Here is a 143,264-nt window from a genome sequence, read left to right on the forward strand (position 1 = left end):
GTGTATTCTTACAAAAACATAACATTAATAAAAAGAGATAAATCTAGATTGATCCTGAATTTCCATGCCCCAAACTTCAAAACAACAAAAAAATTATATATTATCATCATTCAGTGAAAAGATTGTCTTCTTCATAAATTAACAAATTCATATTTTCTCAGGCCTGTTTCTCCTTAATAGTCTCATATATACTTTCCTTTTTGCCTTGATTCTTCTCTCTCTGCTCATTATCATTAGGAATCCTATTCTTACCAAGCATGTAAATGGGAATCTTGAAGACTTTTCTGATGCCCACATCTATTATCCCAGTTTTTCCTTTATGTCCTTCCTCTTGAGTCCAATCTAAGCAACGCACAGTCAAATCAGAGACTTAACGTCTTTATTGACAGTGAGTCCTACTTATAAACGCAAAAGAATTAAATCTCCTCTCCTGATTTCACAGGTGTATCCAAAAGGGTATTCCTCAGTTTAGGTTATATCCTAATAATAGAATTAAAAGTTGTTTCAGGTCTCTGAATTCCTCTTGCCAATTTGTACAGCTTTTCAGGCAGACATTGTCCAAAATAATGTTCAACAAGCAAACCCCAGAAATCGATAAATGAGCAAATATGAAAAAAAGGTCTGTATGACAGACCACAAAAATATGTTGCCAGACTATCCATACTGGCAGGGAAAAAGTCGTGAAACAATAAACCAAAGCCAGGCTGAGTTACCATACATGGTTGTTAGCAAAATCATACTGTCACTCATAAGGTGAACAAAAGAAAGGCCACCTTCATGGACCTCACTGATGTACTGCAAAAGGCAACAGTGAAGCAAAGGGCAGAGCCTGGCCACCTACATGAGGAGGATGGGATCCCACTTGACCTGGAAGAGTAAGGTATTTCCTACTGGGGTGCTGCATATGATCCACTGGGAAGGACAGAGACGGAGGGGATTTCTCGTGAGTGATCCCTGCGTTTACTAGAAGATTTGAAAAAGAAGCATCTTTCAGTGTGCTCCTAATGTTGCCAGTGGTGGGAGGGAGAGCCTATCCACGATGAGTCTGTCAGGGGCAGAGGGGGAGAAAAAGAAATGAAACTAAGAAGTTTATAAATTTACAGTTTATCCCTGGGTTAAAAGCCCACCTTGCATATTGTTCCAGATCACAAGCCCAAACCTGTTTCCAGGGAAGCTTCAGGGTCCATTCCAGTTAAATATTTTGTATCCTTGCAAGCAATATTTGGAACATCAGCAAACATAAAAATTTCCAGTTCCTTTTATCACACAGGTACTTGTGTTCTTTTAGAGTATAAATATTTTAAAACTGTTGATTTTTGCATCTTGCTCTTACCTTTATCGTCTTCAGAAGCTAAAATATAACGATCATTACTCACACTCCATTTATTTAAAGTCTCGTCAGCTTGTCTACACAACACAGATTCTCACATGGATGAAGCCACAGACACTCTTTAGACATTCTTGGGGTGCTCCTCAGAGCTCTGAGAGCAAGGCACAAGATGAGCAAGCAGCCTAGGTCTGACAGCCTGTTCTGATCTTCCTGCTACACTGAGGTGCAGCAAGACAGTACAATCTGCATGACAGATCCTCATAATGAGAAAACCAGCAAACAGAGAGAAAAATCAGGAAGGAAGACAAAGTCATAGGATCACAGAGTAGTTTGGGCTGGAAGGGACCTTCAAAGTTCATCTAGTCCAACCCCCCTGCCATGAGCAGGGATATTTTCAATGAGACCAGGTTGCTCAGAGCCCCATCCAACCTGGCCTGGAATGTCTCGAGGGATGGGGCATCTGCCACCTCTCTGGGCAACCTGGGCCAGTGTTTCATCACCCTCATTGTAAAAAATTTCTTTTTCATATCTAACCTGAATCTCCGCTCTTTTAGTTTAAAACCATCACCCCCTGTCCAGTCGCAACAGGCCCTGCTAAAAAGTCTGTCCCCATCTTTCTTATAGGCCCCTTTTAAGGGCTGAAAGGCCCCAATAAAGTCTCCTCAGAGTCTTCTCTTCTTTAGGCTGAGTCCTTTGGCTCTTCTTCCAGCAGAGTCCGCTTGAGAAACACAGACAGAAGCCCAGTCTGAGCTTTATATAGGAAAGTCACAGGCAAATATTTGCCAGGTTGTGAAAATCTGTTCACATGCAGGTCACACTCCGAAAACTACAAAGCTGTTCTTCACAATGAAAAGAACACAAAAACTGCCAAGACCTACATTCCTGAAGCTTTCCAGTCCCTTCTCTATTTGGGATTTAGAAAGCATGTGTCCTCAGGTTTTTTTCACAGTGAGATTCTATTCAGTGGTACCTTCCTAGCAAAAAGGAACCCCACCACATCCCTTTCTCTTGTAGCACAATGCAGAGGTCATCACTGCATTACGCCAGTAGTGGGCCCTGAGACCACGAACCTCCGAAAATTTTTTTTGGCAGTCTATGACATCTGGTCCTGTTCCTCACCAGGAGTGCAACCCACTAGGAAAAGCAATCCAAACAATTGCCAGCGAAGCTTTAAGCTGCCCCCCAATTTATATGCACTTTCCAGATATATTAACTGGAAGAACTAAATAAAGCAAGTTTTTTACAGTATCACCTTGGTTTTGCTGGGATGATTTGTGCAACATGCTGCTTGTCTTACCAACTCTACAGATCTTATAAGTAGCAAGAGTGAGATAATAAAAGAAACATCACAAAAAAATTAGCTACATCAGGTTTTCATTTTAGAATCTTCTAGTGTGAAGCAAAAGCTGTACAGCATGTTGTAGTGCTGATAATCTCTGCTTTTCAGCAGCATTACACTTCTGTTTCTAGCTCTTGTTCTGGGTAGTCAGGGATTCCTGAGAAACCTAGCAGGTTTCAGACTGAGCAGAAATTAGATATTTAATGGTGCAGGATAAAAGCACATAATTACACAGCTCTGCATTTTAGTGTATCAGTATTCTTAACATCTACTGAATACAAACATTCCTGTGTCACCATGTAGAATGACTAATTTAATCTGGAATTAAAATTTATTCAATTTGAGGGCAAAACAACACTGCTGTTTGACTACTTGTAATCGTAGGTCAAGAAGTGAAGAAGAATATCACAATCAATTAATGCTTCTTACAGCCTGAAAGCTGCTGAGTGGATTTTAGTCACTTCACTGGAGGGAACACTATCATTCTTATGAAGAAGAGACTGGAAATTTCCTCATTATAAATATAGCTAACTAAAAGACAAATTTTCCATCATGCAATAAATTGCAAGATACCAATATCTAGATTTCATTCAAGACAAAAAAAAAAAAAAACAACAAACAAACCCAGACCAAACAAAATACCCCACATCTTTGAAAGCAACTTTTCGAAGTCAAAACTTTCAAATATTTCATGAAACAAAATCCTCTATAAATATTTGATCTGAGTGCTTTTTTGAAAGCTTGAAACGACTGTTTGGATAAAATCGTTATCTTTTTGACTGTTACATAAATTAATGGAATATAATATATCTGAAAATAAATTGTCAATAAAGCCAATACATTTTTCCATTAAACATTTCAATTTGTCTGCTGAACACTGCAACACGAAGTTTTCCACCAGCTGGATGTACAAGCAGGCAGCAGGGAGAAGGATTTTCTGTAACATAATTCTGACCATTATATCATGGCAAAAAGGATAACGGACTTAAAAAAAGCAGTCACACAAGCACTTTTCACTAAAAAGCAGTGAAAACCATGTCAAGTGTTCGTGGCCTTCAAAAATTCCTTACTCTCTTTCACTACTTGTGTCTCCTTGTGAGTGTTCTTTGAGGGGATGAGGATGTGCAGGAAGGTTACACTGTACCTGACAAGCCGGAGCCAAGTCAGAGTCCACACAGTTCACGAGAGCTGAGACTGCAGGCTCAAAAAGGCTGCACAGCAAATAAAGGCTGGACACCTTGTCTTGCCCTCTCCTGGAGCTCTCGTTCAGAGTCACAACATCAATACTAAGCCAAAAGTGGTGAGACGCATTCACATCAGTTTCAAAGACCTGTAGACAGAAAGGTTGTGGAGGAAATTGCCAATCCTGGAAAAAGAAGCAGCCCATATGAAATTACATTAAAAAAAAAAAAAAGCACAACGTATTGATCTGAGCTTTGCTAGAATAAAATACTAAACATAGGACCCTTTCCTCACACCATCCACAAGCATTACACTGATAAAAAATTCGCAAAGATAACAAAGTAATTTCACAAAACAAGAAAGAAAATAATCCAGGGAGATTTAGAACAGCATTTTCCCTAAACGTGTTTTCTTAAAACTTTTTGCCACAGATAAAAGGGCTTCACTTAAAGAGCTTTACTTCCTCTTCTTGGGTACATGTTTGTAAATCAGGGAGGAAAATGGTCAGCAGCAGGCCTTCACAGATTTACAAGAACTTTTGGTTGTATATTACATGACCTTTGCTACCATGTGAATGTAATGTCCATCAGGTTAGATGTGATCACAACATAATAAATCACAGAGATTTTTAATACGTGAATCACTCCTGCAGCTTCCCCATCCTCCGTCTAGTCATCCATCTCTCTGCTATTTATAAGATAACAAATCCCAATCCTACAGGTAACTCCAAAGAGCAGTGGTCTGTAAATCAACCTCCCTGGTAAAGATTCTCTCTCCTTTTTGCTCTAAATGAGCTGTGCTACCCCTCCAGCCCTAAATTCAGGACTTTTTCATAGTTTTCTCTTCTCCCATCCTTTCCAGACAAAATAAGAGGTTTTAGGGAGCAGAAAGGACTTAGTTGATGCCCTGGAAAGTTCTGAGGCTTTCATTTAGTGTCATGACGTTATTTACATTTTTTTCTGGGATTTTATTTTCACCTTTTAACTCTAAAAATTAGAACTTCTAAATAAAGCATTTGTCTTTATGAACAGACAAAAACGGTTCCAACATATTTTCCAAATCTGTCTAAAATAGTTCTTGATTACTCCTACTGAGTTATGGTCTAGGAAAATCCACATGATTTATATGTCATAGAAGTGACAAAGCCACAGCTCAAATAATACGTATAATCCTGCACCAACCACAGCACCACACAGTCCCTGAGTGACTGAGCATGTCTGCATGCACATACACCCACAGAACATAAGTACTCCAGTATCAAAACTCTTTCCATACAGACCACATCTGAATGCACAGCTTGTGACCAATCCACGGTGACCCCTTCTTGGCTTCTTTTCTTCAATAGGACTATAGTGCAGAAGAGACCTGCAAATATAACACCCAGTAAGAGAATGGAAGTGTTGCCCAACGCAGGGCATTTAGTGAGATGCACCATCAGTAATATCAGGAGCAGCGTGGTAGTAAAGGATCTTGAATGGAAGAAGTTTCAACTTGATACTCAGCTTACAAAGGAATTAAAGGAAGAATGGCAGAGTTTAAAGAGTAGACACACACACACAAACCCTCATGACTAGCAATTTGGGGAAAACAGTAATAGCACAGGGATAGGACTACTGAGAAATGCAGCTAACCAAGCCAACTCTTTTGGCTTACATTTCTAATGAGCTCTCACTTACACAAGTTCACAAAGATATTTCTGTGGGAGTTTTTTCCCAAATGAAAGCTGAGTAAGAATTTGGCCCAGCTGAATTTGTAATTAAAAGAGCCATGAAGCCACAACAGGATAAACTGCTTTTTGAAGGGTTGACAAGGAGCATCGATACTGTTGCCAAGGTAAGAAAGATCATTCAAATATACTTGATAAAAATCAAGTATAATTCCAGCTGTTGCCATTTCAATATGATGTGGTCCAGTACTCCCAGAGGAGAAAAGTCCACGTGAGTTCAATCCAGATGTGATTTACATATTCCAAGATTGGGCCTTGGAACACATATCTCTCAAGCAACACACCTCGACTATCTCCACACTAGAAACATAAATTGCATTATAATGCACAAATTGAATTCTATTTAAAAGAAGTTTAATAAAATAAATATGAATATGCCTTTAACTCTTCAACTAGAAGCATTTCTCAGATAGATGAAGCTTGTTCTACAGTGCTAAGGAAAGCCTCATGATAAGAGGACAGTTTCTTTACTGCCAAATTACTTAGGACTTCTCTCTACATTTTTTCCTGGGTCTTTTGAGACATCACGACAACCTTAGTATATCAAGGGTCATGCAGAGCTCAGATTTGTTCGTCTGGAAGGAGCTGAATCATTTTGTTCAGAGCAAATGCTTGTTTCACCAACATGGGACCAGTAGCAATAGTATTGAAAGAGTAACCTCATTTGGATTGTCCATTATTAAGGGCTTATTTTTGGCCTCTGAGCCACATGATTGCTTCTGGAGGAAAATTTTGGCAGGTGTTGTCTCTTACTAACATAAAGAAATCCATGACTACCTGATCACACAAAGTACAGCTTGTGATCAAATACAACGAAAGGAATCAGGAACTGGCTGTTTCTAAGATCAGGCTCTCCTTTATTGGGAATGTCTCTCATATGAAATTTTCTATGTGGAAATTCCATTAGAATCCTTGTGCTTTCTGTTTGTTCCTACAGCAAGGTTTATTGCTCAAGGGATCAACAAATCCAGTCAGCAGACCCACTCCAAACCTGGTTTGTCACAGTGGTAACCATTATGAAACCAGCTGAAATTTTCAGTGGAAACGTCTCTCACATTTCCAAAATCTGTGGAAGAAGCTACAGTCATGCATATGCTATGTTCAGATTTGCATTCAGATGATCCAGTTTCACCATTGTGAGTTTGCTGCTTACATCTTCAGATCTGGAGTTTCACTGAAGCCAGGTAGCCAGCCTTCAAAAACCAGAAACGAGAACAGGCTTCAACAATGACACCACTGAATCTTGACCTCAGGGCAACAAATTTTTCTGGTACAGCCAGAGATTTGTGAAATGAGCGATTACACAAGAGTTCTCAGAAGTCAGAGGAGGTCAAAGGAAAAACACAGAGGTATTTTCCAGAAATACGTGAACCCTGTACCATTTATGGGATGCCAAATAAGAATTTTGGCATTAGCTAATATCCTCTTGTGCAGCTGGGCTAAGATGTCTTAATTTCTTCATCACTCATTGAGGACTTTGCCTTTTAGGATTTGTGGGAAGGAAATTGCAGGTAGGTCTCAATGTGCTTGTGTGATGAAAGATGGAGAGGATGATCTCCAAGAAAGTGAGACTTTTTTTTTTCTTTTTTTTTCTTTTTTTTTTTTTTTTTTTTAATTCATGTAACATTTCCCCTTTAATGATTACAGTTCTCTCTGCTTGGTTTTGTCATACCAGTGGAGTAGTGAAATATCACCACTTTGGCATAGAAACATCTTGAGAATGGAGAGGTGATGGTGAATGTGTTGCCCATGATTTCAGTTCGCCCTTTTGAATACTTGCTATTCCAAGCTCCATTGTCCATTTAATTTTTAATATTTCTACTTCCTCCATCTGCTCCTAACACAATTTTATAAATGTCTGTAAAGTAAGTATCCTCAGCTGTGTTTGAGATACATCAAGAAAGCTGTGTGTAAGGCACAGGAGGCTTGCTCAAGTTTTGAGTTGTCTAAATGTTGCCTAAGAATAATAACCAAATTTGAAGTCACCTTCAAGTCTTCAAGCGGCTTAGACTCATTATTTTATCTAGTCTCTGTCATGGCACTCCATCACTGATAGGATGAAGAGTGCAACTCTATTCAGCTGCTGCATGTGCAGAAGTTGCTTCATATCTTTGAACAGCTCGGTTTCCCTCTCCGTTCTTTTCCTATCTCTCTCCAAAGACCCCTCTCTGTGAGCTCTACAAGCTGCTATGCAACTATTTCTCTCGCCAGTTCCATGGTTTTTCTGGAGTAGTTTCCCGAGTCCTACATCAATGGTGTCTAGCAAGCCCTAAGAGCTGCTGTTCAGGCAAGGATCTGTTTGAAGACTGTATCCCTTCAATTATCCTATTTCAGAGCAGGCAGAGACAGTGTTGTATCATAGATCCCCCACATGCAACATGGTAGATTGACTGACCTGAGCTACTCTTTTTCTTGGCTTCTAGTCAAACTCTGGCTCTGCTCATTTCAACAATCTTTTGAGCTGCAACTACCTCAAAGGATGTCTTGCTGGCAGCAAAGTCCTCTCCAGTTTACACATGAAGTCTGGTTCTCTGTTTCCCATCACAGCCTGAGAGGGGCCTTTGAATCGCTCCGTCTCCTCTGGAGGGTTGCAGATACGCCTGTGATTTTCCAACTGCAGGATGTTCTGAACAGAGAAATTTAAAAAGACATATAGAAATAAGGAAGTGCTGATTTGCAGGTACTCTACAGCGGGAAAAGTGGGAGGATTTCTTTAGCACACTACTGCAATGTCTCTCTTTTACTTTAGCATGAATATGTCATTTAAAATACCATATTATGATACCACATGTATGTCAAATTCCTTTCTGGTCTCCAGGGCTGTGGTTCTCTGCTTGTCATTCTACTACAAGCCACACAGTTTTCCTAGATGTCATTAGCCTGTGGAAGACCCTTTTTCTGTTTCTGATGCCTGTGGGATCAAGTCCCAAACCAGCCCATGTTGTTTCTGTAGAGTTTCGTCTCGAAAAAAGGTGCACTGGGGAGTTGGGTACACAGTTTTGATCTTAAAGAGCCTAATTTAAGATAGTTCATTACCACACATCAAATATTATCGCTATCCCACTATAATTTAAAAGTAAATGCATACAGCATTACTAAAAACACTGTTTAAAAAGTTGAAGCATTTGGTACTGTCATGTCTAAATACTTTCATACTCTTCACTTGAAAGCCAAGCAAATTTTTGTTTTTCCAAGAAATACACAATATTTGGCTTTTCTTTTGAAGTTCAAAGAGATGCATTAGAAATGATGGAATTTCCTGTGGAATTGAAATTTCAATTCCTAAAAAACCTAGGGTTTAAGTTTTAGATCCTTGTTTGCTTTGTTTTTAGTAAGATCAGATACTATTTAGATAAGATACTGGATAACAACTAACATCTGCCAAAGTGAATAGTTACTATAACAATAGTTGGGCAATTGATAATGTTTGCGAGGTCTTCTGAAGGTAACTGAATTTTATATATGAATCCCTAAGCAAGTAACTGTGAAAACCCAAAGATAACATAACTCTACTTTATCCCTTCAGCTGTTCAGTTTTGAAGAAATATTGCCAAATTAGTCCTACATAGTTCTAAGAATTTGTAAAAACAAGCTTTTGCAAAAATCTCTGGACTATAAAAATATTTCCTTTCATGTTCTCATGAGCAGGACTTGAATTAATAAAGTAAAATATTTCTTTTTACCAGTTCCTACCTTAATAGAGATCTTTTCAAACAGGCATCGTTCCTTCAAATTGAAAAAATAAGGTTCAGGCTTATTTTTCCAATTGTCATTTATATATATATATATATGCATACGTATGTAAAAAGAGGAGTGAGCAGGGAAAAAGTAAGAGAAAATGGGATTTTAAATAGTTTTTCAAATTCAATATGATTTTTTTAAGGGAGACAGGTAATTTTTTTGACTGATTCTCAGTACAAGTAACTGAAGATACAGAAAGGAAAACTTTCTAAAATAACTTCTTCTCTTTTAAAAAAAAATCTATCATCCACCACATTGCACAAAAGAATGAAGTATTTTAACTTCACCATGTAATATTCTTTTTCAAATTATTCATAAGACTCTCTATGTATGCCATCACTGGAAATGGCTCCTTAATGTAAGGTGGGCTATGCCAAATAAAAGCTCTGTCCTGTAAGAGCAAGAATATTAAAGCCTATGACACACACCCTGCTCAGCTTCTACTGGAACAAACACAGAGAGGTAGGAGGTCTTGGACATGTGGCATGTTGGAGCTGAGAGTTTGGACTGACATGAAGGAAAGCAGTGACATGCTATATTAAGAAGGGCATTTTAGGAAAAGGACCTGGAATCTGCCAAAAATGGGAGTATGAGCCAGGGAAACAGAGTCGCCAAGAAAACTAGCTGGTCAGAAGCCAGGTAGCACCTGGTGTGAGAGGTCAAGAGAAGGAATGGGAGAAAATATGGAGGCTTATTGCCTACGCTATCACCAGCAACACCTAGTCTGACACGTAACCTGGCTGAGCTCAGCCTTTTAGATAAGGGTTGTGTCTGTTCCTGCAATTACTGTGGTTTCTGAAAAAGAGCAATGCCTTTTGAATTGCATCGTGTCAGTAAGAGCTGTGGGAAGCCTGTTGTGGCTGCAGCTGTGGTGGATGTCGCATGGTCACAGCTCAAAACAAACATGTGAAGGGTGCAAAGATGCCTTTGCTCTGGAGAGGCATAATAGCACCAGTAATGTATTTATTGAGTCAATAATGGGGTGCTGCACAAGGACACTTGGAAAATGGTGCTTAAAAATTAATGTTTAAGACATAAGTGTTTCCACACAATTCCAGAAAAATTAAGCCACCTTGTTTTACCACCCGCTTATTTTATTTCAGCTTTTAGAGCCAAGCATCTTTTCTGCCTATCTGAGATATTATAAAAACAACTATGAATCAGGAGAGGTGGTAGAGGTCTGAGTTTTTTTTATTTCAACAAACCATCAGAATAATTTTTCTTCAGCTGTGGAACACTGTAATATTAAGCAATGCAGTCTTGGACATTGTGCATTTTTTCCTAATCTTTGAAGTCCAATATTTTCTTCACTAAAAGGCCAAGAGATCCAATTTCTTTAAAGACAGCTGTGTCCATTAACATAATGTCATTTGGAGAACCAGAAACCTAGCCCTACAAAACTGGCCTTAACAAGCACCATTTGCACAAATAATCAAGAGGCTCTTACCAACAGAGCATGATAATAAATTTATGCAGTGACTACTGCTCTGATGTGTATTTACAAGAGATGTAAGAAACAAAACTCCAGTTTGACCTATTACATGAAGTATTCTCCTCATATGGACTTCCAAGTGTGATTGTTATTATCATTACAGCCAGCACTGTTCAAAAGAGATGTTTGAAGAAGCTCTTCAGCGGTCAGCATTGAGACTTCAGGCTACTATGTTATTATCAGACCAGGAATTGACCTAGCCATGCTTTCTAAACTTGCTACAGCACTCTGGAAAGGCAAGAAATGCTCTTGATTATACTTCATACAAGAGGAGGAAATTGAACGGGATACGCTTAGACATTTCAGATACATTTATTGCTGTTTATCAATTTTATGTTTCTAAATTTGTCTCCTCAGAGAAAATTTCTCTACTTTGAATCTGCTCCTCTCAAAATGATTTATAACCTTCATCTTCAATGATGCCAAGATCTTTAAAAGATCTGAGACTTGAATTAGAAAGCAGCCACCACTGAATCACAGCTACTCCATGGGGCAATACTGTATGATATTGTTTGAAGATAAACTCAGACCTTCTGTGCTTCGCATCACTTAGAAAGTTTGAGAAGGACAGCAATTGTTATTTTTCTTCAGAGGTGAGCACATACTGGGATTGCAAAGGTCTGCTTTGAAATGAGTACAGGGCATTTGCCTCTAACTTCTTCTAAAAGCCCTGCTATCCATTCTCACTTCTCTCATCCCCTGGAACTATAAGTTGCCTTTCAGGTACAGTCGGGACTCTTTACACAAGAAATTCCCCCAAAAGAAGGCATTTCCTGATCCTTCATCCACTTTTTTTTTAAGATATTATCAAGGGATAGTATATATTCAGCCCTAAAAATATTGACTCAGTTAACTAGGAATCATTATATTATTACAGTACTAGTAGTGCCCTCCATTATGACAGGTATAAGACAATTTATCTCTACTGTATTTCAGTATTTTGCCATTTTTGGTAAGTAGGTTGGTTAACTTGAACAGGACTTGAGGCTTGCCATAATAGGGAGAATTAGAAGACAGCCTGTGTTTCAAAAAGGGAAATATCTCTCTTCATACTTCTATCATATCAACATACACTTCAGCAAAGGCTACAGATTCACATTAAGACCCAAACTCCCATGTTTGTTTAGAAAGAGAGACAGAATATCCTCATACAGAAATAGGGTAAAGCGCTTCTGAGAGACTGCAATAGCCTCACTGCCGAAAAGCAGGGCACAGCAGACAAAAAGGAAAGCTGTGCAGAGGCAGCAGCATTGAACCACCCAGGGAGATCTTAAGTATGCATCAGATGAGCCCGACCTTCAGTGTGTGGGTGTGCTGAGATTTTAAAGATGCGCCAGTCAAGGAGAAAGAGGAGTCTCCATTTTAAGCTACATACCGCGTTCCACGTGCGTTAAGCAAGGTAAATTCCCAGATTTTAGGGACCGTGCCCAGGAAGCAGTTAAGGTATTTAGGAAGATAAAAACCTCTCTCCATGCTGCATTTAAAACACAACTGACTGAGAGACTGATCTGCACTCTGCTCATGGCCCTTGATACCAGCAGCATGTAGCACAGCAGAGAGACTACAAGGTGAAAAATAAAGCGATATGGGAAACCATCCACTGCCCCTCACAGCATAGCTGGAAGTCATTTATTTGTCAGCATCATTAATTTATTAGCCACAGGTCTAAATCCTGGTGCTTTGAGAAGCTTGGCTTTTTTTGGCACAGACTCAGAGCCATGCCTGGATTCCTGCTCACCCTCCTCTATGGCCTCCCAGAGAGCCCCTGCATCCACCTGCAGTGCAGCACTTGGCCACGGTTCCTCTGCGTGCATGAATGAACATGCAGGCTGAGAAGAAAGGCGTACGTGGAAATCCTCAGGCCTGGCTCGCTGCCCTGTGACAACACGTTGCTCTGTCAGCTGAGACACCACACTGCAACAAGGCTGGGAAAAATCCCCCTGCGTGCATCCTCCAAACTACAGGGAAACCCAGCCCTGTCCTACCAGGGGAACAAGTGACAGAGCACAGGTCTCAGGCCTCTCTTTTTTACACTCTAAGCTGGGATGGCTTTATAGCATTATGTCCCAATAAATAAAAATAAGAACTGTTGACCTCAGATCTGAGCACCACAAAGATGCTTGATAGAAATCTTTCCCTTGTCTCAGGATCTTGTAAAAGGTAAGAAAGGTAAGTACTCACAAGCCCTCACTGGCATGCAAGTAGGGACGTAACAAGTGAATCCATCTATCAAAACTACCAATTTTGTTCTTTGTAAAGCCAAACCAAGTACCTTCTGAGGGAAAAATAAAGGCTACCTAAATTCAGTAACGCTAGCCAAAGGAGACTGAGGATTCAGGGTGGCACAGAGCTGTGTTTGTATAACTTCAAAATAAAGCTGTTGATCTAAGGCAGCAGACACTCTGCCTCTTTTCCTCCAAGCACACATATGATCTTCTAAATTATGTTTTCTGTTTCTCAATTCATTATTAACCAATGTACCTGCATCCTGTGTATCAACTAGAATATATTTGCGGCCAAAGCAATTATACTTGTCACATGAACATTCTACTTGAGAGGCATCACAGGTCTGATCAAAGTCAGACTTTTTACAATAACTTTGAAGTCATTTAATCACACAGACTGTGATTACCATCAGCCCTTCTCTTACCCATGCAAGTGCCCACACAATTCTGGGTTTCTCCTCACCTTAAATTCAAAGGTTTCAGGAAGCAGCTGATTTATTGTCAGAAAGATTTAGTTTTCACAGGCACCATTCAGGTGGAAATCAAACTAGTAACAATGCTGAACAACTTAATCATTCAGACCTCCCTGTCCCCATGGGGATGGTGTGTTGCGGAGGTCTTGGAAATACAAAAGAAGTAGTGGAGAAGGTCCCACCCCTGTAGCTATTCCTCAAGAAAATACAGAGTGTTCCACCAACTCACCCATTTCTTTGAGAGGTCTTTTTTTCCCCAAACAAGCACTCTGTTGCTTCTATTTCCATGCGCATTAAGGTCCCTCCCCACCTACCTCAGAGATGAAGACTGTGGTAGCAAAAGACTAGGTACTGTTTTCTGGGACCACACACCAGGCAGCACCAGAGAACATCATCTTCTTCACTCACTGCTCTAGCCTGTGCTATGATAACCAGGTGACTGACATCGGATAACACTACTCTGTCACAGTTTCTGCAAGAATGTGCAGAAAATCTGTCCATAGAGGAAAAACTTCAACTTAAAAAAGCACATGAAAAAATTGTACTTTTACCTGCCAATAACAATACACCAAACTCCACTAAACAATACTCTAAACCTGAGGCACCTCAATGAACCGTAAATTGTTCTATTTTAAAAAAGAAAAGCTATGAAAACCTTGGTCTAATTACTTGTTAAGACAAGTAAAATACAGGAAAAAAATTCAAATCAACAAATAAAAATTAAATTTGTTGCCTTGCAGCTTCATTTAAAACTTATTTGGAAACTTCCAAAAGTTTAAACTGTGATATGAATTTAGGCACCGCTTAATGACTTGGCTCAAGCTGAATATATCCTCATTATGCAAATGTGTTTTAATTAGTCCTGATTAAGTAACTGTCATTCACTACTATTAGGTGAAACAACTCCTAGAAGGGTTCCGACTAAAACAGAGATCCCAGTTGAACATATCATTTTCCCCTTAGTTTGAACTCAGGATGTTCAGACAAGGCCCTTATTTAATGTCCACAAAGTGTTGGATCTGATACTATGATTATTTAGAAAAAATCATGTACTGCCAATGATAAGATCTCACTCCCAAAACAACAGCCCCAGGTAAAGCAAAATAAACTTCTCGAAACCTTTGACGTGTTCATGAGTAAAGGCAATAGAGTAGACCTTTCCAAGGCTGAGAAAGGGTTAATCCCTATAACTCTTGTTAAAAACAGTAGGTAAATCCCTAGGAAGACACTGAAAACTTCAGCCCAGACCTTACGTCTCATTGCTCTCAGAGCAAATAAACCACAGACCACAAGGGACAGTTCACCTGCATGGACAGGTGCTCCTGCCAGCCGTCTGGCCAGGAGGAGATGAGCTACAGCTTCCACAACACTGTCATTTGGTGCAAAATCCAAGTTAAATATGGGTGGCGCACTGGGGTATGAGGACCATGCATTAAACTGTCCAAGGAAGGAAACACCTCCTGCTGTGCTTCCAGAGTACCGTGTAATTTACAGTCACTGCTGTGGATTCTCTAGGAGAATATTAATGTCTCTACTTCCCAGACAGAAATATTAAAAAGTCATTATTATAATCTGAAACTGTAGGTAACAGAGCTAAAAAGAAAGGGGGTTTTCTGCATAGACATTCTTTCCCGGCTAGGAGCTGAGTGTAATACACTTTTTCTTAAGCTTTTATTGAAATGGGCTTCCACACCATATTCAAACTCAGCCAAGTGCCCTATTCACATCTCTTCATCAAAAATACACGCTTTCCCTTATTTCTATTTCAAAGGGAACAAAGCTCATTTAAGAAAAAATATGTTGTGTTTGTTTGTTTGTTAAATTTGTTCTTATTAAAAAAATTGAATTTCAAAATATAATTTTCCAAACAATTTTTTTTTTCTGGTAAAAATGTGAGATCTTTATCCAGAATCTGCTTTTCTAGCACACGCTAAAGTAGAAACAGAAACATTTGCTTAGGTAAAACACAGCTGAGCATGAGTCAAGCCCTACGCTTTTTCTTCTCTTTAGTAAGGTAACACTTTCAGATTCCCATTTACTTCTGGGCACCTTGGGCAACTTCATCAGTTAATACAATGGCTTTTGTGTTTCTGTTCAGTTTGACATTTCTCTCAGTATGCAGGATATTACCTACGCAATTCAGACCATCTTTGCACGACTAGCTAGTGTGATAATGGCAACAAATGTGGGAATGTTTTCAGCAATAATGTTCTGTGTCTCTAGAGAGTCCCTGGCCCAAAAGGTGACAACGAGCAGATGTGCCTTCTGTGTGCCACACAACACCTCCCTGCAACTGATTAACTCTGCCACATGCTCCGCTAAGTGAAGAAGGAAATTTTTCCTTAAGCTTTTAAATTTCAGTTATGACCATGCAGTCATAAAATGGGAGAGCTAATCAGCCAAGCACAGACTTCTGCTCTGGAGAAGCTTTGCTATCTTGGTAACTCAGCCACCAACTATACCACCAGAATTAGACCATCCCAACTGTTTTATAATGAAAGTGTGTAAATGATGTCTTTGTATCTTATGATGGATGCTGACATACCCACACATTAAGCTGGGAACCCAGTGGGGAAAGGGAATTTTTAAGGTGATCCAAACCAAAACACTAGAAATAAACAAAGCAAATTACAACTAAAACAAGTTAGGGTTGTGAAATTTTTCAACTGATACTTCTACAGAAATAGAAACTGACAATATTAACTTGAAATGTGGGGACCATCCCAGTTTCTGCACGGAGCTGTTTCATGTTAGTGTGTTAAGTTTGATATTCCATCAGCAATGGACCAAACTGAGCCAAAGAAAATGCTGATCTCTCACATGGCAAGATACTAAAGACGAATTAGAGAACTCTCATCACAGAATAATCTGACATAAAAATGGGTATTTTTAGAAATAGCTGGAAAAACAGAAGCAAGCCTGAAGTCTTGCTTGACCAAAGTGACAACCTAATGAGGGGTTCTGAAGAAGAAAGTGGTGGGAGTAGATGTCTGAGAAAAGTTCAGTGAACAGCCAAAGGCTTACATGACCAAAACCAGTTTGTACAGTATGGTTCAACATCTTACACAAACCTTGATGGTCAATAGTCTTGCATGAAGATACTGGAATTTTCCAGAATTGCAAAAAACAATAGTTAACAACAAAAGACATATTCTGGGCATCTAAAATCTTTATGGGAAGAGTGGGCCACTTTGAGTGGCTGACAGCAGCTTTGCAAGAGAGCAACAGAGGCCACAATGTGAACTAGGAGATGCAGAAAGTCACATGTACACAGACTGTTGCGGACTCAAAATTTTCACTGCCCATGCTCCACGTGGAATTCACACAGCACCCAGTGAGGGCAGAGAAGGAGAGGCTGTCAGTCCTAATTTATGTAGATGTACCTTCAGATACCATGCTTCATTCAACATTTTACTCTTTGAATGCAAAAAAAATATTCATTGGAGAAACAGCCAATGCTGTGGTCATTTCTCTTTTAACTAAAAGTATATTCATAAATCATTCAGCACTCTGAGATGCTTGTGCTCCCAATTCTTACGTATGTCAAAACCCATTGTAGCATTCTTGCTAGGGCAAAGGACCTTATCTGTTGGTGCTGATACATCAAGTGGCTAGAAAAGGGTCTGTATACAAAAATAAGAATTGAGTCTACAGGTCTTTACAGTCAGTCTTGGTTCAGGACCAGCAGTGAATTAATAATTTTTACTGTAGCAGTTGTATTATGATAAAACAGATTTATACTAGGTGATTGTGACTGTTCACAGCCATGTACTCAGAAGCCTGGGCATAGGGTAAAGCTCCACCAGGCAGAAATATATGTATGCACACAACATGTGACATCTTTTTTGCGTCCAGTACTTCCAGAATGTACAGAGACGCACTCAGGCAGAACTGCGAGCTGGTGTTATGCAATGGAGTTGCACATCTGCAGAGGACACACTGGGTTTCCACATGGCCTGTGGTATTGTTGAACTATTATAGCTCTTTTTTCTGCTGCAAGTACTTTTGCTCCAGCAAGGTTACAAAAACACTAAGAATCCTTGAAAAAGTCCAAAGTCCACAAATTCTGGGCAGAAAAAAAAGACACAGCTGAAGAACCTGAACATAGAGTTACATTAGCAAAGGGGTACATCCAAGCATTAGTCTAAGTAGCTCACCGGTCAGGCTTGTGGGGGGAATGAGTTGGGAGGGTTTTTCTCTCTGAACTAGATTATAAAATAGAAACCCCCAGTGACCTGCAGAAAGCCTATCTACTTGAATAGTTAAATCAAGATGCCAGCCACTTGCAGTAGCTGAGGACAGAAGCAGCACATACCAAACCAGAAACGGGAAAGTGTTAGAGATTTTTTTACCTCAGGTTGGTCATATTTGGTGCTGCTGCTTTGAGGAGTCCTCTCTTGTTCCCACATAGCATAAAGGTCTGATAATAAAATATGTTTAAAAGAACTAAAATTCAGAAGAGCTCTACAACTAAGGTTTTTCACCCTTAATGTTCCTCTTTAAAGTGTCCCTGAAGTATACAAGGTCACTCTGTAAACACACAATTTTTGTGAGACATGCTTTTCCTCTGCATTTTTATGTCAGCTTTCCTGCATTTTAAAGCGCTACAATTTTAGGTAACCCCCAACATGGTCATACCAGCATGACTTACAAAACCCAACCTAGAAATATATATTTTTTTCCTTCTCAGAAGTATTCTTACCCTCTTTAGAAACCATTCTGACAGCAGAAGAGGATTCCTAATTCAATATCTAACAATTCAACTTATTTATTCACAGAAGAGCAAGGATGAGCCATGAACAGCCAACCAAGCAGAGCAAAAGGGCCAAAGAAACATATATTGAATAAACGCTTCAGGAAAAAGAAGCCTCCCCTGGTAATCACGTTAACCTGAACAGCCAAAGGGCCATTAGGCCTAAGTCTCATGCTGTGGAATTTTGTTGAGTTTATACTTACCACTTTCACCACCTCTTTTCATGGTTATTTGTTTGAAATCAGTTACTTAACTCCACATTTGGGCTCACAAATAACTGGGATGAATGACAGAAGCACCCAGCCCTGCCACATTTTCAAAAGAGCAGAGTTAAGTACAATAAATGCTGTAATGGTAGTGTCTCAGATGAAACATTCAAAAGTGAATTGAGGTACTTAAGTATCATCTTAATTTTCTGTAAATGCAGAGCCCTCGCCTTAAGTAAAGCAGGCTCTTCTGAGAGCATAAGTTGAGCAATTGATATCACAGATGGTTTTGAACATGTTGGTCCATAGCCTGAAAAATGCAGCTTATATTTTTAAAACATCGACATATCTAATGAACTTGTTTGAATATTAGGCATCGCAGCTAACATGAGGTGGAAGTCGCAAAAGAGAACGTGATAGGATACAGGCACAGAAGACCACAGTGGGAATGTACTGCAAGCCAACTCACATATTTTGGGCCAAAATTAAGTATTGCCTAAAACCAGAGTTTTCTTCTAAGACACTAGAAAGATCTACAAAACTACAAACTTCACAACTAGATATGAACCTGTGAGCAGGGCTGAACTCACATCAAATTTAGGGAGTGGCAGAATCAAGTTCTGAGTCCAGATCTCTCACAGATACGTGTACAGTAAATAGAAATGCACCATTACATATTCACTTTTCACAACTTTCGCTGTACCTTAAAGTAGGAGGGTGCTTTAAAAACGCATTAAGCTTGACAGCTGGAAAAAAAAAAATGAGGCTGATCTAACATTTCAGAGTACAGAAGATTTTATCTCAACTTTAGAGAGATATCGAACTTCTGCCATGGGAGATCAAGACTGTCATTGCCAAGGGATGGAAAAAGCCGGTAGACAAAAACAAAGTGGTTATGAAATGTTACTAGATTATTAAAACATTAACTATAGTTCATCCACATGCAAGGCTTGAAACTATACATACAAATGGTGTTGGAAGAACTGTGTATTTTATTTAAAACAGGGCTGAACATTACCTCTTTCTGTGGGCTAGTAAGTTAGCTGCACTGTTCCAGTATGAAACCATTTTTGACCAAAAAAAAAAAAAAACCTTCCTGCAAAACTGAGGGTTTTTTGTCTGTTGTCACTCTTGAAATCAGAATCTTACTCTCCGACGGACTGTGAGCCATGCCAGCCATGTTACTCTTCATGCTTCCATGGAGTTTTACCCTCGAGGTCACAGTATTTTGTCACTCTACCATGGTACAATGCAGCAAGGCTTTGCTGCAGCAAGGTTAAGACATGCCTCCAGAACACAGAAATGTACTGTAGCAACACATCACAAAAAAATTACTCATTCCCTGGAGCAAGTACCAAAAGGTCTTAATCTCAGGAGTTAGGTCTACTAGGATCAAACACTGTCAAGCAGGTTATTGCTTTATTTCTCTGCACAGCAGAGAATGCGTTTAGTGGATTTGTCCTATCCCTTAAGTGCTTATCACAAGGGCTGAGCACAAGCTGGTACTGCTCAAATCTTCCGATGTTCAGACTGTAGATAAGAGGATTGGAAGTATGGCAGACCAAATTCATATAGCCTGACAGAGCCTGAAAATGCACAAACACAGCCTTTACCTTAGATGCACTCATTCCAGAGCAAAATTTTCAATTGCACAGACACTAAACTCAAAACATGTTTTGAAAAAATTCTAAATAGCAACATTACATCACTGCAGCTATTCCTGGGCTGAGAGATGCAAGAAAAAAAAAGAGACAGAAATATCACTATCAAACCTATTCATTAAAATGCCCTTTTCTTACCTCACCACGCTGTCCCACTTGGGATTAGCAAAAACAGTGTGAGGTTGACAGGATTAGGACACTCCCTTGGAACATGATTATCCTGTTTGAGCAAACACCAAGTGGTTTTCACTCCCTTCACCTAACACACAATTTCTTGGCACGTGCCTTGGATACCTGTCTGCTATTCTTTACTTTGGTGTAGAACAGGAGTAAACTCACTGAAATGCAGGTATCCCATTTTCAGATCTCTAACCAGTATAAGACTCCCAAGACACAGACTTCATGTCTCTACTGTGGCCTGCTGATTTCATAGAATAATAGAATCATTTTTTTGAAAAAGACCCTCAAGATCAAGCCCAATGTTAGCCTAACGTTTTCACTAAACCGTGTCCCTGAGAACCTCATCTACGCATCTTTTAAACACCTCCAGGGATGGTGACTCAACCACTTCCCTGTTCCAATGCCTGACAGCCCTTTCAATGAAGAAATTTTTCCTAATATCCAATCTAAACCTGCCCAGGCACAATTTTCATATGCTACTGTGTGTGAATGTAGCCCACAGATGCTCTGATGCCTTCAGCTCACGTAAAAGGAGGCAAGTGAGTTGCTTCTCAGCACAGTAACTGGCTGTTCACATTTGGACTGTTTCAATACCAGAGCAAATCATGGAGATACACCAAAGCTATCCCACTTTACTCCTCTGCAGGGTATCCAAAACAAAACAAGTGACGAAGGCTGCTAATGGGCTTTCAGGATTTTTCATCAGACTTGGGGTAGGTGGCATGGCTAGTTCCTGCAGCTCCATGGAGGACAGTAACTTGCCCCTGTGTGAAAACTCAATTATTTTTGATCATGTCACGAGACCTTACAGAGCCAGAAGAAGGGGTGCTGACTGCTGGGAACAGCCAAAGCCCAAAGAGACTTTCCCTGTGTTCCCACAGGTGATGGCTCTGAGTGTGATTTGGAAGTAGCATAGAGGGATGGAGTCAGTATTCCCTAAGCTACTGATCCACCCCTCACTGCCAGACTGGATATAATTTGAATGGGTGAGGGAGCCACACAATTCACCACAGAACTGGGCTCAATTGGAAAATTAAGTTTTATCTGTTTGTAACTAGAAAGGCAGACTTTTTTGCCAGAAACCACCTTCTGGTGGTGAGCAGACACCTTAATGCAGTCATCTGCATGAGCTGATTTAAAACTGTACATGAGTCCCTTCCAGCATCGCTATGATTTTAGATCCCAGAGTTTGCTATTTAACAGGTCTTCAGAACACGACTTTTCTACATATCTGTAACACATACACTCTAGCTCCACATTTCTGTTTTATTTCAGTTGCCATCAAACAGCCCTTTCTCCACACCTCCAAAAAATAAAAATAACAAAACCAACCCTGCTTATTTTAAATGGCAACTTCATGCAAGGTTTCAACCCAAGGTTATTTTTTTCTACCAGTTGTTTCTTTCAGAACAGATGGTATTTGCAATGGTTCAGGATATATCCTATTTTTAAGTGTCATATGTTTTCACTCTTCTGCAGTGGACTTAGCAATCAGAGGAAAATACCATGAGAGCTGGGCTTTTTACATGATGAACAAACCACATTATCTCATGCTACTAGGGAAATTATGTCCCACTGCAAGTAGCCAGCAGCCACCCTGCTCTGTGTCCACCCTTCTGGTGCAACATTTCCTGTCAAAACTCGATAAGGAACAACCTGCATCCGGTTGTGCCAACTCAGCAGAGCATTCAAATATTGACACAACAAAACCAGCAGTGAGAAAGTTCAAATTTAAGTTATAAACCGCAGCGTGACCTCTAGTACGTGGCACTGCACGGAACAGTCCCATCTTCCACCACAAAAGTCAATATGATGAGAACATCCCATATGTTGCTTGATTTTCTTTTTGGTATTTTCTCCTGTACATATCGTATTTTGACAAGGTAGCAGCTCTACCAGAACAGGAGAAGCAATGAAACATGGAGTCAGGAACTGGCATGCTGTTTAGGCTTGCTGTTCCTTATATGGCAAAATTCATAGAATAAAGTCAGCCCTACTTTGCATGTAACCACAGGCTCAGTCTGCCTCTATTTTCATCCATCTGGACAAGAACCCACTCTTATAATGGAAAGCCAGCTACCAAAATCTCAGCTTGAGCTTTTAAACCCTGACAGAGAGATCAGGCCAGGCTTTGGACCATGCTACACATGACTAAATGGCTGCTGGGTCAAAGCTGTCTTCTATCCAGCAAAGCAGAGAGAGTTCACATAGATTCGCAAAAGCCCACATGGATGTATCTCAAGTTAGGATTTGGAAGGAGTCACATGAACAAGGGAAAAAATGTTGTCGTGAAAAGGGAAGACACACAACCACAGTGACACGTTCACCAAGGAAACACAAAAGCTGACATCTATAATCCTCTGCCAAAGGTCTATGTGTTGCCTCTTCCACCGGTACTCAGAGCACCTCCACTTTGATTCATACTCCTGATTAATCTCCATTTTGTTTCTTTGTCAGGCTGAGCTCTTAAGTGGCGACAGCTCACAGGCCACATTGTGTAAGGCTGCTCTGGCTGAGTCCCTCATGGTCACCCCGTTGGGGCTCAGACAGCCCTGCAAGGAACAGCACTGCAATGGCTTGTGCCAGCAGCCTGAGGATGCAACAGTCAATTACACTGGCATGGAACCCCCTCAAAAAGAAAAGGAAGGAAAACGCAGTCTATCTGGGATCAGGCTTCATATCCGAATCCTGAAAATGAAGAAAGGGAACTTTTCTCACATGTGAATCACACCAAGTCAGTGGCTGGGAAGAAGGAAGTCTCTGGCTTTTTTCTACTGGTTCCAATGATGAAGGCATTCATCTGGGACAATGAAGACAACGGTTCCCCTTTCTAATGAAACTGGAGGAAGGTTTGATCTTCTTGTGAGAATTTCTCATCTACTAGACCACTCTGCAGTTCTGGCTTTTGAATCTCACCTGGTTCCTCTTCACCTAACATAAACCCAGTGTCTCCATTTCCCAATAGGAGCCCTAGCTGGTACAATATAAAATTATTCTCATTCTCTATGGTCCCATGAATATGTATTGTTTGCCAAAACCCCAAACTGATCTTCAGTTCTGTTTTTAACCCGTCTCTCAGAATAACGTGAGACTTTTTAGATGCTTACATTTGGAAAAACAGAATGGAAGCATTTCTGAGAAATTTATTGTTTACTTATTTCTGCATATATTCTTTAAATCAACACTTACAACAGAGAAGTCTCAGAAGGAAAAGAAATAAGATGTATCCCCTAGAAAACTGAAGCTGCTTTACCATAATTATCATAGGCAAAAAAAATAAAACCTCTTGGGTATCCTTCCAACCAACTTACATAGTCCATTCCTTTAATGCCGAAGTTTAATGTTTCTGCCATTATGTTGAGTCCCCAGGGTATGTCACAGTAAGCTTGAGTAAGCACATATGAGAATTGCTAGTAGGATAAATGGCCTTCTGATCTTGCATATGCTTATTTTCTTGCTATTTTACCACAATACTTAAATCAGCTGGTCTTGCCGGATACTGATCTCCATACTATTGCTATTTTGCAGTGCATTGCTTTGAACTTGTGAGGCTACTTGTCAAAGGAAGGTACTCAAGTTCAGGAATAAAGTCACTGTTAAGAAACCACAAAACTGCAAATGACAAAATCCAAACCAAAGATCCATTTTCAGGCAGAGTACAGAGGCTACTTCCTTCCCTTTCAGAAAGACCAGGCACACAGTCCATATTCCTTGGTTCAAAGAAATACAGTGTTGCAAATTCTGGCCCCCAAAAGTCAAGGGAGATGCCTGTGCAAGCCCTAATTCATTCCCATGGATTGTGTGCTCCAGGATGCAATGTTTGGTTATGCAGTATTTTTCTACAGTTTTCAGCATCATTCAGTGTACAGGATGATTTCTACCTTGGGCACAAAGGGAGCATATTAAAGTGGACTCTGGTCTGATAGCACTAACAATTGAAGAAGCTGGGAGATGTGTGGTGCTTCCCTTTGATGATAAACCTGGAGATAAGGCAGTTTTACAAGTGAAAGGTATCCAGGATTTTCCCTTCCTGCATACCCACACAGGAGCTGGAGACTTCAGCTACAGACCACACAATGAGGATGAAGAGGCAGATGAAATATTCTGCAGGCAGCTGGGAGAAATGTCCCAATCCTTATCCCTTGTTCTTATGAGGGAATTCAACCTACCAGATGTCTGCTGGAAGTACAAGATAGCAGAGAGCAAGCAGTCTAAGGGGCTCTTAGAGTGTATGGAAGACAACTGCCTAACACAGCTGGTTAGTGAGCCTACTAAGGAAGGCACGCCACTGGATCTGTTGTTTGTGAACTCATGGGTAACATGTCGGTTCGAGGTCACCTTGGGCGTAGTGACCATGAAATGATGGAATTTTCTATCCTTGGGAAAGTTAGAAGGGTGGTCAGCAGAACTGCTACCTTGGACTTCTGAAGGGCAGACTTTGACCTGTTCAGGAGACTGGTGGTCAAAGTCTCTTGGGAGGCAGTTCTGAAGGACAAAAGAGTCCAGGAAGGCTAGTCTTTCTTCAGGAAGGTAATCTTAGATGCACAGTAGCAGGCTGTCCCCATGTGTCAGAAGGCGAGCTGGCAGGAAAGGAAACCGGCCTGGCTGAATAGAGAGCTGTGGCTGGAACATAGGAATAAAAGAAAATTTATAACCTTTGGAAAGAGGGGCAGGCTACTTAAGAGCAATACAAGAATTCTATGAAGTTATGCAGGGAGAAAATTAGAAGGGCCAAAGACAAACTAGAGCTGAGCCTGGTGACCACTGTTAAAGGCAACAAGAAATGTTTCTATAAATATATCATCATCAAAAGGACAGAAAAGGAGAATCTCCATCCCCTGATGGATGCAGAGGCAAGTGTAGTGACAGAAGATGAGGGGAAGGCTGAGGTACTAAATGCGTTCTTTCCCTCGGTCTTTAATAGAACAGTTGTATTCCAGGTACCTAGCCCCTTGAGCCAGAAGACAGGGATGGGGAGCAGAATGAAGCCCCAGTAATCCAAGGGGAAATGGTTAGTGACCTGCTACACCACTTGGACACCCACAAGTCTATGTGGTCAGATGGGGTCCACCCAAGGGTGCTGAAGAGACTGGCAAAGGTGATCACCAAGCCACTTTCCATTATCTGTCAGCAATCCTGGCTAACTGGGGAAGTCCCAGTTGACTGGAAGTTGGAAAACATGACACCCATATACAAGAAGGGCTGGAAAGAGGATCCGGGGAACTACAGACCTGTCAGTCTAACTTCAGTGCAGGGGAAGGTCATGGAGCAGATCATCCTGAGTGACATCACACAGCACATACAAGAAAAACATGCAATCAGGTCCAGTCAAGATGGGTTTATGAAAGGCAGGTCTTGCTTGACCAACCTGATATCCTTCTATGACAAGGTGACCCACCTAGTAGATGAGAGAAAGGCTGTGGATTTTGTGCACTTAGATGTCAGTAAAGCCTTTGACACTGTAACCCAGAGCATTCTCCTGGAGAACCTGGCAGTTCATTGCCTGGATGGGTATACTCTGCAATGGCTAAAGAACTGGCTGGATGGCTGGGCCCAAAGAGTTGTGGGGAACGGAGCCAAATGCAGTTGGTGGCCAGTCACGAGTGGTGTTCCCCAGGGCTCAGTATTGGGGCAAGTTCTGTTTAATCTCTTTATCAATGACCTGGATGAGGGGACTGAGTGCACCTTCAGTGAGTTTGCAGATGACACCAAGCTGGGTGGGAGTGTTGGGAGGAAATGGTCTCAAGTTGTGTCAAAAGAGGTTTAGATTGGATATTAGGAAAAAATTCCCCACAGAAAGGGTTGTCAGGCATTGGAACAGTCTACCCAGGGAAGTGGTGGATTCACCACCCTTGGAGGAGTTTAAAAGGCATTTGGACAAGGTTCTTACAGACATGGTTTAGTGCTAGAGTTAGGTTATGGTTGGATTTGATGATCCTGAGGGTGTCTTCCAACTGAAATGATTCTACGATTCTATAGTGTAGAACAAGAGTCTTGCCCTAAGTCCCCTTCTGAAAGGTCATGAGGAGAGTTTGGCAGAGGAGGAAGGAAAACCTTCCTGTGTGCCAAGTCCTATAGATGGGAACCGCTAGGGCTGACTGTGAAAGGACGAAAGTTGTCCACAGGGAAGACACGGAAATGCTTTAGGTTTTTCAGAGGACCTTCTTTTGTTCAGGCCCGGGGGTCCTCACCCTCAAATTGAGCAGTAGAGAGAAGGGCTGACAACAAAAAGTACCGATTGGTCAACACCTGACTGGGTGAAGAGCTGTAATTCCCACAGCAGGTTTAACCGAGATTGAGCTATCTGCCAAGCTGACTTGAAAGGGTGGGTTTGTAGTACTGGCAATTCTGTGCCACCGTGGAAAACAAGATTTTCACCCTCCTCTGGGCACAGCTTTCCTACACCATGGAGTTCCTCTAGACCCTTCCTAAGCCAGCATCCTAAATGTATTCATGCTTTTTTTTCCAGTTGTCTGGTTTGGGACGATTGGTACATGGATAAAGCATAGGAATTCCCACCTCTCACTGCAGGTTAATGGGAGCTGTGTTTTAAATGCAAATACAAGAAGAGAACAAAATGCTAAACACTCTAGTCCCCCATATCCCACATACAGAATCAAAAATCACACAGTAATAGCTTTAACATCTGCATCTCAGAGGCTCACATACATGATGGGGCTAACAGCACTCCACTTCATGGAGCGGTAGCTGCAGACAGAAATCCACTTGTGTTCATGAACAGCTTAGAAACTATGATCAGAGAATTCGTAGTCCCTGAGGAAGGTTTATACTCAGTGTGGGGCTCAGAATCCATAGGACATCATGTAAAGGAGAATAAAAGGAAATGAAAAATTGCCATCCATCTTGACTGAGATGAGAAGTCCAAAGTCAGAAAATGCAGTGTGACCACCTGCTTGAAGACTGTTAATGCAAACACACAGCAGACGAAAAGGATGGGGGGACAAATCAGGGTTTGGATAGCTGAATTTAAATCAAGCACATCTAGACATTTAGCTTTCAGTGCACAGGCAAACACAAGTATGCCTATGTTGAAAATTGATACAGACACTCCTACTGCCATCAGATAAAAATACATACACATTTCCTACAGTCTCAATGGAAGTTTACTGCTTTTGTGCTGAACTTGGGGCTAACCATGTGGCTGGAGAGCCTAGACATACTTCTACCAAGTTTTAGTTATTCTACAGAGATTTTTTTCAAAGGTGCCTTTTTTTTTTTTTTCCCCCCTCTCCAGTGTGCCTTGCTCAGTCATACACAAAAGTAAGGAGTTGAGTTTTGTGAACCAAGGTTTTGCTTCAGATGTTTAAATACAAGTAACTTGAAGCAGTTACATAAGAAATCTTACCACAATCAACAACGAAGCTCCAGTGACCTGGATTTTTGTCTTTAAATCTAAAGTATCACATGAGGGTTATTACACTGAAGACAGTCAGGGAGCAATTTACATTTATTGCGTTTTCCTTAGTAGCTGGGATAGGTTACAAGAAGTTATGTGTTCAGCAGCTATAGCTCAGCTGACTGATGAGAGCTCACTTGGTCAGCCACAATAAACTATATATTATATGGACTATACAATTTACAATTGTACAAAAATATCTCTAAAAATAGATGCCTAAGATGGTTAAAGACAATGCTGTCTTTAATGCAAAAGAGAAACTTTTACCTTTTCTAGCTACGAGAAGAAATTCACTTTTAACCCTTTACTTGCCAGCCTCTTGTACTCTGCTACCACTTTCTGCCAGTGAAACTACGATGGCAGTGTCAGATGACTGTTGTGACATTAATTAGTGTGATCTGGGTTAGAAATGGTCAATATATCCCCCCATTCAAATACTTCTATAATTATTGGGCAAAAAGGGAGGGAGCACTTAGAAAGGTGCACCTGAGCAAGCCTTGCCTGGGATGTTTGTTCCAAGCCAGTTGCTGCTGCTTTCAGAAGTAATGACATCCATCCTACAGCCAACTGAAAAATGATTTCTGGTTTTCAGACTCTCAAATAAATACTTCCCATTCTGTTTCTGAAACCAATCAATGTTGCAGTATCCACAACTGTTTCTAATACAACTGCCTGAAGAGTGTGTGTAGACACTGGGCAAGGATTACCAGAAAATGACACCTTTCCAGCTGGAACATAACATTTTCTGCCCTGTTCTGTTTAGCTCTCTGCTTCGGTCTCTGGGTATGTTGCTGCTGGGACTGTACTTCTGTTTCACTAAGAGTCTTTGATGAAGAGCAAAGTCATAAAATGAGATGGTAAAAGTTGGACACCTCCTTTAGAAAGCCACTCTGAACTGATGCTTATGCTATGCAGAGGGTTCTGCCTCCAGAAACCATGAGGGGGTTTCCCTTAACTCTAGTTTGCTGCGCAGTCTCAAAGCTGTGGAAGATCATGGAAAACACAACCATTTTGTGAAGGGGAATCAAATAGTTGACTTAGTTAATTATCAAGTTTTATCAGCGTAGACAGAGAGGGTCAGAGGAATAAGGAGCCCATCAGCCACAAGTGACACTGACTCCAGAATCTCAGACTGAGGTCTTCGGGGGCCTGAATCTTATTACAATAAAATTTTCTTCACATGACATAAATTCTATGTACTGTAGTAACGTTTACTTTACTTTTACAGTGAAATTCACTATTAAAGGTTCCAACGACATCTATACCTCCACGTACTGGAAAATATAACCACCCTACATGTGCTGCAGAGCTCTCAAATCTCCAAATTATATCACCACATCCCATCCATGGGAATATCAGGCACTCATTAAAAACAAAACAAAAACAGCTAAGGACAGAGGATAATAAGGAAGGTTATGGGCTCCAGCCAGGTTGCACCCCACACATCTCATCTCAGGCAGCTCCTGCTGTCTGAAGGTAAATGGTCAGCCAGAAGTCATGAACCACCAAAAGCAGATGTCCCCAATCTCCCACATCCTGGTCCTTGCACTGGCAGTGGCAACAAACCTGATTTCCCTAGGCGCTGGCAGAGGCAGAGCAAGCAATGAAAACTTGGCCATTTTGCTGTGCCCTTAGCAGGCAGCTGCTGCCCAAGGCAACAGCCTACATCACCTATGCTCCCAGCTGGCCCTGTTTTGCAGTCAGTTCTCTGTTATGTCTTCAAATTACTCTATTAGCACCTCCAAATAAGTCATTTGGGCCCCACCTAAGGTTCAGAGAGATTTTAACGTTTGCCTTGACTCATGGATCTGTAGAATAGTTGCAAGCACCATCCAGGAACATTAAAGCCCACACACAATTGTGACAACTTTGCTATTATTGCTTAGAACAATGCCCACTTGAGTCATGGTTTAATTCAGTCATTAGTATTTTCATAGATAAAAATTGTATTTTCCCCCAACCCCATATCAGAGTGGGAAGCACACAGAAAGGATTTATCCCACATAAAAACAAATTGCTATTTGCATGTCACAAAATGGCTGCAAAAAAAACCCAGAAAAATAACAATTATTCAGAGCCACGGATAAACAAAAGGAGATTTTTTCCAATTTTTAAAAAGAAATAGGTTATCTGCAAGCAATAGCTTCATTCTGCTCCCCCACCCCCTAAAGCAATTGCTATATCCTCTGTATGGAGTGTACATATCAAGTCTGACACACTGGTTTGATTACTGTGAGAATGAGCAAAACAATGAGCTTTTACAGCCAAAGAGTCTTGAATTCGAAGAGATGCCAATTCTAACTGTACAGAGATAGTCCATTTTGCCTTTGAAAACTTGCCCAAAAATATTTAAAAATGAGAAAAAAAAATAGAAAAATAGCCTTTCATACTTTTTTCAAGAGGAAAAGAGAGGTTTTCCTCTTAGTCAGTGACCTGAAGATGTCAGCTCCACTCTTACACATTAACATGCCATTAGAACACAAGTTCAAGGCAATTATCTTGGTGAATGTGATTAAATACAATCTAAGACACCACAGTGAGAAAGAAACCCATAAATCTCCCTGCTAAATTATTTACATCTCTGTTACAGGCAGATGTGCCCATTGGGCAGGGATGAGATTGCTGCCTTGTTGCCTGCACGTTGAGGTTGTGAACACGGGTCAACGTTTCTGCCTCTCTGCCTTCTCCATCACTTTTTCCCATACGAACCAGGACAAATAGCCCAAACTGCACCGCAGAAGTTTACTGGTGTGACAGGGCAGTTATTCCACCTCCTACGCTGAATAGTGTCCAGTCTTGACTCTGCCAACATCAGGAGGAGCAGCAGTATCCCTATTCCCAAGACAGAGTGAGCTTACTGTGAATTTAGCTCATTTTTTCTTATTCTGACAGGTTTTAATGAGACTGGGAAAAATAGTGAGCACAGATAATGAAAACAGTGTCTTGTGTAGAGAGTTAGTTGTGTATTAGCTTGACTGAGAGATAAAATAGCAGACTGTTGATAGTGGGCTTTTCTGCTTCATCATCTATTTTTCTTAAAATGGCACACGGCTAGAAAAGTGCTCATTAATGGATAGTGACAAGTAGTTTCCTGTGGTCTTAAAACAAACTATCAATTACAGAGAGCATTTTCAGTTCTAGAGACTAAGAAACATCCAACACCATTCAGCTGGTTGCATGTTTTTCTGGTGATGAAAACGTGAAAAAAATATCAAAAAGAAAAAAAGAGGTAAACTATTGTGCTTTCTCCAGACCAGCATGTTTCAAAATAGCTTTCAGCAGAGGCCTAGTTACTCAGTGTCCCTGCAAAACAAATGGCTCTTTGAAGAGCTACAGCCTGATCTTCATTTGACCTGATCATCTCTGTTCAACAGGTCAGTAAAGGCTCAGGTCCCGTAAAGCAAAGCATGGAGTGACAAGAGGGCCAGGCTGTAGCTTGAACAGATGCTGTCAAAAAGATTTGTTCTCACCACTTTTTCTTTCTATTTTAACCCTTGTGCACTGACAGGTCAAAAAAGAGGAGACTTCAAATGAGTTACCAAAAAATCACTTATGAAAGGCAGGAACTTTTTTTGCCTCTAGAGTGGCAGAGGACACCGCACCCTTCAAAACCAGCCTGTTTTTCCTTCACTTGAAATGACCCCAGTGAGAAAACAGAAACTGTGTTGGCAAATGTTACAAGACCAGTTGCTCACTGTAATACACAGAAAGGGGAACCAGTTGCACCACTGGCAACATGTGAAATAACAGCAACCTAAAGCTATATCACAAAACAGAGTATTGGACATTATGTGACTACTTATACCATCTAAAGTAAGCCAAGAAATCTTCCCAGATGAATTTACATGGTTGCAAGAAAAACACAGCTACTGTATTTAAAGTGGTGACAAAAACATGCTTCTGAGCAATAGACAGGAGGTTTGGAAAACGTGGCTCAAAAAGCATAAGGTCATATCCAAGCAAACTCTGGTACTACAGGCTCTAGAGAGCATTTCCAACACCATAACTAGATCTGAGTTCCCTTTCATAAGCAGATTGCAGCACATTATAGAGCCAGTCTGAAAGGCCTTTGCATTAGGCATTACCTAGTGTCATACACTTCAGAAACAAATTTTGACAGCACAACTGGTTTTTGTGCATCTGCCTTGTAGTCCAGCATTTGAGCTGCACATCAGCCATGACCCAAAGCCCTAGAGCTCGATATGGGACTAAGACTTTTTTCAAGGTTTCATGGGACTTGGGTCCAGAGGTCCAGTTTAGGACCACCGTCTAGTCACCCATCTCCTCCTTCACCAACAGACACGTGCACCACCTTTAGAATGGGCGAAGAGTACAACTGTATTCTAGATTAATATGAAGTGAGTTCAACAAAAAAAGCTGTTTAGCAAGAAAGCTTTTTCTGGACAAGTGTAATGTCAAGCTATTTCGGATTCTATCATCCTTATTATTCACCCCAGAGGATATCGTGTCAGTTAGATAGACCAGCGGTTTCACAGGAATGGCATGGGTTATCTTGCTATAGTATAACCACAGTGCCAACCACAAAGAAAGTATTTCCGCCCATATTAATATTTAATACAAGCATTATCTTTGTGTAGAAGCAAGGATAGCAGGGACCCCTTTGAGACTACGCTGAAGCATGCTAACTACAACAATACCAACTCACTTCAGTAGAGGTTGTCCACACCTGCTGGCTCTCAGAGCCAAGACTTATCAATGTAAGTTTTATAACCTTATTCAGGGTGAGTTTACTGAAGTCAGGAAAGATATACAAGGAGTCCTATTAGAATGACCTACCCAGATCTTGGGTCAGGTCGCAGGAAAAATAAAAACCAAACCTTCATTCCCTTTTCAGCCATAAATTATGTGCTTAATTATCCAAATGTCAAGCTGCGCTTGCAAATAACTAGGAAGGTCAGATCAGAGTGAGTTAGACCTTTAAAAGCCAGTTTCAGGTACCAGTCCTTTCCACATTACAGTTAGAACTCACCATCACTTTTTGCAGGTTGCTCCAACAAGGGCCACGAACAAGGAGTGAGCTCTTCTTCCCACTTGGAGCAGTCAAGGAGCCTGTAATGCCAGGGTCTGTGCTATGCACTTGCAGGAAGACTACATGTAAATTCCAGGACTTGCCTATGTGAACATCTAAACATATGGAGCAGGAGGTAACCAACTCTCTTTCATTATGGAGAACTGTTCAGACTCCTCATGACCAACTACCAGTTAGACTCAGGACAATCTCAATGTAGAAAAAACCCAACAGTGTGGAACAGAGGATGGATTAAGATCCAGGGTGTTTTCTTTGAACCGTTAGTTACAGTAGGAAACTACTAAGTGAATATTAGATTGCAAAGGCCTTCAGGCAGAAACCATAGGCCAAGTGTCACGGCTGTAAGCAGAGGCACACTGAATAAAATTTGAAATGGGAATAAGCAGAATAGAACCATAGAAACATAGAATCTTTTCAGTTGGAAGACACTCTCAGGACCATCGAGTCCAACCATAAGCTAACTCCAGCACTAAACCATGTCTGTAAGCACCTCATCTAAACACCTTTTAGACTCCTCCAAGGATGGTGACTCCACCACTTCCCTGGGTAGTCTGTTCCAATGCCTGACAACCCTTTCCGTGGGGATTTTTTTCCTAATAACCAATCTAAACATACTTTGGCGTAACTTGAGGCCATTTTTCTCTCATCCTATCACTTGCTACTTGGGAGAAGAGGCCAAAACCCTCCATGCTACAACCTCCTTTCAGGTAGTTGTAGACAGAGATCAGGTCTCTCCTCAGCCTCCTTTTCTCCAGCCTAAACAGCCCCAGTTCCCTCAGCTGTTCCTCATCTGACTTGTGCTTCAGGCTCTTCACCAGCTTCATCACCCTTCTCTGCACTCTCTCTAGTACTTTAATGTCCTTATAATAAGGGGCTCAAAACTGAACACAGGATTCAAGGTGGAGCCTCACCAATTGCTGAGTACAGGGGGACGATCACTTCTCTGGTCCTGCAGGCCACAGAATTGCTGATACAAGCCAGGATGCTGTTGGCCTTTTTGGCCACCTGGCACACTGCTGGCTCATAGTCAGCCAATTGTCAATCAACACCCCCAGATCCCTCTCTGCCAGGCAGCTTTCCAGCCACTCTTCCCCAAGTCTGTAGCACTACCTGGAGTTGTTGTGACCCAAGTGCAGGACCCGGCACTTGGCCTTGTTGAACCTCATACAATTGGCCTCCGTTCCATGATCCAGCCCGTCAAGATCCCTCTGTAGAGCCTTCCCATCTTCCAGAAGACCAACACTCCCACTTAACTTGGTGTTGTCTGCAAACTTACTAAGAGTGCACTCAATTCCCTCATCCAGATCATTGATAAAGAGATTAAACAGAACTGGCCTCAATACTGAGCCCTGGGGAACACCACTCGTGACTGGCCGCCAACTAGATTTGGCTCCATTCCCCACAACTTTTTGGGCCTGGCCCTCCAGACAATTCTTCACCCAGCAAAGAGTACACCCATCCAGGCCACGAGCTGTCAGCTTCTCCAGGATAATGCTGTGGGATATGGTGTCAAGTATTAGAGTGCAAGAGAGACAAACCCTGAATTTGGCATTTTGGTTTTTCATAGTATGGGGCTACAAACATGCTGGGTCTAGCTCCTCAGACTCGAAAGAATCCTATTGACTTCAGGGTGATCTGGATGGAGTCCAAGGTGTTTGCAAGAGACACTAACTGTAAACAGGAAAACACAATTTCCTGACTTCCTCTCTTGTTGGCACGATGGGCTTGGAAACAACCTGGAGGGAAACCACTGGCCTGATGCATTGGCACTGGCATCAAGTAGCCAGTCTTGGTCACTGCCCTGATATGAGCCTGAGGAATCGGGACTGCTCTGTGCACACATGCACCCAGCATTGCCAAACCAAGGAGCAACTGGGCAACCACTGGGGCAGAGATCAGATGCACTGTACGACAAGGCTGCCAAAAAGCCACAGATCTTCCACACGCAGGTTTTATGTTTGTTTTGCCAGATATGCCAGGCCTAAGCAAACAGGGCTGTAACATGACGCTTCCCAACCCTGACACCACCAGAAGATACAAGCTTCCTTGCCTGGATAAAATCAAGTCAACCAGTCCCACAGCAAACTGCCTCACATCTCCAGAAAACACAGGTGTCATTGCCTGTCTGCCCAATGCTGTTCTTACTCTCTTTTCTGCTCACAGGGAAGCAGTGCTCCTGATTCTTCCATCACCACAAGTTTCTTCTGCTCTCCCCCAGAACAGGTCACTGCATGATGTTCTCCACATCTCTAGTAGTCCACTAATTTTCTGTGTAACTCTTATTCTCCCCAGGCTGTTTCATGCTCCCACTGAACTGAAACAACACCTTTTTTGACAGCAAGGGTAGCAGCAGGCACCAGATGCCCCAGGCCAAGCATTAGCTCTGCCCAGCCCCTATGTATTCCTGAAGAAGTAACCATCGAGCTCTGCATACCATCATATAGAGGTGCGTAGGTTACCCGGGTAGAGAATAACTGGTTTTGGCACCCCGAACCTCTCCTCCAGCATCGTCTCTCCTCCCCCAAGCCAGAAAGAGCACATCAGATCTCAGTGAATCCAAATGAAACATCCTGTTTCCCAAGTGTTTTAAGGGGGCCTGTAACTGACTGAAGGGATTTTGTGGTGACTGAAAGTAAGAATAACATCCCCTCACCAAGGAAAACATACTACCTTCTACCATTTCATGTGTAACTCGTTCCATCCTCTGCTTGCACCAAATCTCAAAGCTCATTACAGCTCTAAATGCTAACCCATGAGAAAAGCCCAGAACACTGAAACATAGCATGGAGACACTACAGCTTTAATCCTTCATAGGATTAAACTTGATGAGATGGAAGGGAAAATATAGGATACACATGAAAAGACACCCGGTTACATCACCTCAGCAGTTCCACGGGTGTTTTCTTGTACTTTTTTCTTCCCTTTCTTTTCTAAACATTTCTATGGATCTCAAGGGAGTCAAAGTGTCCTTTACTCTCTCACGCACAAGAAAAGCTGCAAAATATGTCACAGAAGTTACATCTTTGAAGAGCAGACACAAAAAACTGATTCTGCTGCAGCATTAAACAGAAATTACACAGCACAAACCCTGAGCTTTCCCCCAGAGCTGGCACTTTGTTATTCTTGTCTCCAAACAAGCAAGCAATGCTTAGATGTGTTTTGTGTACCACTGTCATCCATTGTTCAGAAAAAAATAAAAACAAAACAACCACCAAACAAACAAAAACAAAAACAAAACAAAACAACAACAAAAAACCTCAGGGGAGAAAGCATTCATTTAACAAATGAATAACAGAGAGAAGGAACCTGGTGAGAAATGTTAACATCAGATGTGGGAAAATTAAAAGCCAAAAGGGAAGTATTGTATAAAGTGTTTTGAGTGTCGAACGGCAGTTAAGGAAGGTTGTGCAAGACCAAAAAGCAGGAAGAAATATGTAATCTCTATGCATGCATGTATGGCAAGAGGAAACAGATGATCACAAAAGACACAGAGGCAAACTTTTGTTAAGAAGAAAGAGACTTGAAGTCCTTTATTTTACTAAAAAAAAAACCAAACCAAACCAAACAAACAAAAAAAAAGGAAAAAAAAAACCACACCAAAAAACACCTACAAGCCTTTTTCATTTCCCCTTCCCACCACCACGAGTTTCTGTGTGTGTTAGATTGAATCATTCAGACCAAAACTACACACCTCAGTACTCACACTTCGCATCGATGTACGTGACCCTTTTTTCTCACATGTAGCGGACATAAAACTTTCCTTAACAATAGGTAGAGATGCAGGTGTTTTCTATCTGTAAAACTATTGCTTTCCCAATTAGACTGAATGCAGGTGCTCATCCCTGAAAATTTAACCTAAGGAGCTTCATCCCGCCCCCCCAGATAAAATCGACACAGTGAAGAGGTGCTTCAGGGCAGAGTGCAACAATGAGGAAAAAAATAGTTGGATTTATCACATCCCTCTTCACTTTTTAATTAGGGAAAAAATGGAGGAAAGACACTGAAAGCAAAATCAGTTAGCTGCTTTTGATTTGGTTTTTTATTTAGTGACAATTTGACTCCTAAAACCAAATTATCTCTGGGGAAATAATTTCACTTACTTCAAGGCAACTTCTCTAACTGATTATTTGCTTGCCTTTCTTTCTCATGTCTGTGTGCTCCCCCCCTTTTTTTCTCTGAACCTTAAAATATTATATATTTAATTACAGTGCATTTCTCCATCAGCCCTTTGCATGTGATCTTCAAAGTGAGGAGCATTTTCTCTATACAACTAAGCTTCTCTCCATACCTATAACAAATTTTAAAGCAAATTAGAAATTACTTTAGCTGCAAAACACCAGGGAAAAAACATTTTGGAATATGCAGCATTCTGATCAGAAGAAAGAGCAAGTGAAACACTGACTGATTTGAAGTCTATGTGACAGAGAAAACAGAATGACCTTTTATCAAACCCATAATTCATTAATATAGTTCCTCACCTTCCATCTAGAAGCCAGTCATATCGCTGCATATATCATACATCAACACAAACATTTAAGCACTCTTAACACAAATCGTGATAGAAAAATTGTTGTTTACATCTGCTATTTTTTGTTTACTTTTCAAGGGCTTTAACTTCATTTGGAACTTACATCAAAATAAATTCTGATGATCCTGATTGTGGGTTTAGTTGAACCTAAGCTCTTTGGAATTTGTGTTCTACTTCTTGTTTTCAGCCATGGTATTTCTTTATAAGATATCCAGCTGGAAAGTAACCAGAAAACCATTTCCTTTTTTTTTTTTTTTTTTGAGGAACTTAAAAGTCACATAAGAAAGATGAAATGACCATCAATATTTCCCAGGGGGAAGACTGGAAATAGAGGAGATTCATGAGCTGTTGTTAATGCAGCAGCTTCTCCCACACATTAAAAACCCACACGAAAATCAGAACCCACACAGTACAGCCCTTATGATCTTGTGCACCACTTAAAAATTTAAACAGTTTTCTAATAGAAAAAGATAACCATTATAGGCAACAGTGCCCATCTAACAGCATAATGCTCATGCTGCTCAGACTACTGGGGCTCTCTGTTTTGCTATTAAAGCAATCCTTCCCTGCTTTTTTCTTTTGTATAGCACCAACTGAGATGTAACCCAGATGTCACTGCTAGGCAATGAGGGTGAAATGCTGACTGCATGGCAAAATTAACAGGAGCTGATCCACTGGCATTGTCTTCCTTATCTCTGCAGTCCTTTGCAATTTGTACTCATTAATCCAATTTTCTGCTTCTGTCATGGGCAGCTCTCTTCTTTATTTTGCTCCTCTGACTAGCATCACGACAAGGCTAACCACAGACCAATCCCTACCAAAAAAACCTCTGGAAGGATGAAATCCACACCTCTCTTTACCCTGAGAAATCCCCAAAAGGAATATCCCCACCCACACCGAGGAAATACAATTCTACCCACAGGCCCTTTCCTAGTGACATGTGGCTTGAGAGTCAGCAGGAACACCCATCTCGCCTGAATGTTCAGGACAGTATTTCTATGTGAAGACATCGACCTTCCATCCCTGAGGCAGGGTGAGAGTTCACATATGGTGAGTTACTACGGCTTGAGTGATGAGTGACTACATCTCTGTGGAGAAGCTGCACAGGATGGCTGAGCCCATCTAACGTTTTGCTGCCAGTGTTTATAGGGGGAAGTCCTACACTCCCTACACTTAGACATGCTCTCTTGCATACCTTGAACCACCTCCCATGCATGCTGGAAGCCTCTGGGAATTGATACAAGCCAGTAATCCAGCAGCAAATTATCTCAGAAAAAAAAAAAGCAAGCAATTAAGTTTTCTGCCAGGAAGGAGGCAAAATTGGTTCAGTAAAAAGTTTTACAATTTGCAGACTCAGCATGAGACTACACAGCTGAGAGCAAGGATAGGGAGGACAAGGAGGAAGAGGGTCTCTCCCCCGTAGCAGATGTAAATTCTTCAGCCGTAACATGTAACTTCATCTTTGGGATCATGCGTATGCTGCCTCCCATCACTACAAAAGCATCCGAATGAAAAAAGTATGTGAATAGAGTTGTCCAAACATACATTTTTGTGAAAGAAAATTACAGGATGAGTATTTTAGTAGAGAGGATATTTTAATCTTTTTTTTTAGTCTGCTTAACATTAATCACAAACATTTGGCGTAAAGGATAGCCTTGTTAATGATTCAGTGCCTTTGTTCTCCCAATGAGAGGAAGCACTGAAATCCAGCATTTACAGACTGGATAACAAGCTGTTAAACAGTAACTGGGAAAGCTCCTAACCTTTCTCTGGAGGAATTAAAAAGGAAAAGGGAAGGGGAGAAGGAAAGGGAGGAGAAAGGAAAATATCATCATAGACCACAAAAATAGATCATAAATTTAATTTGTTTTAGTTCTTTGCAGTTTCCTTTTCAGGTAAAAGACTTGACTTTTAAAATGCCTGTAACAGCACTGCTTCGCACCTTTTAATTAGACATTAACTTCCATGTGGCCCACAGCCATTTTGTATGGGGGAGACATGAAATCTCTGTTCTGGCAGTGAGAGCTGCCCTCACAGCCAAACATCTCCCCCTGTAACCAGGCATACCTGGTACTTCCCCAGGAACAAAGCCAACAACGCTCTTCTTCTTAATGCAACTGGTGAGGCATCGGTCACCAATAGCTGCTACCATCACATCAGTGATGTCCTCAGAAGTCATTCTCAACCTGGGAAGCAGGCCTATCAGTGTAGAAGTTGCATCATCCAGCAGTATACACTTACCCGTATGGGGGAAAAAATCAGCACAGTAATAGCTCAGAAACAGAGAGGGACAGCCAAAAGTTTCTCTCTGAATGCCTGCTTCATGCATTTATATCATTGTATGATCTGCTCCTCTCATGGATCAAAGATGAGCTCTGCAACATCGCACAAAGTGCCTGCAGTGGCTTGCAGGTATTTATTATTTACTGCCATCTCTGGAGGTCCACGCTAAAAGCAGCCTGGGAAAGCAGGCTATGTTTTATCCACCATTTGACCCAGTTTGCAGCAGCTTTGTCAAGTACTTCTGTCACCAGCGACAGGACTGAATAATGTTCAGTGAAGTAGGTGATGAGTTACGTGAAACTGGCTTCCAGAGGAAATTAATTTCCACAGAGAGGCTCTGGCTACTTGAACTTTGTTTTAAAAAGCTGTGTTTTATTGCAGTCTAAGTTAATGAAGAAAGGTAGCTGACAGGCTGCTGTGCTGTCTGTGTTATTTCTCAGCCACCTTTCTTGCAGAAGCAGAAGCAGCAGTGGAATAGGAACACCCACCAAAATGAGCTTCCACGTGCACTCATTTTACTGTTTCACTTACTACTGCCACATCTACTGCTCTACTATTGCTGTAAAAAATAATTAAACCTATTTTTAATACAATGCTGAGTATATGACACCTCTGCCAAGAACATTCTCAAGCAGAAGAACGGATTGCAAAAAGTACTGCATGTTCAGCCGTCTCCCTGGGAACCTAGGTAAGGGATAAAATCTATATAACCTCCACCACTCCTTACAAGTACCTCACCTCTAAAAATCTTCTTTTTCTGCTTTTATTCTGCCAGACTTACCACAGCAGAGCTCCCTTTAGGGTTCCATCCCTCTGCCCTGTGCTTGACCTAGTCTTTGCATAACTGGAAGATTTTGAGGGACCTCAACTAAGAACTTAGTCCAGATAGTGGTATAAAGGTAGTATTAAGTCCATCAATCCAAGTAAATTATTTTCTGTATTACACACTGGTACAAAATTTACCCTAAAGTTTAGGGTAAAATACTGTGTGGAACCTGTGTATGGTAAATATCACATTCATACCCACATAGGCTGCTGCTTCTAGCAGCACTTACCTCAAACATCTCAGTTACAACATCTGTTGGCTCTCAACGTGTTTGAAAGTATGAGTTTCTACGTTTCAAAGACAAGTGGGAAAACGTGGAAAAAATGCAAAAGAGTATTTTACTGTGGAGTGGCTGCTGTTCCACACTGTTAATCTTAGCACAGAAAATCAGGCACACTTATCTCTGCTTGGGATCCTTTGCATGAATATTGCTGGAAAACACAACTTTGATGTGATCAGACGCTTCACAGTAGTTCTTCACCAAACATATCAGGAAACAGCAAATAGGTTGCAGCAAAGACTTCACAAGATGGGATTTCCTCGTGGTATTTTTTATTGTTATTTTGAAGAAAAAAAATGATGAAAAACTTGAAGGAGCTTTAGTTTACATGCCACTGAGGCCCCACGTGCTTGCAAAGAATCAGGTAAAAGCATGTGCAAACTGTAAAAAGAATTTTCAAGAGCAATACTCAAAAAAACAGAAACTGAGAGCTGTTTAGGCATGTGCCTTAGCCTAGACACAGTCACAGGCAAGAATGAAAGAGAATCTCTCACCTACCTTTTAGCTGCCCAGAAAACAAGACTAACAACTTCTTCATCTTTACCTATATTTACCTTACAGTTTTGTACAGTATTTTACATATTTGACTAGATGTCATGAAAATGTCCATTCACTTTATTAGCTGAAAAGCTTCTCAGTAGTATAATGGCAATTTCCTATAGTAAAACTCAAATGTGCAGCAGTTTTCCTTAGTGTTTCCAGATCTTCCGATCAGCATTAAACTCAGCCATGTCTGGTTCATTGGAGTGCATACTCAGCCTTCTCACCAGTACTTAGCAGCCATTAGCATTCAAAATTAATGCCTCAGTTTCTCATCAGACTGCTTTAGAAATAGAACAGTTTTTAAACAATGATGAATTCTGAGGACTTTTATTTGTCCTCAGATTTCTGACATTTATGAGTTTTGGTTCTCGAACTCTTCTTTGTAGCCACCAACATCAGAATCTTACTTTTTAAAAATAGACACACAAAAGTCATATGAAATAACATGGCTCCAGAAGCTCATGCTAGATAGTCAAAATAAGCTCATGCTATATAGTCAAAATAAGCTCATGAAGCTTGATGACTTTGTTTATTTGTAACTTCACAAGCTTTCTAGACAATCTAGAACAAAATGTCAGGAATAGACATGAGCAATCCCTGCTTTTTTGAGGGACAAGAAGCAGCAGTGGAGTAAGAGGTCCCTGCCCTCGAGGGTAGGAAAAGCAGCAGGTAAGAGTAGAGCCTTGACTCTTTACACAACTATCCCAGAAAGGTGCAGGGGACAAGCTGCACCTTTTGCTGTGCAAACTTGGCCCCTGAATTTGAATTCCAATGAAGCCAGAAGCCTCTCTCTAAGTCAAGGATAAAATTTTGATTGTCATTTTTGAGTCTAGGAAGCAGAAATGTGTACACAGGCCTAAGTCTTGATGTCCCACAAAATGCAACAGATCCACAGGTAGTAAAACTCTACCACATAAAAGCCAATTTCAGATCTTGAAAAACCTCAAAGTACTATCCTTCCAAGAATGTAGTCACATCATTTTAGCTGTTAAAAAGCCAGAGGGTAGAGGACATTAAAACTTGTTTTATACAACAAAAAAAGGTTTTTCTTTTCCATTCCCCTTCAATCTAAAAACATCTGACCAGTGTTGATCAAATTAGACTATATTTACTTCCAAGAAAAACATCAAGTTAGATTTTCACTGGAAGAATAAACAGTCTCAGAAAAACGTGTGTGTGACAAAAATAAAGTGAAAACGTAAAAAGACAGAGAGCTAGAATCAAAATGTTTATGTCACTTTGGCCTTCAAAGTTTTTCCTTTCTTTCTGCAGGTACATCTCAACTCTAAGCCTTTCACCACAATTGCCATTAAGCTGGGAGAATGGTATCACAGCAAAGACAGTTCCTAAGGCTTTTATATCTGATGTGAGAAGAGGTGCTGTTCTCCAGGTCTAACAGGGACCAGGCTGTATTCCTGCTGCCTGCCTTACTTGTTCATCTACAGAACAGTGGTGGCAAGACAGCTCACAAGAGAATGCAATTCCAGCTGGGCACTGTAACCAGGTGGGGTGCTAAGACAAAACAACAATAACAACAACAACAACCAACAAAAAAAATAAAATAGCAGCCCAAAGTAAAGCAGTGAATGAAAACCCTGCAGCCACCCTGGATAGATGAGGAGGCCTTCTCTGTTACAGGGAGGTGAAAGTTCACAGCATCCAGGCACGTGCAGAGCCATCAGAAAGAAACATATGTCCTGAAAAGAAATATCCTCTCATAATTAAACTCTGCAAGAGTTGTCATGCATGTCTGTGTGCTTATTTGCATAATATTACCTGCATTTCTGTGCTGCATGTTGACTCTGCTCTGCACAGCAGGGGCAGGTCACACTGATAAAATCCCTGACATGTTACAGCTCCTTTCAAATTCTGCATCCACGCAGGGACCGTGACAGCTGCCGGACTGATGACCTCAAAGCAGCACCTTGCCGCAGCTCAGAGCAGCTGTGGCACAGTGGCCAGTGCTGTGTGTCCCCCCTGCGCCAGCCCAATGCAAAAGGAACCACAGCGAGAGGAGCCAGATTCTGAGCCGGTGCCTTTTTAGCTTCTCCACTGAAAGGTGCCAAGTTTGCAGTCGTTGATTAATTTTATGCAGGGTCTCCCCCCCGGGCAGGGGCAGGAGCCGCCACCTCATGTCACCAGCTGGTGAGCAGGCACCACGAATTTGTATCAACAGTCAAGAAGCGCAAAGACAAGATTCAGCTCCCTGCTGCATGGGTAGAAGAGAGCTCTGCTCTGACCTGGATGCTCTCCAGCAGGCAGCCTCAGCCTGTACCCTCCGATTCAAGCCGTTCGGAGCCTTTTCCAAGGAGAAATACATTTTATTTGCATTTCCCTTTCCCACCTTGAGTAATGGGAATGTGTCACTGACAGCAGTTACTGACAGCAGTCACATCAGACAGTACTTCTGAGATCTGCTTTTGGGTGTTTTGCCATAAAAATACTATGAAAATCCATAGTGATACAGGTCATCCTCCTCCAAAGCTGCAGTGTTCCCTAAGTGAAGAGAAACATGCAAGATTTAATGGTATATCACCCAATTTGAGTGCATGCTAGGAACTTCCTCAGCACAGTAATGGGTAACACTTGAGGTTTTTACAAAGTGTTAAAAGTGCAGTTTAAGTGAAACACATCTGCTAGCAAAGATACAATCAGTTTTTTAATATAGTGTATGTATTACTGAGCCAGAATACACTGCCATTGTACCACTGCCCTTCTTTGAAAGGTGTGTAAAAGAAACATCAGTCTTTCTGATCTATCAATCTAGCCAGATAGGAGAAATCTTCATTTACCAGGTACCAGCCTCCTACTGCTCACTCTGCCTCCCTCAGCCAGGACCTCATCCTCAAACACCTCTTTGTCTGAGAGTCTGGATCCATCCCCAAACCTCTTTGCATCTGGAGGATCCCAGTTCTGCCACAGTTCTTACCAAGGCACTGCCAGTCCCTCCAAAACCAGGCAGAGGAGCCACGCTTTGCTCTCTCATGCAGAAGAAAACTCCTGTGCCACACAGAAGAGCTGCACTTCAATGATTTGCAATCCCCAGGGTGCCCAAAAGCAGCTTCTTGCCTACCTCTGGGTTGGATGTCATTAAAAATAGGCATGGGCCATGTTCCATCTTTTCCTTGCAAACGCACAGGTTTAATTCTTGCTATCTTTTTATTTGTCTCCATCTCGGAAATCATCCCATTGCTTTGAAAGCTAATGGAGAAACTGAGAAACTACAAATGTCATGCATCCCCTAATTACACCTGTGAGCAGCTAGCTGGAAAGGAATCAAAGCAAATGAGATCTCTTGGGCCTGGGTACTTGTGTCAGGAGAGCAAACCAAGCAAGCTGCTTCCCAAAGTGCCCCTTGCATGCAAGTTTGAAAAGATGGGGATGAAAATCAGCATAGGAAAAATATTCTTTTTCTCAGAATAGTCCTTTAGTTGTGAAGTACTAAAGATACACTTTCAGAAGAACTATTGTGGCTTAATCTTCCTAAATACCATTTTGCAGGAGGCCAAGCACCCTGCATTTTTTAAGAAGATTATATTAAGATAAACAGTCCATGAAATCTCCCACAAATATCTATGGGGAGAGTTCTGTTTAATGCAGCCTGTGATCTGTATAAACATCACCATAGTATTAGGCTAACCAAGCTCTGAATGGAACTGGAAGTCGTGTGGGAACTTTATTTGGGATATTAAAGTAGCACAGTTCAATACATGATTTTATTTGCGGCAGACTGCTGGGAATTAGAGATTAGTCATGTGGGGATTTTAACAGTTGTGTAGTTACGAGAGGCTGACTCAATGGTTTGTGTCTTGTAAAATGTCACCCAACTGTCTTGTTACTTCAAATTACAAGATTAAGAAATTAAATACTTAAATCTCCAAAGAAAGGCTTGAATTTGGGGGTGGTAGAGCAGGTGAAAAGTACTGAAGGAGAAAAGCAGAAAGTTATCTGCAAACACAGTTCCACACTCTTCTCACAAGTCACTGGAAAAATGACACTAGTGATTCCAAATTTAATTTTCTCTCCATGACCCTGTGTCAGATTCATTCAGTTTACAAGTCAATTTCATATTAATTGTCAGCCTTGAAAACTCCACTTGGGATCCACAAATCAAGTTGTGTCTCTTTATGCCTCCTAAATCATCAGTAATGAAGATTCTGCCCTTTGTAATTTACCTGTTGGTGCTTTGGAGATCCAGACCCAAATTCATCTTAATCACCCCTGCAGTGCCTGTGTGTGCTGGCTCTGGATCTTTTCTGAAGAAGTGCTGTTGTTTCAATGTGGAGGAGACTAAGACAGACATTTCCTTTACTCTTTGCCAACAGCCTCTCTATGTTGTATGCATATTGCTGGGATGCACAGAGGATCTGTAAAAGATGGGTTTTAAGATACTCAGAAATATGTACCAAGTGAAGAATTGGATGGAATTACTTGCTGCTCTGCCCTGATCTAGGTTTTGACTATCTTAACAGCAGAACAGGCAGAGGATGGGAATAGAAAAGGATGGGGACAACCTGACCACTATAGCTGAGGTTCAATATACCCTTCATTCACTAGGTTTTATTTCACAGGCACACAAGAATCCCAGGTTTCTGTGACACCCAAATTCTTGGCCTTTTGCCACCAGTACCAATAACTACTATTTGTTATTAGCAGAGCACTTGTCCTATTAGCAGTCCATCCTTCTCCACATTCCAGGCTAGGTATTGATTTCATTTACACAATCATACAGTCTATTTAATCCCGTACTTTTAGGAAAGTGGTAGTGACTTACATTAGGAAGTGTCACTTGCTAAGATTCACATATGGCAATTGCATGGTGAGTTGAAAAAGAAGCAATCAAGGGCTGTGTGTAGGAGTTCCTGATTTGTGCCTCAGAGTTACTGCCTCTCTGCCAGGTATAAAGGCAGAGAGAGAACAAACTCTTCTAGCAAGAATAACACTATTTTTGAACTGCTCGCACATAACTAAGATCAGGGTTCAGATTTCTTATGTCAGTCATGCTATCTTATTAGCCAGCTTCAGACTCTGTGCATTGAAACCTGTGTTTTACTGCTTACAGTCCAGTTTCTGGTAGTTGTGCTGCCCTATAATGAGCATTCAGATGGGCAGAAATTATCTGATCCCAGAGCCTTCATATTTACTGCCTCAAACATTAAACCAACTCCAAAATCTGTGTATCAATCATGAACTTAAAACTTTATCTTGTACCACTTCAAAGGATGCAAAAATGCCAATGGCCCATGATTTTCATTCCATTCATTCACAAAATTCTTGGGATGGTGGAGCCAGGAAGCCACGTAGCCATTAAACAAATGCCACAGAAAACTAGAACCTGTTAGGAAAGGTTAGCAATAGAAGACTTCAATAAATATTATGTAGTCTATTCTCTACTGAGCTAAGACTCTCTTTGCAAAAGCACATTCTCCTTCACAAGTTGCTTGAAAGAGAACCTCGTACAGAATGTTTAAACAGTTGCAGAAACAAAAGCCTCACATAGGTTCCTGTGATCTTGGCTATATCTCATTTTCCCTCTGCCCTTATTTCCAATTTAGAGGGGTCTAAAATAGCCACTGTAATAGATTAAGCAGAGCAATCCTGACGTAACGTTAATCTCTAGAATCCCCTAAGCACCTGACTGTGGGATGTAGGGAAGGAATGTCAGGGTAGGCATCAATCTCTGACACACCATGACAGTTTTCATTTTCTTATAGCCTTTTCAAACAGGTACAGTTATGATGCTACTCTTCCTCTGGGAGGCTGAGTGAGCAAATACACCTCAACTTGTACTGTTTTGTGTCTTTTCCCCTTGCTTCCCAAAACTTTAGCTTAAGAACATACACTGTGCAAAATGGTGGTTTAGCTGTCACACTTTGAGATAGCTTAGTACCTAGAATAACCTAGTGGGATGCCCAGCAAAGCCAGCAACCACTCCTAGAAGGACAAAGCATAACTTCTTATTCTCCCTTTGGGAGGAACAACCCATCCTCACCTTCCATATTTCTACCTACTAAACCCCTTAATCATTGCTGACCTACCACCAAGGTAATTACCTTCATCCATATCATCATTTTAACTCCTTTTAGACCTTTGGTCTTGCCCACACACTGTGGCAATGAGTTCTACTGCTTATCAATCACTGTGAGGAGAGTTCTTCCTTGAAGATCTTTAAGCCTCTTCCCCCAGTGAATTTCATCAGTTATTCTTGCCTTGTGGCAGCACATAGCAGTTCCTTATTCACTTTCTCCATGCTGTTCACAGCAGACCTCCATGGCACACCTCAACTGTCTCTCCACAGTCACTTTTTTTCCTAGACTGGAAAATGTGACTTACACACTATAAAGGCTACAGTATCTATCCTATTTCTTGCCCTTTTCTGAGTGTTTTCTAGTCCTAGTGCATCCTATTTGAGGTGGTGTGATCAGAGTTGCATAGATTTATATATGGACATAATTATGTTAGATCTGTTTCTTTTCCGATCATGTCTAGCCTTCCATCAAGGGGTCATGAGGGAACTGAAACTACAGTTTTTATAATGCAGAGGCAGTATCTTCTGTGCCCCAGCTGAAACAGCCTTGGTTAGAGGGGATCCAGGCTCAGATGAATGAGAAGATGCCACTAATAAAACAAAAAAAATTAAAATGAAATAAAATGAGGCAGTCAGGTTAGAATTTATTTTAAAAGAGAGGATAGTGAGATAATAAAAAAGAAAAATGTATGCAAGCTTTCCTAGTACAGTGTTTTGGAAGGCGGAAAAAAATCATATTTTATTTTCAAGCTGGGGTTTGAAAGAGTGTCACTGAGGAAACCACAGCAGAAATTTAGGGTATGTCTATGCTGCACAATGCTAATTTTCCCAGTTGAGCTCTGTGCTAATGCAGCTATATTGCTTACAGTACTTACAGCTAACTAGTTTAGAGCTCTCTCTGAAATTTCTTCACCAAATTGCACTGTGCAATGGAGAAATACATTTTTTTAGTCTTTAGCACTGCAGGGCACCTTGAAAAGTCAGGTAACACACTGCTATCTCCATTATACCAGTGGAATAGTGCCTGTGCTACCCTTGCAGATGCAGTGCATTGAATATAACTCACAGAAAAATCTTAGCCAGATCAACCTATGCAGCTTAACCATGCATAGATGAATATGCCTACAAATTTAAACAGAAGTGCTCTCAGGCACAAAGTTAAATCCAGACATATGGGTCTTATGCAGCAGTAGGGCCTAAAATTGGTAACCCCCTACACACAATAAAAACTAGCGCTTCAACAGAGCCTTGTGCAAGATATCATGCTACTGGGGTGACAATGCCAAACACAAGTGGGTGTTGTATCTTGGATGCAGCACTTACCACTCACTTGAATGCACCTTACTCTACCCAGGCTCCAAACATAACAGCTGGACTGAGTCTTGCACAGTCAGCTGCAACAGGGGCAAGTTCACAGAATAACAGAATGTCCTGAGCTGGAAGGGACCCACAAGGATCATGGAGTCCAACTCCTGTCCCTGCACAGGACAACCCCACAGTTCACACCACGTGTCTGAGGGCGTTGTCCAGTCTTTTCTTGAACGCTGTCGGGCTTGGGGCCGTGACACCTCCCTGGGGAGCCTGTTCCAGTGCTCCACCACCCTCTGGGGGAAGAACCTTTTCCTCATGTCCAACATAAACCTCCCCTGGCACATCTTCCTGACATTCCCTCGGGTTCTGTCATTGGTCACCAGAGAGAAGAGATCAGCGCCTGCCCCTCCTCCTCCCCTGGTGAGGAAGCTGTAGCCCCATGAGGTCTCCTTTCAGTCTCCTCTTCTCCAGGCTGACCAACCAACTGACTTTAGTCACTCCTCATACGGCTTCCCCTCCAAACCCTTCACCACCTTTGTAGCCCTCTTCTGGACGCTCTCCAGTAACTTAATATGTCTTTTTTATCCTGTGGCACCAGAATGGCACCCAGTGCTCCAGGTGAAGCTGCAACAGTGCAGAGCAGAGCGGGACAATCACCTCCCTCGCCTGGCTGGCAATGCTGTGCTTGATGCACCCAGGACACAGGTGGCCTCTTGGCTGCCAGGGCACACTGTTGGCTCGTGTTCAACTTGCTGTCAACCAGAACTCCCAGATCCCTCTCTGTGGAGCTGCTCTTCAGCATCTCATTCCCCAGTTTGTATGGACAGCCAGGATTGCTGTGTCCCAGGTGCAAAATCCAGCACTTGCCCTTGTTAAACTTCATACAGCTGGTTATTGTGTTAGCTCTGATCTAGAGATAAAGATTATTTCTGACCATACCAACAGACCAACACCAGCTCAGACAGAGAGTTGGTACTTGATGAGAACCTGGGTCCTCCTGCAAAGGGGATTCCCACACTGTTAGAGCCTGTTTGCTGCTCCTACCTAAAGCCCTTTAGCCACAAGCAAGCTGGTAGGGGCAGCCCCACCTGCTTTCTACAGAGCCATAAGCTGTGCCCCTGAAGCCACAAAGAATGGAAAACCTCTGAGCCCCCTCCCAGAGCATGCAATGACACTCAGTGCTGAGTGGTGCTTGGAGGGAACGGACATGAACATTTCTGAGGAGCTCTTCACTGAAACAGGCACAGAATAATCACATCTCCTGGACATCAGAGTAGCTATCCCCACAGGCTGGTCTGGGAGAAACTTAGTATTAAATTAACAGCTACCCATGACACACACAACTGACATGATGGATGGTGTATTTTTTGTCTGATTCCTGTCTGTCAGCTCCCTTTAGAGAATTTTCTCCTTAGCTAATTTTAACCAAATTTGAAATAAGAGCTGGAGTCTTACAGACAATTATATTTATATAAGTTTCAGGGATCTGGCAGCTGGAGAGAGAAGAAAGACCAAAATTAGTGCTTTCCATTAAGGGAAAGCAGGCAAAACTCAGCCACTATATATTCCAGTGAGCCTGAGACAGCCAACAAACCCATATGCATTCAGCAACAGACGAGCATTGCTGGTGTTTTCACTTGCACAATAGAGTTAAGGTGGACACAAAGAGAAGCTGGTAGTTTTGCACTGATGTGTGGTTTAGGACACAAACAAATAGGTATCCAATTTTAATTAGTTCTACTACTCTCAAAACAGTTTATATTATTTTGTTGAGGTACTGATAATAGCAGAGCATCTATTGAAATTAGGATGATTCGTGAAGGAGTGGTCAAAAAATCTGTTTTAGTGTAGTAAAAATGTAATTATGATGTCTCAGCAATAACTTTTATTCTTGAGCAGTCTGTTATTCAACTTTTAATCCTACAGTTATTAGAAAGATTGGACAGTGTATTTTGTTATTATTAAAAGAAAGAAATTCAAAGTATCTCAGGCCAATCTTCTTTTGTGTGTCAAATTAAGGGAAATTGTGTTTTGCTTTGAAATTAAAACAAAAAATAAAAAGAATTCTTGAGAAATAAAAATGTCATTGTTCAAGGAGGAGTAATAAAACATGAATGCTTCTCCTTCAGTTGACTGTCTTTGTAAATGAGCAAGAGCAGTGAAGTCAATAAATTACCATTACTCAAGCTTCATAAATCCGCAGTGGTTGGATTTTACCACATAGTTTAAGTTACAAGACCTCCAAAGAGGCTAACACTCATTTGGGCAAAGACAAGGTCTCCCAACTTTTTCAATCGTTACTTGCAGTGTCAACAGGGAAAAAGTTGCTTATCATGGAAACCGGTGGTTCTGAAACACAGCTCTCTGTATGTGGAAACATAAAAAAAGGCCTATGGTTATTCAGCAGAATGAGAGGTTTTATTAGCTCCTCATCAATTGCAACTCTGCTAGCAAATTATTTAGCAGAGGTAATAAAAAAAATACAAAATTAAGTTAAAAGTAGAGCCACTATAGATACTAGTAGCAAATATCCCTGAAACTTGGAGTGCAATCTAGAAAGTAAAAAGTGGGACAGTTGATCAAAACAGGAGGTAAAATATGGCCACATATGCACTGAGCTGCATGAATCTTACAGGGACCTGTCAGTGACTGCAGATGGGTTCTGCCCATAAGGATTCGGCACCTAAATGGAACAACAGCCAGAACCATAAACAATATATAACAGCACAGTTTAAAAGGGGAAATTCAGAGTAAAAAAAACAGAATGTCTAGTCTACACCACAAAATTAAACCACTGCTGAAAAGGGGTTTGTTCCTTGTAGAAAACAAGTGAAACTTGTCTGCATCCTGAAAAAAATCTGAGAATGTCATTATCAGTGAAATCTGGGCTTCTAGATACTCCAACCTCCTTAACTTTGGAGCCTGTATCATTTAAATACTTCTGAAGATTTTTACCTTTGAGAAGTAAACTAGCAGGGAGAGATCTCTATGGCAATGGAAAATGGAGAAAAACCCACCATGACTGAGCTCAGAGCCAGACCGGAGGGGCACAGGGACTGTAGGAAAGCTGCTAATTAATCATTGCTTCTACTATTAATAGGCTGATGGAGGGCATCATTATCAAAAGGAAACACGTGCTTCAGTTCAAACAAGTTCTGTCTTGTAGTTGCTCAGTTGACAAGAAAGCCATCTGAGTATGTCAGATTACGATTACTATTATATACTGTCATGGGGAGTCCTTGAAAGCAAAATATACACTTAACGACACACAGTATATGATAGCATTTGGAGCACAGCTTTTACTGTTCCCATGTCTTTGAACAGCACTTGGTGACCTTGAATATTCTGAGCAGGGACACAGGAAGCTTGTATTAAGAAGGAATTATTAAATATTGATTTTTTTTTTCTTCATCTGGCATTGGGCATCAAGATAAATGCCAGAAATTCATCTACCCTGTTAAAGCTGACCCGGAAAAGGTGCTTCATCAAGTTCAAGTGCATAGTAAAGGAGACACAGACAAAGAAGAAAGAAACTTTTTCAGCTTATTAAAAAACTAGCTAGTCTTTGCCAGCATTTGGAGCAGATGCTGCTTCAAAAAAACTTCTGCAACTGGTGTTAGCTCTGACACAGTTAGCCACACAGTTCTACATGCCCATCACAGGTCCATTCACTCATTAAAGCAGTCCTAACATTAAGACCAAAAAAAGTTTGGCGGAGACGACTTTGAGGACCGTCTCAGGAGTTTGCAAACAGGAGTTTGCAAGTGCTTGGAAACGTTACTGATCCAAAACCTGGCAGCTGTCTGGCTTCCCCTAGAGCCCAGGCCACAATCTTTCGACCAGGAATTCCCAGGTCAAACTCAGTAACTTGTGGCATTTTTCTGCTAAGTTGGCATACGCTGCAATGTTACCAGTTCATAGCAGCTTCTGCAAAGAAATTTCACAATTAACATATCTTTGCATGAGATCTCAAACGGAAATCCTGAACTTTCCTACTTTACTGACTGCTAACAAGAGAGTGCCCTTCAGCAACTGTTTATCTCACTCCCAATTAACAACAACAACAACAACAAAAACACAAACAAACAAACCCACCACATGCAAAACACTACCAGACCACCATATTATCTCCAGTGTTCAGCTCTGGATTTTAAAGTCAGTGTGATTTTGTCCAGAACTGGATGAGTTCCAGGGCTAAAGGCAAGGAGGATGCCAGCAGTTGTGATCACACTGGAGTTCAGCTGCAACTCAAACTAAAATACAGTCTTTCTGGCACCTTCAGTGCTACTGGATCCACTTTAAAAAGGGAAAGTTAGAGGACATTTAAATGACTTATTCAAGCTGTAGTCAGGTTGCTTACAGTTCTCTGCTGACAATGCGACATACTGCTTCGAACTAGCGCTTCAGCTTACCAATGTTTTTTCCAGAAAACTTGGAACAACTGACCTCTTTGGAAGAGTCGTAGCCCAAAGAGGTTGTGCATTTTTTGTCCTTGGAGGTTTTAAGGACCCATCTGAGTAAATTCGTGAGTAACCTGGTCTATCCTCACTGCCTACCCTATTTTGAGAAAGAGATGGGACTACAGACTTCCCAAGATCAAATCCAACCTGAATTATCCTATGATCTGTGAAAACATGAAAGTCTTGTGGATAAACAGCTTTCTGTCATTTTTTTCTCCCAGGGAATAAGAGATAAAATCTTTTGCAAAACTTGAAGAAAAATTCCTGCTTGCCCTGTGTCCTGTTCAGATATGCTGGTATGGACTAAACAACACATGGCTGAGCCTCATTTCAACATCTTGAGACCCAAACCAAAATTTCCATTTCGTTTTAAGTGTCAACATAGTGGTTATTCGCAGTCTGTTTAAGCCTGGTGGCTGGAAACTTTAGGGGAAAAAAAGAAAAAAAAGGAGAGAGTTCATCAAAAACATCTGTTGGTGAAAAGAGAGAAGAATCCTCCTTCCCTCACAAATCCCTAAGTAAGATTTGCCAGAGGATGAAGCTTTCCATGAGAATCTGCTGAGAAGCATGGGGAATACCTAGAAAGCACTGGGCTGAAGTAGGCCTAATTTTCATGTGTGTTTTCTGCTATTTCAGGCTCTTCATTAAAGCAGACGTTAAAGCAGCTGGAAATCCCAGAATCACAGAATGTTAGGGATTGCAAGGGATCACCCCGAATAAAAATTTAGACACTCTGCCTTAAATAGCAATTTCCATTGCAATTGTTCTCCCTTCACCAAGTTTCTCTAGAATGGTAATAATTCTCCTTTCTTCTCCTAGAGCATAATACAAGTTTATTCGTTTGCTCTCCACTTTGGAAGCTAACTAAGTTTTATAATAAAGGACCATTTTTTTGCTTTTTCATGTATAGTTTCCCTTACTTGCGTTTGTAGTAAGTCATATTTTGTCCTCTGACTAGTCCTGTTTATTTCTGGGATGACAGAAGTGGTAAATTTTGGCCCGTAATATCTGTGTGCATCAAAAAGAGAGTGGAAAAGATACAGCAAGAAATTTTTAGAGTACCATATATTCTCAGTAACCACCCACATACACCTGCACCCCCACAGAAAAGAAGTCTCACTCTACAATAAGTTATTCCTTGTATTTTAAAGATTTACAGGTTAATCCAGCTGTTTTGGAAGAACTGTCTACAGAAGCAGTTTCATTCTGTCGTTACAATTGGTCAAATTAAAAATGCAAACTAACTAACAACCTACTAAGAAGCCAAATAAAGACTATGACAGAGTCTAGGACACCCTCACATTTTTTCCCAAACTACCTCCTCTTATTCCAGTTCATTAATATTGTCACCAAGTTCCCATACACCTAACTTCCAGACAAGACCCTCCTTTTACAAACTGACTCATCCTTCCCCATTTTTCAGTGAGCACTTTGTTTCATGAGGTACCAGTCCCAAAAAATGTGAAGACATCCATCAAATTTAAAGAAAACAAAGAACAAATAAAAACCATCTAAAATCTACTCTCAAAAAACAGAGATAAAACACAAAGGGGTTAAAAGGAATCAAACCAGTCAGTTTCTCCAGACACATATATGAACCTTCCAGCAGGATGGAGATTAAAGTTTCCAGTCACAAGAAGTCCATCCCAGCCTAACCCTGCTTCTACAGCAAATGTTCCCACTGTCCTTACTGGGTTTGGGTCCTGTCTGGGGGCAGCCACCCCCAGGAACTGAAGGACATCTTTGACATCACACCTAGGATAACCAAGACCTCTTCTGGGGGTGCTTCCAGAAACTACATCAAAACATGCAATAGGATAAAACACACTATATATATATATGTATACACACACACACAGAGGCAGATTTGAATAGCACAGTGGTGGATTGTCTGTACTATAGAGATTTCACAGAATCTTAAAAACTAAACAAAAAATAGCCCAAAGATCATTCAGATTAAAGCTCCTTCCAGGCAGTTTGGTGCTGAAGGCCAGTTCACGTACCATGAGTTCACATCAGACCCCTTTGAACAGCAGTGACTAGACAGTGCCACCAGCATGGAACTCCTGCTTAGCCCCCAAAACAAACAGGAGATTGGGGACTGCAATGCTAAGTCCACATCTGCCCAGTTTCCAGATCCAGTCTTGGCTCTGTACAGCATGTGGCAAGAGCTTCACACAAAGCAGAGCACCTAACTGGGTTTGCAGGACCTCACCCACAGTGCAGCATGGAATGGCCTGTCACATACAGTCGTGCTGTGCCAGACAAACCGCAACACTGAGAGCTGCATGAACTGTGTAACCTAGACCAAGCTCAGATGGAAAAGTGAGAAGAGGAGCTTGTCTCATTTTCCACCCTCAGAAGAGTTGTGGAGCCTAGTTCCCAACTACCAGCCTTTCTACTCTGCCTCTGACAAGATGACCTGCTACTTCCCACACAGCTACCAAATTTGATATATTCACAGCCTCTCCCTTGCTCTGTCTCTGAAGCCCCAGATGACCACTCAGCAGTAAATGAAAAGCAGGCACACTCTGCAGCCCATCTCTGTGGTATGAGCAAAGGAGAAAGGCTTCTGAGCATGCAGGGAAACAAACAACTTCCAGGTACACATGACCTCCTTTTCCTCTCTTGTGTCTGACAGAGTTAAAAAAAAATCCCTTTGTTACTGGCAGACCCTCAGAGCTCGATTTCAGAACCACCAAAAGAGAGGGCTGAAGAAGCTTGGGTGGTTACAGGACCTCTTTGGTTGGATTATTTTCTATCTAGTGAAGCACAGTGCGCCTTAATGCTCTCCGTAGTACTAATCATCAGTGTGACATTGTACATCACGAGATCTGTGCTGTCTAAAAAATCCAGAAGTGCAACACAAACTGTTTTACAGTGGCATACAACATTGTAATGTGAAAACACCTTCCCACTGGTTTTTCACCCGTCAGCAGGTGAGGCGGGAGACGCTGCCACCGGCACATGCAGCTGGGACTTTCTGCTGCCACTCCACTGCCCTGGTACAGCAACATCCTCTCTCTCAGCTGGCAGCTGCTGGGTAAACTACCTTTATAGACCGCTGCTGTCAATCCTGGTACTCTATCCCAGCCTCTGTTTTCTTCAGTTGGCTCAGCAATAAAATACCTAATGAAGTTGGTGCCTGAATCACCACTGGAGTCTGAGACAAATGGCTTGGGTCTCCCTCTGCAGAGCTATTGCTCCAGGCTCTTTGCAGTCCCAAGCACGCATTAACACCAGCGTGCGTCCCCTGCACACCGTGCCCTCCTTCCACTAGGATGTTTCGCAGCAAGATAAATTGGTCTCACCACCTACTCCGCTGCAAGTACTCGCTCTTCTTGGCACTTCAGAGGGAGTCTCTGAGCCCAGCAGAGCCTCCCTCCTGGAGGTGTGGCACTGCGGGAGGGAACGCCAGCCTGAGAATGGCTCTTACAGCGAACAGGAAGAGATGGCTGCTCTTCCTATTTCATCAAAAGAGCCCTTTCCCCAAGCAGCGCTGATTCCAGGAATATTTAAGTAGAGTCAAGGCGAGATGACAAGTATTAATATTATTACATTAATACGTATACGTATTCCTCCCCCTCCCACCAACTTTCCCTACTCAACGTCAGCAATTAGCACGTCTGATGAGAGATGCAGCAAGGAAACAATTTCAGGTTGAGTGAATCACATACTGACTCACTGTCATGAAGCTCTACAGTTCAACAGAATTCCTGGTGAACGACAATGAAATATTCATCAGCTCATATTTGTAAATGGCCCAGGAACACACTGAGTAAATGACCTCCGACGAAGCTGCTCGCATTAAAATGGATCGGCAGCCAGCTGAAGTGAGGGAGCTACAAACTACGCATGTTTTGTCAGCACAGATAAGCAGCAAACACAAACAGAAAGAAATCTAGTTGGACTCATCATCCTGACAGTGACAAACAAATGAGGAGCCAGCCTCCTCCCTTCATAGGGACTCACTGGCAGTGCTGCCTGTGGCAGGAGTGAGTGGGGCAGCCTGGGCTAAATTTTATCCCCTGCCTTCTGTCACAATCAGAAAATGAACCAGGCGAGGCAGGAGGGTGAGCTGTTTTGTTCTCCTCACGTGGTGGCCCTGGTTGCTCACAACAGTCACCTACACTGCAAAGTACCACACCGCAAGTCCTTAAATGAGGGGCTGAGTCCCCAGGATAGCAAACATAAGCCTACATCCTACCGAGCAAATGGGGAGGCTGGCCCCCCAGCAGGCACCTGGTGCTGGATAGGAGTACCCCCACGGTTTGCATTTCTAGTCTTGCCTACACGGTTTGATACAAGCCCCTGCAGAGAAGGAGACGGGTTTGCAAGGGGGGCAGGCTGTGAGATAGGAGGGTGTCAACAAACACTGCTCTTTGTCTGGGGTGATGTTACCCAGTGCTGATTTAGGGGAGCAGAAGGGTGGATTTTCTGTCCTGCTTTCAGCTCTCATCATTATTCAGGATGCATGATTTCCAAGGAGGTTGCCAGCACTGCACTGCACCGCTTCTGACGGTTAATCCTCGTACGGGAAAGCTCCACAATGGAAATTGTGAGGAGAATACAAAATAAATTAGGAAAACCTAGCAAGCCATCGTCAGCCTCCGCAAGACACAGAAGCACCCAGGCCTGGCCTCCCCCAGTCCTTTTTCCAAGGTACTTTCTTGAAATAGAGCTTAATGAAAAAAACATCAGTTGTTGCCCTGGGGCGTGGCAGAAAGGTGAGCTCCCACCAACAGAGCCAGGTGGGCGATGCAGACCTTTTTTAATCATTTATTTATTAATTAAACGTCTTGTGATAAAGCAGATCTACGTGCAGGTCCACAGCTCTGCAGGCAAAGAGCATCCACTGCAGCCAGGAACTTGAACAAACAGCACCATCAGCTGGCTTGCCTGGAAATAGATGTGCAGAGCCACCCAGGACACCTCCAGCTGGACCCGGCCATCCCTCTGCTCTTCCATCCTTCGGCTCATCTCTTCCATCCCTCCAAGCAAGCAGGAGGGCCCACAGCCCCTCCTGGGGACATCTGAGTCCAAAATTATAAGAGAAAGCTTCAATGGCAGCAAGGCACACCCAGGCAAAGCCTTAAGGGAAAATTTCCAATGTGCTTCTTCCCTTGCTCTGCTACGCAAGTCCGATGTCATGTCGTTTTCACTGCTGACAGCTATATGTATCTCAGCTTTAACTATATAGTTTAACTGAATCTTTAACAGGCTGCATGTTCTGGCATCCAGCGTGCTGGTCTGAGCAGGATAGAAGGCTTGATCCTTCACTTCAGCCTCTTCAAATTCTAGGGGCACTAGCAAATCAATGCTTTCACTTTGAAAACTACCCTGAGAACAAACTCCCCTTGAGCCATTGCTGGCACCCACCTCTCCCAGTCTGCGTGGGGAAGGAGGAGGATACCCCACTCAGCCTCAAGCAGGTGCTCTTTCCCCAAAGACTGCCTTTGAAATAACTTGGCTCCTGCAGCATCTTTGCTGCCTTTTCTTGCTGATTACACACTTGCTTCATGCAAACTGGGACCAGAAGCATTTCCCGCTGATGAGCCAGTGCCCCTTCCATCTCCTGAGCATCACAGAGCAGATACAGACCCAACACATAATGTGTTCAGAAGCTGGATGAGCAGAAAGATAACGGATGGGAATTCAGCTCCCAGACTCCAGACCCTGGGCACATCACAACCCCTGGCTGTCATCCTTACTATCCTCACAAAGACAGGAGAGCACTGGATGAGACAGTCTGAAGAAAAACAAAATACTGTTTCATCCACAGTGCTTGCAGTGATTACAGCCCTACCCACACTACTTGTATGACTACCAAGGGAGGGACCCTATGCCCTCAGTCTCAGTTGCTTTTCTTATACCTGGATTTTAAAAGATTTGTCTTCAGGGTATTCTCCACTCCAGTAAATAATTAGATATTTCTAACTGTCTCCTAGCAGAACTTAGGTCATCTATATATAAATGCATATAATTAAGTATTTATGTTTAGTTGCTTGTATATTTATTTGTTTGTACATAAATATATTTACTCATAGAAGATAAATATTGTATGTCTTACATTTAAATAAGAGGTAGAAACAAATACATAAATAAACACATATACAGTCATGTCCACAAATTTAAAGGAAGACTATTCAAACACGTGGTTACTCCGTTCCTCTAGGAAACACCACAGCTCAGAGTTTCAGCCTTGAGTGCCCACAGTTAGATCTTATAGCAGCAACCCTGAAAATCAGGACCTTCCATAGTTATGTTTGTGCTTATGCATACAGAAGGGTAGATTTACATATCTAATTTCAGACCTCTAATTTTCCAAAATCTGTGGCCTGAACAGGAAGTCCTGTGTTTCCAAGAAAAGTGCCCCAAGGGGCACTTCTGTATGAAACTTATCATCCAGTCACCTTGAAGGGACATTAAAGCATTGCAAATTGTTGACAACCCATCTCAAAAATCTCTGCGTTCTGTAATAAAGAGACCTCCCAATTCCCAGATAAGCTCAATGTAATAACATTTCTAAACATCCCACATAAAGATGGTAACGGAGCACCTAACACAAAAGAAAAAAAAAAAAAAAAAAAAAGGAAATGAGATTATATTTCCCATCATTGCATCTGCATTAAGTTCAATAGCTGCTTATTTCTACTATAATTGTGCCAGAGTGATTTTGAATTTAATTTTCTTTATGCACCTTGCTCTGAAGCTGAGATATTTTGGGAAAAACAATGCACAAAATGGCACTTAAATGCACATGGCAGCATCACACCAGTTGCTACTAGTGATGTCAGAGGAGGTCAGGTGGGCACGAAAGTATGAATTGTCCCTAGATTTGTACATTTTTTGAGTGTTTAAACAGCACCCAGGAGAACTGAAGTCTTCTTAGAACAGTAGGAACACAGAAAACTAAGAAGAAGGAATGTCCTTTTTCTGCCACCTTAATTCTCTTTGCTTTCAAGCCCTTCCTCAGCCCTTGCCTCTTATTTTTCTGTAAAAGGAGAATGCAATGCTATAGAAAGTCAGCTTGCAGCAGCGTTGGTTCATGGAAAGCCTACAGAAGCCACCTCCAGGCACTTCTGTGAGTACATTTTTTCTACGCTGGGCTGTCAGTTGTGCTGCTCTATTCTAAGCATAGAGCCATGGAGCAAGATGCCTGGGGTGGATTTGTTGGCAGATCAGTAGGGACTCATAATATTCCTGCCAAATTCATTTTCTCATGTGACCTGAGCTTGACTTGGAACATGGATTTCCTACAGAGACAAGTTTGAGCAGTGCCAGGAATTTGAAGGCCAGGTGGTCTGCAAAGCTTCTCCCCAGGCTCTGCAATCTTATTTCCTCACGTCATTCTTTCCAGCCAGCATGAAGCTCAGGCTGGGGTGCTCATAGAAAACTGAGTCCTCAAAACCAATGCAATTGCTCCTTCCCAGCACCACCAATCCTCTGGAAGAGATTGCGACAGAAGTGGGAGGAAAGATGAGCACGTTTCTGCTAGAAAACAGATTCAGACAGGCTTTGACCAAGACTGCTAGTGAAACTTTTCTCTGCCAGAGGAAAGTCTAAAAAAATCCCACTTTTTCTTCTCAGCAACATCCAAATTGGGCTTAGCTAGTCCAAACTATCATGTCCTTGCTAACTCAGAAAGTCTGTATTAGCCTACCTAGAAGAGAAAGTTGTTGCACAAAGACAGATAGATAGGCTTTTCTGAAGAAAGCAATCCACAGCCACACTGGTCTCTTGGGACAAGAAGGTCCATACATTTCTGGTAATCTGCATACTAGAAATACCTTGTGGCTCTGATCCATACTGACTTCTATTAAGGAAACAGAAGCTAGAATGAGCTGGAAGCTCTCCCAGATGATGCTCTCTGAATATCCATTGAGAAAAAGCAGACTACCCTAATATATTACTTGCCCCATTCCTAAGAAACCCTTGTTAAAAAAAGCAAGTTTGCTTTCCTGAAGAAGCAGAATAGCATTGTCAGCATTGCACTGTGAAATCAGGTCAGGACCCGCACCAAAGGTGGTGCTTTTCTCACTCTTTTTCCTCAGCAGCAGCCAGGGGTAATGCACAGATTACAGCTGTTTCTGGACTTCCTCTACCACTAAGGAAGGATCACTGGTGTCCCAGCCCTGACACAGAGCAGGGAGTAGTAGTCTCATTCTAAAATGGCTCCTGCCATTCTCTCTAGAAATGTTAGACAAGTGGCTACAGCCCCTCACACATGTGATCCTACGTCTATAGTTGCTGCCTTGTTGGCAAATTCCCATCACAGATTGCACTCAGCTCTATCCCACCCTCACATCAGATGCAATCCGCACCAACCTGTGCCTGCTGGAGCGCTTGGCTGAGGTAGTGGGGTGCAGAACAGCTCGCTCACTGCACTGGCACCCTCAGGAGACTGAGCGGAGAACTCGGATTTCAGCAAGTTTGAATCCCCCATCTCGACTGAAGACATCCCTGTATCAGTTCTGTCCCCTGAGGGCCTGAGGAAGGGATGGATATAGCATATCCTTTCCCCCACCTCAGAAGAAGCAGCCTGTACCAGGCTATGCTCTCTCCTGTCAGACTTAGATTTGGTTGCAGCAGCCAAGCTCTCCCTACACAATTAACAATAATGTTCAACAAAGAGGGAGTGATGTCTTCCATCGAATCAGCATTTGAAAGAAGAGCACAAGCCACTGAGAAAGGAACAACCTCCCTGCATCCTCATAATCGGCATCATGGATGACAAGCGGACACTCGGAAACCCTGTGTTTCTACAGGCTGAGAACAGCGGCATAAACTCAGGAATAGCTTCACCAGAAGTAACTGCAAACTCCCTGAGCAGACACACTTCTGCTGGAAGAACGTAGCTGGGAGAACGTCAGCAGCAGCTATGAAATTCATTTGCATCAGACTCACAACTTTTTGGAAGTAGGCTGACCAGTCTGAAATTCACTCCTAAAAATCCATCAGAAACCAGTTTAAACTTAGTCTTCCTTCATCTCTACTTCCTTCGCCTCCTTTTTTCCATGCATCCAAACAAGTCCAACCTCACTACCTGTCAGTCAAAAAGGAGATAAAAAAATATAGATTAGGGAACGCTCAGGTACCAAAAGGGAGCAAATGGCAAAGTAGATAGACAAAATCAAAAATTCTTGCCTAATTTAAAACCTGCTTTCTTGCTTAGCAGAGCCAAGCTACTTGTTTACAATGTCTGTTGTTGGTAAGAGACCTCCACTTCCAATTGCTCTCCCTTTTACAGTGTTCTCAGTGAACAGACACTTCTTCACCTACCTGCCAGCATGTGACCACAAGTACATTTTTAAAGATTTCATGTCAGGCCTGTGTGGAAGTCAACTGGATCATTTTAGGGGAGAAAGACTGGCAGTGCTAGGTGATCCAGAAGGACAAGGCCAGCTATGTTGGACATTCATCCTGCTTTGGGGTGTTTATACAATCCAAAACCCTGCTGAGTTGCCAAGTTCCCCAACACAATACTTGTGCGACTACAAAATTCCACACCATTCTGCTGTGTGCATTTGGCTATAGATACTTGATATCTATAGATATTGGTTCCTGCCCTGTTGAGTCACCTGTAAACAAAATTTGTCTGTAGGGCCAGAAACTCTGTTCCTTACATTAAACATTAACCAGTCCTTCGCTGAGTCTGCTCTGTTCACAAGGTCCCAGGGTGTATTATGAAAGGAGTTCCTGGACACTGCTGAGCATTTCCCAGGCAGCAAACTGAGTTTATTCTACAGAGACAGTCGTTCCCCCATGAACACGGAGGAAAGTCCATTAACGAGGATGGAGAAACACCCATTTCCACGAGACTTACAAAAGCTGACACCACTTCTCAGTTCAACTGTCCTGGTGTGCCGTTCCTTACTGCCTAACTAGCACTGATCTGCTTTGGTACAAAGTTGAACACCAGCTCCACAATGCTGGTAAACAAATTCAGTCCATCCAGGAGAGGCATGGGGTTTTAAAAGAGGCCATTGATCCACTGTGATCCTGATTCAACACCAAATTAAGCTGCTTACAAGTGCAGGAGAGATTGACTCCTGGTACAATGAGACCTGCCAAGTTCAGCCTAATCCAGAGGTCATTTCCCTAGTTAATTGAAGGTTACCCACCAAAGCAGTTCCTCACCATATTGCTGCAGCTGCCAGGCACTGACAGTTCACCAAAGGGACAGCACAGCAGCCTGAAACACCCTTCCTCACTCCTTTCAAACCATCTCCCATTCTGAGCTTCATCTGAACAAAAGGAGGCCACCCTCACGGCAGTTCAGAGTCTGTTAGCCCAGGAGAATCCCCCACACAATTCCCTGTTTCAAATTCCAGCCTTGCAAGAAGTAAAAAAGTTCCTCAACCTATACGGGCTATTCTGGAAGGGAAGCTTTCTGCTAACTGCAGTGCTTGCTCCTGGTGCTGAGAAGACTCCCCTGTTGGGATGCACATTCCCACCACATATTATCAGCACTTCCATAAGAAGCTTTGAACTCAATGAAGTGGTATTTTCTGGGAAGAACAGTATTCACTAGAAAATTTCCACCCACCTCAAAACTCGGCTGCCACAGTAATAACTCTTCACAGCTATTGAGATCAGTTGTTGGAACCGAGGAGGGAAGATGCAGAAGCAGATTAATGCTTTTCTCCTTGCACCAAAGCTGGTTTTATCACTTCCACCCCACTGCATTTTTTGAGACCACATGACTCCAAGGACAGAATTTCTTTTCAGCCTTAGGCTCATGTACATTTGCATCATAAACATGCAATGCAAGCCACAAATAAACGTATGTGCATAACATTGCCTCTGCTCTGAGCTATGCTACGTCTGCTTTCTTCCTTCCCGTTCCCTTATTCAAAAGTGCATGCTGTGGATGAATTGACAAACACAGCAACACTCTTCCCAGAATAACATCCCAAACTCTCAGTCACTCACTCTGTACATGGACACATTACCCCTTGTCCTATCACTACAGGGCCTATTAAAAAGTCTGTCCCAATCTTTCTTATAGGCCCCCTTCTAGTATTGAAAGTCTGCAATAAGGTCTCCCCAGAGCCTTGTTTTGTCCAAGTTGAACAACCCCAACTCTCAGCCTTTCTTCATAGGAGAGCTGTTCCAGCCCTCTGATCAATTTTGTGACCTCCTCTGGACCCCAGGAGCATGCTTGCTTCATGACAGCAGCTTAATTTTGCCCTTTTTCCATGACTGTCCCCCAGTTTCCTCCTGGAAAAGGTTAGTTTATAAGCAGAAGGAAGCTGCAGAAGGCTTCACTTTTGCACGTATCTATTACAGCTGCATGGTCTAAGGTGTATATGTTGGTGTAAATGTAAATGAACCAGGAAACTTTAGTCTGTCCTACAGGTGGTAGACTCCAGGTGGAGTCCTGAAAAGCTGTAACAACAAAACTCACATAGTTACCTGAACATTTAATATAATTAGTGAAAAAGTTCTTTCCTTTTTTCCATACCACTGACTACTCTCTTCTGAAAGCTTTGATTTTTAAAAAGAGCAAATAAAATTAGCAAGGTAGCTAATGTAGTAGTCTGCTACTATTTGAAGTGTCAATGTAATCAAAACCTGACCTGTATAAAACTAGTAGGCTCATGATAATTATAAACAGCACCATTGTTTCATGAGCAGCAGGTACTCCTGAGCAGCACTCCAACCCCAGACAGCCACAAGGGCTTGTGCTGAGAGCATGCCAGGGCTCAGCAAAACTCAGCTTTGTGGTGCCCAGAGAAAGCATGAAACAGCAGCCTCATCTGCAAGTCCTGATTGCGTCAAATTTTGTCACTTTGCAGCAGTCTCTGCCCCAGCTCTCATTTTGGTTCTGGAGCACTTGCAGGGGCAAGGGATGATTGCAGGAACTGGGTGCCCACCAAGCAGGTGCTATGTTGGCAACTAAGAAGGCTGGTGGGTCCCAGAAACTTTCCCACCCCGTGGAAGGGAAAAGCCTTGGGGGCTTGAGGATGTGCTGACCTTTGTTCCTGCAGGGTTTACGCTGTGCACAAGCCCCACCTGGCACATTGCTGACAGTGAAACACTTGAAACACCCCCAGCACTGCAGAAGTCTCAGAAAACAAAAATCACCTTCTCCCAGGTGCAGCCGGCAAGGGGTGGTGGTGGTGGCACATCATTAACTTGTCTTGCATTTCTAGGCCTTGTTGTTTTTTTAACTAAAATATTAAATACGCTATTGCAAGCACAGTAGGAAAAGCTGACTTTTATGAAAGTGAGATTATCTCATCTGAAAAGTCTCGTCAATTTGCAGAGAAATTTTCACTCACTGTCTTTCACTAGGCAGGAGACTCACACTGAGAAATATGAAGCAGAAAGCTTTTGTTCAGAGAGAACTGCAACAAAAAGGAAGCTATATCAATGAAGATTTTAATGTGAAACTTTCCCTGTGGAAATGTTTCATTGTACAATACAGGCATACACAAAGATGCCAAAGGCAAGAAAAAAAGATTTTGGCTTGAAAGAAATAACTTAAAATTTGGTTAGGACTCATATCGGACTTGCACAATAAAGGAAAAAAAAAATCTTTAAATAAAAGAAACTCTTAAGAGGAAACACCATTGCTGAGAGCAGGTGAAGCCCTATCCAGGTCTACATTTGAAAAAGTTTTGCAAACACAACTCCTTGGCTAGGAGCATAGGAAAAACAACATACGCATAACTATTTTGGCAAAAGTCACAGTGTAGGTGCAGCTGTATGAACGCAAGCAAGAGGCCCTGCTGGAGCACTGGGCCCCATGACTGGCTAAACCTCTGCAGGGAACTCAGAGAGTAATTAAAACAATTCAAGGGCAATGATGCTGTGTGAGCACAAAATAGAGCATGAAAAACATGTAGCTTTGTTGCTCTGGCATGCAGACTGCAGCTCAGATAATAAACTACTTGCATTAATTAGAGGTAGGTATAGGAATCAAGGCTAAAGTAGAATAATTTGCCCTAGTGAGTGTATGAAATTCAAAAAAAAGCAAAAAGAAAGTGCACACATTGCCAGTATGAAACAGATAATTGTAGGGGAGTAGGGGAGTTTTGGGATGTTGTCTTAGGAGGCTGCCCGTATCAGTAATACCCCATAAGGCCAACGCTGCCTAAGTAAAGATGTTGGAAACATCAAATTTGAGTATAGATGTAGCAAAACTTAGACCAATGTTGAGATTAAAAGGAAGGGATTAAAAAAAAGAAAAAAAAGCTAAATGTTTGTTTGCAAAGAGTTTGGGTAAAGAAAGGAAGGTGGTAAAGGTAAAGAAAGAAAAAATGTAAGTCGGTGAATAAGACATAGAATCAGGTGAAGACAAAAAGAGAGTGGGATCTTCTAACAACAGGAGTGCAGGCACCTACAGACAGCACTGAAGCCACCTGTGCACCCTGGCCCACTGGGACACTGAAGGGAGCCCCTGCGGACAACCCACAGGACTCTGAAGCAGGTCCATCCTCAAAAGTTTCAGTGGGGGTGACTAAAGAACGACAGACTTGTAATATGGCTCCAAGTAGTGTGGGCAGGAAGGATGGCAGAATTACAATCAAATAGATGGATGTGATTTATAATGTTTGAGAGTTAGTTTTGTGTTTGGTAGTAACTGTGCAAAATGATACAATTGTAAACTAATGGTACCAGTGTATCTATTAATAGTATATCTATAATTAAGCTACTTAATAGTATGTTGTTTAATCAATAGATGTTGCTCTCTGTTAAATCAGTTATGACTCAGTATTGACTGCAAACTAAAAAGGGGGGAATTGGACACTGAACTAACAAGGGGGAAAAAAAATCACACACAAAAAGCCCCAAATACAATAACAACAACACCCAACCCTCTGTATTGCTCTATTTCCTCCAAGAAGCTGGTACTGGTTACTGGCTATATGCATGAGAGGCTAGTGGTGCAAGCTACTGGGGGGTCTGGTAGGCTGGGTGTGTGATTTGCTGATACAGTTATATCAGCAGACCTGTATCAACACAAGATTTTACAGACATTGATGTAAGATTTATACAAAAACAGCAGACTAGTAAGCAGATATTTTACTCTTCCCAATTATATTACAGATATAACAATCTCCTTGATAAGGAGCAAGAGGTTTTTCAACTCTTTAATACTGCAGAAGCATCCAAACAAGGTGAAGACTGCTCTAAGTCACTGCCCCTCTTTAAGTAAATAGCTTTCTTTGCAGGCATTTTTGAGCTGCTTATCTCCATGGTCAAAGCCTTCAATCAGGCAGATAAAGAAATACATTTGTTGACCAGCTAAGCAACCTGCCAAAACAGAATTCCCACTGCCAGCACCGATACCACTTCGTTTAGATGTAGTTTCTCATCCCACAGGCTTTGGCTGTTTGAAGGGAAAGCAGTTCTCAGAACAGATGGAGTTGGTAATAAAGCTCCTTTCAGGAGATACAAGGATTACACAGGGAATGAAATGGTGAAACAGTGTCTGGAGTACATGTTGTAAACTTGAAGCACTCAAAGTAAAACTCCCTTCCCACTGAGAACAACATGGTGGGGCAAAGTGGAAGTGACAGCACAGCTTTCCAAAACATTAGCTATCCTGGCTGTTTCCCCTCAGAACACTGACTACCCAAAAACTACCTAACACACATGTTCCAACCTTGCACCCACAAAAAATCTTGCGAATTGTCATTTTGAGTCAGTGTCAGGACCATTGCCAAACAGAAAGAAGTAACTGTCTCAAAAGAGCAAGAGAGAGAGAGAGAGTCTATGCACCAGACAAGGAAATGGTATAGGAATTTGCCTGTGCATAACAGGGCTCCTGAGCTAATTTAAAACATTCATATTTGGTTTCTTCTAGGAGATCTACCCCAGCCATTGTGCTTTCAGTGAAGCAGAAAGACTTGTATCCCAAAAGCCCAGTGCTCTTCCATTTTTGCAGGCTGCCTGCTTGTGTATGGACTGAACTCTCTGCAAGGCAAGGCCCAGGCTCCTGGATATCTGGAGAGCAGCTACCACAAGGCTTCTGCACAGACAAAACACCGCTTCGAGTCAGCACTTCAAAAGCCACAAGCACTGGCAACACTGTTCCAACAGGATGGGGTGGGCAGAGGGAAAGGGCGATAAAGAACAAGCCCAGCGTCCAGGTAAACCATTATAGTTCAGAACAGGCTCCATTTAACCCTGTATTCTGTTCCCAGCAGCAGGGACAAGTAGGCATGCAAAGAAGAGCAAGAGCAAGGAACGCACATATGGTATTTCTCCTGCATATTTTTCCAGCTTCCAATGATTTTCATCTCAGGAGATGTCCTGAGCCTGATTTGATTTATTAGTGATTCCCAGTGGGAACTGAAGAATTTGCCCTATCATTTGCTTTGCTTTGCTCATCGTTATTGAGCATTAAGCTGACATGAAGGACCATGACAATGTCATTCCTGAAAAAATCTGGAGGTTGTGTTCTCACAGTCCTGATCTGAAGTACTTTGCATTTTGTAATAGATTTCTATATCAAATTTTCACCATCTTTGTAGACCTTAGTGGGAAGAGACTTACTTCGTGTGATTCTAATGTAAGTGTATTACAATAATCCTAGACATTGTATCTCCTTACTATTCCCTTTGCAATTGCACTTGCTTTAGTCAATCAGCAGCTGGGTACCACCAAGTCCAGTCAAACCAGACAGATCTGCAACCCGAATCTCTTTACGTGACTTGTACACGTTCTGTACCCTGAGAATGGCTGCCTGGATTCTCACTCTGACCCTGGACATAAAATTTACCATTATGATAGTATCCAAAACCACAAGGCAGGCCTGAGCCTCATTATTCAAAGCAAAGTCTCTTGGATTGCATTGAATTGGCTTTTAAATTTACTACATCATAGCTGAAATCTTTGCCCCCTCTTCAATCTATGGGATTACTTTTTTTATCTTTCTCCAGGCCAGGATTTTGCCTGAGGAACAGCTCTACTGTTTAGCATTATTTCATAATTAGCTTGTTAGGTGCTCTGCTGTTTGCTGAAGTACATAGACTTTCCACTTTTCAACTTTTCTCAGTGACAGAGTAAATGATATTCGCAGCCTTCAGAACAAGAAAGGTTGAGATGGCCAAAGTAATCTTTTATCCAACTCTGTCATGCTACAGAGCAATTTCTCCTCTCCAGCACAAAGACTATTGCAGGCGTGTACTTTACAGTCAAATTTAGTTTGTAGCTTTTTTTCCAGTTGGTGCTCTGTCCAGGAAAGACCTTTTTGGCAACTTCAGTTTGAATTCTATTCCAACCCTGGATCTTAAACCAAATCAGGGAAGTTTACTGAAGATGAAGCAATCCTCCCTCCTTTCCTTACTGATCATTCCCTGCCATCTGCAACAGCCACTAATTTCTGCATAAAGTATAGCTTTAAAAAAAAGCTAGTGTGAATAACAAATACACTAGTGGGTAGTTTAATAACCAGGAAAAAAAATAAGTTTAGGTTTACCTGATTGTGTATATTAGTAGTAGTACATTCCTAAGAACCATTGAACAAAACAAACATAAACGCAGTATTTAGCATAGTCAAGAAGAAGGGATTAATTCCTAAAAGTTTCAAGACTTGCTTATTTGGTGTCGTTTTTCTCAGACACACCTTCCTTCCCTCTAGCAGACAGATTTGTTACTAAGAAGAACATAGAAACCATATTGTCCATCTTGCAACATTTGGTTTGACTTTGTGTGATAAAGATGTGGTGATCGTGATGTGTTGTGGCCAGAAGAGCTAAATGAAGCCTTGACCCAACTGTTTTGACTTCAGAAGAAGAAACTGGCAGCGAGAGAAAAATCACAGTTTGCTGCACTGTTCCAGCAGGCACCGAGGCAGGGCTATGCCGTACAGTGAGTAGGTGCGATTAACTCATTTGTCATCAGTTTAAACTAACATGAAGCAGAAAGCAGAAGTCTAAGCACACGGAAATAGCACCCTCCAATTCTGATTAGCCTCTTGTTTATACCACGCTGTGGTAAGCTAAGGCTGCATTGGCTCACTTAACCCTTCTGCAGGCACGAATGTAGTAACTCTACTCTCCCTTGGAGAAAGGAAGGAAGACCTCCCTCCACAGAGCCTAACAAGAGACACACAGAAGTAATCCTGCAAACTACTGCCACCACCATGAAGACATCAAACGTTCTCATTCTGATCTCAGTCCTGCTTTTCATCAACGTCAGCACAGAATGGCCTACGCACACAGTCTGCAAAGAGGACAACTTGGAAATATATTACAAAAGCTGTGGTGAGATTTTTTAAATTTACGTTATATTTTCAGCTGGGCAATAAATTTGTTCTTGTGCTGTGAGAGACGCTTGTAAGCCAGGCAATCCCAAGCCAGCACCGGGTTTTGAAGCTAGAATATTTTTAGCCTTTCAAATATAGCTGGTATGGTTCATACACACACAAATCTAACTGTATTTATATTGAAGATAATAAAGAGAAAATAATGTAACCTAATTTAGAATAATAAACAGCTGTAAAAAATAAACAAAAACAACAATAACAACAACAACCCAAAACAAAACAAAACAATAGTTCAGCATCTTTAAGTTGGGTTAAAAAAAAAAAAAAAAGGAAGACTCTCCTTTGATCTTTATCTTTTTTACCCTCTGGGACAACACAGACTCTTCAATGCACTGATTTGCTGTTTTTCTAATGTGCAGCAAGGCTGCGGTGATGTGCTTTCTGTCCTCCCACTTGGAGTGACAAGTGACCCAGCGTGACAGTGGGAAGGATTTGTGTTCCCTGCCATTGCCACCATGCTTAGCAAGACTTCAGCAGCAGTGCTTAACAGAGGCATTTCCCAGGGACCATAGGGTTTATTTGTTCTTTAAATCTGTAGAGAAGAAAAGGAGCAAGTAGTACTGCAATGACTAAAAATGAATTCACTGAAAGGTGCCTGCTTTCCACCTCTTGCTTTGCTGGCCTTGTGCCTCTCCTATTGTGCTGATCTGCTTTACAACTGGGACAAAGGGAATTAGATTCACAGATGCCTCATTCATTTTCCGCACGTGATGTGAAAAGTGATTCATGGCAAATAAGCACCCTAGAGTTTGTTTTTCCAATTCATCCCAATACAAAGGGTTTCCTGGGGGGCTTTTCCTCCCCTGTAGCTTTTCATGGTGTTTTGCACACCCATTAAAATAAAGCCAGCAAGGGACAAGAGAGGTAAATAAATATTTGTAATGCTATTCTTTAGTGGCCTACTCCCATGAGACTGAAGTCAGGCTTCACATATTTTAAATAGGTATACTGCGTTAGGAAAATGTTTAATTAGATATTGAATACAAGCTTTGGTATTAACTTTATTTTAGTAAGAAAACATTGTATAAATTAATCCTGTTTCTTCAACAGGTCTCAGCATGAGATGCCTTGACACAGAGGTGCAGGCTATAGTTTGGGTCAATTCAAATGATGATGAAAATTTGTCTGCTAGGCACGTGTCAGTCAGCCATTGCTTCTTACTGTGCACACCACTGGCCTAGCAAACAAAATGCATTTGTTTAGAGCTTATGTGTCAATTATTCTGGTTTTCCGTGCACAGGAAGGTAAGAGATACATTCATTCAGGAGCAATTCACAGCTCGAGAAGCACAAGCCAGAGATCACACAGGTCAGGTCCCAACACTGAGAGTGGTTTTCTGTTCTCCTGTACACAGCTACAGGAGATGAAAAGATTACACAGATGTGAAAACAATGCAAGAATTAAATCAGATGCCTTGTTTGAAGGCTGAGTCCTCACTCCCTTACAGCTCTGGCAGATTCGGTTGTGGCAACACTCACAGCTGCTATCACAATGTTCTGCCCTGCCTTTTTCTGGAGGCTACCACACCTATAAGCATCAGACCAGGATTCTCCATCTGCATCTCTGCTGACTCAACTCATAGTCTGGTAGCTTGCATAAAGCAGAAAAATATAAGGTGTTTTGGGGCTGAGCCCAAAAATCTACAGGCGAGGAGGATTGTGAACTATGGAGTTGTCATATGCAGGGAGAGGAGTTGGACTCGATGATCCTTGTGGGTCCCTTCCAACTCAGGACATTCTGTGATGCTACTATTCTATGATAAATCCAAATGCACCAGACTACATTCTGCTCAGAGAAGGCGTTGCTCTTACTGAGCTCACTGGCAACAGCACCAGAGGTGCCGGTCACCCTTTCAGGAGAGGGGAGACTTCGTCCCCACTACATTTCACTGTAAACCACAATGAGATGAGCAGAACATAGCTTCTTTCTTTAGCTGTGTCCTGCCAATTGTTCTCACCCAGGTTTGATGAGACCCTTTCCCAAACCACTTTCTCATACAGCTTTATAATGTCAGCAAGCACAAAGCCAGTGCGAGGCTGTTTCAGGAGAAGACTGTTTCACACATCCCTGCAGTCAGAGAAATCCCCATGGTATTTCCTGCTCCACTGAAGATACCAGAGGAAGATACGTGCTTCTGGGATACGGTGGCCACAGCGAGGTATCTAGTGTGAGGTCTTGGGTAAAGGATTCCTCATTGGCTTCAAGAGGTTCAGGATATCAGCGCTACAAACTCTAGGATGTTATCAGTGAAGCAGAGTTGAATCAAGTAAAATTTAAGGAAGTTGAGAGAGTTTTAGCCAGATACTTCACAACCTTATTTTTGGAGCTGAATGCTCTCTGTCAACAGATGAATAGAGTTCAGTCTGAGCATTTAAAAAGGAGCTAAGTATTTTTACTTTGCAGTTTATCAGATCCTCTCCTGTAACACAATAAAAGCCTGACTAAAGCCAAAAGTTTGAGCTAACATAACTGTGATAAATGTAGCAGAGAAACTTAGGTGGATAGCTGAAGACAGACAGAGAAAGCATAGTGATCTCTTGTACCCAGGAGGAAGTCCCAGTTCCTTGAAGCAAGCACTTGTTCTAGCTGCATCCTGACCTTACAATGCTAGGATACAGGCATGCATCAGGCCCCTAGCATGCCCTGGATCCTTTAAAAGGATCCCCATTCTTACCCAGCCATATCAGAGTAAATATTCAGTAACCAGGACCTTCAGGGATGCATCAAAAGAAAGGGCTGGACAAAAACCCGTTGATCAATATGATGCACTTGTAAAAAAGTCATTTAAATAAATTGGACAAAAATTTTCAGCAGCAAGTCCATAGCAAGAGATTCAGGCTGAGAGACAAGTGGTCTAAAAGTAAAGTAAATAGACAGTATGCTGCCTCCTCTATATAACCACAGGAGACATAACACTGAGACAGTCTATAAATAGGCAAGACATTTCCCATCAGTGCCACTCTTCCTCCCAGGAACAAGTGACAAAAACGAAGGAAGATGTCAAATGACCACAAATCACTTTAGAAACCTGGGCAGGGATCCTGAGATAAAAGCAGCATAGGTTAACATCTCTGACTGAGAAAAGAGAACTGTAATTGGCAAGTCTATGCGGAGACATGAAAAGAACCTGCTACACAAATGGCTGATTCCTATCCCTTTTAATTTCACAGTGATTTTTTTACAGTAACAAGGCTTTTGATCTTTTCAGCTGTATTTTAAAAGGCAATTGTCGGAGAAGGGAAAGGCGGGGAGGCAACAGTAGCAAAGTGCCCCGGGCAGATTCCAGTGCTATTTGAGTGTCACTCACACACCTCAAAGTGCAAAGTGCAATGACAAATTTTAACTTTTCAACACATCCACCAGCACCTGCTTCCAGACTATTCATGTAAACCTTATTGTCTTAAATGGCCATGAAAACATCCTTACAATGTAATGTTCAAATGCCACCCTCTTCATAGGGTAAAGCAGGTGATTGCTGCTGCAGATGCATGAAAAACATTTTCCAACCATTTTTACAGCTGTTTCTTAAATGTTAGTGGGGCCTATATCAGCAAATCAGTATTTCAGAATGCCTGGTTTTGTTTCGACTGGCAAACGCAGACTAGTATGGGTCAGTGATGAATAAAGCTCTGCCTTCAGATTAGGACCTGGGAGATTTCGGAGCTCCCTGATGCCTGAAACTGTGGACTTCTTGTCAGTGCAGAAAAGGTTACTGGTAAGGAAGAAGGTTCTTAGAAAGGGTCTGGAGAGTATCAACCATTAAGGAATTTGTTTTCTGTGCACAGGACTGAATAACAGGGAATCTCAGGGGGATCTTCAGGAGTGTCAAAGTAATGCTATTTGCAGATGGCATCTTGAGACATATTCCCTAGGCTTTATAAAACACTCTTCAGATTACATGGGATTTTTTTTACTATCACAGACAAACACATTTCCCGACTCACATTTAACTTTCTTTATCTTTTCTTCTCTTTCCATTTGAAGCGAGGTTAATAGCCATTGCCTGAAGTTTCAGGAGAAGGAACAAACAATCAGTATTCATTTCAGGCTCCAGAACTTAAATACGTAAAGAAGGGTGCAACCAGTTTCAAGTTTTATATCTGCAGATATAAATCTACAGATTTAAAAATAACAAAACATATTTCGGGATATGGGCAACCATTTGCTTTAATTAATGTCTTCTACTAGACAAAGAAGCAGTGCCCTATGGTCATCTAGAGAATTATTTTCACATGCCACTGCCTATTCTTAAACAGAGCAAAGTCAGACTGAACTTACATCCACTGAGCTCCATGTCATACTTCAAGTAGGGTCACTTGTATAAAACTTTTTCCTGCCCTACATTGATACAGTAGAAGAGAGCAGCACTGTCCACTTCAGTGTGAGTTTGCACTGGGTTGCATTTACAGATGGAGAAACTCTCATTTATATGGCTTTTCTTTGCACTTGTGAGCTCAGCTTTGGATCTCCATTAAAATGTCCTCTGGAAGTCAACAAGGTTATTCTGGTGTAGAACCTGCTCTGGTCAGATAGCACAGTGTAGACACCCCCCTGTTAAACTCTCCTTTAAGGAAATTTAAGAAGTGGAGACAGAGACTGGTTAGATTACAATTTTCTGATTGTTTTTCCATGCTGAATACTTTCAGTTTTACTAGGGTTACCCTCACACACTCAGACCATCGTACCTTTTCTCCTACATACTGAGAGATTAAGCATACAATTTCTCTTGAAATTCTTTTTCATTTTCAGAAACAGACCTGCAACACCCAGCCCTGCTCAATCAGTAATACCAACCTGTAAGCAATCCTGCTAAATTGTTATCATTGCAGCACTAATTTTGCAGCACACTGCTCTGTTCCTCCTGTTAACCAATGTTACTAGTCCATTTTCCTCCCTGGCCACACACTTATATCCCTTAGTTAAAAGATCTAAGTATTCCAATAGCTTCAGCTAGCAAAGAAGAGTCTGCAAAAAATTCTCACCTCATGCATCTTCAGGGCAAATGTTCGTCTACACACTTGGTAAAATAAGGTTCTTTTTCCATTATTCTTTGGTTTTTTGGCAGACAGATTGAGCCAGATGCTTCTCTTGGACTTATTTATTTATTTCCCTCAAGCAGACTCCAGCAATTGCTTCTGCTTCTAAATTATTTAAAGCCACACGACACCATCTCCCCTCTGATCTTTTGTTGCATAGATCATTAATGGGCAAACAATCAAAGAACTTAAGAACTTCACTTAAAAATAATTTTTGTTTGTTTGTTTGCTCTGTCCAAGCCATCTTAGTGTCACAGCCTTGCTGCTATACTCATCTGGCATAGCTTACTTATTCCAGGGGGAAAGCCAGATGTTGACATGCATGTTTCTGGCACCAGATCCTAACAGAGTGAAACTACCATCAGAATCAAGGTAATACAGATAATAGTGCACATGCAAATCCTCTTTAAAATTTTGTTTCCTCCATGAATTAAAACTACCTCATCTATTTCATTCTCCGCTTCATTAGAGAAGATTAAAACTTTATTTTCCTATGTGACCTCTTAAGGTGGTTCTGATTTCATTTAACCTTTTCTTTTAGAGAGGGAAGAGTATTTATTAAGTTTTAAAATGTAAATGGTAAGGAGGAGCAGGAGACAATTTCATACCTCCAAGGTACTCTCTCAAAAACAATAGGTTCAGCGTCCAGACTCTGAACGACTTAGTAAAATCAATATTAATGTTTTCACTGAGACTAGTAGTGGAAAGAGTTATCCTCAGCTGAACTTTTCCCACCACACTTTAAATTTTACCATCTAATTTAGTTCTCAGAGGTTTCCTCACAGTGCCCATTTCTTCACCAAATCAATGAAGGTCCTGCATCAGGGACTGCAGAAAAGCATTGTTTATGTGTGACAGCCTCTCCTGCTTATCTCCAGCTGCTAAATCTAAACTAGGAGACACATTCTACATCTATTGCCTTTTGTCATGTCTTTGGTTGTTGTAGCCACGGAGTCACTAAGGTATCACAAGCAGGAGGGGTAACAGCACACAAGGAAAGCCATAGGAAAATGTGTGCTCCCTTTTGGAAACAAAAAGGAGAGACATACCTAGAAAATCACATATTGCATTACAGCCAAGAAGTACTGAGGGCAATGCAGAAATGTCATTTGCTGCTGCATGCTGAATTTAAGTCTTTATGGATGAAGCAGTCTAATATACTAAACAGGTGAGTCACAGCTGTACTAACAGTTTGATAAAAATTTGAGGTTAGCTCTTGTATTACATAAAGTAGAAGTTATCCCAAGGCACATTCACTGCATCAAGTCAGAAGCAAGAACAAACCACGGTTGCTCATAAGTGCTCCAGTGTAAAGCTTTCTGTGTAAACATATGAAGCACTGATAGGCTTTCTTGACATTGCCACATCACCTCATCTAGAGCTGTCACCAAGGCCTCAAAATAGCTCTGGACCCTACAGTGCTTACAGTTTACCAAGGAAAATCATAGAATCATTTTGGTCAGAAGACACCCTCAAGATTGAGTGCAACCATTAACCTAACACTGGCGTTACGCCATGTCTCTAAGAACTCTGGTTTTAATGCCTGACAACCCTTTGTGTGAAATGATTTTCCCTAATAACCAACCTAAATCTCCCCTGGCACAACTTGAGGCTATTTCCTCTCATTCTGTCACTTGTTGCTTGGGAGAAGAGACCAACACCCTCCGTGCTACAACCTCCTTTCAGGTAGTTGTAGACAGCAATCGGGTCTCCCATCAGCCTCCTTTTCTCCAGGCTAAACAGCCCCAGTTCCCTCAGCTGCTCTTTATAAAACTTGTGCTCCAGACCCCTTACCAGCTTTGTTGCCCTCCTCTGAACTCTGAGGCAGGAGGTCAGGTTCTCTTAGCAATTTAATATCCATCAATAAAAATATCCAGAATAATCCAAGAAAAATTAACACATCTCAGGAAAATGCAAAAAGGACTTTAGCATTACTGTCTGTAGGTGTCACTACATCAGCTTCAAGGAGGCTTATGGCAACCTAAACCTAGGGAGGAATGGTGTCTATCGGGGACATGTCCAAATACACTATACAGAACCACCACGTACCAAATCCAAAACCTCTGATCTGTCCCAGGTGCTGTTCTTAGACTCAGGAGAGCTTCAAGTTGTCAAAAGCAAAGATCTTGAAAGCTTCCGTGAGTTAATTCAATGCACCAGCTTCCTCTTCACCTGAAGATGGATGGTTCCTGTCAAATGATCCAGTGGTGATCACGCAGGCAGAGACCCAGCTAGTTTTCTCAGTAGAGGAAGTATGCCATTCCAATTATAGCTTACTGCCACGTTCCTGCAGTGGATTTCAACCCATCCTGGGAAAACAGGAACATTTAGCCCATTTATATGCTGCTGATTACTGTTTTGTACAACCAGCAGTAAAGCCTGCTATCCCAGAGCACGGCATGTGTCTAACAGCAGGGCAGCTTCTAGTAAAGTTTAGTTCTATTTCTAACATGATTCTGCTGTGAATCCCCAGTCACACTGGCAAGCACTGATGTCCAGAGATCTCTACCTCAAGTAGAGCAGTATAAAGAATGAGAAAAAAAAAACTCATGCAGAGAGACAGCTCTGATTAGGAATACAAGCAGTTACTGTATGCATCTTACACAGTGCATGATGTTTTCTTACCAACAAAACAGAAGAATAAAGACTTTCCCTCTCTAATACATTCCCTGCCAGGCCTAAATTAATGCAGTATTTTCTTTTTGCGCTGTTGTAGCTGAAGCCTATCCTGTCTCCCTTTCTCTCTCAAGCTAACTAGGACAGATCAGGATTATCAAATACAGATCTGTATGTGCTATCTCTTAAAGACAGCATCTTTCAGTTTTGTCTTCTCAAGGAGGCTTAGACAAAGCTTTTTCATACCCATAAAGCACAGAAAAAACCCAAACCCTTTCCAAATACTAACAAAAATCAAGGAAATTCTCCATGAACTTTCAGATACTGGGCCTCCCCTTGAGCCTTTGGCAAACAGCTCTAACAAGTCTGCTATTAAGAAAGGTGGGCAGGGAGACTCAGGTCAAGTCTTTGACAAGGCAGCTTTATGCATGCTGGCAACACCCCCATCCACAAACACAGTCCCTTCAGCTGCAGAGAGCCCCCCACACCTGCTGTCTTTAGAGGCACTTCCCTCCAGCTTATCATACCACACAGCTCCTCACCCAGGCCACCAGCAGCTCCATGGCCACAGGTGGCAGCTGGGTGACCTCAGCTTGGTACTGGGCTCTTCCACTCTTGTGATCTGCCACAGTTCAAGCTCTTTGCTCACAGGCTAAGCCCCTCCATCCTGCATCTGTTTCTCATGCCCCAAATTCCGCTACTATTGTAGTCAGTGCCTCAGCAACACTTTTGAAAAAGCTACCAGCCTTATGAGTTGCTGTTTCTGAATATTTGCAAATTTGGACCTCAGTTACACTCAATGAGTGTTATTTGAAATAGCAAGAGACAATGTCTTCCTCCTTTATTTAAACTCATTTTGTGAGACACTGGAATCACTTTGCTCCAAAACTAGGACTGTAAACACTGGCCAGTAATGCCTGTGCCTTACTCTAACCAAGCAGCATACAGTTGCTCATTGTATTACCAGTGTTCAGTACTCTTGAGAAGAGATTGGGAATTATTTAAATATTGCATAAAATACTTCTAGGGTTCTGGGGGTTTTAACTTGTAGATTATACTGAGACCAAATCCTGAGGCTTCCATCTACAAATACATAAGTTGCGTCAGAAAGGAAGCAGAGTTATTCATTCCATTAGACATCTACAAGAGCTTCAGGTTTAAGCAGATCTCAGAGACCACAAGTGGATAGCTGTGTTTGCTAAGGGGAATTCCCACAGTCTGTATCCCCAGGACATTAAGGATACATAAAATGTAATCTTCCCTATTCCTTCACCTCCATGTTGCCTAAGCAAGCCAGAAAGTTACAGGAGACAAAACATAGCATTACTTGTGCAAAGGGGGCCAGAGTGAGTCTGAACAGGGCAAAAGTCTGAAGCTGGTCATGTCTGAGGTGAGCATCTTGGGATGAAGCATCCTCCTAATAACATAGACACACGCAACATGAGTCTCACCATTTATTCTGCTCCCCTCTGAACAGAGGGTCATTCTGCCACTCCCAGTCATGTCTGGACATGGCAGTGGCTGCAGTGAAGGCAGGCCCAAAGGGAAATTCAATGAATTGAAGGTGCTCAGGGAAAGCTATATGCACAACTGGAGAGCTGCTCATCCACCTGATACTTCTTCCTCAGTGCCTTTTAGGTAGATTCCAGTGTCAAATATAACCTTGAGCATTCAGCTTAATTTATTTAAATGAAGATTAAAGGAAAAATGTTGAGTGAACACATAAAGTCTGAGATCCCAAACAGTTCCTCATTCTTTTCCTCTCCTTTCATCACCTTGAGTGTTGTAAGGACTAATGATTTAATTTTATTAAGAGCTTTGAAGGTGAGGAGTGTTGGGTAATTACTAAATATGTTTCTTCCTTGTGCTAATTTCCAGCTCCTCTAGCACCAGTTTGTCCTTGTATGACCCTAACCAAGTGCAGCTATGTCATTCCATTCAATTCTGTGGCTTATCTGCTCTAAAAGTGTTATTTTAAACACACAAAGCTTACCAATTTGAAGTCTTCTCACCACTGCAAGACTTACAGATGTGGACTCTCACAGGCAAAACTTGCATGCTTTCTGCTCCTACTCACTCATGCCACTGATTTTCATGCTCATATGGAAACAATGTGATTTTAGAGCACATTCAGATGACAGTAAAGCCAGTAGAGGATAGTTAATAAGATGGGGGAAGGGAGAGAGAAGAATAAGAGACAGAGACTGTTGTACACCAGCCCAGCAAAATTCCTATAACAGGTGCTTCCCATCTGGCCATGCAGTTACTGTAATGCCCAGTTAGTCATCTAGCAGCTCAGGCTCTGAGAGCCATAACCATGGTGGGTCAGCACATTATCATTCCCAGCTGTCTTGCTTCATCTTCCTGCTGGAGATCACCTCCCAGGGCACAGGAGGCTGTGGGGTGTAAGGGCAGCCCCAGCTCACTGTCCTGTGGCTTGCTACACACCCACATTCAGCAGGAACATGAGCTGGTAGCCCCACAACTGCAGTAACTGAGGCATGAAAGTGTGTTCCTATCTGTTGTCCCTGTTACTAGGGTAATAATCTTGATCAAAGGTACAAGGCTTGCAGCCAGAAGGGTCACATAGATATACCGCTGTAAATATTGTCTGATCTAGTTTAGCTATGAACCTTCTGTCAAGAGTAAGAGCGGGAAAAGAAACTCCAGGAAGAAAAGGTGAGGAGCTCACCTGAGCTTCTGAGACTGTACTACACACGTCTGCTCAGTTTTCTAGAAAAACCCAGCAAAATTCATCGCTGTGAGCACCTCACAATACTAAGCCAGGCTGAAATCTTGCACTATGGTGCCACTACAGGTGGTGTGCAAGGAAAGCCACATACCAAGCCAACATAGTAAAAATCTCCATCAGGGTACTTGGGTAAAGGTAAAATGGGAGGTGAGAGGCCATGGGGTCAGCTGGCACTATGCCATGTAGGGGGTGATCAGTGGTAAGATGCCAGGTACGTCCCAAATTTGCCTCTCAGAAGGCAGGATTGTTCTTCAGAAGCCAGTCTCCTGTGAGAGCTGTACATTTGGTGGTAGATACAGTTAAGAGCTCAGTATTAGCCACAACATCAAGTTCAAATAACAAGTCTGAGATCTTACCATGCATTGATCATTTACAAAAGCCAAACATTTGCCTCTTTCTCAGAGCAGTTGCCCAAAAGATTTAGAACTGTCTCTAGAGAATCTTCAGTCAAAATTGTATTTCTGGGCATCTTCATGCTAGCTACAAATACGTTGCAGCCCAAACCCTCCTCATACAGAGACACCAAAAAAATGCCTGTTCCCCTCACCCCCTAATATGCAGATTTTCACTAATACACCTCAATTAGTTTGCAAAATTTCCAGCAACATTTTAAGTGTTGGTAATATATCAAAACTGAACTGGAAAAGAAAAATTCTGCAACCAGTTGAAGAGTTTCTAGCTTTAATTATGGAAGAGGGAGCAGATTGAAGGGAGTGGGTGGAGGGAAGTCTGGGAACATACAGTACTGTGCACTATGAAATGTTGCAGGCAAGTGGAAGGCTGAAGGGCAGCCCCATGTATTTTAGAGATTTAATGGCAAATGTTATTGCTCTGCACATGTGAAAGACATAACATGTATTTTTTTTTCAGTCTAACCAGCTCACTTCAGAATGAAGCAAACAAAGATGAATAAGTATTAAACCTCCATAATAGACACACAGTGACTCAGAGTTGTGCATCCAAGATGAAACACAAAAATGACAATTGCCTTGAGATGCCTTTGCCACATGAGGGACTCCTCAGCACTTAAAGAAAGAGGGGTATGGCATACTACCTTTGTTCATAGCACACAGCTGAATTTACAGACATCTTATTAGATGGTTAAACCCCATTATTTTCTTTCATTTCCTTTTAGCAGCAACCTTTCTGCCTGTATGTTTTGGAATCCAGACTCCCTGGCACCATAGCTTTAGCAACACAGCCATCCTTTCAATTCATTTCAGCAGGAGGCCCTCCACATACATCACAGTATCTAAGATGTTGGACTGCGAAGTCATAGCCTGAATTCCCACAGGGAGTTGGTCAGAGAATTAATAGGCATTTCTTTCGCCAATGGAAAACTTTGAATCTCTCAGCAACAGAGTAACAAAAAATCCAAGTGCCCTAATTCACAAATTTTGCTGGAGTTTCTCATGTGAGCACTTGTGCACTCTCTTACTTTCTGCAGACCAGACAACACTTCTCTGCATACACCAGAGTCTCATGCTGCATCACCAGCTACAATGTACCATGAAATATGTAATCTGGCAAAAGAGCTCAAACCCTAGGGGGAAAAAAAAGGGCATAAGACATCCAAGCTAAAACAATTCTCAGTCAGGTTCATTGTAAGACCATGCTTTCCAGAGAAGCTTGTTTTCATTAATATCAGCTTCTAGCCTCAATACCATGACATAATTTGTTGACTAAAGCACAGTCTAGTCTCTTTGAAAAGAGAACAGTATCGTATATGTTGCAGTGCCATTTTTGAACTCAGCTCCCTCTGGAAATTACAGAACCAACAATTTTAGTCATTTGACAACCAGGACTGTTTGCAGGCATCAATGCCCAAATTGCTCTGAATCTGAGCAGCTGCTTCCTGAGCCTTATCATCACACCACACAGAAAACAGAAATGGAGGGGCTCTTGCAGAAGTCCAGAGAAAAGCGGAAACCAAGCCCTGAGAGGTGGCAGAGACCAGAGGGGAAGCAGGCACAACGGTCCTGGAGAAAAGAGAAGTTTGACATGCTTTCTGGCTGTAGCAGGAAACTGCTCTCCTACCCGATTGCAACAGCTTCTGAAGCTGCAATAACAAAGGAAGAACTGACAGGAGCATGGAAAGGGAGGAAAGACAGCACTCTGACTCTTGTCACACTTTAGTAGGCAATAAACAACTGCAGGAAATCAACTTTTTGTCCCAAGCAGATCATACAGCTGCAGAGGCAGCTTTAGTGGTGTGGAGGACAAACTCCAGCACAGGGACACAGAGCTGTAGGAAATACCAGTGACTTTTCTCTCTCACTCTTCTAAAGGGTTATTTTATCAGAGCTTAAGACTTGAAGGATCCTTTTGGACCACACTCACAATTCATGTGTTGCATGCAGAGCCTGGCTTTGTCAGAGCCCCCCAGCTCCTCCTATCACTTTCATTCATTTCATGGTCAGACCTTCGTCACCCAGGCTTGCTCCCTGCCAGCTGCTACGACCACACGGAACTGCTGCAAAAATAGGGTCAGCCAATGGAGATATCACCTCAGCCTCACAGAGGACACTTGTGACTCAAGCTTCACAACAGCATCAAAGGAACATTCACCCAACCTGCTATTTTCAATTCAGTGATAAGATTAGCTCAAGCAACAATAACTTTTAAACAGAATTCAATTCCCAAGCCTATGTTCTGTCACCACCAGCTCTGAGTAAACTGGGGAGCCTATGGCTGTTTCTGCACATGCCACAGTAATTTCTGTGGTTTCCACAGAGAAGAAAGTTGGACGCACAGCCTGGCTGGAAAACCCACCATGGGGGACACACCTATGCCTAGAGCAAGCCTTGAGGCTCTAGATGATATGCTGCCAAACTGGCCAGATCTTTCACCTCCGGTCATGGCTCTAGGAAACATTTGCACATGCTGTTGGTTGTGGCAGCTGAGCTGTCAGTTGTTGCTGCCAGTTGTCACCAGAGAGTGACATGTTGGCAAGCCTTCAGGCATACCACAGTGTCTCATGGAGGCTAGCACAGAAGAAGGTGGAAGTGAGGGGAAAGCAATTAAGTTTGCACAAGTGTTTTGGAGTTAGATACAGAGGGAGGAGTACTGCAGGAACTGGTAAGAGCGCCACTCATGTCAGCCATCAGCTATTGGGCTCCCTTTGATCCCAGCTCTGCTGAAGTCTCCCAGAAAGGGAGGAACATAGAATATTTCCTAGGCTAGAAATATCACACAATGGTGGACCCAGAATGAAATATTCCAGGATCTTAGTTATGCAATTTTGTTTTCATTTTTTGGACTTTTCATCCCACTTCAGGATTCAGTTTCTGAGACAGCCTCACCAAGCTGTCTTGTGAAACAAATGGATTTTTAAAAGTCATCATAACGAATTGCTCATCAGTACTGAAGAGGGAACAGCAATATGCAGAGCCTGGGATGAATAGCTGTGCTCAGACTTCACTGTTGAACGAGTATTGACTACTCACCACTGTGGGCAACGTGCTTTCCATGGATCTGGCTCATTTTCCCACACAGTATATTTTAGGCCACATATAGGCTATCACCTGAGTGTGCTTCCGATTGAAGTGGCAAGAAAGACAGAAGTAGCTATTAAACACAGGGTATGGGAACTTTGAGCACATCTCAGAGAATTTCTAAGGAATATGTAATCTGTGTTTTATAACACTTCTAGATTTTGTTGTTTTCTTCTATACAGTCAGTATCTCACTAAAAATACAACTTGTTCCCCACTGTTTTCTGTCTCCAAACAGATCCTCAGCAAGACTTTGCTTTCAGCATTGACCGTTGTTCTGATGTTGCAACCCACACCTTTAACATCAGAGCTGCATTGGTCCTAAGTAAGTGAATTGCTGTTTTCTCATGCCATAAACAGGTAATTCATGTGTAAGTGCTAGTATTAAGTAGTAAGTAAGGGTGAAAACCTCCTATAAAATATGAAAGGGCTTCATTTCTGAGAAATTTCAAAACCTGTGTGGTGCTACAGAAATGTCAGTTCTGTTACCAGCTCTGCCTCAGACTACACTGTCACCCTTAGCAGGTCCTATGAGGCCTCAGCCCCTCTTCTTCTCCTACCCTTCATCTGTACAACTTGTAGTCTGTAGAACTTGTCTTTTCAGGACAGTCTTGTTGAATGAGACAGCTACAGTGCTCAGACTCTTGTGCCAGCACCAGCAGTGCTTACCAAATCACCAAGGCTGACCCTTGTAGATGGGAGACTGAGCTAAGGCCTCCCACAGAGTAAGGTGGGGAGCGCCTCCCTGCTCATCCTGGGCATGCAAAACAGCACCCTAGGGAGTGCTGAGGATCCAGAGCACTGCAGGAGTGCTAACCTGAGGCAACAGTCATGCCATCAGCTCACCACCTGTGCTAGCTGAAATTATACGCTCCAGCACTTAACTAATCAGCAATAAAAGCTCAAAACCAGAACTGCATTTGAGCTAATGTGTTGAGTGTTAATATTATCCGTGGCTTGCCTTGTGATCCTTGCACAGTGAAGTCACCTTCTTCCAACCCTGTTGACCCCAAGTTCATCTAGAACATCTACTACCAGACCATAAATATGAGAACACTGCTGCATGCTCCTGGTGCTGATAATAAGTTTGTGTGCTAAGTGTCTTTGGGAATGCTTCCTTGCATGCAGATGTTCTCCCTCATGTAAGACATGCTGCCTCTCTGCCTGAGGAGCACCAGTTTTCAGGTGGCTGCAGAGTTAAACATACCTGCAAAATCGCATTACAGGAATTTGCAAATGTTTTTCCAACAACTCAGCGTCCAGGACCTGCTTCAAAATCTAGTAGCTTCACTAGCTGTATCTGTTAGCAAGCCAGGCAGAAGGCGGCAACCTCCCAGCACTGCCATGCTGCTATGCTGATCCCTGGCTCAGGCCAGCTACCCTTTTCCCATGCAGCAGGTACAGGTCACAAGCTGCTTCTGGGAGCTCATTGGATATGGTCCTTCTGCTAGACACAGTTGGGAAAAAAAGAGTTTAGCTGTATGGACACAAGTGTTACTATGCCAGTTGGCCTCAAGGTCAGAGAGTGGTCGTGGACATAGTTTATATAACAATAAAGAGATATGCTGTTATGTCTCAGTCATGCACCTTAATAGACTCAGAGACCTGTTCCTGAAGCATGGATTTCTGTATATCAGGAGTTTGCAGTGAAGAAAAAAACTTTCTATGGTTTAAACATCAGAAGAAACAAAAATTGAATCTGTTTAAAATTAAAATAAACCTGTTTATCCTTGCACTTTCTCTGAGCTCTTCTTCTGCTTTGTGTGTAGGACACAGCATCAAGGAACTGTACGTCAAGACTGACCTGATCATAAATGGGAAGACCGTGTTAACCTACTCGGAGACGCTTTGCGAGCCAGGCCATTCTAAGCTTATTTTCTGTGGAAAGCAGAAAGGAGGTAAATTAGGCAGCAGGTTTGATGGCTACTGAATACTCCAAGTAGGATGCACCTGCTGTGCTCCTGAACGCACCAATACATCATAATGTTCTGTTTACTTCAACAGTGTGTTAATGGATGACAGAAACACAGTAGGACAGAGATGTTTTAATTTCAAAGCCTGCTTCTTCCCCTAACCTGTTTGCTTGCTTTCGTTTTAATCACAGAATATTGCACACACATGGGATTTCAAGTCCATAAAAGGTAACTGTAGTAATATGACCCCATTCAGCAGCAAAGACGTTCATAAGCCCTATTTATAGCCACATGGTTGTCATGTGAGCAAGAAGTATTACAAAACTGGCCTTTATTTTTGTCAAATAAATGGCTGAGCAAACAAACAAGCCATTCTGAATACATTCTTCATTATTAAGCAACTAACACTTCCTGTCTTTAAAGGAAGCTCTTAACTTGCTCTGAGATGAATTATGCTTGAACAAGTATATTTGGACCAAGGTGCTATTTGATACCCTCTATGGTTTGCATCTTGTTTCTGCTCAACACTTGCTTTTGTGGCAGTCAGATGATTTCAGCTCATGCCAGTCAAGCTGCCAGCTGGTGCAGACTTGCAGTGGTTGGTTTACAGTGACATTAGCTGCTCCCAAAAAGTGGGCATCTTTGCTCCCACGTGAGTCTGCACACCACAAGGTCCCTTCTGCCATGACCAGGTCAGACATTGCAAAGCTGTCCATGGTGTGTCCAGAAGAGCTATGGTCATGCCTCTAGACTGTCATATCGGTGTATCTTAAGTGGTTATATTGAAATCCCTCTTACATTATGATCATCTCTTTAGCCTGATTTTAAAATAAACAGGTAGAGCTGCAGAGAAGTTTCAGAGTTGTTAGAGCAGCAGTTAGTTTCAGCAGCTCTGCTTTCATTCCATTGACTTGCATCTCCATCTTGGTAACACTGCAATAATTCATATGCAAGGGCTATGAGTCTAAAGACTGTGCACAGCACTACTGCTAAAACAGCCCCTGGAAAATTACTAAGACATTTCACACGGCATAGAAAAATCACAAAGAATAACAGAGAAATTCTGCATGAGCAACCGATTATGTAAATCCTGTAAGGCAGATAGACAAAAAAAAATTAAATTCAGAGGTTTCTTCAATTGTGTATTGAATTACGAGGTGGGGGGGAAAGCACCCATAAACCTACTGAAAAACTACCTCATTCTGATGAAGCACTAAATAACATCCTTTAGAAAGTACATTAAGGAGAAATGGAGTCAGTCCTGAGCTGAGCACAAACTGCTATTCACACATTAAGCTACAAAGCCAAAACCTCCTGGGCTTTCCAAGTCCCTTAATCTTAAACTGGCAGTTGATTGTTTCTACTAATTGAAGTACATTATGATATAAAACCATAGTTGGTTATTTAAACAATACTATATATCTTCATTTAAAAGTATCCCTAAGTTAGTGCAAGGACCTCTGCTGCACACTTTTTAATACACAGCCTCTTGATCAGTGGCTGTTTTTTATTTAGTAATTAAAGTCACAGTGGGAAAGAAGTGAACTTTCTCAGACTAAGGTTCAAACTGAAAAAGCGGTATTTCTTAATTAGTTGACATTTGCTTCTAGCCCATGTTTTAGGACACAAAAGGCTGAGCTGAGGACTAGTTTGAGGCAATTCACCACAGCCATAGTTTACCGTATTAGCACAGCTGTAAATCTGACCTAACACCTCTGCAGAACGGACAACATTGTGAATGGTCAAGTATGCAGCCTAGTGAAGGAACAGAGGAGGAGACAGCCCCTTCAGCTGAAGCTTTTCATGCAGAGCCCCTTTTCCCCTGTTATACATGCTATATTTCCAATATACCTGACTAGAGTTTATGCATAGTTTCAAACAGAATTTGCCTGCCTTTCACAAGGAGGCAAAAAACTGCCTGTTCCTCTGTCTCCCAAAATGAGACGGAACTCAGTTCTGTCACAGGCTTTGTTGTCCACATAGAAGTTACAAGGAAAAAGAGTTATAAGAGTTGGATGTGGGAAAGTCTTGGATGTTTGCTCTTGGTGTTTTGCTTCGTTCTGTTTGCTTGGTTTTTGTTTGGTTTGGTTTTTCGGTTGATTTTTTTTTCTTTGCTCTCCTATAATGCTACAGTTTTGCCATGGCTGGAAATACTTTAGGAGACTTAATATAGCTAGAGGTTTAATATTCATTGTAATCATATAGTATTTATTATTTATGTTAAGCAAAGGTCACATCTGGCACCGCTCACTGCTAAACAGGATTCCAAGATCTCTTTCTTTGAGCTATATGCTGATTGTGAAGTTATTAGCTCAAAGATTGAAAGGAAATGGGCCATTGTCCGTCTATGAACAACAGCATCAACAACAAAAACTGCTAAATTATTTGTGACATAACATGAGCTCACCTCTTCCTCTTTTTTTAGTAGAAAGTGCTGGTTATTACCCATTTCCTCCAAAGAAAACAGTTACATAAGATTTAACAGATTTCCCAATGTAATCACTAAAATCAGAGAAAGAGACCTACCAGGGTAATATTTAGCAATGTCCCAACCACAATTTGCAGGCTTAAACAAAACTTCCTGGCAAAAGATAGTTGCAACATTTGCAAGTCTGCAAGTTTTCTTTCAGTCCCAACTGATATAGGCACTGCCAGAGAACTTGCACGATTCCTTGCACACACTCCCAAACCACAGAGGAAGCCCTTGCTTGCTCCAGACCACCATTCTTTACATTATTCCCTCTTTTGGTAGGTGTCACAGTAAGCAAGTTTCTAAAACAGTATTTTGAAGAAAAGTAGAGAACATAATATGACTTACAGAACTGGGTATCACATTGAGAGTTTAGGTACGAACTTGTGAGAAAGAAGCTACACCTCAAAGCTAGGTCTTTGGGCTGATACACAACACTTTCTTGCTTAGCCCCTTCATCTCTCTTTTTCCTCCCCAGTAGAGAGTGGATGTTTCTTACCCGGCTGTATATTTATATACATTTTTCTCACTCAACTATACATCTATAACTGGCAGTTATTCAGATCATTCCTGCATCCCTAAACCTCACAGAAGCTGCGTGTCAGTTGCATAGGTACAAGATCGTGTCCTAGAAGAACTCCAACATGGAGCATTTAAGTTCTAAAAAGATTAAAAACATAGAAAAAGAAAGAGGTGGGTGCAGATGTACAGGGCCTTTATATAGTACAAGAGTGTGAGAACATTTCAAAGATTTTCAGTGCAAGGAAGATTTGAGAAAGAGGAGTGAGAATTTCATGATAGATGTTTTGTCAGGAATCAGAGGCATCGTCACGATAAACGATAACTAGTAACTTAAAGTAATCCTCAGGAAGTTCTTACACATTTGAAAACTCAGCTTCAGATTGGAAGCTACTGGAGGCCTGCTTTCACTGACAGGAAAAAGCACTAAGTTATTTTGTTAGAAGAAAACAGCAAAAACTGCTGCAACAAATTTATAATATCACCTTGATTCAATTGTACATTAGAAATGTTTTCCACAATACTCTACAGAAATCACCTTCAGTTAAGTCTTTAAGAAAAAGGAAGGTGGACTGAAAGCACGTCACTGATGACAGCATGCTTGACAGATCCCATAACTTACCAGGAGACCAATAAAGACAATGCAGAATTTTTAACTGGAAAAATGCACTCATGATTTTTGCTGTTTCAACTGTTCATACATTTTTTGCAAATACATCTGGGCTTGCTCTGAAAAGACTACAGGATTCTTTCAATGAGCCAGGCTCAGTGTTTGTGACAGTTACACTTACTGCAGCAGATGTTTTCATCCTCTTTCAATGAAGGAATGCAAAAATGTATGAATAAATGGAGAAAAATGTATGAAGATATGAAGGACGCTGTGATAAACTATAGTCCTTAATGCTGTGGAGGATATTTACACTTCTGGAATCATAGCAGAAATCCTCATGTGAGAGGAACATTGAATAGGCTTTGAAAAGCCTGATCCAGCCAACATAGGCACTTAGAAGGTTGCCATGGTCTGAAATGGATATGTATGATAAAATTCAGCAAATCTATGTATCCGTATTATTTCCTGGTGGTTCTCAACTAGCTGAAAATGAGAGCTCCCTTGGTTTCCTATCAGGACATACTTGCAAAGCAGCATAGTCCTTTTTCCCCTCACATTATTGAAGCAAGAAAGGCCATGAGAGTTTTATAGAGGCCTGGTTACAAAATCACAGAATGACTGAGGTTGGTAAGGACCTCTGAAGGTCATTTAGTTCAACTTCCATGTACTCAAGCAGGGCCATCTACAGCCAATTGCCCAGGACCATGTCCGTGCAGGGTTTTTTGATATATCCAAGGATGAAGACTTCACAACCTTTTTGGGAAACCTCTGCCAGTGTTCAGTCACCCTCACATTAAAAAAGTCTTTCCTGATCTTCAGGAGAAACCTCCTGTGTTTCCGTTTGTGCCCGCTACCTCTTGTCTTGTCGCTGGGCACCACTGAGAAGAGCCTGGTTCTGTCTTCTTTACACCCTTCCCTTCAGATATTTGCACATACTGATGTGCTCTCTTAATCTTCCTGATCTCTAGGCTGAACAGTCCCAGCTCCCTCAGCCTCTCCTCATTGGAAAAAAGCTTCAGTCCCTTAATCTGATCAGTGGCCTTTCACTAGACTGTCTCTAGTAGCTCCATATGATTAATAACTGTGAACCACTGCAAGACCCCTGGTTAGAAAGTGCTAAATAAGGGCAGGGCTGAAGTACATAGTAGTAAATACGGACCCCAAACTGGACACACAGCACCCAGCTTCACAGTTGCAGGCTCCCTAGAAGATACTACAGCCCGTGAAAGTGACTCCATTGATTTCCGAGCAAAGGTATAGCCATCACGTCAGGGCAATAATGAAAAACTTCTCAGAGAGAACTGAGGCAGAGCCCTAAGACTGCATTCATCTAGCTCTGATGTAATCATTACTTTGTCACAGCAAAGTGTGGGGGGGAAAGTAGCTTCTGCCTACACTGAAGGAGAGATTAGCATTGCCATAATTTCAGAAGCAAATTTATGGCCTGATGACTCCTACTTCATTTTAAAATACAGCCTTTGCAGAGCTTAAATGCTGCATCTGCCCATTTAGATTCTGGATGGCTTTCTGACAGCCTAGGTGAGACCCTAATGAGCCACATGATCCAAGAGAAGTTTCCATGTGCTTTTGGAGAAGGACTTTGGGGAAGGGTGATTGCTGACAGCCCAGTTTCCTCTCCACTCTGCTGCCATCCAAGATTTGCTAGGCTCAAAGATGACTGAAGGAGAGACAGTTCAACAAGGCTTTCTGCTGAACGAGAGGACACACAAACTATGAGCCAAGCAATTGCATGGTCCACACCACCCTGAAGAAGCAATGCACAATACAGCTTATCACACATCAACACATACAGCTCAAGTTCCAGTGGCGTTACTCATCATCCCAGTCATACAGTCTGCAGCGCCTTCAACTCCCATTTAGACTCAAGTAAAGTTGTGAACTGAGAAGTGGGCTGTACTGTATTTTTAAAATCCTTGAGTCACCACTCTCCGCAGCAGAGATGTGTCAGACTCCAGGGCTCTTGCTTCATGCACAAAAGCAAGCAGCAATGGTAATTGCTCTTTGAAAAGGAAAAGACTTCTTGTTGTCCAGGTAAAGTAGCCAGGGATGCAGAAAGGAATGAGTACAGTATGAGTGCTGCAGCACAGCTGATCAGTTTGAGAGTGAAAAGCCAAAACATACTTATTTTATTCTGTTTTGGTATTAGGTTTTTCAGGGCAACACTGAGAAGCTCTGCATGTTTTCCACCTCCCAGGATCATCAGGGCGTTACGTTTAACAAACTCCTCATTAATGCAAAGTTGCGGAACATTGGTGACATCTCGGGTTTTTCCTACTCTCTTTCTAGTTTATCTTATAGTCGTGATTCTTTCCTATAAGTTTGTTACATGGCATTGACTAACATTTCATAGCATGCGTGGGGAAGACCTTCTGTGAACTGTTTTCCAAGTCAGATACCTACTGCATGGTGGGATGAACCATATGACAAACATGTGACAAACCTTTTGTCTAAGCTTTCACAAGAAACAATTTAAACCAGCAGAGTGAAACTGGACTAAAACAACTCTCTAGAAGTGACAAGCATCAAGATGCTAGCACATACTCAGATAAATATGATGAAATACTCCTCTGTCACTGTCAAAGTAAAGAATATTTCATGACACTTACAAAAGAGAGTCCTTAAACAGTTCTTAGACTTTTCCATTACTTGTGGAGGGCAAGTTGTGCAAGAAATTCTGAAATACTGAAACATCTACAAATTATATTTTCAGTCAAGTCTGCACAGTTTGGCCCAGTAAGCTATGAAAAAGTAGGAGGAACTGCAGAACAGCTTGCTAATTCTGTCCATTAATACCAAAGTTGCCCTTTCTTCAACAGCAAAATCAAGCATGCCTCATGATTAGGGAGATGAAGATTGGGAGGTGGAACTCCTGGGCTCTATTCCAGTCACCAACACAACTTGTGATTGCTTTAGCACATCATGTAACTTCTTGGTGAACACTCCGTTAGCAGTGAGATAGACAAGTTCTTATTACTTTAAGGTCATGTGCAGCAAGCAGTTAGAAGTCCACACCTACAGAAACACCCAGCTCAGATTGGTTTTTCTTTAAGGTACCAAAAGAGTATAGTTCAACTGTTGCAGCTGTGGGTGTTTAACAGATCACACTAAAGGACTCGCGTCTGGCAATCCCCCTCCCCTTTCATTTCCCTATTTGTGGGATGCGTGCTGACATAGGAACACCAGCCTGGAGGTGCAAAGCCATGACCCCCTCCTCCGCTCAGGCAGGGACTGCTGGTCCCTCCTTGAGCCTCCTTTCCCATAAGGCAGTACACATCCTGACGTTTTTCTCAGGAGAGCTGTTGCAAGACCCTATATAGAGCACTTTGCAGTTCCAAAACACTTGTTACTTGAGCACTTTGAGGCACTGTTACAAAAAAGCACCTACAATCACCTGCTTGTTTCCTTCATGTACTGCATGTCTAATCACCCACCACCATTCTTGCTTTTCAGAACACCTCTACTACGAGGGACCAGTCACACTGGGAATCCAAGAAATCCCACAGGTAAGGTGATCACAGCTGTGCTCCCATGCAGAAAGGCTTTCTGGACAGGGTATGCTCAGAGGACTACCAGCAACTACATCAGCATATTTCAAGCTCCCCCATCTGGCACACTGGATCTTACAGTGTTTATATGACTAATCCTTTACAATATGAAATTAAGCGGCTTTGCTTAAAACATTAGAGAGCTACCATTACCCAGAGAGAGACAAGTTTTCTTGGGGTAGGAGATATCCTCTACCAGCACTAAGTCATGCAGTTCCTTAGTAGAGTCCCACTCTGCTACTCTTAAAATAGTAATAAAAGAAGCAGTTCCAAGAGACTCCTGAGAGACCAAGGCTGCAATTCAGCACATGCCTTAGTGGGCTGAAGAATTTGGAGAAACTCATTTACCCTCACTGGCTATAAAGGCACTTTAGATAACTATTGCAATTTTATGTGTTCCATTGTACATATATGGTGTTAGATACAGAGGTCTTCTAGGTTGTGACTGAAAGTACAAGTTATTGGGCCAAGAACACTTTCTGCGGACTTCTAGAGCCTTAAAATAAAAAACAATTTCTTAGAAAGGTAAGAAAACAGGCAGTACTCTAGGCACTTCTCTGAATTTTCTGTTCACGCATTACAAGCAGCATCCTCTACGCTCAGCTTAGTGTCCTTCTTAAAGGTCAACCAAATCACATTGCAAAGCAAAATAGGTATCAAGTGCTGAACACACCACAGTGTCTCTTAACTGAGCACAACAAAGATGTATTTGACTAGTAAATAACACAGGATTTTTTAGCCACATACACAAAGAGACTGGATAGAAGCGAAGACAAGATCTGGATCATCAAGGCGTCTGTTTGAGAATGTGGTGAAGAAAGGATCATGGTTACCACTGCAAAAGCACACAGTTCAGGTGGTCAGTGGTCAACTCCTTAGACTTATAGAGAAGGAACAGCATAAGCTCTCAGTTCTTCAGCAGCAGAAATATAACCTATGTCAGCCTCAGAGAGGAGGTCTGGGGCCTGCTCAGCACTGAATTGCTCCAGGTGCAGGAAAGGAGAAGACAGGATCAGAAAAGGGATACAGAACACAAGGACGTGACTCCCAGAGAGCCAGGCTTGCCAAGACCTGCAGAGGTGATGGCAAGGACAGCTGTTTTCAAGGGAGGATCAAGCCTCCCATAACAGCTACCATCTCATAGGTCTCAGCCTTCTCTTGGTGATAGGACCAGCCACAACCTTCACTTCCTAAGGCTTTCACACAGAGAGCTGGGCCCCCTAATGCAGGCTGTTAGCACACCCTTGCCAGCCTGCTTCCCTAAAGTCTACTCCTAGTGATGCTGTGTTGAACAATGCCTTTTGATCCCACACACTGGAGCACCCAAGCTCATATCAGTCAGCATCCTGTTCCAGGAGCAGCTTTACAAACATACTGAAGACACTTCTGTAGTAAAGGCTCCAGACAAACAGAGGAATAGGTCTTTAGACCAAGAGGAAGCCCTAGAATCATACAATAGTTCAGGTTGGAAGGGACCTTCAAAGGTCATCTAGTCCATCCCCTCCCTGCAATGAGCAGGGACATCTTCAACTAGATCAGGTTGCTCAGAGCCCCATCCAGCCTGGCCTGGAATGTCTCCAGGGATATTCAGGGCATCTACCATATCTCTGGGCAACCTCTTCCAGTATTTTGGCCCACAGAAACCGCCACACAGACCAGTAAAACTCCAGTTCTGGGCAAATTAGCTGAATTTGGAGCCAGAAACACCAAGAGTATTCAGAGTCCTCTTTTAATAAAATTTTTACCCATGAGCAAAAAATTATTCTGGAGGAGGTAAAAAAAAAACTGATCACTGACAAGCAATGGAAATGTGTCATTATAAACTCTCTTCCATGAATGAACTATAAGCTTTTGGAGAATTAACATGCTTGTGAGAAAGGAAATAGGAAGCCTTTTTTGTTAATTAATCAATCAGGCAAATAATGCCATCCTTCCACACCAGCAATAAAGTGTTATTCCATACAGCAATCATCCTCTGCTCATTATGAAGAACAGCCTCATCTGAGCAGTCCAACAGACATTTTCACAGCCTGCACAGCAATTACAACAAGGCTGTATTCTCATGAGCATGTTGCCATTGGGCCTCTCTCTAAATTTGGATGTTACATTTAGCTTGAACCTCTCTGTTAGGACACAGGCCAGTTACTGCTTTAGAAACCCCATGGTAGAAGGCAAATGCCAAAAAGCCTGACTCATTCTAGCTCCTTCTACTACACAACCAGAAGAGTCCTGAGTAGGGCAAAAGCTTTCTGTGGTTCAAAGCCAGGAGGCCACTGCTGCCAAGCTCTCCTACCACAGGTTTTAATCCCCTCCACACTTCAGAGAGAGAAGGGGGAAAAAAAGAACAGGGGAAGGACCAAACACACGCAACAAAAAAAACTACCACAGTGCCAGCAATCTAGAGTGAATGAAATCTAGTTCACCTCTTCTTCCAAATCTGTTAAATGAACCTTGTCTCCTCCCTTGCCCAGCACTTTTCCCACTCCAAGTGTCCAAGAGTAGTTTTGACCAATAAAAAAAGGCATGGCTTCTTCAAGGTTGAGATTTTTTGCACTGAAATGATACAAGTTCTCCCTGAAGCCTGAACTACTAGTAGTTTTAATAACACAACTTGAAATTAAACTACCTCTTGTTTTATTATATATGAATTCATCACAGATTGAGTCATCTACACACATACATTCCCCACAGTGCTCTCTGTTATAAAAAATCATATTGATAACAGAGTACATATTGAACAACAAGATCCAAGGAAAAGAAGTGCCAGACAACTAAGCACCTTTTCCCCTTCCAGTTATTTAACAGCACAGGCCATATTGTGCTTAGTTATAAGAAACATGAGAAGTTACAGATTTAAAAAGAATTTTTATGCATCAAAACATTTTGTTCCTCTTGTGCTGTTTTAATTTTAAACTTGTGCTGTCAGCACTGATATCCCTGATGAATGTGTTTTGGCAGAAAATATGGGCAAGTCCTTTACTAGTTCTGAAACATTTGAACAGGAGGGGTTTTGGAGGAACTTGATGGGAAAAGTGTTATTCTGTTTCTAGGAAGAGGACTCCCTCATAGAAACAGAAGCAGTTATATACTAGTGATGCGCTAATTCTTTTGCTTTGTGTTTGTCTCACACAGGGAGACTACACTGTTTCAGCAAAGCTGACTAATGAGGATGGCGTCACTGTTGCTTGTGCTGATTTTACTGTGAAAAATTATTTGGAGTATTATTAGTAGCAAACCAATTTCATGAAAGCTACAGACTACCAAAACTATTCAGTCCAAGAGAGCTGCTTGCATGCTACAATGATTCTGAAGGAAATAAGCCCCACAAGGTGGTTCGGAAGGTATTCCTCTTCATAATTCACTATTTTCAAGAAGTCACTAGACCCTCTAGTGGTAATTTCATCTCTAGATGCACACTGTAGCTCACTTTTTGCTTCTAATATATACAGCTGCAAGTAGAAAGTATTTGACACCAACATTTTAGGATGAAAATAGCATGAAACAGAACAGGCAAGAGCCTAAACGTATTTTTTTGTTGTTTTTGCAGTAAGTTATGGAGGGTTTCTAACACAAGCTAAAGAAGACTTTCATATGTATCACATATTATGCAGTTACAGCACTCAACACTGTCAGCCTCCCCTGGGGCGTGTCTGGAGCCTCCACTAGTATAGCTTCTATTACAACCACAGAACAAAGACCAAATAGGATGAACATGCTTTTTTTTTTCCAGCGATACATGTCCTGTCACTGGATTCATATCACTAGAATCTGCTGGAGTCTACCTGGAATTTTTTGTCCTTTAATATCTTTTAAGTGATATGTGAAACGTTCTGTATCTAAGCTATGTGCTCTTCTTGCTTCTCAATAAATTCATAATTAAATAATCGTTTTTTCTCCTTTTTCCTCATGATTCTTGATCTTTCCAAAACTTGAAGTGGGGAAAAAAAAAATGAGGGGAAAAAGATTGAAGGAAACAAATTAAACAAACTTTATTTTAATATGAAATATCAGTCATGTTGACACATATTTTATGTTAACAGAGGACAAACTGTTCCTTGCTTGAGCATGAAGTCCCAGGAAAAGTAAACACAAATCCCAGGTGCAGCACATCCCCACACCCTCTCATTCCAGGAGCTTTTGCAGCTGGCATAGCTGATGGGTAAGTAGATAACCAAGCATAGGGCAGCAGGTGAGATTAGGATCTTCGATTAGAGAGTGTAGATATGTACTTGGGGAACTGGAAGTACAGGGAAAGGATCAGGAGTAGGGTCGAGTTCTGACTGGGAAAGGTACAGCCAGGAATCAGAGCCACAGGAAAGTCCTGAAGCTGAGTGCAGGCTTATGAATGGTGGCAGCGAGCCTTGGGCTGCATGCCTCATCTTTGAGAGGATCAGCCTTTATGACTAGGGCAGCTGTGGCTCACAGCTGGCCACACAGGAGCTCTGACACATGGCCTCCATCCTACACACCCACACGCTGCAGCTCAAACACATTCCTGAGCAGCCAGAGCATCCCTGCTGCACAGATGACCAACACCACAAGCAGCCAATAGCTAGCAGCAAGGGATAGTCCCTTGCTTACCTCCCATGCAGCAAAATTCTCATCTGCCATCCCAAGCAAAGGCAAACTAGTCCTTGAGGCCTGACTCACATTAAAGAGGCTTAGTATTGCTGAACATAAATCAGCAAGCACCACAAAATGGGAGAGAGCCCGTTTTGGCCAGCCCTCACAAGATCGGGGTTCAACTCCGAAGTGCTGATGCTGTTTTGGAAGCAGTTCATCCAAGTCACCACTGTTGCTGTGCTTCAGATCTTCTCAGTTAATAACAGAGTATCATAACACAGACATAAGCTCCGTTCTTTCTCCTTATGCCAGTAGCTCTTTAGATTCACCTCTCTCCCAACAATTCCCATAAAATGTAAGAGGAACCAGACCTTGAGGAGAAGCTAACAAAAGCGCTTTCAGCAGCAGCACTTGCACAAGAGTCCACTTGCTCAGCTCTGTTCCACTACAACCACACAACAAAAGCATGACTAAAACCCAAATTCCTGCCACCAAGCTTCTTGGTCTGTTATCTGACGAAAGACTCACCAGAAGAAAAACAAAGCCAGCGCTAGTTTACGCACTTCTACTTGAAATCAACCCCATAATAGCCAAGATCCTCTTAGCCAAATTCACAAGGCTCCTTACAGCTTGAGACATGCCTGGACAGGCACCCAGGCCCACCACAGCAAACAAGCCAGCCTTTGCCTCCACATTGTATGGGGGCTGCTCTAGAGCATCTGTAGCAAAAGCTTCTGCGAGAGGTTTCACCTGCCCCAAAAGTGGGAATTTAACCTCTAAAGCATCAGACTTCCAGTCCTCAAGATGTCCCATCATTGACCCTCACTGCCCAGCTCACATGGAGACATCACAGAGCTTTGCTCCCAGCATCAGCTGTACAACATCTGGCTTCTATCACAAAAAAATGCTTGCCCTTTTTTTTTGGAATTAAGCTGAAGAATCAAGGCTAGATCTTAAACCCACACTCCAAGGTTTAGATCGGAGGTTCCTCTGTAGCAGGAGAAAGGTATGTTTGCCATACTACATAGCCATGGAGCTTCCTCATCTAAATATCATTCAGAACTTAGCAGTTCAAGGCTTCAGTTTCCATGTAAATTAAAAAGGGCTCTGCCCCTTCAGCCTAAGAAATGCCTCTGTTTCTTCCTTGAATTCCTGTTGCTAATCAGACACCATTGTGCATGGTCAAGCAACAAAAACAGGGCTCATCTTCCTTGATCCCAGTACCGCTAATGAATCCCTTGCTGTCCCAGAAGCATCTCTAGTTTGGGGAAAGGGAGAGAATCCTGAACAAAGAGATCAGACAGAGAAGAGGCTCCCAAAGGGCCCAGCCTGAGGCTCAGAGGGATTTCTGCCAGCAGGGTACTTTGTTGATAAGAGTTGCAGAGCTACCCAGTCTGCCAGGCATGAGCCTGCAAGATGGTAAAGCATTCCCTGTTGGCCCTGTGATAATGCCTGTAGTATCTAGTTATACAAAAGCCTTAGGTTGTTTTCCTAAACCAGGCAGTGGCTGGCAAAGCTAAAATAAGCTACTGTTGTCTCACACTGCAGTAAAGCAGCCTCACACATATTTTCCTACTCCTTACAGATACTTTCCTTTTTCCACTCAGCTGCACAGAGGATACCAATGCCATCAATGCAACAGCAGGGCACTCCCAGACCAAGCAGGGAACAACTTAAAAGAGGTTCAAACTCCAACTGCTTTGATCAGGAGAGTGGCTCCACCAGAGCCAAAATAAATGTTTGCCAATAATCCCGTGCCCCCTGTTTGCTTGTGTGGTTCTCATTTTATTAGCTTTCCTATGGTAAGTTTTACAGCTGAAGTTAGCAGAGTGATAAAATGCACAGATTATTCTTCTCTGTTTCTGATTTGCTTCTCCCCAGTTTAATGCAGATTTAGCTTGAGAAGCTAAATACTTTGATCCAGGATGCTCTCTTGCCCCTTTCAAAACTTCAACTCCTACTAACAACAAACAGTGGTTGGGAAAACAACAGGCTGCTCCAGGGCAGAAGGAGAGAGAGTCATAATCAGATTTCCCCACTGAATGCTTGAGATGCTCTTTACTAGAGCATCTAAATCAAAGATCCTCCTCGACATTTGCACCACTGTGCTGACAGCGATTTATACCTTCCTCCCTGCCTTTCTCCCAGCAGTTCTCTGCTTGGGCTCCCACAGGACCCCTCAGGTGCTGAAGGACAAATACAGGATCAGGACCACAGAAAATTATTGGTATGATTTCATTTCTCACCCCATCCTCACTGAAGCAAAAACTTCAGTGTCTGCACAACAGGTTTCAATCCAGCCCAGATCAAAGTGCCATAATTTAACCTCTTCTTTCTACTTGATTTATTCAAGTTATGCCCCAGCTATTTTCCATGCTGAAAGCCAAGAGAGAAGCCAGTAGAAGGAAGGGGCTTTGTTTTGCCTTTTTTATTTTTAAGTTCAGACTGCTCAGATTGGAAACTACACTAATCCACATCACTTAGTTGGAGACATGTTTGTGGTATCCAGATAAAAATCAAAGCTGAACTGATTTATTAATGGTGGCACTGCAAAAACTGAAGAAGCTGTCAGTAGCTTTCTAGTCCCAATGTGGAGCTCCAATTGCTTTGCAGCAGGCTGAGAAATTACTACTCTGTCTTTGCTGCTGAATTTTATGAATGGAAAACAGTTTTGCCCCAGAGCTTGTATTTATTATTCATAGCTTGGTTTATTCCCTAAGAAACAGGAAAGTAGCATCAAATTCAAGGTCTCCATGGATGTTAGAGAACTGCAGATCCAGATCAGGAACACACAATACTTCTCCATTCCTAATTCTTTCACCAACATCTCCAAAGGTAAACACACAACAAGAGACATGAGAGTTCAAAGATACATTAGTACCTTGCAGATGATGAGTACAAATAAACAAACAGGCCTAGAGGCACTGCTATGATGAGCTTTGGTACTGCAATTGCAGAGGGTGGCAGGCAAACAACACTGTGGGATTTTCTTTTTCCACCTCCAAATCGTTGTTGCTTGCTCCCACAGATCTCTCATATAGTAGTGTCTACAACAGCAAATCTCTCCCACCGGCCAGCAAAAAAGAGCAATGTGGACACAAACCCTGAAGTGCAGTGAAGGTAAGAAACTTAGATTCAAACAGATGTTTAGGTATCTTCAAGTTCAACCACACCAGAGTACTCTGTTGGGGAAGGAAAAAAAATATCCTAGTCCACCTGTGACAATGATTCAGTGAATTTTTTCTATGTTGGCTTGACTGAAATCACAATTTCTCTGTGCAGACCCTCAAACAACAGATATGGTCATCAAGATTGAGAGGTCCTGGTCTTTACTTTGCACTTGGGATCAAGCCTCAAACACAGGTGAAACAAAGCTCACAGACAAATATTAAAGCCTGAAAATATTCTGCCTGACATCATGTGATGTAGCCAGACCAAGCAAAGCAGTTTGTCTGGAAAGGGTGGAAGTCAAATGATGGATTAAATAAAGGAGCCTTCCAGACACAGACTGGACGGGTCACACAGCAGAGAGGACTGGTAGGCAGAAGACTCACCATGAGCTACTTGGAAGAAAGTCCTCATAACACAAGCCCTTCAGCTGGGTCGAGGTCCCAGGATGCAGCATTCCTCACACCAGAAGTGTTGCTGAGGCTTCTGCCTAGCCTCACCACAGACTCAAGTACTGGTCTGGAGGCACCACCACGCTACCAGGTTTTTCCATCACAAGCATTTCAAGACGTTCCTGCTGCTCCTGCTTCCTCAGTAGTAACTACACCCACAGGAAACACTGTAGGATGAGATCAAAGTGAGGTAGATGTGGAACACCATGAAATACAGAAATAAATCCAAAGAACTTGCCAAAGTGGTACAACAGAGGGAGGATTAGAAAGCTGGTCTGCTGCACTGAGTATATTTTGTACCATCTAGAGAGAAAAAAAAGAGAGGAAAAAAACAACAACAACAAACAACACACTCATGCTGTTACATGAACCTCTGCAAAGATAAATTGTTTCCTTAAAGAGGGAAAATGCTGCCTATAAGGTCTGGAGCATCTCCAATTGGTCCCTGCTGCTGAAGGCTGCCTTGGCTGCCTGTGGCCATCACAGACACAGCACCCAGGGCAGAGCCAAGCACAGAGGCCACTGGAGCTGTGCTGTTGCCCATGCCACCTCAGCTGCATGCTCTCAGCCCATTCCTTGCACCCACACCGGGTTCACCCTGCTCTGCTGCACACCTGTTTGCAAAACTGAACCAGCAAAAGCCCCTCACCTCTGCCTTGTGCTTTCTGCTTGTTTAATTTCTTGAACTGGCTCTGCAGGGATCATAGGAGTGCAGTAGCCACGAGAAGTGAAACAAAGCAGGAGGTCAAGAGCTGCCTAAACTGCTGTGGGACTGCCAGCCCCATGCAAGGCACTCCTGAATCCTGCTCAGCTTCATGGAAACTGAAGTGCAGCAGGAAAAATGAGGCCGTGAACCCAGTCCATTGCGGAAACCAAAGTTTCCTCCAAAGCTAAGACCCTGTTCTGATGGTCTCCCTAGGGGACAGTCTTTACAGGACTCCAAGCTCCAGCCCCTCAGCCCCAGGTAAGTCCTTCCTCCCCAGTGACACCCCATCTCCAGGAGCTGCCCAACTATGCCACCCTCACATCATCCTGGCTCAGGAGCTGCTCACAGCTGCACCCAGCACAGCCCCAGCAGGGCTGCCTGGTGACCTCCATGCTGCCTTGTGCAGCAGCACTTGTCCTGTGCTAACTGGTGTTAATGGGGAGATCGGGGGCTGGAGGATGGGGCGATGGATACCTCCTCACACCACGAAATCCCAGCCTGTTCCTGAGAAGTAAGCTTTACACCAGTGCTATAGGAAGGGGGGTTTCATGTCAAAATACCTTTCTAACTGTTTCCTTTAATTAACATTTAATTAAATTTAAATATCAGCATTTGGACAATAGATCTGGCCTTATGGAAAAGGATCTGTCCTGCCCTCATATGAAACAAATAGTTTTATTTTCTGAACCTACCACCTCAGGAGAGGAGGCAAGATCAGGACTTCTTTTCATCCCATGAAGAAGAAAAATATTCAAGACTTGTGGTTTTTGCATGAAGTGGAAAAATCCTGCCTGGGCCAGCCTTTGCACACTAAAGCCTGTTCCTGGTTGTGATGCTGACTAGGTACAAGCTGCAGCTGATTTTTCCTTTGCAGCCCCACGCTGTCCAGTGCTTGGTGAGAAGTCTGTGTGTGGGACTTCACAGCTGCTGCTGGTAACTAATAATTGTGGGACACGTCACTGCAAAGCTGGGACATCCCCGTGTCTGACAGCCATCCAGGAGATGGCACTGTTAAACTGCTGAGCCCTGCCACCAGTCTTTTTTTTTCCTACCTTCCCCCAGTATTCATTTGTCCTGCCTTGAGGATGGTGATACACCATTGCAAAAACTTAGCTCTAAAAATGATAATAATAATAAAAGCTTCTTAAACAGAGGATGGTTTTATGATCGCATGAGTATATCTCTCTCACATCATTGATAAAGGGCTGGCTAGCTAAGATGGAGATGTTTACTCAGTGTAAGGTGGTGTTACACCACTTTCTACCTCCAGTGACTGCCCTGCCGGAACTGTTCTGTTTTAACCCTCTGACACCTGGACCCAGCCCATTCAAAGTCCCTTTTATAATTTCTTTTAAACAACCTACACCCTTAACACACAGCAATGCAGAACACCTACCTAGCTCTGACTGCGCAGGCAACAAAAAGCAGGCAACAACAAAAGTGCCTTATCATGCGGGACACGTTATCGCCTCGACTCCTGCTCCCTGAGCAAACAGCAACAGTGGTCGGGGACAGCAGTGGTCCTCTGCCCAGCGCTTGAGCTCCCAAACAGTGGAATGGCACACAGACCTTCAGCTGCTTGCACCGAGATTTGCTGAGCCGAAGGGACACAATCTTCACTGCTGGAACTCAGGAGGTCCCTGATCTCCAGGGAGGAGGTGGCAATACTGCGAGGTTTACCAGAACTCAGCTGCTGGTGCTTTTGTGTCCCAGTAGGGCCCCATGGGAGCAGGGCTTGTTCACTCAAGGAAGGTGACTGAACAAGCTGCTGCAGTTCACAGCAGTGCTTTGACTCTCTCTGTGAATTTGGAATAAAGTTCAAAGTGGGATAAACATTCCCAAAACACCCTGAAATTATCTCCATTCACACTTTGATAATACAGACACCGGCTTTTCTCATAGACATCCCCCATTTGCAACATTTACCGCGGTGCAATGCCCCATCATCCCAGAATTACTGATATTCAGCAGGAGAAAGATGACAATGAGAAAGTATTTGCTGGATTTTTTACTTCTCAAGCTTGTTTATCAACAGTAGAAACAGCAGGTGGGAAGAAACTAGCCAGCCATGACCTGCTAGCTTTCCCTAAGCTACATCTGGCAGTGGCTGGAGGGAAATCAGTGGTCAAAGGCTCAACATGGGAACCACTCACCCACACCAATTCTGCTTTCAGGGCTTCAGCAAGTTCATTAAACAAGTGCTGCTCCTTTGAGCAAGAAGGTCCACAACTGCTCAGACTGCTTTTTCCATATGAGTCATAGCAAAGATGTGTCTGTGTCATTTTTTTTAGTGATTTTAAAGTTCTCATGGCCACTTTATTCCTCTCTGAAACTTGGCCCTTCTTTATCACAATTGCATACACTACCAGCAAATGAGGCTCTGCAAGCTACGTGCTGTGGGACAGTGGTAGCCAAATTTCTAACAAGATACAGGCCACCAGTTCTTCTCATCATATGAGCACTACACACCTGATCTTCCCTGAACATCACATGTCACAGACAGGTTAAGAGCTGACCAATTTTATTGAAACCAGTCCAGTTACCAGCTTTCCCAAGGACCTGCTAGCCCCTCCTCTCCCACAAAAAGAATTAACACCTGGCCTGCTGATACAGGAGAGGTCACCATTAAACATAGATAGGGCTGAGGTGCCCAAGCTGCTACATCTGCCACCACCAGCAGGGTAAGAGTAGCCTACTGCCTGCTTTGAAGTGCCTTCCAAAAAAGGCAACAAGGACCAGGTCATAAGCTTTATGAATTGTCCTACTGTGCCCTTGTTTCTTGGAGAATGTCTGGTGTCATACACCAACACAGTGCAAGTGCCATGAAAATAGGAAGTTTCCAGTTAAGCAATACTCTTGATTGATTTTTATCTAAACCACTTTCCTAGGACTTTGCTATGTGAGGAGATATTTATCACTCAAGTGTTAATGACTTAAACATAATTTGTGTCCATAGTAAGAGATTATTTCAGCCTCTGTTAATGAGGCAGAGCTCCCTCCTCACAACTAGAGCAAACACCCCAGCACAGTGCTACTGTTATCCCTTCTGACCTCAGCAGCCAGCCAAAAATGTGGGGAGTGGCAAGTTTGTGTTGCAAGTGGATTTGGTAGCTAAATAAGGTGTTCTCTCCATCCCTTACAAAGAATGCACAATTTCCTTTTTTCTCTCTGCAACTCCCCACCCGCCATGAACACAGCAGAGAACAAACAACACAAAGCAATGTATTTGCTAAAATTCTCATCTCCCCTTTTGAAGTCCATACTCTGTTTAAAAGCCTCCTCAAACCTTGACAGCAGCTCTGGCTATGCCTGCTGCAGAACTCAAGGGCACTGCCAGTTATTGACCACCAACCCCTTCTCTGCCAGATGTTACTGCCCTGCAGAGGAGACAGCTGAGCACAGCAAGTACCTGCTCCCAAGCCACCTCCAGTAACAGGCTGGTGCGCTATCAAACTTGTCAATACCAAGCATTAATACAGCTGCCCATCCTCTGCAAGCAAATCCACAGCCAGTTCATTAACAGCTTCAGCTGCCAACACAAGATTCAGCAGATGTTTTTCCAGAGAATCACCCTCAGGTCACTGCCTCTTGCCTCCTCACAACCCCTATCTGCAGCTGTGCTTCTCCCTCAGGCCAGCCCAACCATCCCTGCCATCCCACAGCAAGCTGATCCTACTGAAAAAAAGAGATAAAAATCAGTGTTGGGAGGGTGAAGGGTTCTGAGTTTATTTGTGCCTCCCCAAGTAGCTCACTTCAGAATCAGGGAGGAGGAACAGAGGGGAGAGCTGGATGGTGCATTCAGCAGCAGTTAGGCATTAGGACAGGCCTCATCCATCATTAAAAAGGCACCATCATTTTTCCCTGCTCTTCTCAATTCTTTTCATATCTGGAAAGCCAATAGCCAGCTGAAGACCCTGCCATGTGTCGTGATTGTGCATTTGGGGCAGGGGCTCCAGCATTTTCACCTCTCAAGTTTCATTCAGGACCTTATATCTTTCCTATTCCTACCATAAAGGCCGGGGACAGGGGGCGTAGGTTCTTCCTCTACCACCAGCAACACTTAGTCTATTTGCAACTTCACCTCAGTCTATTAACATCTGCACTAGCCCTCACTGAAATCAATAGGAAAGAGCCTCTTTTACTGATTAAGGCAGGAATTAAATTCCTTCTCTTTCCAAGCAGCCCTGAAGTACTGCTTTCTGCTCTTCAACACTGCAGCATCCTGCAAGTAGGGGCTGAAGTAACCCCTTCTGCTTGCTTTCACGGAAGTGAAAATGGGGGAGGAAAAGTATGATCTGGAAACTACTCCAATCTGTGTTGCCCCAAATACAGTCAACCTTGTCACAGTTTAATGTTTACAAGAGGTTTAATTCTGTCTCCTTTCATTGAGATTTTAAGGCTGCTTGCAAAAGCATCATAATTAAATTGGGTTTCTGCTCTTTTTCAGGGGAATTTCTTGGGACTTCAGAAGTACTTGATCTTCTCCTGGGAGGGTAGGCAGGGGGAAATTACATGCTTTCACATCTGGGGTGGGATTCCTTCCCCCCAACCTCAGCTTTAGGAATACCAAGAGAGCTAAACATGGCCTTGTCCGCTTTTGCAGAGATCAAGAGATTTTTAGGGCTGAGTACTGAGCGTTCTTGCAACTTTTGTGAAAAAGGAGAGAACTGAACAGTTATTACAAAAGCATCTTTCCTAAACACTTGGGCATCAAAAGCACTTACTGCATTAGTTTCCTCATTACCAGAAGGCCTTTAAGGTGCCTCAAAACCTCTGTGTCAAGATTTAATAATAAGGACATATTTAGTGCATCCTAACAAAAAAAGGGAACACCTTTTTTTCCTGCAACTATGATACAAAAGCTTAAAATAAAATCTTGATCATGCTTATTCTCACAGCGCAATAACAGCTGATGCAAAAGACTGAACTATTTTGTCAATTGTCTTGAGCTCAGTAAAAGAGTAAGGAAGCAAGCTACACTATGAACAGCCCAGATCTCCAGATTATTTCCATTTTAATGAGTGCCAGTGTTGCTAATAAAAACACAAACAAGTCATAGTCCCATAAATACTCCCTTAAGTAATGTTCAATATTCCAGAGCTTGAACTTCATGACAGTTATTAGCCCTGCTTTGTTCCTAGGGGAAGCTGAGGGCAGCAGCACAGCTGGGAATCTCCTACGCTTCCACATTCCCAGCCCAGCATCCCCACTGCAAAATAGCTGTCCCTTTCCTGTTTCTAACATACCTCTTGATCCCCAAAGCAAGTAGTTGCCCCAAGAGCAAGTGAGGAGCCAACCTGTGACTTCAGCTGCCCCTAGTTTCATCCATCTCCCTCTTCCAGCTGGGAAGGAGAGGGGCTGTGCCAGCTGCCCACCCACACAGGCTGGGGCAATGCAAGACCTTGAAGTCGTGCAAGCTCACAGGCCTATTTGTGGCTGAAGAAGCCCAGGTGAGTCACGGGCATGCTGTCAGGGGGCTACGCCAGCAAACACCAATGTCTTTCTCAATCGCTGCTGGGGCAGCCAGCACCAGGTGTGCTGCATAACCAGCCCAGGTGCAGCTCTTATCCATCACAGTCAGTCCCCAAGATACTTTGCCTCAAGTCAGGCTCTGGCAGGGCTCCCAGGGAGGCAGCCTGTGGTTCACATCTTCCATCGCAGGCCAGCCCTGGCACTAGGGAGAGGATGGGCATGCAGTGGTACACCTCTGCTCTGGGACAGCATTACACCTCTTTTTTGCTAATGTACAGTTTCATAGGAGGAAAATAACAGAGTCTAGAAGGAGCTGAATCAAAACAGTTTGAACTGTGTAGTTATACACGCACAAACCCATATGAATACACTTAGGTGAGCCGACAACTGCTTTTTATCTGGTTGGTGTTCATCAATTAATTACAGACCAGCATGTCCACACCACCGTTTCTCTGTTATTTAACCAAGTGAATTTTCCAAAACAATTTTAACTAACCCAGTCACAACTGAATATGTAGAAACCTATTTCATGATCTGGGACAGCAGAGTGAAGTCAGAACTCTCAGGCACACAGTGCACAGAAGTGCAGCCCTTCCAAATACATTACGGAAACTTGCTGGGACTCCTTACAACATCTGTCCCCATCCCTCTTGCAGGGACTGCTGCGCTGCCCAGTGACGTTGGGGGAAAGGGGTACGTGTCTGAGTCTTATTTGCTTCAGGTTAGAAGGAAGTACTTTAAGCTTAAGCTGCCAAGGGAAGTTTTTGCTCAGACCCCAGCCTGCAAAGGGAGGGTAACAAACAGCTGAGGAGCAGTAGCATCTTAAACAGCTGCAGCTGTTTCCCCAGTGAACGTGATTCAGAGTCTCAGTGTTCAAGAGCTGAAGCTCTGAACATAGCAACGATTCTTGCAAAATATTTTGCTTCTTTTTTTTTTTCTCCTCCTTCTTCCCCACACAACTTTTTAACCTCTTGGTGCCTATACTGAGTTCCTCCCTAAAATAGTTTTCAGGGTGGAACATACTTGCCACTTGATCCATGGCTTGCTAAATTTAGCCAAACACAGACTGCCTGTACAAGACAGTTCTCTTGAAATGTCAGTAGCCACACGAAGTTGCCAATCTCATCCGGGAAGTGGGACACCACAGCAGTTATATTTTTTACTTAAAATAATAATAAAAAGAAACTTTCATACTCTGTGGAGAAGCAACCATAAATTTTATTCAAAAAAAACAGAGAGAAAGAAAGGACAGACTTCAGCAAAGCAGCACTTGAGCCAGAAGAGAGCCTTTGTATTTAACATATGTAGAAAATATTAACTCTTTGAACCTGACTGGAGTCCCTGAAAGCTGAAAAAGAGAACAACCTGTTTCAAGTAGCTTTTGGAAGTACAGAGTTAAAGCAGAAGACAGACTAGTAATCTAGAGTAAGGAAAGATGTGGAGGAAAAAGAAAAATACACCAGCATTACATACAATTGCACCTTCTTAAGTTACCAAGTGTTTGATGTCAGCATCTCACTTTATAAATACATGACTTCTGAAGAAATACCAAATATCCAACTGTTTCTCCATCTGACAAGGCACTGTGATCCATAGAAACAGTTTTCCCAGGATCTTTGCAGGGGTGACACCAGCGGCTGCCAAGGAGCCTTTTTTCTGTGCTCTGTAAACAGCTGTTGCTCCTTGTGCTCCCTGCAGTATCACAGAGAGCCAAGTTCTGATACTGAGCAGCAGCCTAGGAGGTCTAAGTATTCCCAGAGTAGTGTGGTTTTTTTAAAAAAAAAACCCACAAAACAATAAAAAAGACAATTGTCTATGAACTTATGGCCATATTTAGAGCATTTAAAATAATTTAGAGAATTTAAAATAAACAACACACATCTTTAAAAACTGTCTGGCTACAGTACCTTCAGAGTCAGAGAAGCTCCTGTAGATAGGAGGGAATAGCAGGTCAGTTTGTCTCTCCGTAAGAGAAACAGAAGGAGCCTGCACTAGGAACTATGTTTCCAGCTACCTCATCTGCCATTATTCCTAAAGAGAAAAAAAGAGCTTCTAATAAACCAAAGTTCAAACTCTCCTGATTGCTGGAGGGTCAAATATAAAGGCGATGAACATGGTGGGCTGCACCAGCTGCTGCTTCATCACTTGACTAAAAGCAGGTGAGCAACTTGAGACAGCCCTAAAGGCAAAGGAGCACTGAATTAAAGCCATTAGGTCCATTTTGCAAATCCCCCACGTCTCCACAGACAAACCTCCTGCTTGGGCTCATTTGGGCCTTATAGCTTGGAAATTATCCCAGCTAAAAATAAGCTCATCTCTGTCAGCATGTAAGACTGGTCACCTGCTATACATTCAGGCACACGATGAACCACATGCTGTGAGCTCAGCTAAGCAAAGGGGAGGAGGCAGGTGCAATTAGGGGCTCATTAGCATGCACAATCATTGTGGTTTCCATCCAAAGCCTATAGCAAAGGAAAGCACAGCTATGTAGAAGCAGAGTTAGGTTGGCCTAAAGCCACTAAAGTTCTTATTCCAAGATGTACACAAAAATGAGTGGTCTGAAAGCTGGGAGAGGTTAAGAAGTGTTTCTGGCTGTGGGGCTGTGAGAGAAAGCTGGGGTATAAGTACACCTGGGCTGAAAAACGGGCTTGCTGCGGGGGCAGTGTCTTGTGTCTGACTGATACGGCATCAGTAAAATGTGATATTGCACCCTGCTGGTAAACACAGCCCCCGGCTTTAATGATGCCTCTGTGGAATAACCTGTTGTATCTCAAACTTAGCTAACTCTCTGGGCAACGCAGAGCTGTTTACAAGGCTAAGATGCTCGAACTTTTCTTCTCGGAGACTAAGGCAGAGGAATGAGAGATTAACTGTGAAAGATGTATGCATGTGGAGAAACAGAACTGTTATTCAACATCACGCAACGTCTTCCCATTTGAAGAGCTGCCTGACTCTTCAGATAGATAAGCTTTTGGCTGTGATGGGATGGCTGTGGGAAGGGATAATGCACAGTTTAGACAGCAGTGGGACAAGAAAGTGTTCACTGTGCAACCAACAGTACAGATCCTGCAGTGTTCTGTCATCAGTATTTTGCAGAACTCCCCATAAGCTAAACTGTTGACCTACTTGCCTGCAGCCATGGGTAATTATCTTCATATCCAACATTAATTAGCAAGATGTGGGTGTCACTGATACTAGGACAGTGTAACTTGCATCATTTCTGGCATTCAGTGATCTGTAAAATAATTCTAACTACGTGCAGAGAGTGATTATGACAAGAAAAAGGGAAAGATGCATAATTAAAACAGGTGGGTGGAGCCACTGGGATAAAAATTCTGCTGATTCATCTTCCCCATATTTTACATTTTAAATTTAGGCTCTTTTCCTCCGCCTGCTTGATATCCCTAGGGTCAACTGAAGATCCAGCAGGTGTATAGTTTCATAGTCCTCAAGGCAGCAACATAAAAACATTCACCTTTTTTTTCAGCTTACTTAGAACTTCTGGAGTCCTGATGACTGTGACACAAGTCAGAAAACTCAACTGAGTCCCATGTAGATGTTCACCGGAGTAGAAGTTGCAAGCCAAATGGGAAGCAAGGCTTTTATTCTTAATTAATTCTTATTTAACTCAAATATCTAGCAATCAGTTGGATGAAAATCTCTCTTTGTTTAACATTAAACAGCTGCTGTTCCATTAATGCCTGCATAAGCTACTAATCTGGGCTCCCCAAGGAAGACCTCCAGCAAGAAAAATCCGAAAGAAATATCAGATCTTAAAAACTATGTTTCTTTTTTCTTTAAGAGGTGGGAGAGATGAAGTAGAGGGTTCAGAAACACTTTCCAAAGCTCTCAGAGGCTTTGCACAGACACACACCTCCTTTAAATTCAGAGTTCCTAGTTGGGGCTTCCACTTTTCACAGGCAGCTGCAGCAGCAGGCTGGACAGATTCATAAACACCCCGACCAGTGTGAAGAGGGTAAGCCCAGCAGGTAAACGTAGCCTGTAGTCTCAGTAGATGCTGTTAGATTTGTACACTTGTGAACTTTCAATTACGAGAAACAGACTTGAAGCATCATCCTGGACCAGAGCTCTCCTGCAGTGCTAATGGTTTTGAAACCTGAGGCAGAGCCTTTGACTTCATGGCTCCTCCTGTTTGTGGCATAAATCTCACTGTCAAGGAGAAAGAGAACTACCCAAGTCATGGCAGCATTAGTCAGGTTACGCTACTCTGGCTTGGCTGACAGTGGGGTAAAACAACCGCTATTTAGTCCAGTGCAAATGTTATCCTCATTAAGGCTGTGCCAAGCGATTTGCTAGTTCAGCTCATCTGAATTGGCCGTGGGTATCCAAATGCAAAATAAGCACTTTCCCCTCTTTAATTATAGTCTTTATGTTTCAAGATTTAGGTTGCTCCTGTCATTGTTTGCAAGAGAGGATGGGGTTGCATAACAGCATGTAACACAATACAGCTGCAGACAGGGCTGCTCAACCAGTGCGAGCCCAAATAGAAAACAGCTTCTTCTGTTAACCAACAGCTGAACAACAGCAGGGAAATCTCACTCATCCCTTTTCCATTGGTAAGGGGCAAGGGAAGGCCTCTGGGCTGTCCCTTTGCCCTGTTTATGTCCAGCTTATTACAGCCACTAGCATCTCGGCAAGATTTGACAGAATTCTCTCTGGTGGGTCCTACCTGGGAGAGGAGCCAAACTGGTTCTGTTTGGCGCGTTGCTTTTGATGGGAGTGTTGGTGTGTTTATTTGAAGAAAATAGGAAAGTCACTCCAACAATTTCACTTTTCATTCACCAAGTGTCAAACCTGGTAGGTCACCCTCAGGCAAAAATGCAACCTGTGTCAGCAGTACTGTTGGGTTTGTCTTGTTTGTTTTGTTTTTGTACGAGGCCTGTAGGATCTGGTCCAGCAACTCTTCAGCCATCATGTTTGGGTCCAGGATTAGTCTGTACTTGACTGGATCCTCATTCTTCCGAAGCAAATTCTGTGGAAAGAAGGGACAGTGTTGCATCAAAAAAAAGCACCAGTGCTTGCTTTACACACTTCTGGGGCCTACACAAGGTTCTGAGATCAGAGCCTGAGACCAAATTTTCTTCAGTGTAGTTCCTCTGAAGTCACTGTTACCAGATAAGCTACGGAGCATAGCACAACCTTATGTGGACACTTGGACGGAGTGATTTATTTTTAGCTCAAAGCCCTACCTTAAGAGTTGCCTGTTCTAACAATCCAGCACAGCCCTTGGTGGTACCCATGAAAGTTTCCCTACACAAGGTGTTATGCTTGGTGGTACAATATTGAACTAAATGACTTTAAAATCATACAGCCACTTTACAATGTTACAGAAGTGCGTGGATGTTCAGGTAGTTTGTCTGGTACCTTGCATGCCAGTGTTTCAGTGGAAGAAACTGCACAGATGTAACCATTTTTAAAACCAGTGCAGCTTCTGGAGTGAAAACTGCACTGCAACTTACTGGTTTCACTGTTTTACCCAAAAGAGAGATTTTAACTATGTTGGCTGTTATTCTGGAATATGAGGTGTAGGGTTTGTCAAATGAAATGAACAGCTGCACATGCTTTTTGCTGCACAGACATAGACCAGGGAATTTAGAAACTGATGAGTACTACTAGATATAGTAAGACCACCTGAAAACGCCACGGGTGCAAATTCACAGCCACAGAGACGTGACCTAGAAATCCTTTTCACATGTGGCTCCATGTTCAGTGTGTTGCACTGACCTATAATGGCAGCTTAGAAAAAGCAACCCATCTAAGAGAGCAGTTTTTTAACTTAGTGCATGCCCAAACCTGATCCAAGCACATCACATAGCACCTTGGCTACTGAATGCAGGTTGCTATTAAACCAACTGCTGCCTACATTAGCCGGGAACATTGCTTACTAAGTATGTTCAGACTTCTGGTTGTCTTGCACCCGCCTATTATCTGATCTTAAAAAGCTACCCAGCATTCCCCTGCCAGTAAAGGCATTGCAGATGGCTGCGAGTCAGAATTGCAGCTCTCTGCAGATCAGGTGGGGCTGTACCACATCATTCTTGGTTCAGGCAGCAAGAGAGAATACGGAGAAGACACACACACACACACAAAAGGGCATCTAAAACAGCCAGCTAAACACATGACTTCTATGCCAGTTCAGTTTCCTTGGGACTTTCCCAGCATTTTTACCCCAACTGTTTGCAGCAGTGTCGGGATTCAAGATTTCTTTTTCTGGCCCAAGCATCCTAATAGTTCTTCAGCGTGGCTGCAAAACTACATAAACAAGGATGAAACTCTGGTCCATGCAAATTGTAGCAAAATTCCTACTGATTCAAATAAAGCCAGGCTTTCACCCCACACCTTCCAAAATGTACAAACCCAGATTGAAAATACATTTCATAAATAGAGCACTAAATCTGTTCTTTCCAGGCCAGATAAAAGAAGGAACATCAAAGATTGCAGCCTTGCTGTTTTCATTAAACTTTCACTGAGGCTGGCTAACTGTGTCATGATCCTGGGTTCTCATTGAGATTGTTATCAAAATTAGCAAAAGTAGTTAAGTTAAAAGAGGGAGAAAGCTGTGAATGAAGTTAGGCTCCAGCCCCTGGTATTTTTGTCTAAGAGCTCTCAGAGCACTTGTTTGTCTGCTTAACTGCAATTCATCTTTCATTTTCCCCTGTTGCTTATGGCCTCCAGTCCTCAGTAGGATGCTAGATTCCTTGGCAAAGAGATGCAGGCTATGTCGGTACCATTCTTCATACTCCACTGATCATTAACTCATCTGCAAAATTCCTTGCAGATATCTTACTGCCTCCCTTGTGCTCCTCCAATACAGCAGTGTACCTCCAGACAGTGTTAAAGGTCTTGGTTTCAGAGAGAAAATCATAAGAACTTCACGACACACAGCGAGCTTTGCAGGGAGCCCGTGCTGGTTCAGGAAATGCTCTTGAGGCAGCAACACTCTGTACCTTGCCCGCAGATAAGCAGCAGCAAGTCATTCAGGAGGGAACTGCATGGTCCCTGCTTGGTAAGAAATGCAATCCCTCTAAGTCAACAAGGCAGGCAGGGCATTGATAGCTTTCTCAGAACAGAGCAGACATTATTACAGGTCTGGTAGTGAGCTAGCAAAAGCTGACACTCTGTGTCTCTGTTACCACAGTACAGTGTTTCACAAATATAGCTGCCTGAACTCCCTCCAGGTGTTTGGCAAGTCCAGAGCAGTGTCTCTCTGACCATGTTCTGCAGGTCTCCTGTGGTCTGCTGAAAGCTGATGGAGTTCAAAGGCTGTCCTGTTGTCTTTCTTCTTTGTCCACCCTCTAAACTGCATCTAAAGCCATTAAGAAAGGCAAGTATTAATACTTCCCTAACAGGAATCAAAGCTGGAGGGCATGTGGCAGAAGCAAGGAGCAAAAGAAGTCTGGGGAAGAGGCACGTTATACCATGAAGAGATCTTCCCACGCTCTCTCTCTAGAAATTTGTCCCATGGTACAAAAACACTGCAAAAAGCTCCGAGCTAAGCAGATTTTTTCACTGAATGCACAAAACCTGTCCTGTCCCAAGGCTCACAGGGACAGCCATTAGAGGGCAGCAGGTATCTAACACATGCATTGATGGGTCCCTGTCTGATACAAGATGTCCCAACCAGCAGAACTCACTGGGTAAAGCAACAACAACAAAAAAAAAGATAGGTATTTAATTTAAAAAAAAAAAAAAGTCTCTCCTGAAAGAAGCACTGTTAGCCAAGTACCTACCCACAGGCAGTACAGCCACATGCCATCCTATGCCAGGAATAAAAATGTTGTAATGTCTCATCTTCAATGAGGTATCCACCATCCTGCCCAGCTATTATCCTGGCGACAGAAGAAAGAATTGCATTTCTGGCAAACATCCTGAATAACAGCTGAATGGAAGTCCAGAGTGAAATATTCATCCCATGGGCTGCCCTCAGCCTCCAGCAATTAACATAAAAAAAAAACAGAGGGGAAGCCCTGGAACCCATGATCTAAGATACTTGTGACCACGATGTTATTTGTTTTGCAAGGAGCAATAAAAGCTGACCCTGCCAACTGCGTATGGTCTCCATTGCTTTCTATCAACTGGTCCTCAGGTGGGTGGCCAGGCTGATGAAGGTGGGGTGTGCTTGGAGCACTGTACCAGAAGAGCATCCCGAGAGCAGGCAGCAGCATCTTCCAAGGGAGAAGAAAGCCAGAGCTCCTGCCCTGGTCGAAAGCACTTCATCAGGAGGCACAGCTTCACTGGCAGCTCCTCTTCATCTCGCTGATCCAAAAGTGAAGTCTCTCAGCAAGCATATGGCATGGAGTGGAAATGAAACTGAGTTGGCAAGCCAGGAGCCACTCAGGTCCCATCGCTGAGACCAGCTCACTTGTCTGCTCACGTTGCCAACATTTTTAGGCAGTAAGATCTGAAGCCCAAGTCACAGATTTGAAGCACAACGTGATGCAAGTGATTTCAAGTGACAGACATGCCCAAAGAGAGCTTCTCAGCCATGCACTAACTCCAGCAGCCAACTACACTCTGTGCTGGGAACAAAATGTCGATGTCCTCCTGGGGACACCCCATGCTGCTGCAGCACCAGCCCTGGGGAGATGGCTGCACTCCCAGGCCCCAGCCCTGTGGCCAGCAGCAGGCCAGGGCAGCCACCTCCTTCCATACCCCAAAATCTCTCATCTAAGCCATCACAGGGAAACCTCTCCTCGCTCCCACAAAACAAAGCAAGTGCCAGCACACGCTGGCTCATGGCGCTTCTTCCCTCCCCAGTCAGTCAAACCGAGACCACTATGGCTGTTGTAATGATGGGCTGGTGAAAGCCCTACATGGAGACCAGCACAGCCCCATGCTGCTCACCCCTGGCAGTGTGGCTAAGGTGGCTGGTGGGGGTCTTTCCCACAGCCCCTGCAGACCCAGGGAGGGCAGCACCAGCCCTGGGCACCGAGCATCTCCCTGGGGATGGGGACCAGCCTGTGGGTGGGCTCATGGCAGGGCAGGGCTGTGGGGAACTGGAGACTGGCCCTGCTGTGGCATTGCTGGGGCAGGGGCTAATGGCCTCGGGGGCTGACGTGGGGTCCTGGGCCATGGAGGAGTCCCGGGAGACTGGGCAGGGACATGGGGGCTGCCAGTGCCCTCAGGGTCCAGGGAGCTGCAGATCTGCTGTGCCACCTCTCCGTCACTCCACAGAACAGGCTCAGGCAGATGCCTCCTGCTGGCATCCTGTGAGCGCATGGCTGCTGTGCCCAGCCTGTGTGAACAGGTAGCCACAGCAATGCAGCCCCCCTGCAAGCTGGCCAAGGCCCCCGCGCTCACCCTGCCTTCAACCTGCCAGTAGTCACCTGCTTTGCAATGCCTGACATCTGCCTAACTTCCCACCTCAGTTTCCGCATGCCAGCTTTATGATTCCCATTTGCTTTCCATAGAATCACAGATTGGTTTGGGTTGGAAGGGACCTTAAAGATTATGTACTTCCAATCCCCCTGCCATGGGCAGGGACACCTTCCACTAGACCAGGTTGCTCAAAGCCCCATCCTACCTGGCCTTGAACACTTCCAGGGATGGGGCACCCACAGCTTCTCTGGACAACCTGTTCTGGTGCCTCACCACCTTCACGTGACACCCTTTTGTGTCAGCATTGTCCTTTAACTGAAATAGCCCCTATTCCTCCTTAGCATTAGCCTCCAGGATGTATTTATAGAGAGCGATCATATCCCTCTCTCAGCCTTCATGGTGTTGGACTAAATAAGCCAAGCTCTTTTAGTCTACTTTTATAACCTCAGCTCTCCAATGCCCTAATCCTCCCGCTGCCTTTCTTTGCACCTGTTCCAGCGTGAATCAATCTTTTTTGAACAGAATGACCATAACTGCCCCGCATTGTGCAGATGGCATGTCACATTGCTTTCTACAACAGAATTAGTATTTCCCTCTCTCAAGCACCAGCACTTTGCAACAGGCAGCTGGGGACCCTGCCTGTCTCTTTCCTCACAAATTCAGAATCAGAACTAGGTCCTGAGAGGACTGTGACATGCTGGGGCAAAATATCACTTGGTAACAGAGATATGAAGAAGCACATGCTATAAACCCAGAGGCATCATATTTTAACAACTAAAAAAACTATTTGGGAGCAATGCTGTGGACATGGTACTTTTAAATGTGCAAGAGCCAGAAAAAAAAATCAAAATTGTTTTTCTGTGACAATCTTACACTTTAAAACCTGTCAAGTTTAATATGGAGAAACATTGTGAAAGACCTGTGTGGAAAAGGAGTGTCATGAAAAATGTTCACAGAAGGTAAAATTATTCTTGCAACAGAAGAGCTAACCAAGTAAGATGTGTGCTACAAAGAGCAAATGATGGCTACTGTCCCACATGCCTTTTGCAGTGTCTCTGAGTAACTGCATTGCTGTTCCCATGTGGTTGCTGTGCTTCTTTATCTTGCTGCATCCCTTTTGCCATGCACCACAATCAATCCCAGTATTTCCACCTTCGATCCTTCTACACTCGGACTGGTGAAATAAGCTAGTTTTCTCTCTGTATGTGTAGGATCATAAACATCCATTACTTAGAGCAACTCCAGGCCTCCTCTGCACTCCAGTTTCTGCAGCGACCAGCTTGGGATCCCAGCCACAGCCCAGGATCCCACACCACACAGGAGCTCATATCACATCTGACCAGACAGCTCCCTTCCTTTCTGAGCCCCCCGAAACACCAGATGCCTGCACTGATAAATGAGGATGACCGTTCCACGTCTTTTCAGCTACCATCATTATCCTGTACATTAGGATGTTTCAAAGAACTGGAAAAGTCATGCAGTGCATGGTTTGTTTTCCAGCAGAGCTGGGGAGGAGATGGAGCAAGGGAACTTCTGCCCAGCCTCCTTGAGACCTCACTGCCCTAGGAAATGACCTTAGCACCACCAAAAAACTTTAAGGTAATAGTGTAAAGCCACAAATCTTCAGGCCCCTCAATTGCATCAGCAACCCAAGCGCTTTTCTTCTCCTATTTGTTTTCTGTACCAGACGGGTGACCCTGGTGGGAATGGACACTGACCTCCCAAGGGGACACCAGTGCCCTCCATCCTGCCATGCGGGTGTCCATGACCATCCTGCTCTGCTGCTGGTCACTAGGGGCCACTCTCAGAACTGCTACAAGCAGCCAGCAGCTGTGTCCTGTCACTGTCCTCCCCTCCCACCCCTGCCTGCTGCCCTGCTCGCTGGAGCTTAGCTGGGAACCAGAGGGGAGAGCGAGGAGGGAGGCAAAGACAACTGGCAGGCATGGGGAGCAGGGCTGGTACTGGCTGGGAGCGGTGGGAGGGGAGAAAGGAGAGGAGCTGAGACTGGGAGAAAAAGAAGAAAAACATGCTGCTGCAAGTCCTTCCCCCGTGTATTGCAAAGAGAAGAAAGCTAATTGCTGACAAGGAAGATTAGGAGACGCTCCCTCGCCTGTGCCAGCCCATCCTTGCAGAAAACTGCTGCTTGGGTCCTGCCTGGGGACCTGTGGCAGAACAGAGAGCTGGACCAGGGCGTGGGAACGGAGGGGCCTCCAGCTTGCTTGAACACAGATGCGGTGCAGATTTCATACTCCCAGGTTTCCTCTTTCCCCCAAATTCCAGCTGGAGGTAGCACCCCTTGGACCGTGCATCACCCCACAGCTTCATCAATGAGGGAGGATCTATAAGGGAGAAAATGGACAGAAGAGGAGGAGGCACTGGGAAAAGCAGAGAGCAAGTGAGGCCAAGACGGGCCCTTGTCCCTGGAGAATCCCAGCAGACAATTCTGAGATGCTCTCCTTAATATAGCACCATCTGCCCAGCTATTTTCTCCCCTGGCTTGCACACAGTGATCTCCACATTACAATCAGCGTGGCTGGCATACTTGAGCTAGCTGCAGCCAAGCGAGGTCAGGCAGGGAGCAATCGCAGCAGAGGCAGAGCAGCGAGGATTTCAGCCTCAGCTCACAAAGGCAGCCAGTTCTCCAGGTCCCTGAACTGTTTTTTTGCTGAAGGCCATGCTGCTCCTTCTTCCCTGCTTTGACCTGTACAGACTAGATCAGCCAGCGTGTGCTGCCTTGCACCCACATTTCAGAGCAGTCTGGTCCCTGGGGAGCCTGGCTTTGTGCAGCATAGGCTGGTGTGTTGGATAGCAAAGGAGAACAGGTACATGTGGGCACTGGCTTGAAACAGTTTGGCAGGTCTCATGATTTTGTCATCAGTCATGTTATTCAGTACTTTTTCATCACACATCAGAGACAAAAGCTTCATTCCAGTACACAATTATCACCTTGCAAAAGCAGCCAGTAAGAAAATAGCAAGTTTGTGGTTTACTGTTTCTTTCTTTCTCCTAGGCTTGCAATTTTGAAGGTAAATTAATTCTGATTCAGGATGGTAGTAGAAGGAATATTAAAAGACAACACATGTCTGTTCTTGGAGGGTATGCTTGCCTACATCTTTTTATCTTTGGGGGTTTTCTTATCTATGTGGATTTTGTGCTCTCTGATGCAGAACCAGGACTTCACCTGTTTCTGTGTTCACCCTGCATCTCACAAAGTTTGAGCTGCCATGCAGATAATAATTACAACCATTTATATGGCTAAGCAAAAACCTTATTTTTCTTTACCCTAAAAAGGGTGTGACACAGGAACAGACTGGGCAGAGTTTGCAAATCATTGCTGATCACTCCATCTTTTAGACCAAGTTAGGGGTCCCAAGAAGAGAGAGAATTCACCAGGGAAGTTCCAGTGAGGACCAGTGACTCGCCTGGCATGGCAGAGACCTCTGCTTTCCCTGCAAAGATAGCGTGATGTCCATCTACACATGCTGAAACCAAACCCAATGATAAATTTCCCCTTGTATGAAGTAATCCTACAGCACAAATCAAGATTAATTGACATCCTGGTGTCTACCACAGCTGCACAAATGGTCAGTACAGCACAAGTGGGGCCTGTTCACTAATCATGAAGTAGCTAAGAGCAGACCTTGGATTACTGCAGCCTATAGTAATATATCACCTTCCATAAAAAGAAAAGAACATTGTGCTCTCTTTCCCAACACTGTTTCACCCCAGCTCATCAGTTGCCCAGCAATCATTCCCCTCTCCCAACACTTGCATGGCAGAAGGAGTGGGTTTTGACCCCAGAGAAGTTCTATTGCACTGAACTAAAGCAAAAGGAGCAGGGACAAGCAGCTGCGTGTGAGGGGAAGAGTTCTTTGACAATATAAAAAAAAAAAATGCAGTGCTAGGGGAGTTTCCAGGCCAATACAAGTCTAAAGGCCATTCTGTCCTTTCTGTTGGCTTCAAAATGCTCAGTTGCAACAGGGACATGGAGAATATCTGACCAAAACAGTGGACTCCTCTCTCCTCAGGCAAATTTCATCACACTGAACACTCAAAGATGCTGCTGAGTTACTGTTCCATTTCAGTTATAGAAGCCTTTTGAAGCACATACGTCATTCAGCTTTGGGGACCCCAGCATAAGAAGAACATGGACCTGTTGGGACGAGTCCAGAGCAGGGCTATGAAGACGATGAGAGGGCTGGAGCACCTCTCCCACAAGGACAGGCTGAGAGAGTTGCGTTTTTTCAGCCTGGAGATGAGAAAGCTCCAGGGAGACGACATAGCAGCCTTTCAATACCCAAAAGGAACCTACAAGAAAGCTGGAGAGGGACTTTTTACAAGGGCATGTCATGATAATACAAGGGGTAATGGCTTTAAACTGAAAGAGGGTAGATTTAGGTTAGATGTAAAGGAAGAAATTCTTTACCATGAGAGTAGCGAGGCACTGGAACTGGCTGCGCAGAGAAGTTGTGGATGTCCCATCCCTGGAAGTGTTCAAGGCCAGGTTGGATGGTGTCCCTGCCCATGGCAGGGGGGTTGGTACTAGATGATCTTTAAGGTCCCTTCCATCCCAAACCATTCTATGATTTTATGTTATGTTCTTGTATTGTGAAAACAGTCATTTCGCAAACAGGCTGAAGTTTTCAGTCATTTTGCAAAATGACAGATAATAGGTATGCACATGAAATCCTCACCCTCTGGCTATTACTAACTCCCTAACTCAAAGAGAGATGCAAAACTATTCTTATGTTCATTTCTACAACCAGGCAATCTTTCGTAATTACTTCTGAAACCAGTCAGCAACACCCATCCCTTGACAGAGCTAACTAGTATTTTCACAACTGAGCATTGTAACATCAGCCATCACATTTCACTCTTGCCCATAACCTCTGCCTCTGTCTCCTGATGCTCTGGCCCACCACAACTCCATTACCCAAGCCAGCCTCTCCCAAATGAACATTTATCAACTGAGTCAATCATAAAAGTTTCTCTCCATTAACCACAGGAAAACTGAAGAAATGGTCACAGAGAGAGTGGCCCAAGCATGAGGAGAAATATACATCCGGAAAAATATGTTGGTTCCCAGATCCAGGATGGAGATGCCACCATGTCAGAGCACATTCTGTAGGGGTCATATGCCAAATGCCAGTAAAGAGTGCAACACCGTTAGGAAAAAGAAAAACAACATGCTGGATGTATTAACAGGAGAAAAGCCCCTGGGACAAGTGAAGTAATCCTTCCACCCAGAACCGGACAGGCCAGAGCTGAACTGCTGTCCAGTTTTGGACATAACACTTCAACACCAACCAAGTGGAAAGAGTCCAGAAGAGAGGAGTGAGATAGACTAGAAGACTAGAAAACATGATCGTTGATGAAGAACCAGAAGAAACACTTCTCTCTCAGAACAACACAGTCAATACAGAGTTGCTGGAAGCTCAGTTGCTTACAGAAAATCCCATTTTTTATGGCCACAGTGCACCAGGATGTCCAGAGTGCCAGCGATCACACAGTAGTAGAACAAGAATGCCAGGCAGCTTGCAAATGGCTCCAACTTTCCATCACTTGATGTGGCAGTGGTGAAGAGAAACCAAGCAGTGAGGCGAAACACTTGCAATTCCTGTCACAAAGCATCCAAACTTATAGTCACTTCATGAGTAAAATGTGTTGCAAAATCAAAGAAAACTGCTGTCATTGCATGAAGTTATTTTGCAGAATGACTGACCCACATATGAAAATACTTTTTAAAATTATTCTAACCAACTGGGCCACACTGCCATAATACCTGAACAGTGTACGATTGCAGGGCCCAGCAGAGGCTACAGAGGGCAACTGACTTGTTTTGCAAAAGGACAGAGAGCTCCAAAAGCTGGTTTACATGATTTGACCACAGAAACCACAGGATTCTTTGGCTGAATCGAGATCCAAACCAAAATCTTCTGAGTTCAAGCCTACTGCCCTCTCAATCAGAGCCTACACACGCTCCCCACCTTTCATGCTGCTGTTGTTCCCATTCACTCATTAGGACGAGTAGCACTGTAACTACACATTGCACAGCATGGCAACCTACCTGCATCTTACTGGAAGTAACATATCTTATCCCCCCAAAAATAGGGCTAAACCTAGTTACCTTTGCCCTTGCAGGGAAACTGGGATTCAGAATCCGAGCTGGCAGCTGAAGTCACCTCCCACCCCAGCCTCTGCAGGGCTGATGCACATCCATACTGTCTGTGCCAGATTAGGGAAAGCCATTTCTCACTGCTGACATGTACACAGAAACTGAGTGTGGAAATACCAAGAAATATGAAGAAAAATACCCAGTTATCACAGTCCTTGCTGTACAGGGCAGTAAAGGCCTAGCTGCTTTCTGTTTAAATCCTTGTTTTGCTTGAGGCATGTGTGTACACAGCTTTCATTTCCTCTCTTCCAGTCCCATGCTCGCACAAGCATGCATTTCCCTGGAAGTGGGCTGCCTGGCACTGCTCACCGTTGTCTTCTGACTACAACAAGCAGCCTCTCTAATAAAAAAAAAAAAAAACCAACATATATATATATATATATATAAAATAAAAGAGTTGACTGGAGTTTGACTTTTCCTGGTGGCTTTTCTCTGTTGCCAGCCAGACCCTCTGTCCAGAGCTTCTTCATCTATGCTACTGCCATCGCAGTGGCACTCAGGCTGGGTGCCCGCAGCACAGCCTGGTGTGCAAAAGCCCACTGGGAGATTTGGGTGAATGCTTTGGCAGTAAGTCCTTGCCCCGTCACTGCCCTGGCTGTGCTGACAGGCGAGCCCAGGCTGGGGAGGATAAAGTTAACTCCGCTCCGTCGGCAGAGCCTGCTGGCTAGATTGATTGCCGTGCAGACACATCCCAAATTTCTAAGCCTGCCGGTCAGCCTCAGGACTTGGCAATGACGCCTCCCCAGAGAAATCTGAAAAAATAACTGATTCCATAAAAGTAGCCTATCAGTGTTAACTTCCAAAAGGCTTTTTCCTCTGGTTTATGCTGACAAACGCAAAGGATCTCCCCGCCCAGCTATCGCAACAGTCTCGCCCTGTCAGGACCCACGGCTGCCGAGGAGGAGATGCAGATTTACTGCTCTGGCTTTTGCAGAGTATAACGCTGAGCCTCACAGATCAAGGGTTATGACATTTTTATGGCCTCTCTTCTCCCCCCACCCCCCCCACCCCCAATATGAATATGAAGCAACCGTAAGGAAAAACATCTGGTTTCACTTTTCTTTTCTCCACCACTGTTCCCATCTGACAAAAACCTTAAAAACTTGCCAGTGCTGTAGCAAGTCGTATGTGCCAGCAGCCTGCAAGGAGCCAAGGCTTTTTCAGTGTCATCTCAAGCGAGAGTACACTGCCCTGAAAGGACCGGCTCCATCATTGCTGGAAGGCAGGACTACCTGGACCTCATCCCCTTGACCGGTGCACTGGAAGCCCTCCTCCATGGCTAGAGCAGGCCGAAGGGTTGCTGAAAGGCTGCCCCTCCATCTTGATCTCATTACAGGCTGTATCTCTAGAGGGAAACACAGGCCACTGCAGGGAACACCGCGAGAGGAGGCAACCCCAGCTGCAGGCAGGGAAAGCAAGCTGTGAGGAGAAGTCCTGCCTCACCTCAGAGTCTTCAGAGGGGTTCTTGTGGGGTGGCAAAACAGGCTCACTTTGTTTCTGAGCAGCGGTGTGCTGAGGGAGGCTTGTTTCCCACCTCTGTGCTCACAGTTAGCCTGCACCAGAAAAGATAAAGGAGCCCAAAAATCCAGGTGGAGGCCCCTAACTTGAAGGTGCTACCTGCACAGCTCCACACCGCCAGTCAGGAGAAGAGGTGTAGAAGACTACAGGCTTTGAAGTCAGTCTGGCAAAGGTGGCCGAGTGCCTATTTCCACAGCTAGACACCAAGGAACACAGCCTAATTGCTTTCCTCAGGTTACCCATTTTGTCCAAGGAAAGAAAAAATTAAAATATTTCCAGGAATCTGAAAGCATTTATCCCTCATCTCTAGGAGAGGAAGGCATCTATGCAACAGGTAGTGTAGCAGCTCTGGAAAACCTCAAGAAAGCATCTCCCTCTTAGTCTCCCATCTCAGCATCTGCCATCTTCAAATCCCCAGAGAAAGCCAGGTGGACTATTTGGACACACCTCACAGAAGAGGGACCACAGCTGAGTGCTGGCCCCAGGGACATGCTGCTGAGTATCAGTGGCTGCCATGGAGGCCATGAGATGTGAGAGTGCTTCGCAGGGATGAGGTCCCGGGACTGTGTGGCCATGAGGATCGTATGTTAGGAATTAGAAATAAATCTTAACAGCAGGGCACCCAAATAATGAGACTGGCCTCCAAGGAAGGTCTCTGAGGGATAGGAACCAAAAATCCTCATGGAGAAGGATATTGAACATCAAGGCGTGCAAATAAGATGTCTGTTCTGTGCTGTGGGCTGCAAGAGAAGACCCAGGGTATTGTTTTCCAGTTTCTTTCTCTCTTTTTGACTGCCCTTCTTGATTACGCCAATAAAAAAACACCACTCCCTCCTCTTATTCTTTTCCTTTGTTTACTTAACTTTTTTTCCTCATAGCAACTCTATAAAGCCAAAGCCATCTGATATTTCCAAGTAACCAAGACCATTATTCACTGAAGGCACTGGCCTGGATCCTAATTGCTGCTGGTCTCATACTCAACACAAGCGTTGTGAACAGCTGTAAAGATCTCTGTACAGCACTCCACTCATGTCAAGCTGACCCTAATTCTTACAATTCCCCTGGGATACAAATAAAAGTTCATCAGCACACTGCCAGAAAAAATAGGTGTGCTAGGTGTGCTTTGGAAAGACAAACAGCAGCGAGAGAGGGGACAAGGTAGAAACACAGTTATACACCCTTTTCTGAAGTATGCAAAGTGGAAGCAGGTGAAAGGAGTCAGTGGTCACTGGGATCTGCAGGCCACATGATGGAATGAAGAGACCTTCCATCTGAGTGACATTAGGACAAACGGAACTTTCTGGATCATGTCCCAGTGCCCAGAGAATATTTGAGGAGGAGGCAGGAGCATTCCCCTTCCCACATTACTCTTCCAAGCCTTTGTTCCAGGCATGCTGCTGTTCTGGAGTTACCTGATTTCTTCATCCTATTTTCCTCTATCCACACAAAGGGCCTGTGTTTCATACGAACCTCTGTTTAAGGCTAAAGAGCATCACAACTGCCAGATAACAACTTTGCATAATACTAGTGAAGTCTGCGCTTTGCACCTCTCCTTGCCAGAGTCATATAAAGGAGAAAAGGACAGGGTAGCAAAGCATGTGACAAAGTGCTTTTGATTTTAATCTGCTTCACTTCTACAACTAGGCGAATGCAAAGAAAAAAATTCATAGTGCAAGAACCTCAGTATTTCACAACAAAAAAGATAGTCACTAAAATATCTTTTGGGTTTTTTTTTCAAAATACAGTCCAAGCCAGAGATGGGGGGTGGGGGGAAGTCAAATTTCTTACCAGCTTCCTAGAGAGTTAGGCACTTATAACACTCCCTCATCTTTTATTGCCCTTATTCTTCAAATCCTGGCCATTCCCTGTGTGATTTTACGTTGCCCTCTGCTCTCCTTCCCATCTATCACCCAGTATCTCCCTTTCCCACTCGCTTCCTCCTCTCCTCTGATCCGCTCATGCATTCCAGCTTCCCTTGCTCATCCCAAAGTTTGTTGGAACATCAGCATTCCTCTGATGCCTTCAGCCCCTCATCCCACGTGGCTTGTGTGCCCTGCCAAGGGGCTCCCATCCTGACAGCAGAGCTGCAAGGAGCCTAAACCAGCCACTTCTCTTGGCCGAGACGATTCAGCCATGCAGAAGTGCAGAAACTTCGGCAAGAGATTTCAGCCTAGCTGGGGGAGGCAAAGAAGGCACAGTGTAAAAGTCCACTGCTACATACCAGGAGCTGGAAATCAGTACAGCTGGTACTGTGTGTTCAGCTCTCAGCCAAAGTCCTTTCTCTCAAGGTTGTGCTGACAGACTACAAAAACAACGGCTGAAAGCACAGCATGAAAGCAAGCGATGGGGAACTCGCCCCAGAAGAAATAATCCATAAAGAGGAAGGTTTAACGTGTTTTGTTTAGATGTCAAGACCTTGGCAGGGATTTGTCAGGAGGGAGAATGAAAGGTGTTAATCCAACATACACCTAATGCTTCTAGATGCACATGTGTATTTCTCCCAGCCTTTCCACATAAGTGCTCTTAATGACTGACATTTCAGAAGGACATCCCAGACCCACTCATCTGATCCAAGACAGGAGATATGCTGCAAATGAAGACATGTGTCAAGTAAATTTTTACCAGGAACAAATATTTGCTATTGTTCTGGATGGCTGCTATGCCACACTACATTCTTCCTGGCATGCTACAGTGGATAAATATTCTCGGAAAAGTAAGTAGATTTCTGCCATCACAAATGGCTGATAAACACTTCAGGCCGCTGAACCCTGGGTCTTCGTTTCTTCTTGCCAAGTTGGAGGCTGTACCCTGGGTAGGACTAGGCATACAGCTGGCCTCTCATGTATGCTGGCAGGACAAAAGGGCTAGGGAGGCAGATAAATAACAGTTTTTAGAAAGCTATGGACACCCAGCATGGTGAAACCTGTGTTAAGGGGTATAGACACATGCCCTGTGCTAAGTACCCACCTCTTCAGATCTCTCAAGATTTCCACTGCCATTTCATTTAATCTCTTGTGCAAGTGCCACGTCTACCGGGCAAACAAATTCCCTCTGTTCCCCTATGCCAAGTTTCGCTCCAGTATGTCAAAACCACTGCCCTACACTGCAGCATTCCTTTCCAAGTGAACTATTCCCCCCCTCCCTCCTGCAGGTCCCTCTGATGGCAGCTCAGGGTTGTATAAGTGCATGCTCTCTCCTTCATAATAGCAAGAACCAGGATTTCCTGGTATGCCAGAAATGATTTTGTCATTTCTGCCTGTGTGAAAGGGGTGGGACGGGAGGCGAAGCAGCCATGGGGTTTTACAGGTCTGAGTCGTGTCTGCGCACCTTGACATCTTGCCAGGCTATAATAAGAGAGACCTGCAGGGAGCAACATATGTCAAAGTTGGTAATTTTCCTTCCTGCTTTTGCTCCTCGAAACCGTCTCAACTGGATCAACGCCCGCCCGGTTCCTTCTTTGGACAGCCAACGAAGCATGCACACCGCAGGAGCTGCTGCCAGCTCCGATGGAAAATGTACAGACCGAAAGATCACCTGTGAGTGCGCAGCCTTGGCATGAGCTGTTCTGCACGTCTGCAGCTCAACAACGCTGCTGCTGTGGCTTTGGGAGGCAGCAGCAGCCACTCGCAGCAATGACCGGTCATTCGCAATCCACAGCCAGAGGTGCCTCAAAAAACATTCTCTCTGCAGCAGGGAGACTTTGCAGAAGCCTCCTAAACCTACTCTCATTTTTAAGCTGAACTCTGCTAATAATGCCTCCTCCTTCCTTCCCTCCCCCACCAACTTCTAGCTTCTCTGGACAGCCATGGTGTCAGTCCACATCTGGAAAGGGCATCCCTGGACTATTTGCAGCTGGATGGGAGCCAGATGCAGGAAAGGCTTGAAAGCTCCCTTGCACTGTCTTCCTTCAGGCTTCCTTAGCACATTCCCTGCTCACACCAAGACCGCAGGTGGCTTCAGGTGACGCCTACTCGTGTGCCCCCACCGTGCCAGGCATTTGGCTGAGACACAGAGCTGGGTTTGGAGAACTAGCTGGTGCCATTCCCTGTGGGGCCCCCAGATCTGGACTCCCAAACAGAATTATAAAACATTGCATAAAAGAACCCCAGTCTCTCAAGGTTTGCAGAGATTTTAATAACTTGTGAAGCATCCAGGTTGTTAGTTGCTTCTATAAACATAATTCAGATCCCACATTGTTTGAAGCTGTCCAATTCCTTCATCAGGGCCAAGCTAGCTTAAGATTTCTTGTGAAGTAAACCAATAAACTCACCTGACCGGAGATCTTAGAGCTCCCAGAGTTGCCAAAGCAGATCTGCTTTGCCTGTTCTCCTGCCTCCTGCCTCCCTTCTGGCCAGCTACTCATGGGTACATGTGGCCCACTTCACACTTCCTAAGTCCCTATGGAACGGACCTGCAGGCTGTTTATTTCTGTGACATTAATCCCAGGGAAAAAGGCAGCATCAGTGTCATTATCATGTTACTGGTTTCACCACATTTTCTGAATTGAGTGCAGGCACTGCTCGATGCTGGGATGCTCTGAGAGACAACAGTGGAGAGTCCAGCATCTCCTTTGACAGGAGCAGGACAGACCACACACTCACGCCAACTAATTCAGCTGATCTATTTTTAAATGCCTTATGGAAGCAGGCACAGAGTGAAGGGAGAAGCGCAAACCCACTGAGACCTAGAAGGCACTCTGAACTGCATGTCGCTATATGCCTTTGCCTGCCTCTCAGTTGTTTCTGTGAGTGATTCAGAAAACTTTGTTTAATCAGACTCAGCTCCTGCCATCTGTTGAGACACTATAGGGACTGAGTATTGTAAAGTATTGCATAACAGAATTGCCTTTGATTTAGTGTACTTTGTACAATATGTCCCATTGCCATCATTCACAGCGATCAGAGTGAGGTTTTAAGGCTCTTTTTCTCTTTGGGGTGTAATGACTCACTGGGGTGGATGAGTGGGCCACATCGGCCCTCTGCCTCCCCCCAGTGCTGAGTCACAGGGACATGTTTAGGATTACAGACAAGCGCTCTTCCAGGAACCTCCTTCTGTCCTGCCTCTGCCAATATCTTTACTAATGAGGTTGCGTACACCCTCGGATGTGGCAGAAAGGACGGAAATTCAGGGAACCCCCAGACAGCCTGCCACTGTCTGTTCAAAGGTACCTATTGATCAGCTTGGTCAGTGACACCCAGGCACATAAAGACAGCATGACATAAGTCCATCCATCCTTGTGCCAGGAAGTTTCTTAATAGTAAATCAAAAGTGTGTATTGGCAGCTGGCTGAGGTGGGGGTGTTCTGCAGGATGCATGACACTTCTGAATGGGCCCTCCTGACAGCACGGAGCAGGGGCATCATTGCACGAACCTTTGAAATGTGTCTGTTGTGGTAGGACAGCAACCTTATTTCTGGAAGGCATCACTTGCACTGTGAACCCAGCAAGATGCACCTCAGCATGGTGGCTTGGGGCCAGGGCCCTTCTGCCTGCCTGCACCAGAGCCAGCTGCAGGTGCAGGGAGATAGAGCAAGCTCCAGGGCAGCAAGCAGCACAGGGTGCTGGTGGGGGGAGAGCGGAGAAGGAGGGGCCGCATTAATGAGAGGGGGTTGATGACCCTGTTAGTCTGAAGGTCTGGTGGTGCTGGAAATCCCCAGCTAAGCAACACCTCTGTTCTGGAAGAACATCTGCAGTGGCCCTAGGGGATACGTACCCTGATCTGCTTGGGAAACACCTCCCTGGGTGCTTCAGTGTGTTGCCCAGGCTGCTGCTGCTGAATTACCTGACCCAGTTTTGTGGGCATGGACGCAGTCACACACAAGTGTGGAAGTGTTTGGAAAGTGACTCAGAGAGTCAGCTACAGACTTTAATGAAATGCATTTAAAAAAAAAAAAAAAAGAAGAAGAAAATGAAAGACAAAGAGCTGACAAGAAAGTGAGCAACAGAGGACCCAGAAACTGGTGGATTTCACACTCAGTTGATTGTTTGAATTAATTACACAGAAGAAGCTGTGAGTGTGTGTACCAAACTGCTTCCCTAAACTGCTCCCCTCGCACAGCTGGAAGCCCAGCAGCTAGTGAGGCCATAGGAATCAGATGTTGCAGAGTATCCAGTTGCACCATGTATTTCCCCACCTTGCTCAAGCTTCCCAGGTGAGTGTCTGGGTTTGGTTTCTGCGGTACCACTCTATGTGCCTGAATTCGTCAGGGATAGGCATGTTGGTGCCTGCTACCAGCCTTCTGCATTTGCCTCCCTGCAGGGGAAGCAGGGAGGAAGCACAGAAATTGTTGGGTTTGCATTTCACAACTGCCTGCATAATGCAGGTTGCTGGGCGCATCCCGTGTGATGGAGAGCAGGAGGGAGTGTTTACACAGCTCCAAGCTGCTCTGCAGTCACTATAGCAACCCCCGGGGGTCAGTTTATAGCAGGAGAGGAAGTTCACTTTTGGGGAGTTCAGCTTTCCAATGCCAGCATCAAGCATGGCTGAAAAACAAAAGGCCAGGCAGTGGGAGGAAACATATTTTAAAGGAACTTCCTACGTGCAAAACCACCCAAGCTGTCTCAGTCACCAGGAGATGCTGCGTTCCTTTCCCCTCAGTTAATGGCACGCTGACATCTGGCTGATGCCTGCACCCCTCTCCCTACAATGTCTGTGTGTTCAAAAGCAGCGCAGCCTGCAGACCAGTGCAATGTGGAGCCACACTATAAGAAACACCACCCTGCTGGCACCCCCAATCTGAGGGCCACAGCTCTGGTTGTTTGCAGACCTTCACAATGTCATCTGTGGCAGGAAGAAATATCAGACACTGCTCTTTCTGGTCTGGAGGCGGACCAGCAGATGTCCACGCATTCAAACTTGGGTGTCTTATGTGGAGAAACATGGTTTTTTTGAACTTATCATGCTGAGACTTAGTCTGCATCGCTGCTGCTAGTGGTGCCCTGATTAAATCTGGAATAAATGACAGACATCTCTCAGGTGGTGCCGAGGGAAACATCCTCTTTTGAAACACTTCTGTCTTCCTCAGGCATCTTTCCTTGACCTGTATGGCTTCTTGCTCTGTTGTACCTCACTACCAAAATGCCTGAATACCGCCCAAGAGCTGAAAGAGCATCTGTCAGATGTTGTTATAACAGCGGGACAGTGTCAGAGTGCGGTCACCCTGGGGAATTGTGTTTTCTCAGGGAAAGAGATAATAAACACAGCATCTCCTCAGCCACAAGGGAAAACAGCCTGTGGCCTGAAGTTGTTCTCTCCCCAGCAATTCCCATCACTGGGTCTGAAGCAGCAGAAGAGAAGAGGCTCACTGTGGCACTTGGGACCAGGGGTAACTTTAAAACAAGGTCCATCCCCAGCTGAACAAGTCCAACACTAGATGGGAGAACAGGCCTCAAACTCGCTGAGTTTCCCAGCTGAACTCACTGCTGTACATTGCACTCCAGGGTTTCAGAGAAGGGTTTCAGTTTACCTACCCTGCATACCAGCCCTGTGTAACAGAGATAAGGTTATAAAGGGATCCCTGCACTCAGCAGCTGCTGAAGAAAGGGCCCTGAGGAGTCCTGTGCTTGGTCGAGGGCACAGGGGATGTGCATTGGGCTCTCCCGCACCGGGCCTTGGCTGTGGTGGGGAACACAGAGAGAAAAAAACCCAGTGAATCCCAAGGAGGTGCACTGACTGCAGACTGTCAGGAACGCACATCCCAAGGCCCGTTTTACCCTGTAAAATGACAAGTTACATCAGCTAAGGATCTTTCCAGTAAAGTTGCTGCTTCTGCCCATGAAGACCTGCCTTGGCTACCGGCTGGCTGGGAGCTAAGCTGGGTGACAGCGTGCTGTGCTGGAGCCTGCTGGGCAGGCAGAACTTGGGGGAACTAGTACGGATGTTTCCCAAAGAACCAAACAGGCAGCAAGCCATTGCTCAGGGTAAGAGAGAGGGAAGAAGAGAGGACATAGGGAGGAGAGTTTGTGAGGATCTGTGTGTAGGGAGCCTGGGAACCGTGATACAATATTCCAGAGAAAAACAGGCAGAAAGACAAAGCATTATGGAGAAGCACAGACTACAAAAAGGAGAGAAGGGAGAGTGACACCATTGAGGCACTGTGCAGGAGAAAGAAGGACCACATGGATGGGAAGGAGCAAGCCGTAGCTGAGGCCTCTGAAAACAAAGTGATAAAAAGAGTGGAAAGATGGTGAAAATGACTGTGGGCAGGCAATGAAGGTTGCAGGGATGAGAAAGGTGGCTTAGTGAAGTTAAGGAATTCATTTGGCCATACAAAAGTGTCAGATTCACTTGAGAAACAGATGTATTGAAGGTGCAACTGATCCCATCCCAAAGCAGATGTCAGACATATCACACATCTACTTCTCTCTGAAAAGGAGACCTACTGCAATGATGCCAGAAAAAGACATATGGACCTTGCAGGTAAAATTTCAGTGAATGAATGCCTAATAACCCTGTGCTCTTGGGTGGTAAGCAGAAATGCAGAGCTTTGGGATGAGGGCTGCGTGTGTGTGTTTGAGGGTGATCTCCTGGGAGATTTTCCTCAAGGCCTGGGTGTTGCCCAAGGAAACATGAGTAGGTTTCAGTGCTGCTTCACTCCTGAACTCATCAGCAGGGAAGACTCTCCCAAGGAAACTCCACAGGTGGGTTTCACTCTTCCTGGCAACACCCATCTCGTACGTTTAACCCCACAGGCTTTGAGCAGGTGATGTATATAGGGCCAGCAAGTGAATGCTACGTCCAGGAACGATGGGCATGCCTGCAGGACAAACCACAAGAGCTAACGGCACAGCCTGTGGGCTGGCACGGATGCCCACCCTGCCAATGGCTATGGCACAGCAAGGATGCCCACGGGATTAGGCACTGCCCCTGTGTGCCCATGGCAAGCTGGCTTCAGTGTCCCTCAAACAGGCTGCGGTTCAGGCCCTTGCTTGGCAAGTCTCTCTGCAAGTCCTTCTCCTTCCTGCTCTGCCTGTGGATGAGTCCAAGCAGCTCCTGGTGTCCTCAGTGTCAGCCGGTCCCACGCAGCCTGCTGCTAGCCCTGGTTACAGGACAAACCTGCCTGATCTCCTTACAGTGACTAACAACAGCCCTTCAGACGGTTCAATGTCACGAGGAGCCTTTCTACAGGCTCCACTCACGCCCTGGAGCGGCAAGATGTGATTTCCACTCCTGTTCCCATGTCAGGGAGAAAACGGAGCTCAGCTTTCTGCCCTGGGCTCCATCCTGCAGCACCCCCAGCTCCCTGCATCTACCTCACTGTACAGCCCACATGCAATGCATCAGATGCTGCAATATCAGCTGAGCCGGGTCACCAAGCATGGAAAAAGCAGGAGGACACCCAGGTGACTGAGCCACCAGCAGCTCACATGGCAATGGTTCAAAGCCTTGGCATGGCTCTTTGGAAATATTACCTGGGGGTGGGGGGGACAGGGAGGTGGAGGAAGTGTTGTCAACATTCCTTTATTAATACTGTATGAAGAAAAATACCCCGAAATAATGCAGTCAGGATTGGCAGCAGTTGTGAGGTACTTGCAACAGAGGCAGCGGTCTGTGTGAATCCCCAAGCCAAGGCAGAAATTCAATCCTGCTCCCCAGATGTTTCATAAAGGTGTAAAAATGTGAGGTTTGGTACTGGCTCACCATCTGCTTCAAGGTACATGTAACAACACAGTAAATACCGTTTGCATGTATTTGCAGATTTAATGGTCAGATAAGTGGTAAGGATGGTATGAAAAAGGTCTGCTCAGAAACAAGTAACATTAAAAGCAGGTCTCTTCATCTTTGTTGCTACAGCTACTTTGGATGGAAAGAATTCTTACATTAGTTAGACCATAAGTGGTCATCACAAAGGGTAAAAATAATTAGGAAAGAAATAATAGGAAGGACGTTATTTCACATTATAAATGTGCTCGGGTGTTGCCACTGCACCCACCTCAAAGGATTTTATTGAAAGAGAAAGAAGAGATTACAGAGAGAGATGAAAAAAATAGTATTGAAAGAGATGGAAAGGCATGTGGAAAAATCTTCTACCTCATAAGCTCTTCTGGCTTGTTAGAAAATGTTTATCCCCCTCAAGCCTAGAGGAAGCCAAAACATCCAGTTGCACAGAAAAGACTAGAGAAACATTTCTGTTCACTCACTCCCATCACTTCTGCCCCAGGGACAACCTCACCATCTTAAACTGATTTTCTCACCCTTCAGGGTTAACCCCACCACAAGGCACAACCTCGTGCCACCAGCTTAGGGTTCAGCACAGAGCCTCCCATGCAGGCAAGCCATAGCTTTGCCCGCTAGCTTTGAGAAGGATATGAGCCCTCAAGTTTCATAACACAATGCTAGTCACTGAATGATGGTTGTGGTTAAGAAGGGCGCTCTCCAGGCAGCTTAACCCTTAATTGTCTCATGTGAAGTGTTTTGCTTTGGCCCGAAAGCCCTGGGTACTCAGCACTGCTGCCTCGATCCCGCATGGCACTTCTGCCCTCCCAAAAACATCATTTGGGAACAAAAAAGCCACTTCACTTTACCCACATCACTGTGCCCTTTCACTGTCTGCTGAAGATTAAAGCCTGGGGGTTTTATTTCTGTTTTCTGTGAGATACTGCTGTCTGGAGGGAAGCAGAATCCAACTTCTCACAAACATCTGAGGGCACTCAGTCTGATCCAGTTTTCAGAAAGGGGGTGAAGTGTCAGCAGCACACCTGAACAGGCGGTCAGACCTTCTGAAATGCTGGGAGGCCAGCCACCAGCACCCTAGTGGAAAGAGACATTGGATGAATCCTTGTCAAAGTACAGCATCCTCAAATTGTTCAGCTTAGTGTAAAAGGCAGAGCCTCAAAATGAGTCATGTTGGATACTCCAAGTGGGACATGGGGAGTCTTAACCTCTTTGATGCAAGAGACCAGACCATCCTTGTGATGATGAGGACCAGTATTTTGTCTTCAGCTTAACACACTGTCAAGAGAAATGGAGTCATGGACCATGACATTCATCTGTATTGCAGCATTGCCTGTGCTAATAACTGTAATAATTCCTGACCACTTGACTCTTCTTTTGAAAAAATGCCCCGCATACAGAAAGACTTTCTTATGCTATATGTATGATAGATCCTACATTTTCAAAATGCACTTCTATGCATTTAGCAAAATCCTCAAGGAGAGGATTGTTTTTCACCCTTTATACCACTCCAGGGGCTTTAACTGGTGACTTGAAATAGCTATGTTTCCACCAATGCAGATGGCAATCAGGGCCATCCCATACACATTCCTTACTGCTGGAGTGTTCCTGAGCAGAAGGGATGCTTTAACTTTTGCTTCTTTTTGCAGCGTACTTATGATTGCTTCCCTTTACGCTTGGCTTAGCCTGACTCCCAAATACCCAGTCTCACTTCCCTTTCTGTTTGGGGACAGTTCCACTTTCTCACTCTTGTCCGCTGGCATGCTGTGGGGCTATTTAGGTTTCTAGCTCTCTACAGTAAGAAGGTTTAAAGATTATAAGATGTCCCTGTGTAAAGTGAATCACTTTTCAAAAACGAGAGGACATCAGTATTCACACAAGGTAGAGAAGCCCTTAGTAAAAAAGAATCTACTACATTTTTGTTCCTTCTTCATGAAGGTATCCCTTTAACAGCACTGAACAGCTGTTAAACGGGATAATCGCCTGTTATCCTCATGTTACTAATTCAAATGCTAATGGCTCTCAGTGCATGAGAGGTTATTCAGCCATCCAGCACCCCAGGTACACTTTGCATGAGGATGATGCTGAAGCGATTAAGCTCCCTTCTGGGATTCTAGAAACATTGGAATGAAATGCTTCTAAATGAACTCAGAGAGGAGGTGGTGTCCAAAAGAGAAAGGAAGGATTTGTGTGTTTCGATGCCTCAGAAGGGCTCCATCCCCACGCTGAGAAACGCTGCACCCAGCCCAGCCTCTGTGCCCACCAGTTCTGCCAGGGTTCACTTTGATCCCAAATAACTATGACTTAACACAGCAGCAGTGCTCAGCAAGCTGGAACAAGGGTCATCATTTCACTGTCCTAGCTAAGCCACTCTCCCAGCAGTGCAGTATTTGCTATCTACACGGAAACAGAGGCACCTCTTCCTAAGGGCTGGGTCACTGCCACAAGGTCACCAGCAGCAGAGGAGCAACTCTGCTCCTGGCCAGGTGACACCAGGCTCAGTGACCCTTCAGCCATACAATGCAAAGTGCCAAGCTGTCAGTACCCTGCAGGGCAAACCCTGTGGTGCTCCTTGCCTCTGTGACAGGAAAGACGCTGCAGAAAGCATAAGCAAAATTCTTAAAATCAACACCAATTTTATGGAGCAGAGCTTGCAACTAGATCCACGTATGTGTGTGTGTGTGCACCTATGTGTACAAAATGCAGTTCAGTGCATTCATTTATATTTCACACTCAACTTCCCAAAAAGTCTCCCAGTCTCTACAAAAGCATGTAGTGTCTTTTACATGTGTAGTGGTTTAACCCAAGCTAGCAATACAACTGCGATAGCCATGCACTCTCACCCTTTCCCTTTCTCCCCACCAACAGGGGAGAGGATTGAAAGGGAAGGGAGAAACTTGGATTGAGACAAACACAGTTTAATAAAATAACACAATACTAATGCACTACTAGTAAATATATATCTATAAATTAGAAATAGAATATAAAATAAAAGATACTCAATGCAATTCCTCTTGAACTCTGTCCACACCGAGCAGCCAGTCCCAAGCAGCAGCACCCTGATTCCAACAGCCAATCCTAGAGAGAGAAAAGAGGAAAAGGGCAGAAAAGCCCAGAGACCTCACAAAATGGCAGAATGGCAAAAAGGCCAAACTAAACACCAGAACAAAACTCCGCCAAACAGGTCTCCAAGAGCAAAGAGAAGTGCCAGAGAGAGAGAGACTGGAAGATCCTGACTATCATTAAATATAAAGCATGATGCTAACGGGATGGAATACTCTTATTGATCAGTCTGGCTGTCAGTCAAGCTCTGGCCCATCCATGCTCCCCTTCCTCACTACCTCACACCTGTGGGCAGAGCGCTCAGAATGTCCTTGGCTCCGAGACCAGAGCAATTGAAAACATTAACTATGTGCTGGGGTGTTATCTCTTGTTATCAAACTAAGTCCAAATAATGATGGTGCTAGCTATGAAAAAGAAAACTTTCTAACTGCATGGAGAAAATTAACCCATTTTCAGTCAAACCAGCACAACATGGTAATAATCACAGATTGTACAGTCACACTGTTAAACAGGTCACACTATTACCCATCAGTGATATAAACACAAAAGTAGAGCTGGAGTTATACCTACAACTCTTTTGTTATGACACTGCTGATAAAACACAACTCAGAAGAAAGTAGGCCATTGGTGTCTGTCCTTGCCTGGCACAGAGACCAGATGACAGCATTATGGGTGATGCCGAAGGAAAGGAACAGCAGTGACTTCAGTTTCCTCTGCAAGCACTGCTGCATGTGCCTCACCAGTCCCTCTTGTTCTCCAAGGAGGGTATCCAGATCCCAAACACTGGTGTCATCTGTCTAGAAAGTGGCAAGTAGGAAGAGAAAAGAGGAATTAATCTTCCCCTGGAGGGGAAGATGTAGAAGGTGAGGAGGCTAAATGGCTGGAAAAAAAGGATAGCTCTTCAACAGCCATGATCACCTGAAATGCTTATGATCTCAGCCATGGTCACCTAAAACGCTTGGGACCACGTTCTCCAAAGTGGTCAATAATAAATGAACACCCAGTTTTGTCTTTTGTAAAACACTATTTTGAGGTCAAAACAATGATGCATTTCTAAAACTGGTCTTAAGCCCATGGAGGCTATGGGCGTCCATCCTTCGCTTTCTTTTTAACTTTGAAATGATCCTGTATTCAACTCTGCTAGTCTGGTATCTCCAGTCCCCTCAATATTTCATTCCTAATTTTACTTTCTTGATATCTTCTCCATTTTAGCCACATCAAGTTTAAAATGGTAACCAAGTTAATAACTCTTTTGTTTCCTCCTGCGAAATAAAGAACCAATGTGGTCAGCTCAGCAACAAGTGCTGGGACGTGTTTGCTCCTGTGGGTTCACAGGTGACCACGAGACAGCTATGGCTGGTTCCCTCCACAGGTTGTAGGGCTGGCCCAGTCTCTCCTCAAAGCTCTCATGGCAACCTCCACCATCGTGTTTGTCACTTTGCATGGCAAAACCTTCAATTTCTGGCTACTGCAAAGCACAAACACAAAACCAGTGTTGGTGCGAGCAGGAGGGCAGCTCAGCCTTTCACTCCATTTCCTGCTCCCAAACAAAACCCATGTCCATGCAGCAGCAAAGGAGTTGGATACAGGAAGGAAAGCAAGCTGTCACTTACTGTTTTCTATTCTGGTGATGCTTGATTCCTCAGAAGGAAACATGTTCAGCCTGGCTTGAAAAATAAACGAGGCAAGTACAATCATACCATGTGTGCGTAGTGTGGGGCAGAGCCTGCCTCTCTCCCCTCCCAGTCCCTCCTGAACTCGAAGCCATTGCCCATGCAGACCAGACTCGGCAGAGAATTAGTACCATTAGATCCCTGAAATCCACAGGAATAAAGACAAACAGGGGAAAGCAATCGTGCCTCCCCACAGGGGAAGGCAACAGCGGGAGGTCAGCCCAAATTTGACACTGGGAAGTCTGCACGAGAGCTGCACCAACTGAGGAGCACCTGCTTGCCTGCTCCCAGGAGCTCTGTCTCAAAGGTGGTCGTGCATTTACTCATGCCAGAGATGGCTGCCTGCAGCGACAAAGAAATGTCAGCACTTTACACTAAAAACCTTGTCAGCCCAAACGGGAGAGAAAAATGTTCCACGCCGTGGGGCAGACACCCAAAAATCACTCCTGCCTTGCAGGGAGGAAAGAAAAGGAAAGAAAAAAAAAAAAAAGAAAGGCTTGGAGGTTTGATTTTTAAAGGGAAATGAGCTGTGAGATAATGTGCCCCAACTGGTTAAGCTGAGATGGGTGCAATAAAAGCACCAGCAGAGCCCAGGCAGTGGAGAAGGAAAAGCATCAGCCTGCTCGGAGGGAGCAATAAGCACAGAAAAGTGCATGCTAAGCAGGAGTGCCAGGACAACATCTGAGAAGGGGGAAAATTTAGGCCGAGCGACAAGAAAAGCTTCCTGACAGCGAGATGCATGCACTGGAGCCGTCTTGTGGGAGAAGCCCTTGGAAGCCTCATCACTTGGCGTGCAAGGACTGAGCTGGAGGAAAGCTGCAAGTCCTGGAAAGGCCTTATCCAAAGCTCGCTGAAAGTCAGCAGCGAGGCTTGCATTAATTTCAAGAGGCTTGGCTCAGAGACTAAATCCACAGCCAGGAACGAGCCTGCAGGGAAGAGGGGAATGCCACTAGGTGACTGGGTGGCAGTGGTTCCCCAACACAAGCATTCCCCTCCCTGCAGGAGCTGGGGAACAGATGGGTGAGTGTGATGGGGAAATAGCTGGGAAAATAAAAAAAATCCCTTCTCCTTTAAAGCAAGGTTATCTGTCAGCAAGGAGCTGCTCTGCTCTGGCCAAAGCACGAGCAGGCTCAGGGCTCCGGCTTCTGTTAGTCTGGGCCCCTGGGAAGGCCAGCTGCCAAAAAAAGGCAAATTTTGCTTTAGTCATGGGGCAGGGCAGGGATGCACGGGAAGGGAAATGAGGGAGAGAGAGGGATCACGCATAGGAGAGTGAGGCAGAGAGAGGAGAAGTCTCGGGATGTGCAGTGAGAAGCCCAGCAGGACAGGGCTCAGGACTGGGGGGAGGAGGCGATGGCTGCAGGCAGAAGCCAAATCAGAGGCAGAGGAGCTCCAGGGACAATGGCGTTTCCAGCCTATCAAGAAGGAGCCTTTTTCAAAGAAACTCTTGTTAAAAACAGTCAGGGCACTGACTCCATCCCCAGAGCTCACTGAGCCATCAGCCCTCCCCGTCACGAGGGGCAGGAGGTGATTTCCCCTGCAGGGAGGCAAATAATGGAGTAATTTCCCTTGCGGGGGACCATGTCTGTGCCTCAGTCGCTGGGCATGCTGCTTGGCCAACTCTGCCCAGCCAGCCCAGGTGAGAATCTCCATTGTGGCACACAGAGAGCTAAAGCATGAAGCCGTGGAGCTGCAGCCCAAGCTGGCAGGTACCGTGCTGTGAGCTGAGTGTCATCCCACCGATTCCAGTGGCTTTACTGGGAGCTGGCATCACGACCTTGCCTCCACAGCGTGAAACCAAATTTCAGCCTCTGATCTCATGTGGGTTCCTTCTACCTCAACTAAAGCATCTGTGCACGAAGGGTATCCACACATTCACACATGGGATAGCCAGGCATGGACGGTTAAAGCAACAGCCAGGCTGTGCACACAGCAGCCCTGGAACTGCTCATTGTGTGTGTCACTCCTCTCCCATCTCTGCTTTTCCTGCTGTATTCCTTTATTTGGCTACACTGCCTTCTCCATTTAAACAGCAAACCCTGCAGGGCAGGAAATGACAGCCCATGGTATTGCCAAGCCAATAGAAATCAAGCTAAATTTGAAAGCCCAACTTAAGAGTGAAGTACAATATAAAGAGGTTGCACTTATTTCCAGATCAGGCATTACAAACCCAGGGAATTCAGTTGTAAAGTTATGCTTAAAATAAATTCAAACTTGTTGAAGTGTGGCAATGTGCAATCAAGGCATACAAATAGCCTTAATTCTGCCCTGCAATAACACATAACCTTATGACTGTAATTAAAATGTATTATTACTTGTGCTCCTAGACTAGATTACCCTGATAAATACAGTATTTTTTTTCATATTCCCTTGCTTTCCTTCCCCCCCCCACCAAGAACCCTGTGCCCCAGATTTGTGCTGTGCCACCAGCACAAATTTCACCGCTTACCAGGAAAAAAGATACCTATCACAGGTCCTTCACATCTGTAACGGGAGACACAGGCTAAGCGTTCCCTTGGAAATACCCTCCCTCCTACCCTCGGATCCACAGCCACCCATGCCCAAGGCTCTGGAGAGAACAACTTCAGTGTGCACCTAGCAAGCACTTACTCCTGCTGAGGAGAAGGGAAGGACTTCCCTCACACCTTTTAAACCACTGTAATCTACACTTATGTATTTATTTTACAAGCCCACTAAAACCTTGGCAGAGAAAATAAAAGAGAGACAAAGAAAAATCATCTGGATAAATAATTATGGCTTTTTGTCAAGGACTCGGGAGCTAATCAAGTCCAGATCTGTTCCACGTTCACATTTATATGCAAAATTGTACTTAGTAAGATAGAAAAAGTCAGATTAGCATCAAGAGTCAGCTCTGCCCTCAGCTACATAGCGCAAACTACATGGAGTGAAGGGGGGGCCTCCCAGGCTGTAACAGAGGGCAAACTTTGGCCTCAAATACTTGAAGATCATTTGGCCCTGATGCACATGAAAGTGGCTGCTCTGCACTTCGGTCCAGTCTGAAATGAATCTCCAGAAGTTGTATTTACTCAAGAGTGTGGGTGGCCTGAATTGTCACGATGTGTTTAAATATTTGGCACTAAATCAGAGCTGTCCACTTATTTGCACTTTTGCTGCCGGGAAGCAGGAACACCCCTGGAATTAGTCAGTATCAGACACATTAATGAGCTAACAGATATATTATAGTTTACAGTTTAGACTTCTTTTGTTCACATAAATACACACCACATCTCCGCTTCTTTTCCAGAGCAGCATATCTTTTCAAGCATGTTGACTTTCTCAGCTTTATTTTATTTGGCCTTTATTAACGAGCTTGCAAAGTTTTCTGTTACACGGAAAAGCACATTGGCCCTAGCAGGCTTTCGGTGCATTACGCACAATCCTGAAGAGACTCATTGTGCGAGAGGAAACGGTCCAGCCTCACAGAAGTTCCTCCTCACAAGCCAAAATCCATCCTCTGCATGCGAAGATCCCAAGTAAATATGGAACCAATAACAACTGTGGGTGAAGACCTTTGCATATGGAAAATATTTACAAAGTCTGTGTTACAAATCACATCAGCTGGAGGAAAATGCACCTTTGCTGTGCAGAAAGCAGACAATCTGTTGCACAAACGAAAGAAAATCTTGTTCTCTGGGTTTACACTCCCATGTCTCTTTCATCCCACTTCTCCACAGCCAGTAACCTTTTATAAATCCCAGGCATAACATAGGTCATGATTTAATAACTTGCTGATAAACTGTATCCAGTATGGGAGGACCACAATGTCGGTGACAATCCTTGGTAACTTATATGCCTAATGGATGCTAATTGCACATCATAATTATTTTATATTAAACAAAACACTAGAGATTTTACCAGGGTAATGCTCTAGCATGGAATCAATGGGAGTCAGGTTTTTGTGTGCATGATTAAAACAGTTTTTCACCAAAAACAATGCTTATTTGCTGACAATGAAGTTTCTTGTGGGAATACATCGCTTCTGTAATTAAATTTTCATCTGGAAGATTTTTCGGGTCAAAAATGGAATTTCTGTTTAGAAACATAGTGGGGAGGAACACACAGGAAGCCGGGCTCTGAACTGAGCACAGCCGAGCCTCTCGCATCCCCAGCACTTGGCTTAATTACGGAGCCAACAGCTCCTCTGACATATGG

General features: G+C 43.5%; 1 protein-coding gene and 1 long non-coding RNA gene across 2 annotated transcripts; one reads left to right on the top strand and one right to left on the bottom strand.

Annotated features, from left to right (window-relative positions):
• Window positions 1-5,142: 5,142 nt before the first annotated feature.
• On the bottom strand, window positions 5,143-63,635 carry LOC139827404 (uncharacterized). The gene is made up of 3 exons (XR_011737938.1): window positions 63,584-63,635; window positions 7,973-8,203; window positions 5,143-5,216 (listed from the first exon to the last, which is right to left on the bottom strand). It is a non-coding gene; the product is annotated as an uncharacterized lncRNA (long non-coding RNA).
• A 6,305-nt stretch (window positions 63,636-69,940) lies between these two features.
• LY86 (lymphocyte antigen 86) lies at window positions 69,941-97,177 on the top strand. Its single transcript, XM_065832982.2, has 5 exons — window positions 69,941-70,256; window positions 84,454-84,540; window positions 85,985-86,113; window positions 93,199-93,251; window positions 96,426-97,177. Exons 1-5 carry the CDS (start codon window positions 70,136-70,138, stop codon window positions 96,519-96,521), a joined length of 486 nt encoding a protein of 161 aa, XP_065689054.1. The 5' UTR covers window positions 69,941-70,135; the 3' UTR covers window positions 96,522-97,177.
• The last annotated feature ends 46,087 nt before the right edge of the window (window positions 97,178-143,264 follow it).

Source organism: Patagioenas fasciata, chromosome 2 (assembly GCF_037038585.1).
Source record: "Patagioenas fasciata isolate bPatFas1 chromosome 2, bPatFas1.hap1, whole genome shotgun sequence".
NCBI lineage: Eukaryota > Metazoa > Chordata > Aves > Columbiformes > Columbidae > Patagioenas > Patagioenas fasciata.

Coding starts and splice junctions, on each gene's coding strand:
- LY86 (XM_065832982.2), top strand. CDS start 70,136: ATGAAGACATCAAACGTTCTCATTCTGATCTCAGTCCTGCTTTTCATC. Junction 70,257..84,453: donor AATATATTACAAAAGCTGTG/GTGAGATTTTTT, acceptor GTCTCCAAACAG/ATCCTCAGCAAGACTTTGCT. Junction 84,541..85,984: donor CAGAGCTGCATTGGTCCTAA/GTAAGTGAATTG, acceptor CTTTGTGTGTAG/GACACAGCATCAAGGAACTG.